We start from the raw sequence: 144,179 nt of genomic DNA, 5'->3' as shown, positions 1-144,179 counted from the left end.
TGTTAATAATCCCTTTCTCGGCCTGTCATATTTCAAATGAGATTTATCAGCTGTCAACCCAAGAAAATATATTGCCTTTTATGGCTGTTTAAGTCTCTGCCTGGGTCAGGAAGCCATAAACCTTTCAGTTTCTATTCATAGGTTGGGAGACTAAAACCCAGTTTGGCCTGGAGTTATTCTTCCTCCATTACTTTATTCCCAGTTCCCAATCAGGTATTTTGAGAAAACCCCATTTCTAGTATATACCTAGTCTTATTGCTGGTAATTACAGTTAATAAGGTACAATTCATTAGTCTCTTACCTTATACTAGGTCTTGGGTTAAAAACTTTAGATGCATTATCTCTTTTAATTTTCACAAGTACACTTTTGCAAAGAATATTATTTTCATGGTATTATCATAGATAAGAAGACTAATATTTAAACACATGAAGTAACCTGCCTAAGGTCCTGATCACTAATAAGAAGCAAAGTCAAGCTTTAAACCTAGCACTGAATGACTCAGAAGGCTCTGCCCATATCAAGCAGCTTACATTTTCTCTGAGGGAGTAAGACCATCACATAAGAAATTATGGGAAAATAGTATTTATGGAAATGCCAAGATGGGGCTTTGTATTTTTATTTATCCATTTATTTTTAAGATAGGGCTTTTTTAAAAAAAAAAAATTTAAGATAGGGCTTTTTAAATCACAAATTATGAAGGTTCCCTTAGACCAGATTGAGATTTGATTTGCTTAATCTTGAGGTTAAGGAGGAAAGAGCTTGAGTTTTATAACAAAATAAATGTTTACAGAACCTTGGGGTTGTATACAATCAGTAAATTCAGTGATTGAAGGTGTAGGGTGGGCAGACGAGAGAACTAACTCATGGGCAAATGCCTCCACAGCTAATAATTTGTGCTTGTCAAAAGTCACAGAGCACTTTCCCATTCATCATGTCAAGTCATCTCCACAACAACCCTGTGAAATGTAAATCATCTCTATTTTTGCAAGTGGGGAGGAAGCATTGATTCAGTAGCTCTCCCCAAATCACCAACCAGGCAATATGCAAATCTTTACCTCCTGGGCCTTGTGTTTTCTGCTACACCCCAGGGCCACTCAGGACTTAGACATTCTGGCTTCTTGACAGCTTCTTACCTGGTCCTCTCTGCTCCGTGGATCCTGATGGAGTCCTTCCCATCCGTCCAACTGGTAGTCTTCACCAACTGCCATGGAGCATTCTGTCATCCACATTCCATCCATCCAACCCTCCTCCCTCGAGAGAACCAGGGATCAGTGTGGTTGTAGGACAGAGAACTGGACATACTTGTGAAGTCTCAAGCTTCTAAAATTCATAGTTATCCTTTTTCCTCCTGTAGTAATGTCTGTACCAAGGAAACAGCTGGTCACTGGATGACTTTCCAAGTCAATTGGACATTGTAAAATCTGAAATGGAAGAAATATTGAAATTTCTGGAACTCTGACTTGAGGATCCTGTCTTTTTCCCTTTCCCCAGGCTCCTCTATGAGCATAGTCTCCCTTGCAGTCAATAAATATTTTTTGAGCACATATTGGATGCCAGGGACTATTCTAAGTTTGGAGAAAAAAAAAAAACCTGTTTGCTCTCATGCAACTTGCTCTCATGAAATTTTAGTGGGAAATTCAGGTTAACTAAATAACATGCCAAGTGGTGATGGGCTCACTGATGAAAAATAAAGTCAAGGTGTTAGAAAATGACCCATGGGGTCTGTTTTCAAATGGTTGATGGGGGAAACCAGCTTTAATGAGCTACCTAAAAGCAATAAGAGAGCAAGCAAAGCAAATTGGCCAAGGGCTTCCCCAGGGAACAGAGAACATAGTGCAAAGGCCCTGAGGTTAGCTCATACTTAGGTTATTCCAGGAATTGTAAGGAGGGCAGTGTGGTCAAAATAGATGAACAAAAGGGTGTGGAAGAGATGATGTCAGTGCGAGTGAGGGACCAGATTTTGTAGCGCCTTGTAGGTCCATAGAGGATTGTTGTTGGTCAGGCATTCAAACTCACTCAAACAAACAAACCAAGCAATTATTTTAGGCCAGAATTGTTGGGTGCTGACGATGCAGGGATGAATTAGACAAAGTCTTCATTGTCAAGAAATTCAGAGGCTAATGAAAAACAAAGACAAACAGGCAACTATATCACAGTATAATGAGTACTGTGATCAGGTTAAGCACAGAATATCATAGCACAATAATGAGGGAGGGCCCCTAATGTAGGCAGGGAATGTCAAAGAAAGTTGATGTCTAAACCTGGGCTGTTCAGTGAGGTGGCCACCAGCCCAGTGGAGTTATTTAGGATGCGAAATGTGACTAATCTGAATGAGGAAGTGAATTTTTACCATTACTTAATTAAAATATGAAACAAGCAACATGAAATGTGTTTTTTTTTCATTAAACACAAGTCCACAGTTTGGGTAGGGCTACATCCACTTTTGCCATTGTTTTATGGAGATTTTATTGCTGTTTTGTACTGTTCATAAACTTTTTACTTTGCAAAATGTTTAATTTACAATTAAAATGTACAATTAAATATGTGCCTCTCATAATATTTCTATTAGACAAAACTAATCTAAACGGAGAATGTAAGCGACAGGTCAGGAGAGTAGAAACCTACCCATGCCAAAGTCCAGAAGTCAGAGAGAGCCCAAAACCACAGCACCTTTGAGGAAGGAGAGGTACTCAGGAGGTTGCATCCTGAAGTGCCCGCAAGGAGGGAGATAAGGAAGGTCAAAGAGCAACCGGGTCTGAGGCCTTTTATATACGACAGAACCTGAATTTTATCTTGAGTATAATGGAGAGCTACCAAGTGTGTCGGTCAGCCTTTTGCCACTGAACCAAAATACCTGACAAAAACTTAGAGGAGGAAAAATTTATTTTGGGCTCAGTGGTTTCAGAGGTCTCAACCCACGGTTGGCTGACTCCATTGCTCCAGGCCTGAGCTGACACAGAACATCATGGCAGAAGGGCGGGGTAAAGGAAAGCTCAGCTCATGGAGCAGAGAAAGGGAGTAAAGAGCCAGGTAACAAGGTGTAATCCCCAGGGTTCACCCCAGTGACCACTTCCTGCAGCCGTGCCTGCCAGCTTGGAGTTACCGCCCAGTATAATAGTCCTTTTAAAATACCAATCCAATAAGTGGATTAATCCACTGATCCGGTTACAGCTCTCGTAATCTAATCATTCACCTTCTGAACATTCCTGTGTTGTCTATCATGGATCCAAACCATCCTACAAGGGATTCAAGCACAGGAGTTACCCAATCCACTGCTTATGCTGAAAAGGACACTCTGGCTCTCACATGGAGCATGTATTGAAGGTGGTCAAGAATGGAAGGAAGAAGACTACTTACCTAGTGCTAGGTGCAAAAATGAGTCAAAGAGTCGAAGACAGTGACCAAGGAGAAGAGAGAAGTGGGATATTAAGAGATATTAAGGCGAGATCAGGATGGCTACAACTTGCCTTTGAGCAGGTTTGAAAAACAATTTCAAACGGACTTAAAGATCCGTCCCTAATGTTGCAGGCTGTAAGACACAAATGACCCTCAAAGTTGAGAGTTCAGGCAAATGACTGGGCTTCTAAAGAAACATGATAAAAAGGCTGACCTAAGTGGCTGCTCTTCCCACCTCCCTAAGGATTATGAGTAATAATCGGTGAGAAGAATACTTTCCTGGAATCGTTCTTGTGCATCTTGTTTTGTCTTTAATGAATGTGACTTTTGGAAGTCAGCGTATTCCATGCTGCCAAGCACACAGCTCCAGCATTTTCATTTCCTTTTATCAAAGGATGCCTGAGAGGCAAGATTGTATCTCTCAAAAATGGTCTTAGGGAAGGTGAAATGAATTGGAAGTGCTCCCCACACACACACCCCAATGGCAAACAAGAAATAGGAAACATAGCAGACAACCACACCTCTGCCCAGCAACCCAGAGGCATAACCCAGGTTTTGTAGAGCCTAAAATTTACATGACCATTGGTTGATTTGGGGTTTGAGTTTTTGCTTTATTGGGGTATGTGTTGGGGTGGGACTCTCTTTGGGAAAGAATACTAAAGTATGAATTTGAAGTCACTAGGCATCCAATCTCATTAAAATGAATGTCCTTTAAATGAAGGTCCTTGAAAATTAAGCTTCATTAGCTTCATGACAAATCTGCCTCAGTAGTAATAACTGTAGGAGGTTGTTTCCATCCATCAAACGTGTGTCAAATATCTAATGGGTATGGGCACTGAGCAGGGCTGGGAATGTAAATGTGAATGAGACCAGACATAGGCTCTGCCCTCAAGAAGTCTACCACATGGGAGAGGAGGTGGATAAGATCATCACAGAAGCACATTAGTAATGCTAGCGTAAGTCCTCTGTGCACGGGGTTATGGGTGCAGGGAGAAAGGGTACTCATTTACCTGAGTAATATTTTCTGCCCCATGAAGCTGGAAAACCTTATCAGCTAAAAAAAGTAGAGGTGACTTGAATGGCAAAGCTAGTTCTTGCTAAGCCGTGTCGCTAACAAGATGAACTGCTTACTAATAGCTGGGGATTCTCTCCAGAGTAAACTAATAACCCTATCATGGGCTGAACTATGTCCGACCTTCCAGATTCATATATTGAATTCTCAACACCCGATGTGACTGTAGTTAGAGATAGAATCTTTAAAGAGTTAGGCTTAGATGAGGTCATAAAGGTGGGGCCCTGATCCAATAGAACTGGTGCCTATTGGAAGAAGAAGAAGAAATGCTAGACAAATCCCCGCCTCTCTGTTTCTTTCTTCCTCCCCTCTTTCCTTTCCTTCCCCCTCTCTTTCTCCATCCATCTGCAGGGCACAGAGAAAAATATGATGTGAGGGACAAATCCATAGACAGACGGGAGCTATCTGTGGTCCAGAGGAGTCTTCACCAGAAGTCAAATTTTCTGGCACCTTGGTGTTGAACATCCAGCCTCAAGAACCGTAAGAAAACAAATTCGTGTCGTTTCATCAATCTGGTACTTGGTTATGGTATCCTGTCCTGACTAATAAAGACCTCTAAACAAACACAGCTATCTCTCACCATAGCTGGCCCCAAGGCAGAATATCCAAGAGCAATGAGGTGTTACCGTGCCTCTCCTTCCATATTTCCAGGGGAAATGCGAGAAATGTGGTTAGTGTCCTCTCATCTCCTGGGTCCTACTTCTTCTTCCTTCTTCTTTAGCCCCTCAAAGACTACTGTTAAGAGTCCTCCCCCAGAATCATATTCACAGATAGCCAGTGACTGTCTCTTTACAGGCTAAGGAGGCAGCTTCATGAGGCTGGAAAAAAATATTGGAAATATTTAGAAATAGCTTGGGTACAAGACCCCAGGCAAATAAAGACCTGTCTCTGAACGGCAAAGGGAAGGGAATGGGCCCCATTATTCCCAACCTCCCTTCTAATTGAGTGATTCTCGGATTCTAAGCTATATTAGCTACTCTTTATCTGCAGTTTTCTTTCTAAAGTTTCAATTACCTGAGGTCAACTGGAACCTGAAAGTATTAAATGGGAAAATTCCAGAAATAAACAATTTATATGTTCTAAACAATTTTTATCATGGTATATTGATATAGTTGTTCTGTTTTTTTATTAGTTATTGTTGTTAATCTCTTAATGTGCGGACAGATTCCCATCATGGTGACAAAATACCTGAGATGATCAACTTGTACAAAGGAAAGATTTATTTTGTCTCACATTTCAGAGGTTTTAGTTAATGGACACTCACTCCTCTATGGCAAAGCAGAATGTGATGGTAAAGCAAAGTTGCTCACATCACGGTGGTCAAGAAGCAAACAGAATGGGAGGGACCAGGGTCCCAATATCCCTTGGAGGACATGCACCCAATGATCTCACTTTGTTACACTAGGTTCCACCTCCTAAAGTTTCTGTTATCTCCTAATAGTGCCATGGACTGGCAACCAAGACTTTAAACAGGAGAATTGGGGGAACATTAGAGATATAAACTATACATTCCTCCAATGGCCTCCAAAGTCTTGTGTCCTCCCATTGCAAAATGCAACTAGTCCATCTCCAAGAGTCCCCACAATGTCAACAGTTCCATCACTGTTCAAAAGTCCAAGTCCAAAGTATCCTCTGAGATCCAAGGCAAACTCTTAGTTGTAAGTCCCTGTAAAAATGCAAAAACAAATTACATACTTCCAAGATACAATGGCATAGGGTCAACATTACCATTCATGAAAGAAGGAATAGAAAGATAGTAAGGGGGAAACAGACTAAAGCAAAACTCAAACCCAGCAGGGCGAACATTAAATTCTAAAGCTATATGTTCAGTATCTGGAGCGTGTGGTTATGGATGTGGGTCCCCATGGCTTGTGTAGCCCTGGCTCTGTAGTCTAGTCTTGCTGGATGTAGCCCACATGGTCATTCTCTGGATCTGCAGCTTCCCTTGGCAGGTTCGCCACATTCCTGGCATCTCTAAATTCTTGGGGTCTCCATTGCAGCTTGGGCCTCACTCACAACTTCACATGTCACCCTCTCTGGGGCTGCTTTCAGGGATTCCAACCCTGCCACACGCAGCCTGGACTGCCAGACTTTCCTTTGAAATCTCAGTGGAAACCTCCAGGATCTTGCAATTCTTGCATTCTGTATGCCTGCAAAACCAGCTTCATATAGATGACACCAAGGTTTTCCATCATCTCAAGCAGAATCCAGGTGCACTTGATCCATGCAGTGGCATCTGAGTGCCTGGACTTCTAAATGCACAGAAATGAGTACCAGGAAGCAATTCCTTAGGTGCCTCTGGGTGAGAAGGTTACCCTGGGGCTCTTTTCTCACATGAACACTTTTGCATATTTGATGGGTAGGGTCTTGCTGACTCCTGAGATGTCCCTTAAGGCATCCTTTTTATTGTCCCACTGCAAAGTACTTGACTCCTTTTTAATGGCACTAATCTCAAGTAATCATATGTCCTTTAAATGCACTCTTTTTCTGGACAAACTACATATTTTCCATATCCTCATTTCTCTCTTTTGCTTCCTGGCTGTCACAGGTGAACAGTTTCTTTCATCACATGCATCTGTCACGTGTACTGCTTACCACAGGCCCAAAGGGAGCAGATCCAAGTGGCCTTGGACTGAAACTTCTGAACCCATGAGCCAAAAATAAATCCTTCCTCCTTTTAAGTTTATTTTTTCAGATATTTTGTCATAGCAACAGAAAGCTGACTGACATATTATACCTAATTAATAAAATAAACATTAAACTTAGGATACATAGATCTTAGTATGATCAGTGGATTCAGGCATCCACTGGGGGTCTTGGAAAATATCCCTTTGGATTAGGGGGATGTCTGTATAATCTTTCTAGAGGATCTCTCATATCTGAATGGCTCTAAGTCCCACATGAAGGAATCATTCTCTAACACAAGGAGGTACTTCTGGCCAGGAGGCCTCCCCAGACATCTTCAAATTACCTTTGAGTGCACAGGCAGCTGGATCACCTGCTCAAAGTCTTAGAAACTCTTGTTCTTTGGCATTTTTGACCCAAATGTCTTTCTGGGACATGGGAATTCAAAGGTTTCACTGAAAGGTCTTGATTAACAAGAAATATTAAGAAGTCTTTGGGCTGGGGATGTGGCTCAAGTGGTAGCGCGCTCGCCTGGCATGCATGCGGCCCGGGTTCGATCCTCACCACCACATACAAACAAAGATGTTGTGTCCGCCGAAAACTAAAAAATAAATATTAAAAAAAAATTTTCTCTCTCTCAAAAAAAAAAAAAAGAAGTCTTTTCCCACATATAGGAGGTTCTGTGGCATTCCTTCTACCTGGAATGAGAAAAATCAAAGAGCACATCATTGGGGAGAAAAGTGCTCAGAGCTATGTCCTGAATGTACAGAAAGAAGAAGTTTCTTAACATCCTAGGTGGACATACAAACCTGTGATAATCTGCCTTGCATTTTGGTATAGAACCTTGCTGAGCAGTATAGCAGACCCTCCTGAGAACAGGTTTCAAAACCAAGCCTTTGGCCTTGTGAGCGGCAGGGAGATGTCTCTTACCTTTTTTCCTCTTCTAACCCTACTGTCTGCGTGCCTGAGAATCCTAGAATAAAACTACCTTGAAATTGAAAGAGATTCTGAGGTCAAACCAAGGATTAAAGAGGTTGCCTCATTTCTTGGGAACCTATCAACACAGCTTTGAATCATGCATTTTTTCATGTGCATCTGAAGGCCCAACTGATTGCAAACTCTGTGAGTAACTGTCTTTCTCTTCTGTGCCTTCTCCTTGGTATGTAGTATTTTCATTTCTGCAGGATATTTTCTGACACCAAATGTGTGGGGATTTTCCACATCAGTTCTCCAATTCTCCAGCACTAAATGGGTGTCCAACATTGCAATTCAATTCTGACACTAACAGCTCAGGGAGTCCTTTCTACAAGGATTCCCCTGCTTCAGATGCCCGGCCTATCTTTACTTCTGCCTCTCCCACTACAAATTCAAGGGTTCCTGTGACTCCTCCTTAGGTGCAATCACTAGCTATCCAATGACTATCAAAATTCAGGAAAGCACTTTGCTTACATTTACTGGTTTACTTAAAACAAAACAAAAAGAAAAAAAAAAAGATACAACTCAAGGATAGCCAAATGGAAGAGATATATAGGGCAGATCACAAAAGAGCATCCATGCTATATCAGGATACTGCCATCCCAGTACCTCATTGTGTTTGCCAACCTAGAAGCTCCATGAGTCCCAGGATTAAGAGTTGTACACTCCATTTCTGCTCTCCTCCTCCCTGGTGGTTAGGGAGTAGGACAAAAATGTGGTCCTTCTGGAGACCAACCCCTATTCTGAAACTATCTAGGGACTTCAACCTGAGTTCCCTTATTAGCAGAAACTCAGGGGTAGGTGAAGAGGCTCCTTATGAAAAGCAAAAGACACTCCTGTCACTCGGGAAACTCCAAGAGTTTTAGAAACTTTGTGCTAGAAACAAGGGACTAAGATTGTTACTGGAGTCAGAGGCTCACCTCTGGAGGTCCCAATGAAGAAGGTCCACCCCCTTATCCAAAGAAATTAAACAAAAAAGTAATGGTGAAAGGCAGGAAAGGAACTTTAATCAGTAGAGCTCTACTGGGAAGAAAAAGAGGACAAGCTTCTCAGCCCTGTGTTTGGGGGACTGACATGAAGTCCCAGATTATACAGAGGGGGGTCGGGGGCAGCACGGGCAGAAATATACACAGTCAAGCAGTCTTGGTCTGTGATCATTATTTTGTGCATAAGAATGTTGCTACTGCCAGAGGGGTAGTTTTGACTTATCATAGGATGTTTATCAATTAGATCTGTTGTTTCTGGAGTCCAGGGTGACTGTAGGAGAAAAGGACTCAGAGGAAAGGAGAGGGATTCAAAATGGAGGCAGAGATGGCAAGATTTTTATCTTGCTTTTAGGTACCCATTGGGTATTTGTAAGCCCAAGAGAAGATATTGTGCTTTTAGCAAAAGCAGCTTCTAAGTCCTTGTTACAAGAGCAAATGAGTGTGTGTATGTGTGTGCATGCATGTGTGTGTCTGTGAATGTTTAAGAGATGGAATCTTGCTATGCTGCCCAGGCTAGCCCCGGCTCCTAGACTCAAGTGATACTCCTGCTTCTGCCTTCTGAGCAGTTGGGACTATAGGGATGTACCACTGCACCAGGCTAATATATTTTTTATTAGACCTAAATTGCACACAATTTAACATGTTCCAGTTAATTCCTTGACTAACTTGGAACACAAGAAACATGATGAGAGACTAAACATGGCTAAGAAACTCTCTCTCTAAAATCAGAAAGATTGTGAAATAACTTTGATTTTATGAGATCCTTGATATCTACCAGGAGAATTTGTGGTTTAATTCCATACATAATCTTGAATATTATGAGAGGATAGATAAAATGATATACATTTTGCCTATTTTTTTTTGTTGTTGTTGTTGTTAAAAAGCAAAATTTCAGGCAGGTGTCATGGCGCATGCATGTAATCCCAGGGACTCAGGAGGCTGAGGTAGGAGGATCACAAGTTCAAGGCCAGCCTCAGCAATTTAGGAAGGCCCTAAGTAACTTAGTGAGACCCTGACTCAAAATAAAAAATGCAAAAGGGCTGGGGATGTGGCCCAGTGGTTAAGTGGTCCCCCTACCCTACCCCTGGGTTCAATTCCCAGTACCATACACACAAACACACATACACAAGAGCTAAATTTCTTATTTGGCATTTTCTATAGAACTAGCTAATTAATTAGCTAATTACGAGGCTCCCTGACTGGTCCTTGCTCCCTGACCTTCTTCATTGCAGCTTTGCAAGTCAAAAGAGTGGCACTAGCAGAGGCTAGAGTCCACTGCCCTTGGTGCCCCTGCAGCTGAGAAACCTGCCATTCTCATATGCGGGAGTTTGCTAGAAGCTGCATCTGAGGGTGCTACAAAGCACTGTGTGCAACAGAAAGATGCCTTCACACACGAAAGTATGAGAGCAGGTCAGTGGGCTGCGCCATGGTGCTCGACTATGCGCTAGGACGTGGCTGCCTTTGAGGAGCCCCTTTCACCATGTTCCAGGGGCTCTTGTTAAAGGAGCACATGGCTCTCTCTTCTCCCCAAGGTGGTGAACTCAGGGAGGATGGCCTGTACCTTCCCACTATTGGAGTGTCTCCATTGTTGACAATCAAAACTGAAATTATCTAAGAAAGGCTGGTTGGATATGGAACTCAGAAATCCCTGGATCCTCAGGCTAACACCCACCTAAAGTGGTCACCTGTTTCATGCTTATGCTGAGAATAGACAATGCTGAGATGTTCCGTTTATCCCCTGATTCACTTCCTAGCTTTGGAGGCAACCGCAAAGGAAAACCTGGACAATCCTCTAGTTTTCAGTTGCTTGTCCTCAACTTTTATCACCAATTTCAGCAGTTACTTAGGTAAGCGATAGATGCCTCTTAGCTTTGTTATTGGTAATACATGGGATGTATGGTCACTATGGTAACAATTGTTTAAGCGGTGTGTTTATCAGCTTTTAGTCACTGTGATCAAAACATCTGACATAAATAACTTTGATTTGGGCTCATGGTTTCAGAGGTTTCACGGTTGGCTCACCTGAGGCGAGGCAGAACATCATGGCGCGGCGGGAAGGCATGACGGAAGAAAACTGCTCAGATCCTGGCGGTCAGGAAACACAGAAAGGGAGAAAAGGAGAGGTTTGGGGACAAAAATATACTATTCCAAGGCATGCCCCAGTGACCAACTCCCTTCAACCAGGCTCCACTGCCTCGCAGTAGTCCATTCAGCTAACAAGGGATTGGTCCACTGATGAGGTTAGAATCTCCATGATCCAACCACTCCCGGAAGGTCCACCTTTAAACACTGCTGCACTGCAGACCAAGCCTTCAGCACATGACACTCTGTGGGGGGACGCTTCGCATCCAAATCATAACAAGTGATTGTTCAGGAATTTGGAGGTTGCTTTTGGCTGTCTCAAACTGATTAAAAATCACAGATCCTTCCATTGGGCCTGTGCAGGTATCCAGCGAGTGACCTCCAAATACTCCACCCTCAGATATCACTAATGCCGCTATTGTCTGAACATGCATCCTAGGGCGGCCATGAAGTTTGACTCCACAGGCACAGATCACTGATTGCTTCAACTTTCCCTAACTTCAGACATCTTTCCCCACACCTCAGACTACCCTGCTTCTTTATATCCCCTAAATATCCCTAAACCCTATTCTCAAGAGTTGCAGATTTGAGTCTGGGTACTCTTTCTCTCAGGTTTGGTTGCTTTGTGAATAAAAATCTCTTTTGCAAAACTCATCACTCCAGGGGTTGACATACTAGGTGGTGTGCAAAATGTGCCTGTTGAGTAGCAAGATCCTGAACTGAGAAAGGCCTGAGCAAGCCACAGAGAAAGGTCTGGGTTGAAGGTGAAGTTTTACCACTCATCAATCCATCCTGCTACTGAAATTGGGCTCTGTTAATGTGAGGTCTGCTCCTTCCTCATCTTCTATACTGTCAAGACCCAAGCCAGGAATAAATATCATAGTTTGCCTGGGATGGATGAATTTCCTGGGACACAGAATTTTTATGATAAAACCAGGAGAGTCCCAGGCCCAAGTAGAATGAGTTGGTCACTGTGGGCAATGGCTTTGAAGTCCTATTCAGAGCTTGCTTTGGGTTGGAAGGTAAGCAATTCTGCTATGGTGCTCTCTTGAATTTGGTGATAAATGATAAGCGTGTGACTACATAAAAGTAAATCTATAGCAGTAGAGAGAGGAAACGGACGGACTCCAAAATAAAAAATAAAGGTAAGTTTTATGAGAGCAAGAGTCATGATTTCTACATTCCTATCACATACAGCAAGGCATGGTATACAGTAGGTATCAAATAAATATTTGTGAAATAAATTACTCAACATACAAATTCCAGCTCTGGCTCTATCATGACTCCCTGAATGACATTAATTAAGTCACTGAACTTCTTTAAGCCCGTTTCTTCACCTGTATAGTGGTGATGATAATAATTAACCTCTAAATCATGTCTCCCCCACCAAATCCATACATTGAAGTCCTGGCCCACAGTATCTCAGTGGTTTCTCATGAGAACTCGAAATTGGACACTTAGGGACACCTGACATGTGCGCACAGAGAAAAGAACATGGTAGAGCCCAACCAGTAGGCCTACAGCAAGCCAGGGAGAAAGGACTCAGGAGAAACCAAACCTGCCAACACCTTGATCTTGGACTGCTTGCTTCCAGAACTATGGGGAAATTATGTTGCTTAAGGCTCTCCATCTGTGTTATTTTGTCATGGCACCCCAAGAAAACACTAACAAAATTGTGATTAAAAGGAATAACATACATAAATCACCTAGCCCATGAGTGCTTGGTGAATATTTCCTGTGCTTATTATGATTATTAATAAAAATATCTGAGCAGACCTCAAAAATATTCAATATGTACAAAAAGTATACAAAAGGGGTTAGAATTATTGCCTATGTCTGAGGACCTTGGGGACAGAGAAAATTAGAGCTGTCCCATATACTATTTACCACCTGGGGATCCTCCAAGAGACACTAAACAACATTCTAGCCCAAGGCACCTCAAACTTTAAGGTGGGTATGAATCACCTGGGGATCTTGTTTAAATGCAAATTGAAATTGTGTGGAACTGCGGTGGGGCCTAAGAGTCTGTACTTCTGACAAGCCCCTAGTGGACTGGCCTTGCTAGTCAGAAGACAACACCAGGCCACACTGAAGAGATTGTGTGTTGGTTACACAAGACACAAGACACAAAAGCAAATATATCAAGTGGCTAGAAAATACTCTCTAAACTGGATCCTGTAGCTGTATATATGGCTATAGCTCTCAGCACCATTGAAGTATACATATAATTTGGACCGTGGAGTTAAGGTGCTCAGGCAGGTGAAATTGTTGGAGAATTCCAGGAAGGAATAAAGGAAGGCACTCCATTATAGGAAAAAAAAAAAAAAAAAATCCTCTGTAGGACTCTCTCTGGGACACAACAACCTAGGCCAACCCAGGTTGTCTTCAGTTCCTTATTTCCCTATCCAAATAAGGACAGCGGAGGCAGTGGGGGAGAGGAAGGGAAGGAAGGTGTGGGAGTGTTTATGGCCCTGTTTGTGCTCCTGCTAGCTAATGTTTGGTTTCTTTATCTTTGGAGAGACTAAGGACTCTTGGTGCCAGCTTGCAAGCCACCAGATCTCCATCAGGAGGTGGTAGGCCCCCCTGTGGGCCTGCAGCCAGAACCCTGGGAAGAGAGAGTGCCAGCAGGGAAAATGGACTTGACCTGAGGTGGCCTAAAGTGAGCATCTTCATTAGATCCCCCCAAATCTACACCACCAGGGCCTTCCCTGTACTCCAAGAAGTGATCCCTTCCAGGCACCTAACCACACACAACTCAGATGTTCCTTCCTGAGACCCAGGAAGTCCCACAGGGCCATCAGATAATGGATCCAGCGATGCTGAGAAGCTTATATATTCAGTATTTCTCTAGAATTGGAATTGGGAGATTGGATCCAGAAGAAAGAGCAGAAATTTCAGCTTCTGAGAAAACTTGGACTCATCGCTCGAAACTGGGTATTATTCTTTGACAAGAACCCAGGTTTCTTACATATTAAGTTGCCAGAAGGATCCCTGATGGTAATTTCTCCCTGAAGAGATTTGTGAGGGCTTCATTCAAACGACAGGATCAAATGCATTGTTATGTTTAGATTAGAAGCTTGGACTTGGGAAGTTGACTAACTGCTTCACCACGGGCAAATCACTTAATCTCTATGAAGTCTTAATTTCCTATACTTAAAAAATTATATTATTCATTTCCAAGTAAATCATGGATTAAACAAAAGATAAAGCATATAAAAATCCACAGTTTTATTATTACAATTTCTTCTTTCTTTAACCTTTTTAATCACACTTTTTTCCACCATGTGATGGCAGGCTCCCTAATGGCAGAAAGAGCCATGGACTTCTATCCTCCTCCTTCTCCCCTCCTGAAGTCCACCACCATGCTTCTCAGTCTAAAAAGGGAAAGAGAAGCCACATTTGATGGCTCAAGTTTGTAATACCAGCAGCACAGGAGGCTGAGGCAAGAGGATTGCAAGTTCAAAACAGCCTCAGGGCTGTGGTTGTAGCTCAGTGGTAGAGTACTTGCCAGGCACCTGTGAGTCACTGGTTTTTTTGTGGTCCTCCGCACCACATAAAAATAAAGATATTGTGTTCACTTACAACTAAAAAAAGCTTTTTAAAAAATTCAGCTTCAGCAATTTAGTGAGACCCTGTCTCAAAATAAAAAGGGCTGGGGATGTAGCTTAGTAGTTCCATCCGTCATTTAAAAAAAAAAAAAAAAAAGAATTTTTTTCCTGGAGTGCTAGGGATCCAACCCAGAGCCTTGCACATACTAAGCAAGTGCTCTACCACCAAACTACAACTCTCAGCTAAAACTTAATTGAACATCTCTCACATGCCAAATAAGAGCAATTCTTGGTCTTAAAGCTCTTAGAGGGAGACAGGGTGAGTCAGATAAATACACAAGTCCTAAATACTCTGACGAATGTCTAAGTGGGCAGGGGGTGACAAAGCAGAGCATGTTTACTTTTAATTTGGTGATTTAGATTGGAGGAGGGTTCAAACCAGATGTGTTTGAACCAATTTTAAGAAACAAGTTGGCCAGGTATCCTGGAGTGTGTGTCCAAGTATGGATTTGTGTGTGGGCACTGGATGGAAGGGGAGGAGAGGAGGAAGCAACCAGAGAGAGAGAGAGAGAGAGAGAGAGAGAGTGAGCTCTGCACAGGCAGGCAACCATGTGGCTTGTTCAGGGGTTTGAAAGGGGTTTGGAGTTGCCAGTGTGGGGCGTGCAGGGAGGTGGTGGAGCAAGAGATAAGGCTCCATAACTAGGACCAAGGTCCACTCTCGGGTGCTCACTCACAAGACTGCCCCCACTTCAGATGCCACCAGCAAGTCCAGGCCACCCATGTTTCTGACAAAGTGGTTACAAAGTGGCTACAAATCAGGTTCCCTCGACAGCATCCTTGGTTTCGATTCATTTGCTAGGATGGTTCACAGAACTCAGGGAACACTTTGCCGGTTTATTATAAAGGAAGTCATAAAGGACAGTGATAAACAGCCAGATGATAGGGCAAGGCAAGGTGGCATAGATGTATGCAGAGTATCTCTGAGCACCTCCCAGCACCTCCACCTGTTCCGCTGGGCAGCTCATTCTAGTCTTGTTGTTCAAGAGCTTACAAAGAGATCCTCTCCAGCCCTTAACGCCCTTTCATTCCCGCAGGATGGTGGGTGGAGTTGAAAATTCCAAACCTCTAATCCTCTAATCACTAGGTCTTTCGGGTGACTGGTTCTATCCTGAGGCAATCCAGGAGCCCCACCCCACATCATATCATTAGCCTAAATTCATGTGTTATTAAAGGGGCTTGTTATGAACAACAAAAATACTCCTATGGTTCAGGAGATTCTAGGAGTTTTAGGAGCTCTGTGATGGGAGCCAGGGACAAAGGCTAGATATACGTTACACAGTACTCCACAGGGAACGGAGATAACAAGTACTACTAAGTGCCTATTATGTGCCAGGAGCTTCATGGACATTATCTCATTTATTATAATACTAATTGTTCGCTGTGCCCACAGACACAGGGTTAGAAAGAGGGCCTGTGGAGGGGAAGGGCAAGCTCAGCCTTGCATTACTAGGTAACCAAAGACAACCTTTGCTAAAGTGCCAGGGATCTGCCTCACCAGGGCCTAACGTACCCACTGTGCACCACTGGGTGGATGAGATGGGGCACGGGCAAGGGGGCAGGAGAAGCAACTTGGAAAGAGGAGCGGGGACAGTAAGTTCTCTTTGAGATGTTTGTGAGACACGCAGGGGATGTTTGGGCTTAGTACTCAGGAGAGAAATCTGGGCTTGAACCAGAAACTTTGGAATTGATGCTTAGATGAGAATCAAAACCATGAGAATCAGTGAATGTGCCCCAGGAAGAGAGAGGAGAGAAGACCAAGGAAAAAGCCAGGGAATGCCAGAATTCAAGGAACAGTGAAGGAGACCTTACTGGGATCTGTGAAGAAGGATCAAAGAACCATGAAAGAGAGACATCCTGGAATTCACCAAATATTGACCATCTGAGGGCAATCAGGTGAGCAGTGCAGACAGGACGCCATAGAAGTAGTTTCTAGCATTGGTGGGGGGAATCTGGGGGGTTGCCATTTTATCAGCAGGAATTTTGCCAGAGCATTTCATGCAGTGGATGGGAGGACCCTGCCTTCAGCAGGTACAAAAATGGATGAAAGTGCCAGGTACGGTGGCACAAGCCTGTAATCCCAGTGGCTCGGGAGGCTGAGGCAGGAGGATCATGAGTTCAAAGCCAGCCTCAGCAAATGCAAGGCGCTAAGCAACTCAGTGAGACCCTGTCTCTAAAAAAATACAAAACAGGGCTGGGGATGTGGCTCAGTGGTCGAGTGCCCCTGAGCTCAATCCCTCATACCCTAAATAAATAAATAAATAAAAAGGACAAAAGTGACAGTCGATGTGGGTTCTACGTTTATGGAGAGCTTGACTATGAAGAAAGAGGGGTTTTCAGTTAATATGTTTCATTTACAAAGAGTGAACTAAACAACGTTCTTATAAGGGAAGGGAGTCAACAGAGGCTGAATATGGAGACTGGAGAGAAGGAATAACCAAGAGAGGAAAGCTCTATAGCCGCTTTCTTCAACCAGCGGCAGTAAATGTCTGGAGATTTGGGCTGTCACAATTGGGGCAGGGAAGTAGTTTCTAGCATGTAGTTCACAGAGGCTGGGAATGCTGCTGAGCATCCCACAGTCCCCCATAACAAAGAGCTATCTAGGCAAATGTCAACAGTGGTGAGGTCAATAAACCTCATCCTAAAGTAAGAAAAATCACATCAAGGACACAAATGAGGGCTGGGGAGGTAGTTCAGAGGTGGAGCACTTGTGTAATGTGTGAGGCCCCAGGTCTCATCTCCAGCACAAAACAAAACAAAAACAAAAACAAAAACCAGAACATAAATGATAGGATTGGTTACCATCTGATAAATGTCATGTCATCAGATAAACATTTGTCAAATCAATAAGTGAATTAGCAATTCCATAGTAGATTCCCTCCCACCTCTTTCCTTCTGGAAAATTCTATAACTTCACCATGGCACCAAGAATTGGAATATTACGTAAATGCTACAGCCTCAGAGATAAGACACAGTGAGTTTTGATAAAACAATGCTGCCCAGAGAACGTGAAGAAGGTTGGAAGATGGGAAGGCAAAAAGGAAGTGCACATTTGTTGAGTGTCCACTTCACACAAGCACTTTACATGGTTGCCTGACATTATGCACCACACTCCAGGAAGAGGTACCAGCTGCACTCGCTGAGGGGGAAACAGCCTCATTGAGGTCCAGTTATCACTACGCCACTCATTCTAGTGAGCAAGCGAATCAAGATTTGAACCCAGTTATGTCTCACTGTAAAGTGCAAGCTCTTTCCACTGCTTGATGCTTTCCTTCTCCAATTCAGATCAAGTGACGTCTCAGCCTTAAAAGATGAGCAGGAGTTTGCCAGACTGGGGAGAAGGGAGCCATGGGGGCATTCCAGATGAGGAGCACATTCAACCACCCTGGGGTGTGAAAGTCTACCTGGGGAGTCTGTGTGATGAAAGCAAAAGGCACATGGGAGGCGTGGACCACAGCTAAGACTTTTCTAGAAGTCAGCCTTTGCTGATGCTATTCAACCAGCTGCAGCCTCCTCCATGCTCGGTTTTGCATGGTTGTCCTTTTCCCCAGAAATTCCAAGCACAGAGGGGTCTAAATAATGGTTCAGAGTTGAGTAAATCTTTTTCTTTTCCATGACAACAAAAACAAGCTAAGTGACATACAACTCCCTTGACTGAGACACTCATTTTATAAGGCATAATGAGTTATGGATTAATTTGGGAATGTTTAAGCAGCAGCGGGCACACAGTTGACCAGAACATAAAACCAAGACCATGAGGGAGGAGCTCATTCCCCTTGTTAAGGGGAATGCCAGATAAATGTCACCCTCTGCTCAAGCTTTTTAATAGTTCTCCAAAAATAAAAAATAACCAGTACTCAGTTGTATTTCCTGACGTTTCCTGTTTACCGGGTGTGTGTTTGAGCAGCTGTGTTAGAAAGCATGACCTAAGAGCTTTCGGATCAAATTGTCCTTTGAAGCTCCTAGGTGCCAAGCTAGGGGATTACTCCCACCCAGGCCAGACCAGGCCTCTTGGCAGTTGTGAGTCCCCGGCTCCTACAAGCCAGAGAGTCCTGTGATAACTGTGAAGGGACAAAGGGTACGTGGAGGTCAGGACACCACTCTGCCTTCATGGATAATGTCATTTAATTGGAAAAATCAGGAAAGAGTGATTTTCACATAGTATTTTTCAGGGATTCCTCTATGTCCTGGTCTCACCACAGAGGTTGCCGAGCACAGATCAATGCTGGACCTCTCAGCTCTTCTCTCCTGCACCCAAACTCTTTCCCTGCCCTAGGAAAGTCCAAAAGGGCAGGATGCAGCCCAGGCTGCTGGACATATGCCCAATTACTTTCTGGGACAAGGATCCCACCCTTGATGGTGATAGGTAAATGTTCATGCTTAAAAACAAAAATCACTCTCTTTTAAGTACAGTTCATTTAAACACAATTTTTATCACTTTGGGGCCATTAAATCACTAATTCTCACTTTGCTTCATTTAAAAATACCTAGTCATATTTTCATGATTTCTGTGTAAATCTCTTCTTCACACAAGGGAGGGGGCATGGGGTTATTAATGATAGTGGAATGTGATGATCATTATCATCCAAAGTACAGATATGAAGACAAATTGGTGTGAATATACTATGTATACAACCAGAGATATAAAAAATTGTGCTCTATATGTGTAATAAGAATTGTAATTTTTGCATTCTGCTGTCATATATAAATAACAAATAAATTAAAAAATTCAAAAAAGATGGGCTGGGGGATATGGCTCACTGGTAGAGTGCTCCCTTAGCATGTGCAAGGCCCTGGGTTCGATCCTCAACACCACATAAAAAAGAAATAAGTAAAGATATTTTTTAAAAAATTTTAAAAAGAAAAAAATCTATTCACATGAAAAGATTAGTGTATAAATATATTTGTTGTAGTATATTTATAATGGCAAAGCCTATGTAGCAAAAAAAGAAAAAAGTCCAAAAAAACTGAATTAAAAATAGCAAAAACGTAAGTTTATTTTTATTTATTTATTTACTTATTTCTGAGCAAGCACTCTCCCACTAAGCTACATTGCTTGTTTGTTGGTTTATTTGTTTGAGACAGGGTCTTGCTATATTGTCCATGCTGGTCTCCAGTTCATAAGCTCAATAGACTTTCCTGCCATATAGGTATGCACCACAGAGTCCACTTACATGTAAGGTGAATGAGTGAAAAAAAAAAAAATACGTGGTACATTGACAGTGAAACATTATGCAACTATTAGTGATCCTAGTATGAGTATTAAAAGGAAATGTTAGTATTAAAAGAAAATGATGATATTAATTTATGTTGAAGCTGGGCATGGTGGCACACACCTGTAATCCCAGATACTTGGGAGGCTGAGGCAGGAGGATCACGAGTTTGAGGCCAGCTTAGGGAACTTAGTGAGACCCTGTTTCAATATAAAATTTGAAAAAAGAATTGGGAATGTAGCTGAGTGGCAGAGCGCCTGTCTAGCATGAATGATGCCCTGAGTTCAGTTCCCAGTATCACAAAAGTAATAATAATCATCATCATCATCATCATCATGTTGAATAAGCAAAAGAAGGTACACAGCCACATATGCAATTGATATTTTAACCGTAAAAATATACATAGGAAACGATAGGAGAGATGTGCAACAAGATGTACTTTGGATTAATTTCACTATCAGAAAAGGCCAAACATCTCTGTCTTAGTATGTTTGGGCAAAATATCTTAGAATTTTCAAACAGAAATATACTGCTCACAGATGGGAAGCTGGAAAATCCAAAATCAAGGTGCCGATAGCCTCGGCATCTGAGGAGGACATGTCCCTCATAGCGGGCACCCTCTGTAAGGGTGTCCTCATAAGGCAGAAGGGGAAGGGGAACCCTCCGAACCTGGAAGGGCACTGATCCCATTCACAAGGAAGCACTTCCCAAATGCCCCACCTCTCTATGCCATCATATGAGGTATTAGATTCCAAGCTCTGATTTGTGGGAGACTCCGATATCCAGGCCAGAGCACCCTCTCTATTGGTAATGCTTAAAGACAAAAGGAGCCCAAGAGAGCAATGGACTCACCCGTCGTGCCTTTTACGTCTTTCCAATGCTTCTAGCGCAGTTCATTAATTATTAGGGAATCGTTTACGACTGAGTTGTGTGGCTGGTGACCAGAATGACATTCTTTTATAAGAACAGAAAGAGTAGCCGCTGTTGTCACCCAGGAGTGGGGGTTGGGAATGGATTTGAGTCTCACTCAGTTGAAATACTGAACCTCAGAGAACGGACGCTAGCTGCTGACCACAGAAGTCTCACTGCAAGGGTCTGCAGCTTTCCACTGAAAAGCTAGAAAATTAGCCATCTGTCATCTTTATTTTCTTACCAATATTGAGAGCAATGGGTGGTAAATAGAGAGATGGCTTCTCTGATAGTAGGGACCAGAAGGAATGAGCCGGCAGAGATAAGTCTGCTAGTTGCTCCGAGGTGTCTCATCCACTGGACAGGATGGCTATCTCCTCTGTTCTCAGCTTAATCCTTCCCTTTCAGGTTTGGACACCTGCTCTCATTAACTAGCCAATCTCCAGGGGAGGCCCAACAGTCAGGCAACTTAATTTTTTTTAGATATGGGGGGAAAATCACATCAAATAATAAATTGCTATCTATATCTATTTTTAACTTAAAAATATCATGGAGAAAATAAAATGGGACAGTGAAATATTTTAAACTATAAAGCCAGCAAGGCCAGTGATTACGGAGATTAAATAGATATAGATGATGGACATAAATCAGAAGCACATTGTCAAAGATTAGTATTTACTAAAGCTGTTTATCATCCTTCCAATGGGGGGGGGACCAATCATAGGGTTTTTAATGGAGGTCTAAACTATCAAGCCGTTATGTAACTTTTATCTGTTTTGCTCATTTTTTCCACAAGGCAAGACAATTTCTTCTGTAGCAAATAAACCTCCTATGCCTTTAACAAACGGTAGGGTGTAATCCTGGACCAGCCACCCAACTCTTGGGACTCAGTTTTCTCATTTGAGAAAAGGAAAAGTTGATTCTTGTCATTTTTGATACTCTGTCTATCTAAAGAAGAATATTTAGATAGTTCTAGGACATGAATTGTAATATAGCATCCATTCTGAAACACATTAAATCATAAAGCACATCATTATTTATGTACCACTAACAAAGAAAAATATCATGCCAAGGGCTGATGATTGTGGCTCAGTGGCAGAGCACTTGCCTCACACATGTGAGGCCCTGGGTTCGATCCTCAGCACCACATAAAAATAAATAAATAAAATAAAGGTATTGTGTCCATCTACAACTAAAAAAAAATACATATTTTTAAAAAATCATGCCAACTAAACTGTGACACAATGCTTTAACTAGGCCTTGTGACCCAGGAATCATTCACTCCAACCTTTTGTGCTTTGAAACATGCAGAAATTCCTCTTGCTTTTTATTGAACCGCTCAGTTTATCTAGGAAATTCTTAAGTATGTATCTCAGTAACAAAACAGAGCTTTCTTTCTCAGGTCCCATAAAACACTTGGTGGTCCTTCCTTTTGCCTCTCCCTCTCTCTTCTTGTTTCTTCTTCCTTCCCCTCCTCCCTCTTTTTCCAATAATATGTGAGATTACAATCATTTGTCCAACGATGACTATTTCTTCCCTAATATAAGATTCATGTCCCACCGTTTCCATGCTTCTGAAAAACACAATAACTTTGCATTTCACTGCCAAATCATAGTGCAATTTTTGGTAATTTAAACAGCGACTGAGCTCACCGTGTTATTACCGACAGTATACTTAACTCCATCGGAGTGATGACAACTACGGACAGCGATGACTGAGTTTGAACCTGGGCAGACCATGGCATCATGACTGAAGTCTGGCTTACGTCAGTGTAAGCAGCAACCCTGTTGACCTCAGAGACGTTTACAAATGTGGGGGCAGGTTTGGGGTGGGAGGAGGATACAGGTGTGTTTCAGAACTGACGAATCCAGATAGCCTGTTCTCTTCCAGTAAGCATTTCATAAATATTGTCAGTTTGCTGAAGGACTGAATGAAAGAAGTAATGAACAAGTGCATAGCTAGTTGGGAACGCTGAAAAGGTATCTCACTTCGGTCTTGATGTATCAAAGCTGGCCGGAATCATGAGTCTCCCAGGCTTCCCCTAGGATATGGGCATCTGGTTCACATTTCTTTTTTTTTTTTTTTTTTCCCCTTCTACTTCTTATGCCTCTAGTAAGAAACTGCAAAGTCCTAGGTGGAAGACTCCAGGTAACAAGATCTTGCGATTTCACCAAGATCTTGGCCTTGACCTCTTATCCTCTCTGCGGCCCTCTTCCTCCTCACCCTTGTTTTCAACCATTCTATCATGTCCCATCCTTGCTCACCGACTACCCAGTCCTGTGGCCAGCTGGTCAGCAGCCACGTCTTCAGGTGGCCCTCAAGCTGTCGTTAACCTGCTCCTTCTGCCACCCTTCTCAACTGCTGACTTACCCATTGCCTTTTTTTTCCCAAGCCTGAAACATCTTCACCTTCAAGTTCAGCAAATCCTCCTCCTTCCTTCTTTGTAATGAAATTAAAGCCATCAGGTTAAAACTCTCTGAGCTCCCTTACAGCTCCTAAAAACTCTACCTTTCCTCTTTCTCTCCTGTCTCAGGATAATTTTTTTTTTTTTTTCTCTGCTTCAAAACCACTTTCGTCTTGTCTATACACCTCAGGAAGCTCTTACTCTAATGATTATCCTATCTCCTTTATTCCAAGCTTTACTTGATGTTTCCTGAACAGCAGATAAATATTCACGTATCTACTTCTTAAAAAAAAAAAAAAAAATACTTCCACTCCTCCATTTTTCTCTTGTAGCTCTACTCCTTTCTTGCCCCTTCAAAACCAAGTTTTTTTTTTTAAGTCTTCCTATTATTGCTGTCTTTACTTTGACCTCCCATTCGCTTGAAAGTCTACTACAATCTGACAAAGGAGCTCACCATGCTAATAAAATGCTTCTCAAAGGTCACTAATTACTCCCATATGGTCTACCCTTACCTGACGTGACCTCCCCACCGATTTAATACTATTGAAAACCTCCTCCCTGACTTTTCCTCCCTTTTGGTTTTTGTAAAAACCATTCTCCTACTTTTTTTTTTTTTCACGTCTTTCTCTGCTTTGTTCTTTCATCAGACAAAAGGCAGCTCTGTCTTCAGCCTTCTGCTCTCCCCAATCTACTTCTGATCTCTCTTTGATGATCTTCAACCAAAGACATTACTTAACCTCCACTGATGACCCACAGCCTCCAGTCTACACGTCTGACTATAGCTTTTCTCCACATTGATGATCACGGCTCTCAACCTCATCATCTTCCCCCATAACCTGCTTCTCTTCCCGTCTCAGTGACTAGCATGGATGTCAAGCTGGAAATGTGTCCATCCCCTTGGACTCATTTCTTCCCTCCTCCACTTATCTGATCAGTTACTTAGTCTTCTGGGGTCTGTAGTCCACCATCTCTGGGACCCATTTCCACTGCTTCCACAGTAGCCAAGGCCCTTGCCCTCTGTCACGTGAATCATCGCTGTGGTCTGCTAATTGCTTCTTCTCCTACCTGCCACACTACCAGGAGACACACTGCTGCAAGAGGAATCTTGGAAAATTACAAATCAAATCAGAGCATGTTATTTTTTTCTGCTTAACATACTTCATTTGGTCCCCTAGTAGCTTTCAAAATAAAGTTAAAACACCTTAACAAGAAAGATACCCCAGACATGCCCCTGCCTACACTGTTAGCCCTTTATTCTATTAAGTACTCCTAACACTTTTTTATTTTTCTAATCCTATTTGACTGTCTGCATGTGCTGATTTATGCCCCTGAGCTTCCTCCTGGGATCCTCTGTCACCCTCTCATCTCCGGTCCAGCTAACTACCTGCTGAACATCTTCTTAAAAGCCTCTTCCTCTCTCAATGAATGAGATGCCCTAGTTTGTGCTACAAAAATTACTACATACACCACTATCACCTCTGCTGTCATCATTGATTTATTTATAGGTTTTGCACTTGATTATGCACTCCATGAAAACAAGAAATATTTATTATTATTTATGATGTTATAAGTATTAGTAGAATAAAAACGAATGAAGGAAGCACTGAGCTTTTAAGTCTAAACACAAGGTCAAGTGAATAAAGACTTGTTTTATATTCAAGGTAGAGTAAGTAGTAATGGCAGTAAAAGCTTTGTAGAAAAAAAAAGCACCTTATTATAAATTGATATCTATATTTATTTACATCTTTCTCTAAATTTATCTACACTTAGTTATTAATACAGCTATAATGTTTCCAGGTGTTAGTGACCTAAGACTTCCAATGCTAAGTTGAATAGCAGTGGAAAAACCTAGCTCATTAGGAGAATATCTTAATCTGAACGATCAGTAAAATAAATTTAAATGGAGCTGAAATACATTAAATATGAATAATCCAGGTGCTGCAGTACATCTTAGGCAGCTTGTTTTCTCACCAAGCACCTTAACTGGGTGTTTAAACTTCTCCAATATTTATCCCAACTTATCTTTCACCATTATTCTGTACTCAATCTATACTCCAATGAAGCTGAGACCTTTTCTTTTTTCCAAGGCTAAGGATAGAACCCAGGGCCTCATACTTGCTAGGCAAGCACTCAATCACTGAGCTATACCCCAACCCTAGGTATTATTTCTTATCTTTCAATTTGGCTTTATAGTTATCTCCACAGTTATTTTGCATACAGTTTTATTTTGGGTAGGTAGGAAACATTTTTTAAATTATAGTTTCTGATGATTTGTTTCACCTACATGGGAACAAGATTGATTTTTGCCTTTTAATCTGTTACTATGGATTTTGCTAGATTTGTAGATTGTCTTGAATTTCTATGTAGATAATTATTATTTGTGAGTTATTGTGAATGTATTAGTTTGTTTCTTCCTTTCAAATCTTTTTATATTTAATTTCAATTTATTGTGCTAAATTGAATAGCAGTGGAATAATGGTAGATATTTTTCTTTCCTTCCTAACTTTAATGGAATGTTTCCAACAAATATTTAACCGTTAAGTATACTAAGAATATTGTTTGCTGTAAATTTTGGATGGATACCCTTTATCAAGTTAAGAAAGTTACTTTTATAATGAACTTGCTAAGAATGTATCCTGTGAATTACATTTTATCAAATGTTTTCTCTTCATGCATTGAAATGATTATTTGTTCTTTTTCTCCTTTAATGTATAAATGCAGTAAATTATATCAGTACATTTTCTAATGTTCTAATATTGTTTTCTGAGATGAGCCTAAACATATATTAATTCCAATGCATTGTTGAAATTAATTTTCTATTATTATGTTTAGGATTTTTTACATTTGCATTTATGAGAGATTGGTCTATAATGTTCCTTTCCCATTTATACTCAATCTAATTTTGGTATCAAAAGTCTGCTAACATCATAAAATAAGTCATTCCTTCTTTTTCTTTTTTCATTTTAATTCCTCCTTTTCCTGTATGCTGGAATAGATTATACAGAGTACTATTTTTCTCCTTAGGTGTTTGGCAGAACTTCCTTGTAAACCCCTCTGGCCCTGATGTGCTTTGTTTGTCTTGTTTCTGTAGGTAGATTCTAAACTGCCAACTCGACTTTTTAAAAATAACTATAGTTCTCTAATTAGATTTTCTATTTCCTTCTCAAGTCCATTTTGGTAAGTTTCATTTTTCTAGGAAACTGAGTATTTTTACATAAGTTTTCAAATTTAGTTATGTAAAGGTCATTACAGCCTCATATTTTTAAAAAATCTGTTACCTATGTATTGATTTTCTCTCTTACTGTCAGTTTTATTAGTCTTTTCAAAGCATCAGCTTTTTGTTTCCTTCATCTTTTCTATTGTAACTTCATTTTTACATTTTATTAGTTTCTGCTCTTTATTATTTCCATTACTCTGCTTTCTTGTGTGTGTATGTATTATTTCTTTATCCAGTTTCTTGAGTTGGACAGTGATTTCTAAACTTTCCTCTTTTCTAACTAAGCATTTTTAAACTTCTGTAAATTTCAATAAATTTCTCTACACAAGTTGTGAAATATATTTTGTGATTTAGTTCTCTATATTATTCAATGTTAGTTATGAGTTATCCTTTGACTTATGAATCATGATTAATTTCAGAAGCTGTTTAGAAGTATGTTTTTGTTTGGTTTGGTTTTGGTCCAGGGCCTCATGCATACTGGGTATGTTAGTCAGCTTTCTGCCACTGTGATAAAATAACTGAGATAATCAATTTATAAGGAGGAAAGACTTGTCTATGTTCATGGTTTCAGAGATGTCAGTCCATGGTTCCTTGTCCCTTTTGCTTCTGAGCCTTTGGCGATGCAGTACATCACCCATAAAAGCAAACCATGAAGGAAATCTGCTCCTTTCATGGCAGGTAGGAGACAAAAAGAAAGAGAGAGTGAGAGGAAGGGGCCAGGGTCTCAATATCCTCTACAGGGCACACCCCCAACGATGTCACTTCCTTCTATCAGATCCCATCACTTTCTAAAGTGCTGTCAATAAGGGACCAATCCTTCAACACACAAGCTTTGGGGAGACATTTAAGATCTAAACCATACACTAAGCAAGTGCTCTACTAATGAGCTATCCCCCTAGTTCATGATTTATTCCCAAATCTATTTAGAAGTGTTTTTAAATTTCCAAATGTAAGATGTCATTATTATTTATTTTTTAGTTGATCTGAAAATGTGATCTATTTGAGACTGACTTCTTATTACCTGGGCTGAGATGGTGGCATGATGCTATCAGAGACCTGGATCTTTCTATCATTCCGTTCCATTATCTTAATACATGGATTCCATGTGGTGCCTTTTTTATATTGTTTACTGTTTCCAGTGAAATGGTTTGCTTATAGTGACTGTGAGACACACCCTACTGCTTGCACACCATGATGCATAAAAAGGAAGAAGCAGCCTAAATTCAACATCACAAAATTCATCATGAATCATTCTCATCAGCTTCTTTGTCTCAGAATTCAGAATTCAGAGTTCAGCGTCACATTCTGGCATTGCTTATCAGAAGTCTGGGCTCTATCCCATGCTCCAGCTCCGGACCTGGAGGGCTGGCTCCAACATTAGGCATTTGGGGAATATTTGTTGTATGAAAGAATACATAATTAGAAAAGAATGCATACTTCTGGCAAGCTAATCTTACAGGCCCCAAACTAGAAACCAAAGGCAAATGTCACAAACAGTAACTCAGTACTCTCCCTAACAAGATAGGATATCAATAAGGGACCAATCCTTCAACACACAAGCTGGTGATGCAAGCAGAAGTAACATGTACAGCTCATTCTTGGGGAGAGTAACTTTAGGAAAATTAATTTCTAAATAGTAACATTCTGAAGACTCTCAAACACATATATTTACAAATCTTTTGATGGGCTTGTTACAGGTAATTGCGTTCTTACTCTCTCTCTCTCTCTCTCTCTCTCTCTCTCTCTCTCTCTCTCTCCCCCTTCCTTCCCTCTCTCTTTTTCTTTCTATTTTGGTCCTAGGGTTGAACCCAGGGGCACTGAACCACCAAGTCACATCCCCAGCCCTTTTTTGTATTTTATCTAGAGACAGGGTCTCACTGAGTTGCCTAGGGCCTTGCTAAATAGCTGACACCAAATTTGTACTCCTAATCCTCCTGCCTCAGCCTCCAGAGCTGCTGGGATTGTAGGCATGTACCACCACGTCCAGTTGTCACACGTGATTTCTGTTATTCATAGCAAAACAGTGTCTGTCAAACAGCAGCCACTCCATACCAGATGTTATCCACAGAGCAAATCTAGATAGTTGAGCCAAAGGCACTTGTATCCTGGGAAATAAGGGCCTGACGTTTAGAGCAAGTGATTGGATTATGTTTTGTTTTGTTTTTGTTTTTGGTGGCACTGGGGACTGAACCAGAGGTGCTCTACCATCAACCTACATCCCCGGCCCTTTTTGTTTTTTTACTTTAAGACAGGGCCTCACTAAATTGCCCAAGCTGATCAAGTGTGTGCCACCACACCTGGCAGGATTGTGTTTTCAAGGCCTCACTTGACCGTCCTAGAACTGCACCCTTCCACTTTGCTTTGGCCAAGGCAACACAGTTTGGGTGTGGTTGTTCAAAAATATTCCCAAAGAGCAATGATGATTCTTTTGGATTCCTGAACACACCATCTTAGTTGTGGGAGAACTCTGGGCGGTGTGTCCAGGCCTCTCAATGAAGTTTTAATCAAAGCCCCATTTCCTTCCCATTGTTGCTTTTGGAGTGGCCTTGTTCTGGGAGTCCTAACTTTGACAACAGCACCTCAGCTGAACTTTTCCATAGCAGCCCTTGGACTCCAGCTCCACCCGCTCCCATCCGCACGCCCCCATTTCCTCTGATCTCTGTTTTGGCTCAGTGCGGCTCTTCTCAGTAAAGTGGTTGAAGAGTAATGAACCTGAAATACCTAAGTAACAAATGAGTCACCACACTTCCACAGCAGAGCTCTGATGATAAGCGGGTGTGTTGGGGGTAAACAGCAGAGGAGGTGGTTGCCCAGAGAGAGAGAGAGAGAGGAGAAAAATAGAAGCAAAGTGAGCAAGCTGGCAGAGGTGGTTGACAGCAGGCTGAGTGGGTGGAGGGGGCGGGAATTGGGTTTGCTTGCAAGGTGAGATCAGCGCTAGGGCCTGTCACGCCCTGGCTGACTCAAGCCAAACCCAGGCCCCCCAAGAATTGCTAACACTGGGTTGTCTAGTAAAACCCAGATAGACAAACCACCTAATTGCTGCCCCCTTCTGTGTACAAGTTCTGAGACCTAGGACTTGAAATTCTTTTCCTCAAGTTGCTGCAAAGCTGCTTATCAGAAACCCAAAGTAGTATTGCTCCAGGGTCATTCCTCCCTGAGTTATATGGTATCTGGGTACCAGGAATCAAGGCAGAATTTAAATTTCTACTGCGTACTGTTTTGTCTTTTGAGATTTTCAAGAATGCATCGTTTCCCCAAAACTTTAACTTAGAATATAATAGTAGATTTGGGATGGCCACTTCAAGGTCAAAACTGAGCAATACTGGAGGTGACCACGATGAGCAGTCAGGGGGCACTGGTTCTGCTGAGAGATCGTGGGGTGCTGCCCCATCAGGACTGAATGTGCTTAGAACATACTAGGTAGTTTGGGGTAGCTTAGGACATGACTCCTATTTTTTATATGTTTTTTAAGTAAAAAAGGAGTGGAGTATGCTGAGCCCTTGGAACATATCTCATGCTCTGATATCATGGAAATGTGCTTGGCCACCCCACAGTCCTTCTCTGAGATGTTTAAACTATCACAACAAGAAGCCAGAGAGAAAAAACACATGTACAGGGAGCAGGGCTGGGATGCATCTAGGACTGTTAATGTGATACGACTACTAGGAGAATCTTTGGGGGGAAAAAAAAAATTACAAAATGTCCCCTGAGATAGGTTGTCTCAGATCATGAGGATGACAGGATCTGATCACAAGCTGTCTGGTTCTCTTTTAGGTCAAAACCAGGAAGTTCAGGCACTAGTTTTAAAACAGAAGAAAACAACATTGGTTGATTCGGAGGTTTAAGCCACCAGCCCTGTTCCGCTTCACTTGACCCTGCAGCTGGGGCTGGTGTCCGTCTATGGCTTTCTGTCCTGTGGCTCTCCCGCCCCTATCCCGCATAAGGATAAAACCAGATGCCATGACTTGGCAAGAGCAAAGCTTGATCTCAAGAGGAAGTGGGAAGACATAAGGCTAACACAGCTTTGGCAGCTAGAAAGAAAACAGCTACAGCCCCTGCGAAGAAGGACCAGTCTGAAGACTTGATGGAAGTTTCTGGTCCCCATTTAGTTCCTTAAAAATGCCACCTCTGCAGACTCCAACTTCCCCTGTGCTGAGATAATCAGTGAATAATGGAAAAATCCTCTTTGGAAATGATTTCTGAACGTCATCTCAGGGAAGTCCGTCCATATTATTGGCCTCAGAAGTCTTCATTTCAAAACGTCATATACATTCATATATACAGTTATATATATGTATATACAGGCACATAGACATTTTTATTAGTGCATTTTAATTATGTAGAATAATAGGCTTCATTGTGAGGCATATTAGGACATTCAAAATGCTCTTTAAGACCAGCTAAAAATGCATGTTGGTCATAAAAATAAAAGTCGAAACCCGAAAGAAATTAACCTTCGCATATTAACATTTTAACATTTTTAAGGTTTTTTTCTTCCAGTCCTTTTATAAGCATAGGTTTACTCTTTTAACACCGTTGTGCTCATTCTGTGTACATAAAATTGTATCTTACTGGTTTTCCCAGTTATCATATGGAAAAATTAGGCAACCGTGATTATTAATCATTATTAATAATGTCTTGGACACTAAATTTGTTTCCAGCTCCTAAAATTTTAAATCTTCATTTAATTAATATACAAAATTTGGAGATTTTTGCATTGGCCTGGTGATCTGAAGGCTGCAGGACAGTCAGGGGGAGCTGCAGGAGAGGCTCCTGGGGGATTCTGATTTTTCTGGAGATGTAAGACTCATGGATTTCTGGTACAGAGATCCTGAAGGACATAGAAATTGCCCGAAGTAATATCATTAGTCATCTATCTGTGTTTTTTTTTTTTTTTTCTGTCAAATGTGACCTACAAATCCCATCTCTAAGCAACACTTCTAGAAATTCTGAAAAAAAAAAAAATAAGAGAGAAAATATTTTCAGCAAGTCAGAGGAATAGGAAAACAAAGGACAGGAATGATACGTGGTAGAGCTGAGGATTTTATCTTTGAATATAAAGTGTCATACTATCTGTCACTGGGATTTCTTATTGGAGCATCTTGATTCCAGGGGGCTTTGCAAGTACGTCACTTGCTGGAGAGGTGTGAGGGCCGCAGAAGCAGAGAGTCAGCACCAGTCAGGATGGGTGAGTCAGCTATGGATGTGATCTTTCATTTGCCAAATGACTGACAGTTACATGGTTGTCACTAAATATTTTCTGCAACTGTTGTTTTCTTTCAAGGGCAAGTCCTGTGTCAGACAAAATGTGGTTCCTGAATGAGATAGAGGAGAATGTACTATAATACTATGTACTTCTTAGTGATAATTTCATTTTAAATCTCACCAACCCAGAGTTAAATGCTCTTTTCCCTATTTTGCATGTGGGAACACTAAACAGCAAAATCAAAATAACCCAAGGCCATAGGACTAATAAGCATTTGAATCAGGATTAGAACCCAGGGTTTACCCCACAGCTTGTGATCTTTGCACTTTGTTAAGCCTAACACATAAACAGGCTTGCAATAAAAAATCTTGCAATAAAAAAATTGAGTTAATACTGATCCAAGATGGGGCTTTTCCTAACATCCAAGAGTCACCATTACGCGCAGGATTATTCATAGCATTCCTTTGAGGGGCAACTCATGAAGACCCAGGTCAATCAAGCAAACTATCAATGAGGAACTCTGCCATTAAGTCTGTGGAGTTCTTAAAGACCTCATGGAGACTAACAACTAAAAGACCATAGGACAGGGCTAGGGGCGTAGCTCAGTGGTAGAGTGCTTGCCTAACATGCTAAAGGCCCGGTGTTCAATTCCCAGAACTGGAGAAAAAAAAAAAAAAAGCCACAAAAATGGGAGCTTCTACCTCCCATTGTCTCTAGGGACAGTCCTTGGAACATCTTATGATATGACGGATATGGAAATTAGTGCTTCTATGGAACTTTTCAAACGAATGATTAGATCAAAACCTGAGCATCTATTTTTCCCACTGGGCTGACTTAGGTATGCTAAGAACCATGTTTGTCTTCTTTATGGTTAGATTCTCACTCCAAGTACACTGCTTTATCCTAGTAGATTGTCTTAGTCCATTTTGGCTGCTATAATAGAATAACACAGACTGGGTGGGTATTTTTTTTTTTTAGACAATTATAGAGACAAGGAAGTCCAAGATCAAGATACTGGGTCTCTTTTATAAGGACATTATTATGGTTTAGATCTCAAGTGTCCTCAAAGACTCGTGTGTTGAAGGCTTAATTTCAAATGCAACAAGGATCAGAGGTGGGGATTTGGAAAAGTAATTGGATCCTGAGGGCTCGATTTCATCAATGGATTACCCACTGAGGGATTCGCATTTGATGGCATTATTGAGAGGTTGTGGTAACTGTAGGCAGTAGGGCCTAGTTGAAGGAAGTAGATCAGTAAGGGAGGGCCCCTTCCCCTCTCTCTCTCTCTCTCTCTCTCTCTCTCTCTCTCTCTCTCTCTCTCCCTCTCTTTCTCTCCTTCCTGGCTACCACGAGGTAAGTAGCTTAGCTCTGCCATGCACATGCACCATGATCTGCCTTACCACAGGCCCAGAAACAACAGCCAGGAGTCATGAACCGAAACCTCCGACACCGTGAGACAAAATAAACATTCCTCCTTTAAGTTTTTATTTATTTTATTTTATTATTTATATATTGAACCCAGGGGCACTTAACCACTAAGACACATCTGCAGTCCTTTTTATTTTGAGACTGGGTCTTGCTAAGTTGCTTAGAGCTTCACCAAGTACCTGAGGCTGGTCTTCAACTTGAAATTCTCTTAAGTTGTTGGTTTTTGGTTTTGGGGGTTTTTTGGCAGGTATTTTGTTATAGCAATGAAAAGCTGACTAACACAGGTTTTGATCCCATTGATTAGGTCTCTACCTTATTACCGAGTCACCTTCTGAAGATCCTCCCTTCAAACACTGTCACAGTGCGATTAGGCTTCAACATATGAACCTGGAGGTAGGGTGGCGGCATTCAGTCTATAGCACAGATGTTCAGTAAGGTGAATTGAATGAATTAATGAATGAACAAAAATACTATCTGGGTCAAAGGTGTGGGCTGGAGTTAGGGATGACTCATGATCAATTCCCCACACAGAGATGTATTTCTCAGGCTAGGTAGTATGAATTAAAATGGCCCAAATCAAGATAAGTCGGGAAGTGTGTGTGTGATCCATTTCCAGTTTTTAATATCTACAATAAACTCCTAAACATAATGCCATCTGGAATGAGAAGTGAAGAGTTATCCTTTTCCCCCAGTCTGGCAGCATGCAGTGAGGATAAACTTTCTTTTTCTCTCTTCTCCTTGATTCCTCAATCAAACAGGATTTATATTAGGCTTAGGCAGCAATCCCTTCTAGAGAGAGTGTATACAGCATCCTGCTTGTTTTCCCAAAGGGAAAATTTGGGCTGAAAGTGTGCATTAAGCCCAGTCTTTAAGCAATTAATATTTTGCCTGAGAAACAAGAAGTAAGAACATTACAAGTGGATTTTATCATAATCCTACATCTCCCAAATGCGTAAACTCCAGGAAAGTCCAGATCCCCAGCAGAAGCCCATCTGCTATATTTCTAGTACAATCCTCCTCTGTTTATATTTGCTGGTTTCCCTCACAGAGTGCCAGGAGAGAAAAAGTGATATTTTAAAAATTCATCTGCTAGTATTTATGCAAACACTTTTCTCTCCAAGTGTGGGTTGAGCAATGTGAGTAAAGCGGAACATGCCTGAAAAGAACTATAGAGTAATTTTAAAGAAGAAAAGGGAAAAATATACATCTAGGATAATTGAAGTTGCCAGTAGAGGGGCAGGAATCATCCTCAGACCAGTGACACTTGACAAGGGGAAGTTCATGGCTCTGAGCCCCGGCTTTGATGGCTTATTTGAATATGTCAAGGAATCTTTTTACTGTGAGTTTCTACTAGCTGTGTGCTAGCCAGCCTGGGGATGATAAAAGCTTAGGATTCCTAGTTGAGAAGACATTGGCAATAATTATGCTGGCACGTTACTCATGCTGGGAAAAAGGGAAAGAAACATCAGTTGAACATCAGTTAGATGCCACTCTTCACTAAATGTTTCACATACATTAATTCATTTTATTCTCACTACCTACTCTATGATGTTATTTTCCTCATTTTTTCAGATGAAGGTCCATACCAGCCTTATAACTTGCTCAAAATTGTATAACTTGGGTTCTTTTGAAAATTCATGCTCCTTTTCCTGCATCATACATAAGAAGTTTCTAAGGTTTAAAATCTAATGGTATGGGGCTGGGGTTGTAGCTCAGTAGTAAAGTGCTTGCCTCGTACGTGTGAGGCAGTGGGCTATCCTCATCACTGCATAAAAATAAATAAAATAAAGATATTGTGTCCGTCTACAACTAAAAAAAAATATTTTAAAAAAATCTAATGGTATACACATTTGAAACCTACATTTGGTTCAATGCTTGCTATGAGACAGGCAAAAGTCTAAGTTCTTGATATATGTTTATAGATTTAAATTCTGTACTACCCTATGAGGTAGATGTTGCAGGTAATAGCAATTACCTCATTTTAAGGATGAGGAAACTGAATTTTCATATAAGTTAAGTTGTCCACATTTCATGAGCCTGGATCAAGAGCTCACATTTCTGAGCACCAACTAGACTTCTTCTCTTGTTTAAGGAACACTTTGAAGCACATTCTATTACACACATACCCTACAAATCTTCCAAACCTACCTTGATGTAATGAAAACAATATTCAGCACAGCATTTCCAATTCTTCCCTAAATTCCTCTCCTTTTGCCCACATCCCAGAAGCCATACCTGGAAGTTTAACACCTGAGTAGGTCAGGACTGTTACTGAAAACAAACTAGATATCCTATACTCTTCAAGTTTAAGAGCCAAGTCTAGCAGGGTGTGGTAGCACATGCCTATAATCTCAGCTAATCTAGAGGCTAAGACAGGAGGATTGCAAAATTGATGCTAACCTAGACACTTAGTGAGATCCTGCCTCAAAATAAATAAAAAGGGCCGGGGATATAGTTCAGTGGTAGCACTTGCCTGGCACGTGTGAGACCCTGGGTTTAATCACCAGCACGTCAACATACACACACACAGTCTATGGTTTTAGAACGTCCCCTCGTGCCAAGACAATATTCCTCTGCCTATGATAGAGGCCAGCAGGACTCCTCTTCTTGTTGATGCCAGAAGGAGATGTAGGGGACAGTGACATGCCAGGCAGGGAGGCTCTTTTGTCTTTGCCTGACCTCCCCTCTCCAAGTTTCTGCCCACAGAATGAAATAAAGCACATCAAGGGTGGGACAACTCTTGCCCCTTGCTCCTTAAAAGAGGGAGACTACTGTGTCTGTGGCTTCACACCACCATGATTAGGGAGGGCAGAGCAGCGGAGGAGGTGGCCAGGGGACCTAGTCTCCAAGCATCGGGTGTACTATTTGGAGAAAAGCAAGCAAAAGAATCAAGGAATGTAAAAGACTTCTCCTCCTCTCCCCCAAAGACAGAGCTAGGCCTGTAGAAACGGTTTAAATAGTCCAATCCGACTACAGAGCTAAAATTAATTTCTTCCCCTCTTACCACTTAGCAGGTGAGGGCTCACGAGGGACATCATAGTGATATAGAGAAAAAAGAAATGACTTTTGTTTTAAACATATGTGAGTGGAATGAGTAATTCTGCAACCCCTGTTTACACACAAAGGGTAGGCAGATATGAGTTTCAGCAGCCAAAATCAAAAAAAAAAGAGCATGCCACATTCTTGCTCACTCCCTCTCCATAACCTTTCTCTAAAGGGCCTGGTCTTCCCCCAGTGAGGTCCTCAAACTTATTTTAGGACGTCTTATTTGAGTACGCATCCATCAACCTAAACTACAGTGTTCAGTGTGGGTAACCCCCTGCCTCTCTCTGGTGAGGCCTCTTCTTCTCTGGGATCTTCTTTGCCTGAGGGATGCAATGTCAGCCACTCCCTAAAGCCCTGTGGGTGTCCAGGATAATGACTCCCTGAGAGGGCAGTGAGCCACCAATCAGATAGGAGATCCCAGTTTACAGTCAACCCTCACTCCTAACAGTGGGAGGAAGATGCTGAAGATCAGCTGAGGAGGAAAGAGGAACAAATCCGTGTGATGGATGACTAAGGAGGTAGTCCGGAGTGTTATCTTGCAGGTTAATAAGTGCTTGGGGAAAAGAGACTTAATGTTCAATGTTGTAGAAGGTTGCCATTCCCCTAGTAATAGAGAATGAGAAAAGAAGAATCTTCTTAAAATATAGAAACCAGCCTTCCTATCTACGTATAACCCTTTGTGATGGCAGGCAGCAGAAAAGGTAGTCCATAGGTGTCCAGTTGGGTAAGTTCAAATCCTAGTTTAACCACTTCTTTCCTATGTCAGCTGGGGACAGTTTCTTAACCTCTCTGTGCCTTTCATCTGTATAGGAAGAATAATAATTTTTCCATGATCCCAGGTGTTTGAAAGGCTAAGATAGATCAAAAGTTCGGGACCAGCTTTGGCAACATATTGACATCATGTCTCATAAAAACAAGCAAAATAATAATAATAATATCTTCCCCATAGGACTACTGGGGGATTAAATAACACATATAAAGCCTAAAGAACAGTGTCTTACACAAAATAAGCCTATAATAAATTTAGCTATTTTTTATAATCAGAGTAAGAATACTATGATTTTGATAATCTCTTAAGTTTAAGGCATCCCTGAATTTGACAAGTGACTAAAGGTAAATGCTAACTAAATTTTCAGAAAACAAGTCATAGGGTATTTCCCCCTACAGCTCCATCACTTTTTTTCCAGGACCTGCACCCCACATCCTGCACAGAAATGTATTTGTCTCCGTTAATCAGATCTTTCAGCCAACGAGGGCTTTGAAACATGCATTTGTCATTCTGACCTGTCCTGTCATTAGGATGTTCTGATAAACACACTGAATAAGGAGCCAGCTCCCAACTGCTGTCCTTTTCCCCCTGTAGGCTGAGTTCAGGGTCAAGTCAGTCTTCAGAATGGGCACTTCAACAAGAGAGCCGGAAAGAAAGGAGTCTATAGAGTCAGGAAGCCTTGGGTTTTAAATTTTGGTTTCATAGCCTCCTAACTGCACAAGCCTAGTAAAGTTATCTTTAAAAATGGGGATAACAATACCTGCGTGGGAGGGTCTTGTTTGGGAGAATTAAATGTGATTATTTATATAAAGCACAATTATTTAAGTCAATTGAGTTGGCACTCAGTAAATGTCAGTTCCCTTTTCCTCTTCCACCCTTTCCTGTTAAGACACAAAGTTGGAGTAAGCTGGGGGCAGGGGAATCCATCAAATGTTGTGGACATTTATTTTTCTCCTGCTTTTCTGAGATCATAAAGAAAATGGGAAGAAATGAGCAACTTACTGGTCTAACCTTTTCTACCTAGTGAACATCATCCATCTTTCTCATCCTTAAAAATATGATCAAAGTCCAGCTGGTTCTGGATTACCTAGCTACTCCACCATCCAAGGAATGAGTGTTCTGTTTATCTCTGTTGAAAATGGAAACAAATAAGGCCTCAAGAAAATTGACCCCAGAAGGGCCCCCCCCACAAAGTAGAAGAGGCAGCCCAAGAGGCAGAACAATGAAATCTGGGGGTCTGGCCGTGGGCATGCTCATCAAGGGAGGGGGTGGTGTGAGTCCTGCCATTTCCCTATCACATTCTCCAGACCAGTCACTTCATTAGGTTAATTCACCACCCAGAGGCCTCCTCCTTCCCCTCCTGAGAGTTCCACTCTAACACCAGCCTTCACAGGTACTGAGGCCTGGCCCTTCTGCCACACCCTCCCCATTCTCTTCACCGCTTTCCTGAGATGAAGCTGAGGCCGAGGCTGAGGCTGAGGATGTGGGGCCCCTCGCCTGGGAGTCTTAGCTGCTGACACACACAAGTACTGGCACTGGAAAGTACCGCTGCCGAATCAAAAACCACTTCCCAGAGATGACAGCAGTGCTCATGGCTTGGTTCCTGGAACATCAGATTTGGTCCAGAACCTTCAAGTCAACACCTCACATCTGTCCTTCCATGCCTCGGTTTCCCAGCATTTGGGAAGGGTGATGACAACAAAGGGAAATTGCTATCCACTGTCCAACCTGTCATCGCTGTAAGTTTGGATGACTTGACCAACTCTGTCCACATGCTTTGAAAATTCATTAGTATCTGCTGTGCAGTCTGAAATGAAAGGTGTCCAAATGAGGCAGGGTTGAGGCAACTGGCAGGGTTTCCCAGGTACAGTAAATTGTCAACAGAATGTTCTTTTAGCTTGTAAATTGAACTTTCATTTTCTGTCTAGGTGGAAAATGTTAGGTAACAGTTATTTTACTTTTTCCTTTGTAAAATACTTTCTCATGTCCCCTTCCAATCTGGGGACACGAATCCATTATTCCCAGTTGAAATGTTCAACAATACGATTTTAAAAATAATAATAAGCATTTTTTTTTTTAAGATTCTTCTTGGTACCATGGCAACTTAGGAGATACTCTCTCTCTCTCTCTCTCTCTCTCTCTCTCTCTCTCTCTCCTTGCCCCTCTCCCTCTTTCTCCTCCTCTTTTTAACAAAAGAAGTAAAATCTTCAGGATTATGACCTCATGAGGTCTTGCTCAATCTGAACCCTGAAAGTTATCTTTGCATTTCAGACTCTTTTATGTTTGTTTACTCATTTTTTGTTGTTGTTGTTGTTTTCCCTTCAGTACCAGAGATTGAACCCAGGGCCTCACACATACAAAGCAAGCATTCTACTGCTGAGATATATCTCCAGTGGTATTCTGAGATAGAGCTTCACTAAGTTGCCCAAGTTGGCCTTGAACTTTCTATCCTATTGCCTCAGTCTCCTGAGTAGCTGGCATCACAGAGCTCACTGCACAGGGCTTCAGACTCATTTTAGAAATGTAGATGTTTATCTGCTCTTGTCCACTTATTTTTTTTTATTATTATTTTTCTTCTATGCTCAGATTCCAAGCACTCAAAAGTTTAAGTTTGCAAAGATCATATGCAAGTTGTCATCCCAAATCCCCTGATGTAAAAGATGAAAAGTGGGCTGGAGCTCTGCTGAGATGCAGTGTGAATGGAAGGATGTGGTAAAGGACCTGAGAACTGTGGAGGTGACTACTGGCACAGTCAGCACCTACAGCCTAATGAAGACGGCAAAGGAGCTTGGTTGGCACTTTGCAACCTTGGGAGAGCTGACAGCCAAGTTCCTGCACACTGTGCATACTTCCCAATGTTCTAGCCACTCAGGCAGTCTTTGGAGTTAGGCAACTGTTTCTTGTAAGACTAAAGCCTCTGCCTCACTCACACCTTCTCATACCCCTGTACTACCATCATCGTTTTTCAAAATAACTAAATATAAATGAGTTCCCAGTCCTGATGATTTTTGTTTGGATTTCTTAACAATGCTATAGTTTCTGCTCACTCCCCACTTTATGTTTTCATTTGCCTTCTCTAGCACCCTTCTTCTTTTGAGGCCAATTTATTGATAACCATTCCACCAAATAGCTGGAGGGCAATTCCCTTCCTTATAAAATTTATTCTGAAAACAAATTACTTAATTAAAATAAGTCTTGGGCCTTTCATCTAAAGCAATGGGCAATGTGTTTTGAAGTATCCGGGCCTGTCGACTCTCTAGGGGAACCTGGAACTAAATGCGTTTATCTTCATTTCTGTGATTTAGCCCCCCTCTGCCTCTTTGGCTTCCATACTATATGATTGCTTTGGGGGGATTTGAAGACGCACTGCCAGAAGTTCAAGTTTAGTAGTGATAATTCTCCATTGAACTCAGACTGCAGACTGACATGGTTTCTTGCCAGGGAGCAATCAGTGACCACAGGACTAAAGTGGTTGCCAAGATTCAGGATTTGTCTGAGTGGTCCTGATAGCTAACAGCCATCAAAGGAAGCCTATCCACACTCTCCTGGGAGCTGTTGGGCACAGTTGGTTTACTCAAGATGGTTATTTTCGCAATTTTGTGTTTTGCCAATCATTTTGGCAGGTTAAAAATCCCCAGAGGCCAATTTATCCTGCAGACTGCCACCTGCCAATGCAAAATAAAAAACTTATGTATGTTTGCTAGGAAGAAAGTCAAAGTTTTTATAAGAAGATAAGGACAATGTCTTCAAATTTCCAAGGCCTGATAGTATCAAACCATATTGAAGTTCTTTGATTCCAGTCTTGGTATTGTCCTTAGAAAGTGAATCTGTCTCATAAGTACAACCAGGGATTGATGATAGGCAGATTGAATTCTTCATTCTTTTTTTTTTTTTAGTACTGAGAATTGAAGACCCTTTACCATTGAACTATACCCACCTACACCCCTTCTCATCTTTGAGACAAGGTCTTGCTAAGATGCTGAGAATGGCCTCAAACTTGGGATCCTCCTGTCTCAGCCTCCCAAATCACTGGAATTACAGGTGTGGGCCACCACGTTTGGTGAACTTTAAAGCATGATATAGAAAGGAGTAGCAGTAACCTAAGCTCCTCAAATGTTTAGAATTCATTGAATAGTTCACTGATGATTTAATAAAAGTGTTTCTCTCTAGAAATTGGTGGGCAAAGAAGGGAGAATGAAACATGGTCACCCAATGGCCAGACATTCAAACACTTTTTCAGGGCGAAGTCTTCAAGTGAGTAGGGATAATTTTCCATTGAACTCAGACTGAAGACTGACATGGTTTCTTGCCAAGTCAAAGAAAAGAAAACTGGGCTCTAGGATTCTCTTGTGCCTTTCTAAGGTTAAGTCAGCAGTTTCCTGAGCCACAGCTTCTGCTTACTCAGAATGCATTTGTTCAGGCAGTGCAGCTGGGTCTGATATCAAAGTGTTGGCTAGTAAGAAAAAATCAAAATAATCCCCATTAAGTTCCCATTATCTTAAAAAATTAGAAACTCTAATGAGAGACTTCCAGCGTGAGCTGAGCAGCAGGAGGGCACCTCTGATGGATGCTGCCCTCTGTGAGGATGTCACTGACATCACCATAGGCAAGCTGAGTGCCTGAGCGCCTCAGAGCAGTATCCCTGGAAGCAGCCAAGATTGATCAGACACTTCAGGACTCAGAAGCCATGATGAAGAGACCATGAAGCAGTCCAGAATTGAGGCTGGCACTGAAAAGACCCTCAGCCTGAAGGGTGATTGTCTTTTACCATGAATTTTGTTAAATGTGCCTTCGAATCTCTGTCGGAATAGATTTAACTATTATGGTGCCCCTTAAAGTTTTCTGTCAACTCCATGGTTCTAAAACTGTATTCTCATCATATTACAGGTTGAGGAAGCTTTTATGTGAAGATGGGAGCTGAGGAATGCTTACTTCCCTGGCAATGAGCAACTGTGGAAACACTCTTCTCAGACCTGGCAAATGACTTCTAGTGTTTTCTGTTGAAATACTACATCTCCTCACCCAGTCTGTATCGCATCTTGGCACTGCATGGCCCAGTGATACTGCATTGTCTCGCGGCACAGAGCCAAGAGTGTGCCCGGCAGTGCTTAGTACCATATAGGGAATCCACCAGCCCAGGGCTTTCCAGGCTCGCTCCCTCCATCATGCTCCTACTGGAGCAAAGATCATCAGATTGCAAGTCCCAGTGTTATTATTACCCTGATGTGTAATAAATCTGTGTGGTGCAATAAATTAAGGCAAGGCTCTGTTCTCACTTTACAGGCTGCCAATAGTTTTATTGTAACAGCTCGGAGATACGAGTTTCCCTTTTTCGGTAGACTAGAGGAAGCTGTGAAATTTGAAGAGAGAACAAAAGGATAGTTGCGTGTGGTTTGCAAGACAGGTATTATACAAGAGCCAAGCTCATCAGGACATCCGACACCAAACATTTTTGTGCTTAATGGTATTAAAGGACTGTGAAGCCTTACAATGTCCACCAGAATTCATTTAAATTCATTTTCACATCAATGTCTCTTCCCTGCTGTGTTCTGCTGAGCTGACCTCCCACACCAGACTTACTTTTGGTGATAAACCTGAGCTGACTGTAAGATCACAGATTGGTTCTGGAACACATTAAAGTCAGCAAATGAACACTAGTGAGATACTCGCGTACGCTGAAATTCTGATAACCTATTTTGGCAATTACAGCTTTGGGGATGAAGAGAGGGGTTCTGAGGAAACCCTCCAGCCTGCAACAGGATCCTGATCTATTTCAGATGTCTGTCAAGAGGTGCACACACCCTGGCTTTTTTTCCTTCATACCATGCACCCCCATTGCAGAAGGCAAGGGAAGGATTTGAGACATGATTCACCTCTTCCCTTGACCACATTCAAAGCCCAAGCAAGGTTTTTAATCACAGCCCCTGTGTATCTGACACTTCATTATTTTTATTTATTTATTTTTGTTAAGCACCCTCTAGTCTCTGGTTTAGGATGTAGCCCTTACTTTAAAAACAAACAAACAAACAAAAAAAAACCCTCAAATGTTAGTCACTCAAGTTTTCTTAATCCTTTGGTTACAGAGCCTTCCTTGTATTTTCACTTAAACCCACAGATTGCTGTCTTCTAAATTAGAATGCTGGCATTTGGCTTTATGTTCATTGTATCCCCTGAACATATTAAGCTATTGAACATACAACTGATACTCATAATTATCTTTCAAAATAGTCTTCCCAGCTGGGTGCGGTGGCACACACCTGTAATCCCAGTGGCTGGGGAGGCCAAGGCAGGAGGATCGCAAGTTCAAAGCCAGCCTCAGCAAAAGTGAGGTGCTAAGCAACTCAGTGAGATCCTGTCTCTAAATAAAATATAAAATAGGACTGGGGATTGGCTTAGTGGCTGAGTGCCCCTGAGTTCAATCCCTGTACCAAAAAATAAATAAAAAGAAAAAGAAAAACACTCTTCCCAGCTCATTCTACAACCACTGGGTCTGTCCATGACCCCCCACCCCCAAATTCACCCTCAGCCCTGCACTGTCTTGAGAAAACTGGCACTCTTTACGGCTTTCCAGCTCAAAATGATTGACTCTCTTGGTAATCCCCTCTGTAAAATGCTCACACATTCACCCTCACTTCTCCTTAGAAAATACATATTCTTTTGCTTGAGTCTCATTTATTAGCAGAAAAAGCAAACACAGGAAATTTATTCTCTGAGTTTAAGTATTCTCTTTTTCTCTCTTCTTTCCCTTTAATACATTCTACCTCTAGTTAATCTATAACAAGCCTAATCAGTAGAAACTCTGGAAAAAGTGAGATCATAATTTGTGAATCTGGTTTGAATTTGGGATTTGCTCTCTCAGCGCAAAATTAGTATTGTAAATTTACTGGAAGTGTGTTTTCCAAGTTCTGGAGTCAAACTGCTTTTTTTTTTTTTTTTCCTGCACAGTTTGGTATTCAACTTAACGAATTATCAAAAAGAAGAAAAATATTTTTCAAACTCCTTTTCTGGCCTTTCCTCCTTCTCACTACTGCCCTCCACCCCTGCCCCAGTACACACACACATGCACACACACACACAGAGACACACACACACACACACACACACACACACACACACACACACGGCCCTGAAGATGGGGAAGATGGATGGAGTCCTTTCTTGCATTCCCCTTAGGTTGTATCATTGTTTGGAAGTAATTGGTTCTCATCCAGAAGCAAATGTGGACAGTGTAAGGACTTTTAGCTCAGCCATATAAAGTAGCATAAATCCCAGGCTCAGATCTTTCTTTTAGCTTCCTCTGGTGTTCCTCTCTGGTCTTCTTTCTAATGAATAAACAGATTCATGTTAATGGGCATTTATTGAGTGTTTACTTTATTCCCAGTATTGTATTTGTCCTTATGTTATCTCATTGCTGTTTACGGTAGATATTAATATTCTCAATTTATAAATGAAGAAGCAAATATTCAGAAGCATTAGAAGACTTGTACTGAGTGGGAGAAACAAATTTCTGGATTCTAAGCCCACTGCACTTTCTATTATATAATTTCTTCTTGTTTGGTGTTTAACTTTGTGCTAACAGAACACTATATTCAAGAACTGAAATTATCTACATAAGTTGGTTACTCTTAAATAATCTATAGAGTTCAAAAATCCTATAATAAATACCTTAGAAACAAAATTCCATTTAGGGGCTATCACTGACTCCTGATTTTGATCTAGTGAATGCTCAACGAATCTTTTGTGAACACTTACCCAAATTGTGCACTGGAAATCTGAAGCACCAGGTTTTTAGGACAACTTAAAAATTGGGTTCAATTAGGTATAATTATAATGTCCCAATAAAAAATGGAAAAAAATTGGCTTCAATTGTTAGGCATCAAGGGAAGGAATAGGAAACTTTCTGATTCTGTAAGGTACTGGTAATGTGTTCCATTATACCATAGATAGTGAGTCTGAAAGTTGTTAGTTCACCTTGTTGTAAACTAAATTGAAAGTACCAAGGAAATACGGAGGCAAAAACACTTTCCACCCAGATTTAACATTAAATAATTTAACATTAAATAATGTTAAATTTTTAAAAAAAGATATTTGGTTATGAAAAACCATTAATTTTCCTTATAAAAGTAGCTAATATTTTTATCAGCCCTTATTCCGTGTCAGTTACCATTATAAATTTTTATGTGTATCATTTACTCTTAACAACTACTCTATGAGGTGATTAAAATATTTTTTTGGTTGTAGATGGACACAATACCTTTATTTTACTTATTTATTTTTATGTGGTGCTGAGGATCAAACTTAGTCCCTCACATGTGTTAGATAAGCACTCTACCACCGAGTTACAACCCCAGTCCTGGTATGAAGTAAATGTTATCCAAATTTTACACATATGGAGTCTTAGAAAGTTTAATAATGTGCCCAAAGCCACGCAACTGATACGTGATAGGATCAGAATTTGAATTTATACAGTATGGATTATAGATTCAGAGCCTGCATGTTTAACCACCTATAGGGTTATCAGATAAAATACAGGACATCCAGTTATATTTGAATTTCAGATATACAAATTCTAAATACTGCCTGGAACATATTTATACTAAAATATATATTTATTTAAAATTCAAATCTAAATCAGGAATCCTATTTTTTTTTGTTAAATCTAATAACCCTAATCATACTATTCTGCCTTCTGTAAATTCAGATGTCATATATTGGATTCCTTGATTTGCACTTTACACATTTGAGTGTTGTTATAGAACAATGTTAATTCAGATCCATAAAGATGGTACAAACCCTCTTGGATTCCTTTTCCCTCCACTTATTGAAGGTTGAGTTGGGCTGGTGACAGTCTTGTCCCCAATAGTGCAGATAAGTGCAAGCTTTTTCTTCCAGATAAAAAAGGACTGCTTACTTTTGACATTCTGGCTCTCTGCCTAACAGGGCTCTCTTTTCAGCCAGCTATGTCCTGCCTGCCTGGTGCTCATCATTATCCAGCAGGTGCAGGAATCCTTGACTCTTTCTAGGGGTTGCAGAGCTGCATGGGTGAGTAGCTGCTTTCTTCCAGATGACAAAGTTCACAGAAGGAAATGGAGAAGAATGAGCAGGCTAGAGTTCAGCAGAAAGAGACTGCATATGAAGTCTTTTGAATTTATATATAAGTAGGCAACATATATGCCATCAAATAACTCCGTGTGTGTGTGTGTGTGTGTGTGTGTGTGTGTGTGTGTGTTGTTGGGGATTAAAACTAGGGTCTTGCATATGCTGAGCATATATGCTACCACTTAGCTCTTCCCCCATGCTTTCATGCAATGTACACATGCACCTGCCTGGCTGCCTTCTTTCACCTACAGACAAGCTGAGCTGAAGAAATAAATGCTTTTAATGGACACCTAGAAACTAAATGTAGTGTCCCTCATATCATATCATGCATTAAAAAACAAATATTGCTGGGTAAAATGGCGCATGCCTATAATCCCAACTACTCAGGAGGCTCAGGTAGGAGGATCACATTGTAGTTCAAGACCAGCCTGGGTAACTTGCAAGGTCCTATTTCAAAATTTAAATAAATAGATAGATAGATAGATAAATAAATAAATAAATAGGGCTGGAGATGTAGCTCAATAGTTGAATGCTCCTGGGTTCAATCCCCCATTAAACAAATACAAAATATTAAACAAATACAAAATAAAGAACTTTTGGAATTAGCTGATATGTATTATCTTTTAACAATGTTTATAACTGAAAGTGATTGCTTATTTACAAGGTTGGATATTGATAGAATCATGTCTATTGTGAAGGTTTTGAAAAACTTTGCAAATATCATAAATTTTTATGATCCAGAATAAGGAAAATATTTATTATAAGATAACATTTCATCGTGTTCAAGTTTCTGTAAACTGCATTACCTTTCATAGTTTTTTATGAAGGCCCTCTGAAATTTTATACTTTTTAAAGTACATATTACAGATAATAACACTGAGGCTGCAAGAGATTAAGCAATTTGCGGAAGCAGATGGTAAGTAACAGAACCTGCATTTAAACCTATGTCATCTCACTCCAGGGATCATATACATAATTACTGCACAACAATGTCTCCACATCATAAGATTAGTAGATCTAACTTCTGTGGTGAAGAGAGTTTTTAAAAAAATTTCAAATCTGTTGGGACTTTCACTTCAAAGACAGGAAGCATTCTCTTGGTTACATAGTAAAGAATCTCCAGGAGGTGGAGCAGGTGGGTGGTAAATAGCCTAAAGGGTGGGACTGAATTAGATGCAGTATGACTAGTACACAGAGTATGCCATATGGACTCCCCATCCAAGTTGGACACCTGAACTTACCTGTCTCCAGGTTCAATGAGACAAGTCCACTGATCACTTGTTGAGATGTCACAGTAAGGCCAAGTTGCCAAAAGAGATCCTAAATGTTTGCTCATTTTCTGTGCTAATCTCAAGATTCACTGGTAATAAACAATTTGCGCATTAGTACCAATCTGTGGACCACATTTTACGTTAGCACTAATATCGGTAATATGAGCTCAGCACATAATTAATTAAAATAAACAAATAACTAATGACTTAGATGGCTGGCTTATATTCTCATGTTCTTTCTCTTTCATTCTCTACACTCATATTTACTGAAAATATAGCAATGAGAAAAATGGATCAACTTGCTATTTTCAAGGAACTTACATTTTAATTCAACCAATGTTTTGATACCTGAAGATTCAGGTACCTCTTTGAGGCCTTGCCAATTACTAGCTCTGTGATTTTGTACAAATTTATTGAATCTCTCCAAACAAGTTTTTCCCTCTAAAAATGAGGCTAACAATACTGAATTTAATGTTTTTTAATAACTGGAATCATCCTGAAACTGTAAAAATGCATGCCAAAGTCAGGTCCTGTCTTTACCATGTGTTCTTGAAGGCAGGAATCATATCTTTCCTATCTTTGTATCCTCAGCAACAAGCAGAAGTCCTTGGTAAATGGCAAGCCTCTGCTAAGGTGTATTGAATAAATGTGCATAAGGTCCTAAGTGTATAAGGTACATTTTGTTTAAAAACGGAATGGGATGGAACTCAGTGGTACAATACTTGCCTGGCATGCTCAGGATCTTAAGTTTGATATCCAGGACTGCAAAAATTAATTAATTAATTATTTAAAATACTATACCTGCTTTTCAAATTCTTAAATTCTATTGCGCCAACAGGAAAAGTACATCAGATATTGCAGGGCATAGTCTATGTAATTCTACTCTTGGGTTACAGGCTTCTAACAGTTCAAGCTCTAAAAATACATTTTCTAAACATTTATTAGATAGAAAGCTCTTTTTATTGATTTGTATCACAATCTGATACAAATCCACTTCTTAAAGGCCTTTCCCACAAATTGATCCTGGAAGTGGCTATGCTGGTCCTGCCAGTTCTAAGTATACCCACACTGTCTAGGATTACAAGCTCTAATGGAATTGCCAAGGTATCCTAAATTGGGGAAGCATCTGGAAGAAATTCTCAGCCAGTAATAATAAGAAAAGAAATACTTTCATAATAGCAGAGTTTCAATAAAGCATATGTTTCATTTGGTGGCTATTTCATAAGGTGCAGCACTAACATTGCAAGAGGTACAAATACAATTAACATGCAGTGACCTGCAAGGAGTGACATTTAGTAACAGGAATAAAAGAAATACACAAAATATACCACAGGTAAGTAGAAATAGAAACTGTGGGGACTTCAGAGGAGGAGGAAATTAGAAAAGGCTCCAGGTAGGAGCTGTGATATGGGACAGGCCTTCAACAGATTTGAGTTCTGGTAGAGGGAATTGGAGGCATCTGTGGCAGACAGAGTTTAATAAACTGATAGAATAATAGCAAGTAGTTCACTTTACATATAAGGGTATGGTGAAATGTAAGACTGGAAAAGTGGGGGGAGATACATAACTGGGTAAGTGTCAGATTGAAGAGTTTGTGCTTAATTTGATAGGGAACTACTAATAACTTCTGGAATAGGTGGAGTCATGATATGATCATTGCTTAGGAAGACGATTTTAGCAAGAACATAAGATGGACTGATGGAAAAGCAACTAAGTAGGAGATCAAACAGAAGTAAAACAAAAGTTTAGATTAGGAGTAAATCAATACCTGATCTAGCTGGGCATGATGGCACACACCTATAATCCCAGAGGTTTGGGAGGCTGAGGCAGGAGGATTGTGAGTTCAAAGCCAGCCTCCTCAGCAACTTAATGAGGCCCTAAGCAACTTGGTGAGACCCTTGTCTCAAATAAAATACAAAAACGGGGTTGGTGATGTGGCTCAGTGGTTAAGTGCCCCTGGGTTAAAAAAAAAAAATCGATACTAGAATTATGGCAATGTAGCTTCAGAGGAAGGAGCAGATGGAAGAGCCATTGGGTAGGAAATATCTATAACTGTGCTACACAGGTAGCCCTTAGCTTATGCAGCTTTAATTTAAATCTAAATTTAATTAAAATTATACAAGATTTGGAATTCAGTACCTCATTGTATTGGTCACATTTCAAGTGCTCATTAGCCACATGTGGACCATGCAGATAAAGAGCATTTCCATCATGGCAGAACAATTGGATTGTGCAGATCACAACACACTTTGGGGACTAATTGGGCATAGGGGTGAGGAAGAAAAATTAAAGGATGCAGAGGCTTTGACAGCTCAGTGACTGAGAAAGAGGGTGCTATGAGCAGCAAAGGGAAAGTCAAGAGGAGGAAGAGCCCAACATTGGAGGAAAGATATTTTTTAGCTTCGATCAAACACTAGGTAAGAGTGTGTCCATGGTGTGGGGAAAGCAAAATATCCAGTGGGTCTCCCAGTGTTTATAGAGCAGCCTAGGCTGTATCTGCCTGGCTTAGCCCCTCCAGCGTTCAGTTTCTCCCTGGTCTGTGCAGTTCCCTACAGAGTACTAGTAGGCAGTCAGGCCCTTCAGTGTCTCCCTGTTCACACACCAGGATGAGGGCTGGAGCCCAAAGGCTTTGCTGTTTCCCTAGCTCTTTGGTGCCAGCTGGAACGCTTTTTCCCTCACAGATATTTTGTGCTTCCTCTTCCCTGATGGCCTTACTTCCCCATGCTTGATCCTTGGAAAGTCCCCTGGCCCTCACTCATTGGATTGCTTCCTCTGCAACTGTTCCTTCCCACAGGGACCACCACTTTTTACTTGCTTTCTCTTCCCTCCCAGTTCAGATTCTAAGATCTATTTCTATAATCACTTCCTTGGGTATTTGACCCCTCCCATTGACTTTCACCAGTAAAACCCAGCCCTGATCAAATCCAAGTCTCCTCCAAGTCCCAAGCAATGGAGGGTGGCTGGAGGAAAATCACATAGCCACATTGTGTGGTCTCACTTTATGACCACCAATTCAAGAGTCCTTAGTACTGTCCACACTATGCTTCTCTAGTCACTCTTCCACTATTAACCCAGCCATCAGGCCCTGAATCTAAGAATCGTGATCTTATTGTTTCCTCACATACTGTCCAAGTCCAAATCCACTGCAATCAAAAGGTATCTAAATAAAACTAAAATAAATAAAACACATTACAAAGCAGCCCTTTTCTCACCTTGTACTCTGCTGCCATCCTAGCTCAAGCTAACAAGAAAAGCCTTCTTGCTGGTCTCCTGTGGGCCTTTGTGATTCTCCATTGTGTACTTTTCTCTCTCACACACACACAGCAAGACTTTTAAAAACATGAATCAGATGTAGTCATTCCTGGACTCACCCTCCTCCCAGAGCTTCCTGTTGCTCTTATAATGACCCATAGGCTCCACAGGATCTGGCTACTTGCCCACCTTTTGAGCCTAACTATTCCTGCTCTCTGGCAGGCTGACAATGCTCAGCCATACTGGCCTTTTGCTGTTTCTCAACATGGCAGGGGCATCCACATCTCTAGGTTTATGGCTGTTTTTCTTTCAGCCTGGAAAGCCGTTCCTCTTCTCTATCCCGTAACTTCCTAGTTTCATTCCTTCATATCACGCACGTATGGGCACAAAGGTCTCCTCTGAGAGGTAGCTTATAATTTCACTCTATCCCCTATTTTATTTTTCTCACACCCCTTACCACTACCTGAAATTTTTGTCATTTGTTCCTGTCCCCTCTCCCACCCCGTTAGTATGCAAACTCCACGAGTGCGTTGGCTTGTCTGTGGCTTTACCCTCTGTGCCTAGAACAGCGCTCAATTAGTACTCGATGAATGGTTGCGTTCCCTCCAAATTCTATTCCTCCTGAATCTCTGACCCTTCGTCATTTTATTTCCGGCTTCTCCTCTCTCTGCAAAGCCGAAAGTACCGGTTCCTGCGCATTACGGTAGTCCTCGCTCACTATCCTTCCCGACGATGCTCCTTTAAGCGGACTCCAAAACGCCACTGGGAAGGCGGAGTCGAAACCTGGTAGTCGGCGACTCGGAGGGGCGGGGCGGTCTAGGGGGCGGTGCCTGCGTGCTGCGTGCGTGCGCGTTCAGGAGGCGCCGCCGCCGCCGCCGCTCCCGAGGCCGCCGCCGCCGTCGCCGCCGCGCAGAGCCGGAGCCGGAGCCAGAGCCACGGCCGAGAGGAGGGAGGAGGAGGAGGAGGTGGTGGAGGAGGCGCCGGACCCGGGGGGTGAGTGAGGGGCGGGGAGCCTCAGCCGGCCTCACAGGGAGCGGGGGACGCGGGTCCGCCGAGTTGGGGCTGTGGCGGCTCACGCTGCGGGTTAGTCCTCTGGCTCCCCCTTCCTCCGCGTTCCCTCGGTGTCCGGGGCGGCGGCCCGGGGGCCTGGCCGGCGGGAGGGGCTGGGGCTTGTAAGGCCCGGCAGCCGCCGCCGGAGCCAGGGCCAACCACGCCCGCCAACCCAGCCGGTCGACTGTGGCTGGGCCTGCGGGAGACGGTCGGGAGGGGCCGGGCCGGGTGTGGGAGAGAAAGAGGACATTGTGTCCCCCACCCTCCAACTCTCCGAGGTGTCATGGCACAAGCTTATTTCCCTCGCCATCTCCTCGGACGCAGTGCCCTCGCCCCTCGCTGCCTGAGAGATGAAGAAGATTGGACTTAGCGGCTTTTTTTTTTTTTTTTTTTTTTTTTTACTCTTGCTGTCCCCAGTCTAGGGTCAGAGCTTCCTGCAAACCCAGCTTGCCCTTTGGGGGCACACGAGGAGGGGTCAGAGCGTTTGGTGCATTTTCTGTCCTCTGTCCCCTGCTAGAGAGCTGCGGGTGGACTGTGGCATGGCCCTCGGCACTTCTGTCAGGGATCAGGGTCCCCCTTTCCTTCCTGTTCCCCCAGTGGATAGGCTGACATCTCTACATGCCACTCCACCTCAGCCCCTTTCCCGCCCTCTTTCACCCATGTCTTCTGTAGCATGCCATGTGTTCGCCTTTTCTACCTTGGTTTTTCTTGGGTCTTTGCTACCCTCAATTTTGTTAGGAAAGAGGTCACAGTGTGTTTCTTGTCTTCCTTCAATCTAGGGTTTGTTAGGAGTGTTGGATTGGTAGGATTGTCGCTTATGCCTTTACTCAGGAAGTTAAGGACAGTTTCTTCAGTTAAGTTGTGTAATTTGCTGCTGTAGGGAGAAGAGGAGGGAAAGACAGTTGTACCTAAAAAATGAGATCTCAAAGGGCTGAAAACCACAGAGTTTAGGGGACCTTTGACCTCTCAGAAAAAGAACTATCACTGAAGAGTTACCTATTCTTTCTTCAGATGGAAAATCATTTTGTCACTGCTTTGAAGGGAGGAAGGTATGAGAAATGAAATAACAGGGCAGGAGGTTACTGGGCCACAGTCTTACAGGTAGCACTCTTTTTTGCTTCTTGGGTGGAAGATGATGATTCTGTTTTTATTATAGTAAGAAAAAAGTGTCAGTTCTTATATTTAACTTGGGGAACTTACCTTCAAGAGCATGCTGAGGGCAGTCTCACAAGTGATGCTACTGGAAACAGGATTTGGAAACTTTCTTGGGGTTTCCTGTCAGAATGTGTGTTTGGGGGAGGTATGTATAGTTTTTCTTTTCTTTTGATGTAATTGATTTCTGCAATACTTTGACATAATAAACACCAAAGTAGGCTCCATACTCATTTCTGTCTTTATTATGCTTTACTGTAACACTTTTGAAATTATATTTATATTGTGTGATGTTGTGTTTTAGTGTGGTGTTTTTGTGAATCTTGTTATGTTACCATTTTGAATTAGGTTCTACTTCAAATATGAATAGATGTAAACTATTGAGGACTGTACATATTTGGTATTTGTTGAATGAATTAAGTGATTTACGAAGATTTGTCTAGGTGTTGTATGTCTTCTGTCTTTTTTCAGAGGTACCTTATGTTAAGATATTGCATTTTACTCCTACTGTATAAAATGGCAATTCTTAATCTTTTCTAGGCCACTGACACCTTTGAGAATGTGATGAAATATATGGACCATACCTCCCCCCAAAAAGTAACAAGCATTTGTGCACAAAATTTTGCATTCAGCTTTAGGGATCTTTTGAAGCCAACCTTGGATACTGTCTTTTTTTTTAATATTTATTTTTTAGCTTTATGTGGACACAATATCTTTATTTTATTTTTATGTGGTGCTGAGGATCGAACCCAGTGCCTCATGCATGCCAGGCGAGCGCGCTACTACTTGAGCCATATCCCTAGCCCCTGGATACTGTCTTAAGTGAACTGAAATCAGTATGTTGTTTCATATCACAACTGTTTCAAAGCCTTTGTTCACTTTTTTGTATGCCCTCAGGAATGACAGTATCTACACTTTGAGTCTTTGAGAACAGATTTAAGAGTGATTATTACTACAGATTCATGGAGGAAAGTTCTCAATAACTTTTACCAGTCAGTTATAAACCAGTACCCCCATAGCTTCTAAAGAAGTAAGATTGTTCTACTCACTTTAGTATCTTAAAATCATAATTACAACTGAATTACAGTTTTTGTTTGTACAAACTACTTTTTTTTTTTTTTTTAATACCAAGGATTGAACCCAGGAATGAACCACTGAGCCACAACCCCAGCCCTTTTTATGCTTTATTGGAGTCAGGTCTTACTAAGTTCCTGAGGCTGGTTTTGAACTCACAATCCTCCTGCTTCAGTCGGCAAGGTTGCTGGGATTATTGGCATCACACATCCAGCCAAACCCTTTTTTAGCAATATGATCAGCATTTGAAAATATTGACAAATGATTCATTTTTCCCATTCTCTTTAAAACTTGTTTATAGGCATGTTTTTATGTAGTTAATAATTAAATAAACATTCAGTGTTAATTCAGTGAGTATTGAATACCTACCTACTATGTTGAGAGAACAGTCCTTGTTGTCCTGGACCTTATATTCTAATCAGGAAGGACAGGCTATAACCAAATAAATATAAAATATGTCAAGTGATAAGAGCCTCTTTATGCAGAAGAGTAGGCTGAGGGCCCAGAAAAACATTGACCAGGAGGAACTGAGAGTGGATCAGAAAGTGAGGGATGTGTGTTCTCTTGAGGGAAAAGGTATATGCAGAGAGGACTTTTAAGTGCAAAGACCCCTGAATGTACACCTGGCCTTTTTGAGATCATCTAGGAAGCTGCTGAGTTTGGAGGATAATAAGCAGGAGTGAAAGGGAGAAGAGAGCTTGAGGTTAGAGAAGTATCTGGGGCTGCTTGAAGACTTTGTAGACCATAATAAGAACTTTGAACTTTACTTTGAATTGAGATGGGAAACAATTGTAAGATTTTGAATAGAAGAGAGATCCTATTGTGATTTAAGTTTGTGAACATCATTATAGTTAGTATGTGAAAATCAGTGTGTGGGGGAGAGAGATGAGAATGTAATTAATTCAGAGGTAAATCTTCATTTTTAACCTTTTTCAGTGATTGCAAAACAGTCAATCTTTTCACTCTTGGGCCACTCTTGGGCGTCTAGGTAGCTTCCCTCACCCTCTCCATTAAAATAACAATGGAATTAACATTTGCAGAAGGAACATTTTTCTTTTGGATTTTTTTGGGATTCATCCAGAGGAATCAAAGTATATAGATATATTTGTCCGGTGTCTATCTGAATTGCCTTCAAAAAATAGTTTTGACAGCCATGGTTGTTGAGCTTAAGTTTCATGGCAATTTTATTTTCATTGGGTATTATTAACACTTAAAAAATAGTTTCAGTCATAAAATGATGTCTTTTAGATTGTTAGATTGAATTTAGCTCTCCCCCTTCTTCAACATTTAACCACAACGCTAATTGTTAGGAATACAGAGATGAATTAGACAGGGTCTCTGCCCCCAGGGAGTTTTTTATATTTAGTTGTAATTTGTAATCTAATAGTTAAAGAACTCAGGATCTTGCCAGTGTTTTCTGTTACACATGAACTTTTAGTGTATGGTTAATGATCTCATATATAAAATAGGCATTCCTGTTGGACATCAGTTTTTCATATTGGTAATTACTTTTTTTCTTACAAAGTAAGATTATGTAATTTATGTTTTATATGATGTCATTAGAATCTTATAGCTTTGACAGCATCGTGTTTTGTTCTTTGCAATAAATTATGCAACTAGTACTTGGTTGAGGACTCTCACAGTTGAATTTTTAAATTGTAATTCTTTATGGTTATTCAAAAAAACAGACTTGTTTTTGTTAAATGAGGTCAGCTTTATGTCTTTGAAATTTATTTCCTTTATAGAGAAGGATGATACCAGGTTTTGTTTTTGTTTTTTGATAGAAAGTAATACCACTGTGAGGACATTTCTAGTTTTGAAATGAGCTTCAACATCAATGAAGTGAGTAAATTGAACTAAATTGGATTGCCTGAAAGCACCTATCACAGTGTGTGACATGTGCTGGAGATCCAATAGGTATTCATTGAACCTCAGATAACTTCTAAACTCTTGGTTCTAAAATTCTCTTATTTTAGATGTTCAATAAAAATAACTCTTATAAAGCATTTTTATCTTAATATTGTGGGTACATTTAAAATTGTGAATATAAGCTTACTTCTTCCTAATGTTATTTTTCCAAATTCAATTAATCAATTGTAAAGGGTTGGCATTTTCTGCTCTTTCTGATGTCATATAATTGTTGCATCACTTAATGCCCGATTTACATCTTATGGAAGATATTAGCATTAAACAAAAATATTAAGTTTTCATACGTTACTGAGATAGATGAAGTATCTATTTTTGGTGTATATGCATGAAATTTGTGGATTACAAACCATAGTTTTTAATGTTATTCGGTATCCTATACACAAAGATAATTTTGACCCATTCACATTTTAAATTTTGTATAATAATGGTAAGTGGGTTCCCGTTGAATGATTCACACTGTCTCAGCACGCTAGGCACAGTTTTGAGATGACTGGTTAAGAGGACAAAAATGATCCAGATGAGTACTGAACCTGTAAGCTTAGGATGGTTCATTATCATGATGTTCTGATCAACAAAGCAGTTCAACAGAGAACTGTGCCATGCTCTCATTTCCGCTTGAAAATAGGCCTTTTAGAAGTAAAAGATACAAACATGCACACACACACATGCAACAATTAAAAAAAAAAAAAAAGAAATGGATTAAGTTAGAGTTGAAACCAGAAATGATATGCTTTTATAAATGGCCTGAAAATGATTCTTTTAATATAATTTTCAGAAGTACATAACATACATATAGAGGATTAACTGTTTTGTGAAATAAACTTTAATCACTACACAAGTGAATGTTTAAAAAGCACTTGTGACTTACTTAGGCTACATAAATTTATGGTAGATACATATGAAAAATTCTTTATAAATCACTCCAGTTTTCCCAGTATTTTTATTTCTAGGTACCATTAAGCCTATTTAGGTACCGTTGGTAGACAGTGATTCAAAGTGTGGAATGGCAAACTTAACCAAAGTTAAAAATTAAATGTGTAATCCTGTGTTTGTTTTTATAATTTATTTACATAGGGCTTTATTGCATAAGAATAGGAATATACTAAACTGCAGATAACTCATAAAAGACACTGTTGAATTAATTAAAAATTTGAAAGGCCTTTGAATTCACAAGTCTGTATACCTATAACATGGTACTCTTTTTTTTTTTTTTTTTCTTTTTTTAACAATGCTGCGTTATACCCACTTGTTTGGTTGTTTAAAAAAAAGTGATTTTTGGATAGGACTGTGGTTTAGCTATCATAGTCAACTATAAAGGCACAGAAAACTAAGTATAACTGTTTGGACAAATTCCAAATGCAGTTTATACTACTCTAATTCAGTAGTAGGAAATCTCTTATTGTAAACTAAACATTTCAGATTTTTCAGATGTGTAATCAGGAGAATCAATTCATTCATGTTATTTTCAGTGATATTTTAAAATTCATTTATAAATAGAATCATTCTGTTCTAGACAAGTTGGCTATGTTATAGAAAGATAATAAGGCAACCACTAAGTTAATTCTTTTAGCAGTTGAAATTTAACACTTATCTTTGAATTATGTCATTTACAGTCAAGCCCAAATCTATTGATGCCTTTTGAACTGTTCTTTAAATTCTATTGTGAAAATGTTGCATAATTTCATTAATAGTTTTCAGATTCAGTAGATGTTTAGTGACCCAAAATTAGGCTCTTTGATGGACAATGAGATATAAATATGTGGCTTCTACTTTTAAGGAATTTACAGCTCAGTAGTTTATTTTGTTTGCTAAATTCTGATATACTTTTTATAAATAAATGTTGTAATTTCATGGAGAAGTAAAAATAGAATAACACTCATTTTCTAAGTAAAATGAATGTTCTTAGTTGTTGAACAGCTATTCCTGTGGTCTTTTTTCTAACAACCTTTTAGTACTACAGCAGATCAGTTTCCCAGTTACTGAAACTATAGTAAAATAAGAATTGTAGGTTGGAGCTATAGCTCAGTGATGAGGTATGCATGTAGGAATCTCAAGGTCCTGGTTCAATCTTCAATACACACACGCCCACTAAAAGAATTATTTGTGTTGCTGCCTGATTTACTTCAGTTCTAGACTTTATATTTTGTCAATTGCTTTTATATTCAAATATTTATACACAGACTAGACTATATGTATGCCAAGCATATGTATGCATGTTTATATGAACTGCATTGTAAAAAAGTTGTTCAGCTAGCAATTTTAATTCTCTGTTTAATATTAGAAGTTAGATTTTTCTGTGTATTTGTATTTTTTGTTGTTGTTGTTCTTTTTTTTCTTTTTTTTTTTTTTTTGGTAGAACATCTTGTTAATTCTTTTTTCTACACTGATTAAAATCATTGTGTGCCACTAAAGTTTACTATCTGATAGGACAGAAATGTCCAAATAGACAAAATGTATCAATGTGCATTTTTAGTGAAATTTGATAGTTTGTAAGTTTAATCTTCAAGTTTCTCTCCCTACCTTTAGATTTAACTGTGATGTACTTATAAGGCAGCAACCATATATTTAGTTTGCACAATGAGTATGGTTTTTCTGACTTTACCATTTTGCATGTTTTCAGTTAGGATCATTTAGACATTTATTATTCTCAATAGATATATACAGTAAAACAATCCATTTAACTATTACTTTCTATTGATACATTGGCTGACTTCTGATAGTGAAGCTTGTGCAGTTTCATAAATATTACTGAGTTTTGGATGACATTCTTTATACAATCTAAAGTGAATATGAGCTTTATAGAAGCTGAAAACAAAACAAGTCTGATATTTTCTTTGTGCTAAGAAATGTAGTTCCTATTTTAAGTAATATGCTCTTGTTAGGCTCAGGATCGTTTTCAGTGAATATAACTACTTAAACACTTTTCCTCATTTAAAATAATTCATGTTACATTGTGGCAAATTCTGAACAGAATACAAGTGTAAAAAAGAAGTTGAAAATCACCCATGATAGACACTCATGAAGTCTATCATAGGAGACACTTACTGATAATGTTTTAATATATATTTTCCCAGTTCTTTTCTTGCATGTACAGATTTTTTATTTTTATTGAAACTAGAATTATACTTTTATATATACTATTTCAATATTCCTTTTTCCCCCTTGAATGGAATATTGGTCTCCTAGTGTGATTCTTTATGATATTACTATTTTAAATAACACTGGTACAAACATTTTTGTACATTTATCTTTGATTGCATCTCTGTTTTGTTTTGTTTTTCTTTCTTTAGGATAGATTCCCAGAAGTGGGATAACTGGATCAGAGGGTGGTTACCCTGTATAAGAATGTGTGTCTCACTGCACCTTCAATGGCATTGAGTAGGTCAGTTTTTATAATCTTTGCCAATTTGATAGATATCTGTTACATTCTTGGGTGGTAATCACAAAATCCTCGTATTATTAATAATCAATAAAACCATCATAGTGTATGAGTAGTAATTTGTAGTTATCTTCAAAAAAGTTGGTTGAAATAAGTTTTTTAAGAAATATTTTAGGTAAAAGTAATCTTTGTGATCAAAAGTAAATTGAAGTTCCAATTTGAATGTTCTTATTTTTTTTGGAAATATAGTTTTCATGTTCTTTAACTAAAATGACAAACATAAGAAAACTTGTTTTATAGTGTGTAATATTACATAAAATTAAATTATTTCAGATAGATAAGTGGAATAGTGACATGATCCTGACTTAAAAAAAAATTATTGGGGCTGGGGTTGTGGCTTGGTGGTAGAGCACGCGCCTTGCATGTGGGGCACTGGATTCGATCCTCAGCACCACATAGAAATAAATAAAGGCATTGTGTCCATCTACAACTAAAAAATATATTAAAAAAAGAAAACCAAACTATTGTATTTAGAGATGGCTCTGGAATTGTAAACCTGATCCTTTCTCTACCATTTATTAAGTATATGATTTGAGGCAATTTACTATATGATTGGATGTTTCTAAACCTTGGCTATTATCCTTAAAAGGTGATTAGTAATAACTACTTCATAGAATTATTGAAAAGGGTTAAAAGTATTGTATAAGACTGCTTGGTGCATAGTAATAAGCTATTTTTGTTAAATTTATTTTTTTCTGCTAGTGTCAGGGAGGGAAGAAATATCTTGTTTTTGTGTCCTTGTTTACATGAATAAATACAGAGATGCAAAGGAGTGGCAGACATTCTTTGCGGCAGGAATGGGATATGACGAGTTAGAAAAGCAGTTGAGAAATTGAAGGTCTTGGGATTAACAGAAACCTAGGCTTTTGATTAGTTAGAAAATATGGAGCTAAGATAGTACAGATTGATGGACTAGACCTTGTTAGACATTGAATGATAGGTTGAGAAGTGTAGACTTTGTTCAGGAGCACAAGAAGTTTTGATATGAATAAAATGACTGATAATATTTATCAAAAGGAAGTTCTGCTTAAAGAGTATTGAGGAAGGAAAAGGTGGATGATAGGAAGGTCTGGTTTATAACTGGTAAGGTCCTATCTGGGGGCCTTTAATGGAAAGCAAGAGGGAAGGTTTGGGGCAAGTTGCTGGGAGTCATTATTGTGAAGATCTTTGTGTTCAGTTTGGAGATGAAATTCAAAAGAAACTGTTTAAGTTTAAGATCAAGGCTGCTTAGAGTTCAGTTACCTTTAAGAGAAGATAGGCCTCTAAATACTTCCATTAGTACTCCTCTTATTTATTTATTTATAAAATATTTATTCTTAAGTTTTAGGTGGACACAATATCTTTAATTTATATTTCTGTGGTGCTGAGGATCGAACCCAGTGCCTCGTGCATGCTAGGCAATCACTCTACCACTGAGCCACAACCCCAGCCCTTTTTTTTGTTTTTTTTTTAATTGAAGGGTAAAAGATGACTAACATGTCACCAGTGAACAGCACATATTTATTTATTTTTAATATACATACAGTCTCTTGTGGAAATTTTACTTTTTTAGCATTTTGAGTTCTTGGTTAACAGGGAACCCTCACTTTTAGACTGCACATTTCTGGAGTTATTATCTTAAAACTCTTCAGTGTAAGGTGAAGTTCTTTTGCATGTCATTTTGCAGCATTCACAAATGCTACTAGACTTTAAAAATATCTGTTAAGTAAGCAGAAGTGATAAGTGAAGTGTAGACTTCTTGTTCATCAAGCAGTGTAGAATGTTGACAGCATTACAATATGGAGCAACAAAAAATGGAATTTGAGTGTATGATCTTTTTTTTGGCGGGGGGAGGGGGGATTGAGCCCAGGGGCACTTAACCACTGAGCCACATCCCCAGCCCTTTTTTGTATTTTATTTAGAGTTGCTTAGGGCATCACTAATTGAGGCTGATTTTGAACTTGCTGTCTTCCTGCCTCAGCCTCCTGAGCTATTAGGATTATAGGTGTGCTCCACTACACCTGGCATTAATTCTTTAGAAAGACATATTGCTTTTAGTATTCCTGTTTTCCCCCTTCTCTTAATTTTCTTAAAATTAAAAAAATATATATTATATATATATATATTATACACACACACACACACACACACACACACATATGATATGTAAGTAGGAGATGCCATTTTTAGTCATTCTAGCCCATCTCTAGCTTTAATAGTACTTTCCACTTGACTGAATAATATGCAAACAAGTTGGCCTGAAGATTGATATTAATATTTCTTTTGGACAATTAGCAATCCCCAATTTTTTTTAAAAAAATACAGGTTTATGGTGCTTCCAAGCTGTTTGGCATTTTTTAGTTGTAAATTTTTTTTTTTTTTTTTTTTTTTTTTTTTTTGTGGTGCTGGGGTTTGAACTCAGGGCCTTGTGCATGTGAAGCAAGCAGTCTACCAACTGAGCTATACCCCCAGCCAAGATGTTTGCGTTTTTTAAACTAGTGAGTTGTCATAGCTTTCTGAGTTATTTTTAATTTAATTTTCAAGTATTGTCTAAATTTACAAATTAAGACCTTATTCTTAATTTTTATTCAGATTTCTTCCCTTGAAATTCTTTTAAAAATATTTTAAATTCACATGGAAATGTAGCACAAAGTGTTAAGGATTATGTGTAGGTGAGGGCTACTTACAAATGTTATTATTTTGTTATGTGAAACTACAGAAATCCAAATCTAGTCAACTGCATGTTTCATTTAAAAAATGTAAAAAGCCAGTGGAGGAGACCACATGTTTTAAACAATGATTTAATATCACTATAAGATTCCAGTTGAATCTATTTTGAATAGCTTTGAAGATATTACTGTTTATTTGTCAACAGCCAATCAGAATCATTTCCTAGGACTGATTGCCCTCCCATCCCATCCTCTAAAATATAGAGAGAATAGGCTCTTTCCTGATTTGGGTCACTCTGTCAATATGATGGCCTGTCTTTATGCCTTCCATTCTTAGAAACCTGCTTGCATCTTGTCGGAAAACTAAATCATTAGGTTAAGTAACTAACAGTTCATGGAATATTGTTGTAAAATAATGCATTCAATATTTTAAACATTTTTTATTTTAAGAGATGGGGTGGATGGGCTCAAGTGGTAGTTCGCTCGCCTGGCATGCGTGCAGCCCGGGTTCGATCCTCAGCACCACATACAAACAAAGATGTTGTGTCCGCTGAAAACTAAGAAAATAAATATTAAAATTCCCTCTCTCTTCTCTCTCTCTTAAAAAAAAAAAAAAAATGGGGTGGATGGTCTTGCCACATTGCCTAGGCTGGTTCTAAACTGAACTCAAGTGATCCTCCTGCATCAGCCTCCTAAAAAGGGTTTATAAGCATGTGTTATTAGTGGCAGGCTTGTTCATTCAGTTTTTATTTGAGGTGATATATGAAATATGTAAAACATAAATAAACTTTTATATCTTTTTATGCTTAAGGATCAGAGTAAGAGAAAATGAAGTCCACTGGTTGAGTAGAATATTAGATACATTTTTCTTGTTGTCTTTATCAAAAGATTTTTTTCTTGTTCCTTTTATATCAGCAATTGTGAATGCTGATTTTAAGTTCTTGACTAAGAAATCAGAGTCATTCCCCAAAATAATATTAAGCAGAATAGTTATCTAACAGTTTTTATTGTGTGATTATTAGGTACGTGGTACTGTTGTGATAATCATAGTTTTAGCAGTGAATAAGACTGCTGAAGCTCTTTCCACCAGTGAGGACAAGGTATTGGTGGAGAGAACGAGTAAATTAAACAAGTAAGCAAGATAATTTTAGAGGTACCAAGTACTGTAAAGAAACAAAAGTATGATATGATTCAGAGTGATGGAAGAATTTAAATTGAGTGTTGAGGAAAAACTTCAGATGGAGATTTTTTTTTTTTTTTTTTGGTACCAGGGATTGAACTCAGAGGCTCTCACCCACTGAGCCACATCCCCAGCACTATTTTGTATTTTATTTAAAGACAGGGTCTCACTGAGTTGTTTAGCACCTTGCTCTTGCTGAGCCAGGCTTTGAACTCGGGATCCTCTTGTCTCAGCCTCCTGAACTGTGCTGTGCGCCACCAAGTCCTGCCTGATAGAGATATTTAATGTGGGATCTGAGTCATAAAATGGCAGACATATAATGATCTGTGAGAAGAATGAACCAGGCAAAGGGTCCATTTTGTACAAAAAGTAGGAAGCAGATAGTCATGCTTGAGGAATTATAAAAATAACAAGAAGGGAAGAGACTGGTAGATGAAGTTGATAGAGAACAAATTATATAGGTCAATGGGGAAGAGTTTGGATTTTGTTCTGTTAACTACAAAGGAAAGACACTAGATATCATTAATTTTTTTTAATAGATAACTAGGTGTAACTTGAATTTGAAGGTGTTAGTATTGATAATACTGGCTGAAAATGAACCTGTAGGGTAACCAGTAATTTCTTTTCACATACAAAATTACTAACTTATAGTCTATAAATTTTTAGTTTTCCCCAGGGGTCTGCAGAGAGAAGAATGAATTTTTTTTTTGCATTGCAATTTTAAAAATGCAGTAAAAATTATATATTTGCTCTCAATATATTTATATAGGTAAAACATTGTGTATCTTTTCTTTGACTAGTAATTATGTTGAAGTAGATCTTTGGGGCTATTTACCACAATTCATTATCATACATTATGGTGATTTACAGATTAATAATGACATAAAATATTGCTTTTGCCCTTTAAGAACCTAAAACTGCTGGGTGTAATGGCACCTTCCTCTAATCCCAGTTGCTTAGAAGTTGAAGCAGGAGAATCACAATTCAAGGCCAATCTGAGCAGCTTAGAGAGACCCTGATTCAAAATAAAATTTAAAAAGGGCAGAGACTGGGAAGGGTTAAACCCCTACCAATGCAAAAAAAAAAAAAAAGGAAAACCTAGCTATGAGGCTGGGAATATAACACTGTGGTAAGAACTTGACTAACATGCCTGAGGCCCTGGGTTTGAAACCCAGCATTGCAAAAAAATTGGGGAGGGGGAAAGGGGAGGGGGAAAAAAAAGGGGAGGTTTTGATTAGCCTTTACCTATCTGATTAATAACATGTCACTGCAGTTGGTAGAAAAATAATTCTTTAAAGACATGGAGGCCATGGAGATTAAAAATTTTTCATGGAGAAGTTGGAAATCACTGATCGATGTAATCTTTGGGGGAACCTAAAGAGAGAAGAAACTAATTTTTTCTAAACATAGACTTATTACATCCCATTTAAACTGAACAGTAAATTTGTAGATATTAGTCCTGTTTTTACAGGTGATGAAACTCTTGAATAGTTGTATAATTTATGAAAATTCACACAACTCAAAACTGTTGAGAATCATGTTGAAAGCAAACTTCCAGGAGATCTTCTGCAGTACAAAGAAGAAAATAGTGATCAATAAATGTTTGGGTTTTTTCTTTTTTTTTCTAATCAATAAATATTTATATACTGCTTACGTGCAAACATGAATGAATGAGCGATGAATGAATAAGTAAGTGAATGAGAGAAGATTACCTCTGTTCCTATAATTCTTCCTTTGATACATCACACAATTTTCCTCTTGGATGCATCCTAAAAGTTTCTTCAGAAATAATTAAGTGGCTTTAGCAATCTTTTCTCTCTGCCATATCTTTCTTCAGTGAGGTTTAAATTACTTATAATAAGTTACACAGTAAAAATCTGAGGGGGGGAAAAGACCAGACACTTAGAAAATGTAATTTCTCTTAGTTGTTTTTTTTTTTTTAACTAATTGATTTGTAAGGTTTTTAGCAGCAGCTGCTTCTGCTGCTGCTGCTGCTGCTGCTGCTTCTTCTTCTTCCTCTTCCTCTTCCTCACTTTAGATGTTAGTATTTCCAATCAAGAAATATCATCTTTTGGTTCAACTTGTAACAATTATTTTTTTAATCAGTTTAAAATTTGCTATCATATTCTGAAATGAAAGGATGGAATAATAGTAGTCAAAACATTTATGCAGCCAACATTAATTGTCTACCTAACATCTGACTATTGTCATGGTGTATGTGTATAGTGGAGCCATGTGTTTATTTCTGTCTTTCATTAGTATATATCAAAGTGTGGTGTGTTATTTAGAAATATGAACTTATGATTCTGAGGAATTTAACGGCTAGTAAGGTTTTGAAATATATGTGTAATGAGAAGTTTGCCCTTTTTCCCCCCTTTCCTTCACATTATGTCTATACCTGGGCAGAATAGTAGTGTAAGATCTCTAAATGCAATGTTTATAACATTTCTAATCCTTCAAATTAATTAATGTCTTAGAAAATTTAAGTTTACAGTTATTTTTATGAATATCTTAAAGAGATGGATGCCTGTTCAGAAATTAAAATGATAATTATTATTATTCTAGAGAAAAGTTGAAAAAGGGAAGAGATAATGATGTTGGATTTACCATAGGAGAATGTATGACACATGACAGTTCGTATGCTAGATTGGTTAAGAAATTTATTTTCACGAAAAAATGGGAAATGAAAAAGATGAAATGAAGGCTATGAGGAGGTAAATTAATGTTAATGAGGTTAGATTACTTTGGATGAGGTATTGCCTACTGGGATCTTCAGAGAGGATATGATGTGTCTTGTCACCATTTGCAGCAGTATAATGACACTACTTCATGAAGTACGCAATCTGTCTTATTGGTTTAAGTTGAAAGTACAATAAACCTAAATAGAATGAAGAGGGTTGTTTTTGTGAAGAAGGAACATATTTTAAAATTTATTTCTGAGACTAAAGTTATAATTTGACAGGCCCATAATAGATAATTTAAATGATATTTTGATTTTTCTGTACTGTTTAAGTGTTTTGTTTTTCCTGCTGGATTTCTGTATAACAGCTTTTAGACTGCTCTACTGTTATCCTGTTTTTCATTCTTATCATATAGTCAGCTTAATAATGAGGTATAGCCCTATGGTATGCAGTTTTCATGCTTGGAGGGAAAAATTTGCATATGAAGTACAAGTATCAGTTTGTCCTATAAATGTGTATTTTTGAAAAAATGATGTGAGTGGAACTTTCATAAATTCAATTATTTAAGAATATCAAATTGACTATAAGTAGGATTGTGGGCAAATGATTTGGGAAGGCTAGTCTTATAATCAGACCTGCCTTTATCTATATTTTAAAATTTTCAAATACTGGGATGTATTGGTAGTGTTTTTTTTTTTTTTTTTAAGAAAGAAATTTTATTATTTGAACTATAATTTGAGTTTGGGGCAAACATTTAGGTATTAATTTAATTCCAGACAAATAAAGTATAGAATTCTAGCAATTTATTATAGGTCTAATTTGCTAAAATGAAATGCAGTAATATTTCTTCCAGTATTTTAGCAGAAATTTATTTATTTATTTATTTTTATTAGTTGCTCCAGACAATACAATGATCTTGACATATCATACATTTGATTCAGATAGGGTATGAATTCTCATTTTTCCACGTGTACAAATTGCAGGTAGTGATATTCAAGTGATAAGCAGTTACTTTAGTAACTGAAAATTACTTTAGTAACTTTAGTAACTGAAAATTGGCCAAATAATAATTATCCTCTTTTTTAAAAAAAAGTTCCTGTGCCTTTTGAATACCAAGTTTCACACTTAGGACAAATATTAGTTGTAAATATCCCTTTGAATTTTAAATAACTGAAGAGTAATTTCTGACTAGTGTTTCACTCAAATGTTTCAATTTTTATGTTGGAATATGACCGCATTATAATTCAAGAATCAACCTAAGTCTGTAGCTGAAATCATGGGTAAGGAGGGGGTTAGATGGTGTAGTCATCCTTTTATGCCCATTATGCTTTAGGCTTGTAATGCTGTCATCAACAGAACAAGCTTGAGATCGTGTCACCACTCAGTGCCATCTGCTTACATGTGTATGTAAGCAATAGTAAGCCTTATATAATGCGTATAAAGAATCATTGCTTTGTGGTTTTCTTAGCTTGCTCTGCCTAGGTTCAAGTGTGCTGGGTTGAGCTTGTGCCTTACAATGAATTGTCACAGTTTAGACCTTTTTTTAAAAAAAAAAATTTTTAGTTGTTGATAGATCTTTATTTTATTTATTTATATGAGGTGCTGAAAATTGAACCCAGTGCCTTGTACGTGCCAGGCAAGTGCGCTACCATTGAGCCCAGCTCCAACCCCTCACAGTTTAGATCTTTTGCAATCATAACACTTCAATAACTATGTGTTTAATATCTCCTGTGTGTTGACATGTGGAAGATGGACTTGTGAAGTTTTTAATAGTACAAACACGTATCTATTTAACCAGAAAAATTTAAAGATGATTTTTAAATCATTCCAATGCTTGTTATGAGTGCTCATTTTTTTTGGAGAGAGACGGAATTTTTTTAAACTCTTTTTTTTAATATTTATTTTTTAGTTTTCTGCGGACTAAAACATCTTTTTTTTTTTTTTAGAGAGAGAATTTTTAATATTTATTTTTTTAGTTTTTTGGCGGACACATCTTTGTTTGTATGTGGTGCTGAGGATCAGGATCGAACCCGGGCCGCACCCATGCCAGGCGAGCGCGCTACTGCATGAGCCACATCCCCAGCCCGGACACAACATCTTTATTTTATTTTTATGTGGTGCTGAGGATTGAACCCAGCGCCCCGAACATGCCAGGCAAGCCCGTTACCACTTGATCCACATCCCCAGCCCAATGAGTGGTCATTTTATCCAACGTCCCCTTCTACCTGTGGCTAATTTTCACAGTATAATAAATTAATTTTTAGTCCTAGAAGCCAAAGTATTCTACAAAAAATCAATCATAAAATTACTTTCTTGTTAAGGAGAAATAGTAAATTGCCAGTGTTTACAAAGTTTCCTTTTTCTTTTTTTTTTTTTAATGGACACAATACCTTTATTTTTATTTTTATGTAGTGCTGAGGATCGAACCCAGTGCCTCACACTTACAAGGCAAGTGCCCTACCACTGAGCTACAACCTCAGCCCATTTTATATAGTTTTCACTACTATATTTGACAAACTATTTGATGTGGAATACAGACTAAAAGGAAATAGCAAAGAAAACTCTAAGTTAACTGTGCCATTACAGGTGGTTTTTATTTCCCTCCTTCAACCTTTTGTTTTCTGAATTTTCTACATTGTTAATTATTTTTAATCAGAAAATAAAATTTCTTAAATGAATTTCTTATAGTATAGAAATAAATTTAATATAACTTTAAAGATGATTCTCAGGAAATGAATGAGCTAAAGATTTTATACATGAACAAAGTTTCTGGAATGGAATTATATGTTTTAAGAAATTATATTTTAAAACTAAAGCAGAAACATTTGAGTTGCTTGTTTCTGAATGTGGGGAATGAGAGAAATGGGGAAATTCTTGTACTATTGATGCTATGCCTTGGGAATCTTATGCTTTTAACTCAGGTTTGCCTCAGTTATATTTATTTAATTGTATTATGGGTAACTGTTTAGTTACATAATTTAACCTCATTTATATAAATGGTAAGCTAAGTCTCACTTTGAATGTTTGGTCTTTTGATAATGTATTTATACTAGGCAAGTTTGCCTATAGTACCTATCAAATGTTCCTCAATCTCCTTATTTCTCAGTTTTTTAAATTTGTAAAATGGAAAGACAACAGTATCTGTTCCTTAGGTATGTTTAAGAATTAAAAAGTATGCCTGATATACAAAAAAGCATTTAGGTTTTATTGCTGCTCTTATCATTAACAAAAAGTGGCATCGATGCCTCTTGGATGTTGGAGTAAAAGATCCCTAGAGACTGGAACAATAATTTTAGACTTTGTTTCCCCTATTTTTTAAAAAAATTTTTAGATGTCGATGGACCTTTATTTTTTTTTAATTCATTTATTTGTATATGGTACTGAGAATCAAATCCAGTGCCTCTCATATGCTAGGCAGTGCTCTACCACTGAGCCACAACCCCAGCCCATGTTTCCCCTATTTTGGTTAACTTTGGGTATTCCTTTAATTAAGTGAGGCTGTTAAACACATATTTAATTAATTTCAGTATTTGTCTATACAATAAATCTCTGACATTCACATCTTAACATTTAGACCCAAAGTATTTAACATGGGAAATTTGTAATCCAGCCTAGGCAGAAATTTGAATCCTTGAATGTCTCTGTCAGCATCTCAGTTTTTATTACCCATTGCTCACTTTTGTTCTTTTTTTTTTTTTTAAGTTTTTTTTTTTAAAGATAGAAGAGAGAGAGAGAGAGAGAATTTTTTAATATTTATTTTTCAGTAGATACAACATCTTTATTTTTATGTGGTGCTGAGGATTGAACCCAGTGCCCCGCGCATGCCAGGCGAGCGAGTTACTGCTTGAGCTACATCCCCAGCCCTCACTTTTGTTCTTGACTTGTTTAATTTTCATCATAGATTTAAAAATTTCATTTCTTTGTGAATTGTGATTCACAAAGAAAAAGATGGTTCACAAAACAACAAAAAAAATGTGGTTCACAGAGAAAGCAGGTGGTTAATGCTGGTTTTTACAGATTAGGTAAATGCTTGCTTTTCTACAATATTGAGGTTATGTAGTGAGTATATTTTGTCAGTGTTGTCTTTTTCTTTTGTCTTTTTAAAAATTACTTTAGTACTTAATTTTTAGATTGTCTTAGACCAAATTAGAATGTGTTTGTTTGGATTTCATATTTTTATAGAAGGTATTATGGTGCAAGTGTGCCTAATTTCTGGCCTAAAATGCATATCCCATATCCCCGCTCACAGAAATACTGGTTTTACTGGGCTTGCAGTAGAGCCACGGAGACTGTATTTTGTTCCTCCAGGTGATCTTCAGATGTCATTCTGATGCAATACTTTTCCAGTTTATTTCTCTGTGTATTTTTATTTTTAGTATGTTTTAAAGCTGCTTAAGGCTATATATTAAAGCCTTAGAAATTAAGGAGTTATAATTTCTATTTAATTATGAAAATTAATGATATGTCTTTTAATTGTGGGTTTCTTTTTACCTTTTAAATTAGTTAAAGTGCATAGATTACTTGTGTCAAACCCAAGTCATACCAAATTCATTACAGGAAAAAAAAAAAAAAGGAAGGCTGAGGGTACAACTCAGTGGTAGAGTATTTGCTTACAATGTGTAAGACCCTGGGTTCAATCCCCAGTACCCCCCCCCCAAAAAAAAATCCAATAAGACAGTTATTAACTACCTTTTTCAAAAAAATCATTATCATATACATACCCAAACTTTCTAGATGTTTTATTTTAATTGTCCCCTTCATGAAAAGTTTGATGACATAGACATAAAGGTCCAACTGTTTATGTATTATATGTATATCTGTGCTTTACATTCAAAAAAGAGTAAGATTTATTTTTTGACCTTCAAAAATCAGTTTTTAGCATGTTGGGCAACATTACCCCTGCTGAGAATGCATGCAGTAAGTTAGAAGAAAAAAATTTTCCTTAGTTTTACCCTCTACACCAGCCTGTTAAACGTATTTTGATGTGTGGCTTCTCAAAGGTGTTCAATATGTGTTTTTTTCTTTAACAAAAATGAAATTAGGTACATTTTCTTAGTATATTGTGATTTTTAAATTTTATTTTATATTTTTTAGATTTTTTAATGATAAAATATTTTAACAGTATTATCTAATGGAAAGTAATATGAATGCATGTATTTTATTGTGTGAATTTACCATCTTTAATTTAAATGATTATGTATATTTTCTAATTTTTTATTATACAGGTTCTACTATGAAGTATAGTTGAATTTTTCCATGCATTATTAATTACTTTCTTAGGATGAGTTCCAAAAAGTAAATTATTTTATTATGTACATTTTAGTATTTTTTGATAAGTATAACTTAGAAAGTGAAAATCCTTTCCTCAGGAATAAATTACCTTAAATATTTATCCCATCTTTTCCTGAATATAGTATAACATAAATAGTTTTATTACATAGTTGTATCTATTGTTTGAAACAAAATAATAGATTGTATCTTAACTATAACAAATTGATTGTTTGCCTAAGGTTATTTTGGTCATCTTTTCATACTATTATATCTAATTATACCTTATTCTTTAAGCAATAGTCATTCTTCTATTGAACAATCTTTTGTTTCCTGTTTTGTTTTGGCATACATCTTTGCTTATTTCTGTATCTAAATTTCTATTTGTAATAGAATTTCTGGATCATTTAAGAATTGAAAGTACTTTATGTGCTCAGGTTTTTTTTTCCCCCTACTATTTTTTTCCTTTGGGATTTTTTAAAATTTATTTTTTAATTGTAGTTTGACACAATACCTTTTATTTTATTTTATTTATGCTGAGTATCAAACCCAGGACCTCTCACGTGCTAGGCGAGTGCTCTACCGCTGAGCCACAACCCCAGCCCCCTTTGGGATTGATTTTAATGACCATAACTTTATAGTGTTGTAGTTTTAAATCTGGAAATATAAAATGTACTGTATACAGATGTGCCTATGTAGTTTCATATTACAAATTTCAGTTTAATTTTGGCTAGATTTTGGGTTTTATTATTTTTAAATACAAATATATATTCTTTAACTAGATTTGAGTTATACAGACAGATATTTGAGAACTTTTAGTGTTCTAAAAATAATTCAGAACTCTAAAGGCATCTCTGAGTGTGTTTACTGTAATAAGAACCTCTAAACACAGTGAACATTTTTCAGATGTGAGCTTTTGAAGAATACCTGGAAAATGTCTTTTAATCTTTGATTTGTTGATTGAAGAATTTTGGATGTATACTCTCTCCTGTGGAACTTCTATTCTTTTTAAAATAAAGGAGATATATTCTATATTTTTTTACATTCTGGTAATGTGCTTATCTTAGATACTGCATACTATGCTGTTTCTGATTATTTCTGTACATAACTTATGTATTATCTTCAAAGTTATTTATCCATTTCTGAAGTTTTGTATTTAATAAAGTTTGAAATTCAGAATCAACATTTGATTTTTATAATAATTTGTGCTTTTGCTGATTCAGCAGATTTCTTTATGGGAAAGTAATAAACATTGAAAAAGAATGATGTTTTGGTTTTTAAAATAGATATGTTTTGTGGGGCATGGTGGTCCACATCTGTAATCCCACCAAAAACTATGTTGAGGCAGAAGGATTGCAAATTAGAGGCCAACCTCAACAATTTAGCTTAAAATAAAAAATTTAAAAAGTGAGGGACCTGGGGATATAGCTCAGTGATCAAGTGCCCCTGAGTTCAATTCCTAGTACCAAAAAAAAAAAAAAAAAGAAGTGTTTTGTTTTTAAAAGCACTAATTTCTTTCAGAGACTGATTTTCCTTTAAATTTAGCCATTCATGCCATTATTAAAAACTTTAAATGTTGATTCTGATACTATTTTTAGCTATACTATGATCAGTTTTCTTTAGAAGATATTCTCAGATCTCTTACTACTCTGAAATGTTCACTACTAGAATGAAGACTAATTTATACTAAATATATAGTGTCCAATACTTCGGCATTTCAGACAGGATTGTTTCTAAGATTAAACTTTCTTGGAGTTGAGTTGTCACCACACATAAGTTAGTTCTATTACAGGGAAATTCATCTTGATTTTGGTTAGGGGCCTTTTGTATCAAAGTGGAAAACCAACTATTTTCCCTCATACTAGTGGTATTTTTTATCATGGCATATTTATAAAAATTAACATCTCAAGTTTGATTTATCTTGAGGCTTACCATTTAACCAGGCTGGAGATTTTATTCTTTGGCACAAAACTTAAATCTTTGAGAATGTATATATGAATCACAGTGAGAAATGACATCTCATGCTTTATTATGACTTTAGACTGTGGTCTAGCCTGTGTGGTAATTTAGATGAAGCCTTACCCACCCCCACTGCCAACTTTGTGAAGACTAAAATCATATAAAACTTCAAATTAATTTAAATGAATAGTTCATACAAGGAGAATATTAAATTTTAACTTAATTTTTAAGCTGAAGTATTTTTGAGATTATTATAAATGATTAAAAAAATTAGAATTTGTGATAGACATTTGCACTTTATAAAACTTCAGATATTTCTATTTTATTATTCCTTATTTTTTAAAATGTTTTTACCTAAGTATAGTGATAAATTAGTACCAGTAGGACTTTAATTAGGAATAGCCTGTTGGTGTCAAGGATTCTTTAATAGGTTTGTTGGAATATACATCTTCATTGAAGGTAGAAGCTGGGAGATTTTATTTTGGCTTTGTGCTCTAAAAGTAAGCGCCTTTGGCCAGGAGTGGTGGTGCATACCTGTAATCCCAATGGCTTGGGAAGCTGAGGCAGGAGGATCCTAAGTTCAAGGCCAGCCTCATCAACTAAGTGAGGCCCTAAGCAAGGAAGTGAGACCTTGTCTCAAAATACAAAATAGTACGGGCTGGGAATGTGGCTCCATGTTTAAGTGCCCCTGGCTTCAACCTCTGGTACCAATAAATAAATAAATATGTTGCTTTTCAGGAAAACATCAAGTACTTGTTCTTTTAATAATTATTTTCTGTTCAAAATATTATTAAAAGCAATCTTTGAAAATCCTTTTGGTCACACTGTTTTTAAAAAATTTATTTTTATTAAATAACACATTATAAAAGGAATAAATACAGATAGTACAAAACAAAATATATATCATGAAAAGAAAACAAATGAGACAAAAATAATGGTTATCAATTTGCTCTGTATTCCTATAGAAATTTTGTGTAAAAATATACAAATGTACAGATATAGAAATAGTTTGGTTTTCATATCTGCCTTTGTTTTTTTAAGTCAGCAGATATAAAGGTGAGATGTGAAGACTAGAAATGTCCTATACTGACATGCTAGTAGTTAAAAATTCCATTCTTCAAAAATAAGTTTTGTCAAGTTTTTCCCATCTTTATCCTTGCTTTTCCCCTCACTTCTTTTCTTTAATCACCACTCTTATTCTTGAAAGGAGAGACAGTATAGAAGTAGTAGCTATGACTTGGCTCTATATTAGATTTAACGGTGAGCTTTGAAAAATAATCTTCCTTCTGGCTCTACCATCTAGAGGTACTTATTTGATTGGTCATAATGAGGCAAGAAGGCATGGAAGAAGAGAACATGTTTTATCTTAACCTGCATATGAAAGCTTGCCTGAGCTTCTGAGTTCAAGTATGATCTGAGGGAAGCAAAGGTTGAATTTAAGGTACCATTTTCCCCAGTTTTCTTGCCTTTAAAAAGGAAGCTATATATAGATAGATAGGTGTAGATCTTAAGAAATGGACTACACAACTTTCTCATTTATTCTAGTATTGGTTCATCTATATTATTTATAATACAGTCATGTGCCGTATAATGATATTTTCAACAGTGGGCCCCATAACTCAGTAGTGAACCACAAGATTATAATGAAGCTAAAAAAATTCCTGTCATCTAGTGATGTCATAGCCATTTTAATGTTGTACCTCAACTCATTACTCAAATATTTATGGTGATACTGATCTAAATAAACCTGTACTACCAGTCTTATAAAAGTATAGCACACACAATTGTAGGACATAATACTTTATAATGATAATAAGTGACTTACTGATTTATGTATGTATTATACTTTTAGAGGTAAAGCATGAAGACCAGTAATGTTCTTTACTAGCATTCTAGTAAGTAAAAATTCCATTCTTCAGAGACAATTTTCTGCCATCGCTATTCATTTTTTCTACTTGGAAAAAAAAGTTTGCTATAAAACAATGTACAATGTTACACCAGCAGCAGCCTCATACATCTCATATTAACTATGACTCTTGATTGCATTATTTTATCTTGTGTTTGGTTTAATCTCATGTTTTGTTCATTGTAGTCCTAGGAGCAATAGATTATACCATATATGTACATGCCATATAACCTACTTGTGGATTAAGCTATATACCATCTAGATCTGTGCAAGTATACTATATAACATTCTCACAAGAATAAAACCACCCACCAGTGAATTTCTCAGAACACATCCCCATTCTTTAGCCACACATGACTATACTTTAATTCTAAGGAAAATCAACATCATTTGTGCAGAGCAGATTAGATAGACAAGAAGATGACTGATAAGGTAGTATGGTGTTGTGGTTAACCACACAGATCCTAGAGCCGCCAAACTGCCTGGATTATAATCTGTAATTTATATATAAATTAGCTTTAACCTCTCTACCGTATGTATAAAATGAGCATAATGGTCCTTACCTCACAGGAATGTTGTGAGATTTAAAAATGCACATGTAAGGTGTTCAAAATAATATTTTGTACATGGTAAATAGGCAGTAATAGTTAAAACTAATTTATTCCCATTTTTTTGTATCCTTTTTTCTAACATTTCTTACGTTTTTCTTGCCCATTCCTCCTGACATTTAATTAATGCTGTCTCTGGGTAACTAAAGTAAGCATTAACAAACTTTTTTTGAAAGGGGTTTTAGGACCATATGGTCTCCCTTGCAAATATAGTTGGCTCCCTGTATCTGCAGGGTTCACATCTGATTCAACAAAGCATGTATCAGAAATGTTCAGGGAGAAAAATTGCATATGTATTGAACATGAACAGACTTTTATTTCTTGTCATTATTCCCTAAATTACAACCATTTACATAGCATTTATTAGGTACTACATTTATTAGGTATTACAAGTAATGTTGAGATTATTTAAAGTATAATTTGTAGGGGCTGAGGTTGTAGCTCAGCAGTAGAGCGCTCGCCTAGCACATGCCAGACCCTGGGTTCGATCCTCAGAACCACATAAAAGTAAATAAATAAAGTAAAGGTATAAAAAACTTAAATATATATATTAGTTTAGTTTATAGATTCTATGCAGCTACTATGTCATTTTATACAAGGACTTGAGCATTTGTGGATTTTGGTATCTGCAGGGAGTCCTGGAACCAATCCCCTGTTGATACCAAATGATGGATACTAAGAAACAACCATACCCACCTCTGCTATTTTACAGTGAAAGCAACCATAGACAAATGAATATGATCATGTCCACTTTATTCACAGGCACAGAATTTTGAGTTTCATATATTTTTCAATGTCATAAAGTATTAATCTCCTTTTGCTTTTAAAGTTTAATTAATTTATTAAAAAATCAATAAGAACATATAAACCATTTCTCAAGCCATTCAAAAACAGAGTGGATTTGGCTCTTGAGTCATTTTGCTGACCCTGGAAGTAAAAGGGTCTGCACATTCTGACAACTATTTTAGAACCCTTTCCTTTTTAAGCATGCCTTCATTCTTTAATGTCTCTGTTAGGATACTGTAGTCAAAAGGAGGAGGGATACTAGATATAGCAAAAATAACAGATGCCAGTTTACCAACTCTTGATATCTGCCCACATAGAGGGCCAGATCATATAAAACTTTATAAGCTGTGGTAATCAATTTGGGCATTCATGGACACCTTTGAAATATTGAAAATTTTAGACCTAATTTTGGGAAATCTTTCCTGAAAATCAAACCTATGCTTTTTTTTTTTTTTTTTTTTTTTATAGTTTGTTGTGTTTTTCATAGTCTTGTGCCTCCTAACATGCATCCTTGTTTGGTGAAAAGAAAAGCTAGTCTCTTAACTTGAAAGTTAAGAAATCATAGGAAGAGGGTGATATTCAAGGAATTAAGCAAATTTAAGGGATCCATAATAGTTAGAGTTGCATTTAAAATAAATAATTTTGGCTTATATAGGAGGATGGATTTGAGGGGTATAAGACTACTGGAGTCTTAAGGACAATCAGAATATCACATCTTGTTCCTCAGTTTCTGGTGTTTGTATTCTGCCCTTCTAATTCTCCTTAATCTGATTTCTTTTTTTATTTGTTCTAATTAGTTATACATGACAGTAGAATGCATTTTGATACATCATGCATAAATGGAGTATAACTTCTCACTCTTCTGATTGTATATGATGTAAAGTTACACCACTCATTTAATCATACTCCCTTCTGTCTAATCCAAAGTACCTCTGTTCTTCCGTAGCCTCCCTCCTTATTGTGAATTAGCATCCACATATCAGAGAAAACATTTGGCATATAGTTCTTTGGAATTGACTTATTTTGCTTAGCATGATATTTTCTCCAGTTCCATCTATATATTGGCAAATGCTGTAATTTCATTCTTCTTTAAGGCTGAGTAATGTTCCATTGTGTATATATGCCACAAATTTTTTATCCATTCATCTGTTGAAGGATATCTATTTTGGTTCCATAGCTTAGCTATTATGAATTGAGCTGCTATAAACATTGATGTGGCTGTGTCACTGTAGTATGCTGGGTTTTTTTTGTTTTGTTTTGTTTTTTTGATGTGCCGATTTTAAGTCCTTTGGGTCTAAATCGAGGGGTTGGATAACTGGGTCAAATGGTAGTTCCATTCCAAGTTTTCTGAGGCATCTCCCTACTGCTTTCCAGAGTGGTTGCACCAATTTGCAGTCCCACCAGCAGTGTATTAGTGTACCTTTTTCCCCACATCCTCACCAACATTTATTGTTGCTTGTATTCTTGATAATTGCGATTTTAACTGGAGTGAGATGGAATCTCAGTGTAGTTTTGATTTGCATTTCTCTAATCACTAGAGACGTTGAATATTTTTTCTATTTGTTGATCGGTTATAGTTCTTCTTCGAAGTGTCTGTTCATTTTCTTATGATCCACTTATGGATTGGGCCTTTTTTTTTTTTTTTTTTTTTTTTTTGGTATTTCTCCAGGAGATTAATGCTCTATCTGAGGTGCATGGGGTAAAGATTTTCTCCCATTTTGTAGGCTCTCTCTTCCACTCTTGTTTGTTTCCTTTGTTGTGAAGAAGCTTTTTAGTTTGATGCCATCCCATTTATTGCTGAAGTTGATTTCTGTTTTGAGAAATTTGGTTAAGAGATGATGATGGCCGTAACACAGTGAAAATAGAGATGAAAAGAGTAGGCAGATATTTAGGAGATGAAACCTACAGCATTAGCTTGGTTGTTGATTGTATGTGGCAAGTGGAGTCAAGTATGTCTTGTGTTTCTAGCTTTCAGGAATCACAGGGGAAAATAATACAGGTCAGGTGGAAGGGCTGGTTTTAATGAGAAGGACAACCTCATCCTTTGAGTAAGACTTGAGGACAAAACATGATAGTGACCAGATTTAACAGACCTATCAAGGCGGGAGTGGATGAGAGAGGAAGTAAAGCAAAGCTTGGTAAAAGGATTGATGTGCAGTACTGAGGGCTACTGGTGTTTTGTTCTAATTTGAAGAGAGCATATATGTGTCTTTTAAGTTCTCTATCAGTTTTCCTTTTCTTTCCTGTGTATTTTTTTAACTTGATGTCCAATTTGTAAGTAAATTCCAACATATGCAGTTTTAGGAGATAAAAGGATGCATTAATTAGAGTGGAACACAGAACTAACTTGATTTTTTGAAAAATGTTTGACTCTTTGGGTCAAACTGTTGGAAAGTCTGTATAACATAAACATTTTGAAGTGGAATTACAATTTTTTTTATATCATATTTGGATAACTAGTTATTTTCTTTCCCCTCTCACTGTCTAATGTCCTTAATAGATGAACATAATAGGTATTAGGAACCTTTATAATATTATTTTTTCTATATTAATTTAGTAATTGAGGTAAGTTTTAAAATGTTTGCTGTGCTTTATATATTGAAACAGACAATATTTCATTTATTTTGCTTCTTGCCAGTTTAAAATATTGTTAGAATCAGGACTCTAAATCTAATAATTCCTGTTAAGATTGTAATCTCTAGAAAATTTACTCATAGATATTTAATTGTGGTTTCTCTGTTTGAACCCGGAGCCCCATGGATTTAATGTGTCTTCTGTATTCAGGTAGTTTTCAATTTGAATGTGAATACTTTATTCCAGTTACAATTCATTGTTCAGCTTTAGGCCTCAACCCATTGCTGTTTGCACTCTTGTAGAGACTTTTAATACTTAACTAATATAAGGTTATTTATATTGATGAATTGTTACACAATAATTAGAAATTATTATAGTAACTCATTTTTGAAGAATCCTGAGAATTATACAAGCCCAAAAGTATTAAGCTCAAGCATAGTGTTAAGTGCTGGTCATTTCATTATTTAGTTTTTCAAATTTCACAATTTGCTTATGTTATTTTTTCGAGAATTTTCTGTATTCCAAAGGATTAAGATACATCGAAATACTGAGAAATTTCTCCTTATCATTGTGAATGTATGCAAATGATGTAGATAACATTATCAGTATTTCCAGTCCATACGGATTAAGAATTTTACTCTTTAGCGAAAATAGCTGATGTAGTTGGTGTCACATATAAATTCTTCTATAATCATATTTTCAAGTGTATATTATGAGGAAGCCTCCACGCAACTGTGGTATTATTTGTTTAGTAGAGGGTGTGTGTGTGTGTGTGTGTGTGTGTGTGTGTGTGTGTCTGTGCATGTGTACCCTTAGAAATGTTATCCTTTAATATGGGAATATTTCTTTTTTTTGACAATTTAAATTATTTCATGATTGTAATTGTTTCTCTTATGAAATGCTGTTTCTTTTACTACTATTAATATTCTTCAATGTTTGTATGTTTAAGATAGTCACATTGATGTCAAATGCAAGACTTTGTTTTCTGTTTCCCTACGTAAAATATTCTTTAGATAAAAGAAAGGTACAATTTATTGAGGCATTGAGACATAATTTTTAAAAATAGAATTAGACACTACTATCAAGTAGATGTTTTTTCATCAAAAGATGTTTTCCAGGGTTAATGTTGAAAAGTGTTTGACTCTTTGGGTCAGACTGTTGGAAAGTCTGTATAACATAAACATTTTGAAAGAGGAATTACAAATTTTTTATATCATATTTGGATAACTAGTTATTTTTCCTTTGCTGTGAAGAAGTTTTTAGTTTGCTGCCATCTCATTTATTTTCTAAGAGTCTTTTGTAAACCACGTATTGGTTTCTGCAAACAGATCTCTCCTTATTTACCAGACCTTGCATTGATATATACATAAATAAACATGGGAATAGAGAAGATAAAGGTGAGGGTAATTGGTTATGCTGGTTGAAAGTAGGTAGAGCTGAATAATTACAAATATTTCCAGGTACTGTTTCTACCAAACAAACAATATTTTAAGTACTTAATGAACTCTTAACTTGGCAAGTACATTTTCAACCACACTAACTACAGACTAAAGTCATTGCACTGGGCTTTATGAAAATAATTCACCACTGTAAACAAAGAAACCTACTAAAACAAGATAATTTTGAACTTTAAATTATTGGGTAGAAGTGGGTCTCAGAATATAGGAAGTGTTATCTCAATCCTCCATTCATCAATCTGATCTATTGTGTGGTCTTATAGTCATTAATTATACTTTATATCAGTTCTCCGATAGTTGTATATGGAAAGAAAGTCAGATGGAAGCATATATCTGACAATTTTACCTGTTTCTTGGATTTTGTTTTTGCTATAGAAAATGAAATGTGATAAACACCATTTAGCTAGTGTATAGAGAAGACAGCATATGATTTAAGAGTGTGAGTAATGGATTCTTTTTTGCCTAATTCTAAGTCCACAAATTAGCTATCTTTAACCTTTTGTAAGATAATTTTTCTTAGCCTCATTTTCTTTAGCTATAAAATTTGGAGGATGCCATAAAATAGGATGGAACTTATGTTGAAATAATGAAATAAACCGGGCACAGAAAGATAAGCCCTTCATGATCTCACTCATACGTGGAATATAACCAAGTTGATCTCATAGAAGTTGAAAGTAGAATATGGGTTACCAAAAGTTGGGAAAGCAGGGGAAATTCAATAAATTGCCCAGAAATAAGGGGTAATAGTTACAGTTTGAAAGGAATAAGAAGTTCTAGTGTTCTGTTGTGCAGTAGGGTGGTTTAAGAAATAGCAATGTACTTGGGTGTATGTGTGTGTGTATACACATACACATGTATACATAAAATAATTGAGGAAATAGTATGTTGTCTTGATTTGAATATTATAAAACACACATTGGGGATGGGGGGTACTGGGGGTTGAACTCAGGGGCACTTGACCATTGAGCCACATCCCCAACCCTATTTTGTATTTTATTTAGAGACAGGGTCTCACCAGGTTGTTCAGCACCTTAGCATTGCTGAGGCTGGCTTTGAACTCTCAATCCTCTGTCTCAGCTTCCCAAGCTGCTGGAATGTAATTTCTGTCTTTTTAAAAAGAGGCAAAATGTGAATGATAATAGTATTCTTACCTTATGGTCATGAAAATCAAATATTATAGCCCTCATAAAGTACTTAGCATAGAATACTAGGTATATCCGTTTCCTTTTTGCTTTTGATCAGAATTTATTATTGATTCTGAGTTCATTTTTTTAAGTTATTGTTTGGTTCCCATAATTTTTTTAGCAGTCAGTTTAGTATTTAAAAGAATATTTAGTACATTGTTCCTATTAGCTAGACTGTTAAAGATGCAAAAGAATGAATGTTGTCTTAGATTCCTAAGAATTGAGGCAATCTGTTTGAATGCTCTTGGCAAACCTTTATGCTGCTCAGTTTGCACACATTTATTTTTTTTACAAGAAAGCCTTTAAAAAGAACCACCATACTATTCATTGCTGTCATTAGAACTATTAGGAAAAAGACTTATCACTATGAAGATCCAAAGAAGTCTTTTTTGTACTTAATAGTGTAAACTTGATTTTGGTTTAGAATTCTTCTGACAGTTTATATGAGTGCTTTTAAAAAAAATTTTTTTATAAACTTTGTCTCATTTGATCTTCACAATTCTGGGGAAAAAAAAAAGTGTAGGACAGATGGCCTCACTCCTACTCTTAAAGTTGAGAAAGCTTCAGAGAAGTTCAGTAACTTGCTCAGAGATAAGTAGCTATCATATTTCATCACAGAGTTTATGCCAAGTTTTTTTTTTCCCCAAAATAGTGGGGTGTGATGGTTTGTTCCTCCCTCCCTCCCTTCCTTCCTTTCTTTCTTTTTGCCCCCCCACCCCCAAATGATGCTGGAGATTGAACCCAGGGCCTTGTGTATACTAGGCAAGCACTCTACCAACTGAGCTGTGTCTGCAGCCCCCTCTTTCTTTTTTAAATTGTGTATTACTTAAAAGTCTTATTATTAAATTGTTTCAGGAGCAGGATTAGGATTCACAGAATACACATGAATATGTGTTAAAATTGAATAGCACAAATCAATAGACATCACTTTTCCAGTCTGGAGAAAAAAAAAAAAAAGACATCAATTGCTATTGTGTTTTTCATTATAATTTAAATACTACACTTGAGGAAATTTACTCCAATATTGCAAAGTGACTTAAAAAATTTAATCTTCTGCATCAGAAGATTCTATGCTATCATTAGTTTTGTATTCTGACACGCCTGCCTCAGTGCCACTCATGTAAGATGTGTTTACCATTGATAGGGTAGCACTGTAAACAAGCCATTCAAGTCTGCTTTCTCGAGTACACTGATGATGCACTCACTTATGCTGAGAATTTCAGGCTCAAGCTTGCTTGTAGTGGGCGAGAAAACAAATATTAATCTATATGCTACTGGTGAATGCATTGCTGCTCTGTTAACCTTTTAAGTGGTGAGTGTGACAAACAGTTATACTGAAAATGATGAGATGAAAGGTTATAAACAAATTTTTGGACTAAAAAGGCAGGGTGCATTGATCATGTGGTGGTAACAATTTATGGTGAAATACAGTAGTTAGGTCTGCTGTCTCTTGGATTAGTTTTCATTCAATTACATCACGGAGCTTCTGTGTAGAATCGTTTCCTCCTATATGATCTACTTGTAATTACAAAACTCAAATTGTTGAAGTAACTGATTTTTTCCATTACCAGAAATTTATACAGTTTTTAGAAACAGACTTAATTTTTTAGAGCAGTTTTAGGTTCACAGCAAAATAGAGCAGAAGGTGCAGAGATTGCCCATATACCTTCTGCCTCACACAAGCTCAGTAGCCTCTTCCATTCTCAACGATTTCTCATACTTGTTACAATGAATAAAAGAATATATACTGGCTTATCATTTATGGCTCAGCAGTCCAGAGTCTACATTAGGGTTCATTCTGGGTGTTGTACATTCTGTGGTTTTGCATAAATGTGTAATGGCTTTGTTTGTATTATCATATCATACAGAGTAATTTCACTGGCCTAAAAATTCTTTGTGCTCCTACATTTTTTGTTTGTTTTGACTATACATCAAGTGGAGCAGATAACAAGTTCTGCTGAATTTGTATTTCTGTAATCTAAATCCCATTTATAGCTTTGGGATTTAGAAATATTTGATTCAAAAAAACTATATCCTCAAATTATTTCTAGTACTAGAAAGTTATTTTTTGTTAATTGATTCTAAATATAATTTTGGTTCAAAGGAAATTATGAAGGAGTCTTCCTTTGGTTCTTAACAATATTTAGTCAAGCTACCAACTTCAGAAACAAAAGTGACTGTACTTTCACTAATCATTTTAAACACTAGTATGCTTTACTTTGTGTCATGCCTGTGGGGATATACATATATATTATAATTGAGGACATCATTTGCAATAAGTTCAAGTATTTTTAGAGCCTTATCTTGTATTCATGGGTCCTCTGTAAAAGGAGAGAATACAAAATAGTCCTTACCTTACTTCCAACAAAGTTGATACTGATAGAGAAGTCAAAGCTAACTATGAAACAATTAAAGGAGAGGTTGCCAGACAGGTCCAAGGCTTGCTTTGTACGACCCTCAAGCTAAGAATGACTTATTTTTAAAGGGTTTTTTTTAATGAAGAACAAAAGAATTATATGCAACATTGATTATACGTAACTCACAAGCATTAAAATATTTGCCATCTGCCCTTTACGGAAAAAAATTTGCTGATGATAAAAGAAATATATACATCAAATAAAGTAGGACATTGGGGACATGCAAATCAAAACCACAGTGACACCACTTCACACTTACTAGGATGCCTATTGTAGAAAAACAGCAGCAGCAACAGTATTGGCAATGATGTGGAGAGATTGCAATTCTCATACATTACTGGTAAAAATGTAAAATGGTTCAAATGCCTTGGAAAACAGTTTGGCAGTTCCTCAGAAAGTTAAACAGAATTGAGATATGATCCAGCAGTTGCACTGCTAAGTATATATCCAAGAGAATTGAAAACATGTTCATACAAACAGTTGTATGCTAATGAAAAAGTAGGGAGAAGTAGAAAAGAACCCAGTGACCATCAACCAATGAACAGATAAACAAAATGTGGAATAGCCATTCAGTGGAATATTTGTCATAAAAAGGAATAAAGTGCTGGTATATGTTACAAAAATGGATGAATTTTGGAACACTATGCAAAATAAAAGCATCAGACAAGAAAGACTACACAAACTTTACAATTCCATGAAATATCCAGAAAAATTAAATCTGTAGAAACATAGTAGATTACTGGTTGCCAGAGGCAATGGGAAGGGGAAAAGGGAAGTGTCTGCTATTGGGCAGTGTTTTTTTTAAGGTGATAAAAAATGTTCTGGAATTAAAAAGTAATATTGTTTATACAACTTCATGAATGTAATTTTTAAAAATATTGAATAGGTACCATTTTGAAGTTAGGACTTAAAAATGGCATGAGGATAGATAAATGAAGTGGCTGTGATATTACAGGTCCTAGGAATGGGTGTAAACCAAAGTATTGGTGTTTTACTGGAGAAATGCTAAGAAAGATAAGGCTAAGTGTCTTGTTTTTTTCGGGGGATGGGGGGTGGGGGGGCCTCTAAACTGGCATATTAACTGACTTGACCTATTTAAGATTATGCTTTGCACTTTATTTTCATGATATAAATGGAATATTCTTTTAACCTGAGACAATAATTTATTTCATCCAGAAAGCAAGAGCCTTTATTTATTCCGGAAAGCAAGAGCCTAAAGGCCACCTATCTTGATACTTTTTGTGTGTGGGGGGGGCGGGGGGCGGTGGGCAGCTCTGGGAACTGCCAAGGACTAAAAAGCTTCACACACGCACATGTATATGCTAGGTAAGTACTGTACCACTGACCCACATCCCTACCTGGTATTTTTAACAGGTTACCCCAGGTTGAGCATCCCTAATCCTAAAATCTAAAATCTGAAATGCTTCAGAATCAAAAATCTTTTGAGTACTGATGTGATACCACAAATAGAAAATTCAATACCTGACCTCATGTGAGGAGTCACAGAACTAGAAAATATTATGTAAAATAACCTTTAGGCTATGTGTGTAAGGTGTATGTGAAACATAAAGGAATTTTGTGTTTAGACTCCTGTCGCATCCCCAAGATATCTCATTATATATATGCAAATATTCCAAAATTGGAAACAAAAATTGAAATCTAAGGCCTTCTGATCCCAAGCATTTTGGATAATAGATATTCAACTCTTATAAGGATTTTAGTTCATGTCATTCTTTGAAGAATCTGCTGCTTACTGTTTTTTAATTTTTTAGCCTATTTTATTTTTTTTTTATTTTTATTTTTTTTTAATTAATTTTTATTGTAGGTTGTTCAAAACATTACATAGTTTTTGATATATCATAATTCACACTTTGATTCAAGTGGGATATGAACTCCCATTTTTACCCCATATACAGATTGCAGAATCACATCAGTTGCACATTGATTTACATATTGCCATTCTGGAGTCTGTTGTATTCTGCTGCCTTTCCCATCCTCCGCTATCCCCCCTCCCCCCTCCCCTCCCCTCTTCTCTCTCTACCCCCTCTACTGTAATTCATTTCTCCCCCTTATATTTTCCCTCCTTTCCCCTCACTTCCTCTTGTATGTAATTTTGTATACCCCTGAGGGTCTCCTTCCATTTACATGCAATTTCCCTTCTCTCTCCCTTTCCCTCCCACCTCTCATCCCTGTTTAATGTTAATCTTCTTCTCATGCTCTTCTTCCCTACTCTGTTCTTAGTAACTCTCCTTATATCAAAGAAGACATTTGGCATTTGTTTTTAAGGGATTGGCTAGCTTCACTTAGCATAATCTGCTCTAATGCCATCCATTTCCCTCCAAATTCTATGATTTTGTCATTTCTTAATGCAGAGTAATACTCCATTGTGTATAAATGCCACATTTTTTTTATCCATTCGTCTATTGAAGGGCATCTAGGTTGGTTCCACAGTCTTGCTATTGTGAATTGTGCTGCTATGAACATGGATGTAGCAGTGTCCCTATAGTGTGCTCTTTTTAGGTCTTTAGGGAATAGACCGAGTAGTGGAATAGCTGGATCAAATGGTGGTTCCATTCCGAGCTTTCCAAGAAATCTCCATACTGCTTTCCAAATTGGCCGCACCAATTTGCAGTCCCACCAGCAATGTACAAGAGTACCCTTTTCTCCACATCCTCGCCAGCACTTGTTGCTGTTTGACTTCCTGATGGCTGCCAATCTTACTGGAGTGAGATGGTATCTTAGGGTGGTTTTGATTTGCATTTCTCTGACTGCTAGAGATGGTGAGCATTTTTTCATATACTTGTTGATTGATTGTATGTCCTCCTCTGAGAAATTTCTGTTCAGGTCCTTGGCCCATTTGTTGATTGGGTTATTCGTTATCTCATTGTCTAATTTTTTTAGTTCTTTGTATATTCTGGATATTAGGGCTCTGTCTGAAGTGTGAGGAGTAAAGATTTGTTCCCAGGACGTAGGCTCCCTATTCACCTCTCTTATTGTTTCTTTTGCTGAGAAAAAACTTTTTAGTTTTAGTAAGTCCCATTTGTTGATTCTAGTTATTAACTGTTGTGCTATGGGTGTCCTATTGAGGAATTTGGAGCCCGACCCCACAGTATGTAGATCATAGCCAACTTTTTCTTCTATCAGACGCCATGTCTCTGATTTGATATCAAGTTCCTTGATCCACTTTGAGTTAACTTTTGTGCATGGCGAGAGAAAGGGATTCAGTTTCATTTTGTTGCATATGGATTTCCAGTTTTCCCAACACCATTTGTTGAAGATGCTATCCTTCTTCCATTTCATGCTTTTAGCCCCTTTATCAAATATAAGATAGTTGTAGTTTTGTGGATTGGTTTCTGTGTCCTCTATTCTGTACCATTGGTCCACCTGCCTGTTTTGGTACCAGTACCATGCTGTTTTTGTTACTATTGCTCTGTAGTATAGTTTGAAGTCTGGTATAGCTATGCCGCCTGATTCACATTTCCTGCTTAGAATTGTTTTTGCTATTCTGGGTCTTTTATTTTTCCATATGAATTTCATGATTGCTTTCTCTATTTCTACAAGAAATGCCGTTGGGATTTTGATTGGCATTGCATTAAACCTATAGAGAACTTTTGGTAATATCGCCATTTTGATGATGTTACTTCTACTAGCCTATTTTAAATAACACAAAGGTTCTATCTGGTTCATTATTTAAAATAAAAATCCATAATACTGTTTCTTATACTTGCCACTTTACACTTTATAAAGTTCTTTCATGTGTATTACTTTATTTAATCCTCTCTCTGTAATCTGTAAAATAGGTAGTATCATTTCAAAGATGAAAGAAGCCATATATAGAGTGATTAGGAGGCAGAATGGGGCCCTGGAATCAGAAAGCCAGGTTCAAATCCTGGTCCTGCCATTTATTAGTTGTGCATGAATTTTATTGAGTTGTTTGTTCTTTCTAGGTCATCTGTTTTCTCTTTTGTAAAGTGTTTATAATGTTATAAAGTTGTATTAAATAAGTTGTTTGAAAGTAAAATTCTTATAATCACTTATTGAGGCACATACCAAGTCCTCAATAAGTGTTATTAGCTGTTATTTATAGATCATGGGAACTGAGTGAGGTTAAGCAGTCTAAAGTCTTCCAACTGATAAGTATTAGAGGCCAGTACTTGAATACAGGTGTTCTGAATACAACTCAGTTTCCTTTATTAGATTTTGTTTTACACTTATTTATTAGACATAAACTTGTTAACCTTCTGAACATTCTTTTAAGTGGAAACCAGATATTAAAGGAAAAGAGGCTTTCTAACTTCTTTCAGGTTTATTGCTTTAATCCACTGAAGCCTAGTTCTTAGCAGTTATAAACAAAAATTATGAACTATGCAGGGAAAAATGACAAAGGAAAACAGATTTAATATAATTTAACAAATATTAAGGGGCATGATAAAATATAACAAATAAAAGCAAATGACTAAACACCTGGGGGGAAATTTTGAAACAATCAGTGAAAAGGTGACTCTCCTTAATGAAAAGAACACTGACAGGAAAAACACTTTTTTTCAAAGACAGAAGAATATAGGCAGTTCATAAACAACAACACAACAACAATAACAACAAAAACACATGCAGCTAATAAATATTTGAAAAAGCGTTTTGATCTCATTAGTCAATCAGAAAAACTTAAAGTGAGAAAATAAATCTTTATGATAATTAACATAAAAACATTTAAGTTGAAGCTCTGTGTTATTAGAGAGATGAAACCCACATATTCCTGATGGGAATGAAAAGCTGATAAAGCTATGTATCTACGTTAAGAACCTTAAAAATATTTTTAACATTTGATCTAGTAATCAGTGTTCCATCTAATAAAGTAATCCAAATTTTAAAAAACTGAATATAAATGTATGAACAAAGATTCATTGCAGCAGCATCATTTATAATAATAGGGAAATTTGGACATAGCCAGCAAGAAGGATAGTTAAAAATAAATTGTAACATGGTAACCTCTAGTGCCAAGCAAACTTAATCTTGAGACTAGTTTATTCTGGATAAATATTTACTAAGTAGCTCTTAAATGTTTGATATCTGAGTTTCTACCTGTTATAAAACTAAAATAAATAAAATTTCTTTTGAACCCAAATTCCTCTTTGTAGTAGTGACTGCCCCATTTATCTGTTCTTCCTTTAAGCAAACTCCTCAAAAAATTGTGTATAATACTCTTTCCAATTTCTCACCTTCCATTCTTTTCTGAACCCAGACTTTTGTCTCAGGGTTATTAACACTGAAATCAGTTTCTCAAGTCTCCAGTGACCTCCAGTGGTGACTTCTCTCTCTGCCCTCATCCTACTTGATTTGCCAGCAGCATTTGACAATAGATCGTTTCCACTTCTTCAAAATATTTTATTCTCTGTAATCCAAGAAACCATACATGTGGTTTTCCCACTACCTTTGGGTTGTTTTTTTTTTGGTCGGGCAGGGTCGGGGGCGGGGGGGCTTACTAGGGATTGAACTTGAGAACATTTTACCAGTGAGCTGTATCTCCATCCCTTTTTATTTTTTATTTTGAAGTTGCTTAGGGCCTTGCTACATAGCTGAAGCTGGCTTTGAACATGTAATCTTCCTTCATCAGCCTCCTGATTCACTGGAATTACAGGCATGCGCCACCATGCCAGGCTGCTTCTTGTGTTTTGATATCTTCCATACCTATGATTTTGTTTGTTTGTTTTGGTTAATATGGTGAATTGCATTTTCTGTATTGTGATAGAATAACTTTAAAAGATAGAATAACCTAAAATTCGCTATCATAATCATAATTTTCCAGCAGCATTATAAGTGTACAAATTTAGTAGTGTTAAGTCATTCGTTGTTTTGCAAATAGCATAACTATTGATCTTCAGAACACTTCCTTTTGTATAACTGAAACTCTATACCCACTGAACAATAATTTCTCCCTTTTTTTTAATTGTGAATTTGACTACTTCAGGTACCTGGAATCAGATATTGTCTTTTTGTGACTGGCTTATTAAACACAGCTTGTTCTCAAGGTTCATCCATATTTTAGTATATGTCACAATTTCCTTCCTTTTTAAGGCTGAATTCCTTTCTATTTTACAGATAGTCCCTGAGTTGCAATGACTAAACATATGAGTTTTTTTACTTTACAATGGTACAAAGAGATGGACATTCAGTAGAAACTGTACTTTGAATTTTGATTTTTTTCATTGACTAGCCATATGGATGTGGGGTCTTCTTGCGATGCTAGGGAGTCAGAGCTGCAGTTAGCCACACACTTAAAACATGTTCAGGATGTAACCCAATTGTAAGTCAAGGAGCATCTGCATACCTATAATGTATCTATTATACACACACACACACACACACACACACACACGTATTACATTTTTATTATCCAGTCATTTGTTGTTGGATAGTTAGATTGCTTCCTTCTTTGGAGTGTTGTGAATAAGGCTACTGTGATCATGGGTGCACAAATGTCCAATTGAATCCTGCTTTCAAAAATTCTTTTGAATTCTTTCCCCCTAAAAATGGAATTTCTGAAACATAGTGATTCTATTTTTAGTTACTTAAGGAATCACTGTACTATTTTCCATAGTAACTGTACCATTTTTACATTCCCATCAGCATTGTATCAGGGTTCCATTTTCTCATATCTTCACTAATACTTGTTACTTTCTGTTTTTGGTTTTTATTACAGCCATCCTAATGTATGTGAAGTAGTATCTAATTCTTATGGTTTTGATTTGCATTTCCCCAGTGATTAATGATGTTGAACATCTTTTCATGTGCTTATTAGCCATTCATTTAACTTCTTTGGAGAAATAGCGTTCAGGTTTTTGCTATTAAACTGCTTGATTGTTTTATTGTTGTTATGAGAGTTCTTTACATATATTCTGGATATTAATCCTTATCAGATATATGATTTGCACATACTTTTCTCTTGTTCATTGGTTGCGTCCTTTGGTGCACAAAAGTTTTACATTTTGATGTCCATTTTATCTCTTTTCTTTGTTGCCTGTGGTTTAGTGTCATATCCAAAAAGTGATTGCTAAATCAATGTCCCATATAATTTTCTCCCTATACTTTTTTCTTTAGACTTTTACAGCTTTGCTGTCATGTTTAGTTAGGTCTTTGATCCACTTCGAATCAATTTTTGGTTTTGGCATGGGGGAGGGCCCAACTTAATTCTTTTGCATGTGAATATCCAGTTTTCTTATCATTTATTGAAAAAACTGCCCTTTCCCAAATGACTGGTCCTGGCCTCCTTATAAAAAATTATTTGACCACTGATGTGAGGGTTGATTTCAAGCTCTCTGTTCCAAAAATTGGGGCATGTTGCACTTTCATTTCTATTCTGTTAAAAACACTATTTTTCCTTTGATTTCTTCCTTAAATCATAGATTATTAGAAGTATGTTAGTGTCTAAATAAATATTTGAAGATTTCCTTGATATCTTTTTGTTATTGGTTTTAAATTTAGTTTCATCATAGTCAGAAAACATTTTGTATTATTTAAATTCCTTTAAATTTACTGAGTCTTATTTTATAGTATAGAATATGGTCAGTGTTGGTAAATATTTCATGTGCAAATTGAAAATATATATTCTTTTGTTCTCAGATGAAGTATTCTGTAAATGTCAGTTAGATCCAATTGATGGATGACGCTATTTAGTTCAACTAGGTTTGTGCTGATTTTTTTTTTTTCCTGCTGAATATGTCAGTTACTGGTGGAAGGGTGTTAAAATCTCTATCTGTATTATTAGGTTGATCTGTTTATCCATGCAGTTCCATCAGTTTTTGCCTTTTAAGTATTTTGACATTCTGATATTAGGTACATACACATTAAGAATTGTTATGTCTTCTTGAAGAATTGATTCCTTTATCATTGTGTAATGACCCTTATTATCTCATTTTCTTTACTCTGAAGTCTGCTTTTTATAAAACTAATATACGTACTCCAACTTCCTTTTGATTAGTGTTAGCATGTCTTTCTCTGTTCCCTTTAAATTTATTTGTTTACATTTAAAGTGTTTTTTTGTAAACAGTATATAATTGTCTTTTTAATAAACTCTTTACAATGTCTTTTAATATATTTAGATCATTGAGGTTTAAAGTGATTATTGATATAATTGGATTAATATCATATTCTTAATGTTTGTTCGTGTTTTCTCTTCATTGCTTTTCTTTTTTTCTTTGTCTTTACTCTTTTTCTGCATTCTTTTCAATTGAGCACTTCGTGTTTCATTTTTTTCTCTTCTCTTACCATATTGATAATACTCTTTTTAGCTTTTTTTGGTAGTTGTCTGTTGCAATATGCAACAGAATCGGGGTCATTCCAGGTAGATTTGGCTGGCAATGAAAAGACCACACAAACACAGAAAATACCTTTTTCGGGGTTCAGCACAGCTCTGCAGCCTCAAAAATCTAGCTCCCATGTTGGAGGGCCTGGAGAACAAGTGAGGCAAGAGGCAGACAAGAGAGCCAGCACACCTGAAATCCCCCAATTTATTGGAAGAAGCCATTCATAGAATATTCCACCCAAATAAGGCAAGGGGTTTCAGGGAGTTGAGTCTAACTTCATGATATCTTGTGGTCAGTAGATTGATCACCATCTTGGCAACTCACACCCGTCTCAGATTCCATGTGGGAACATAGGCAGAGCAAGAGGAAAGGGCACACACAGCCCAAAGAGCACACAACAACAGGCTAGTTCTCCCATACCAGGCTAGTTCTCCCGTACGCTCAAATGGATATAACTCATGCACACAGCCCATGGATGGCTCCCGACAGTTGCCCTTGAATTTGCAGGATGTATTTTCATATAACAGTATTCCACTTAGCAGGTAGTTTAAGTACTTTGTAACAAATTTTCCCAATTCCTCACACTAATACTTCTTCTTCTTTTTTTTTTTTGTGGGGATTGAACCCAGGCCCTTGTGCATGCAAGGCAAGCACTCTACCAACTGAGCCATATCCCCAGCCCCCTCACACTAGTACTGTATAACATTATTATCATTCATTTCATTTATCCATAAACTTTAATTGCCTAATACATGGTTGCTATTATTATTGTAAACAAATTGTTCTCTGTTCAAGTACCAATAATAAGAGAAATGAAAGTGAAGTTTATGGCCTAAGCCATTTTCCTTCTTTTTTTTAATATTTATTTTTTAATTGTTGTTGGACACAATACCTTTATTTTATTTATTTATTTTTATGTGGTGCTGAGGATCGAACCTAGGGCCTTGCACATGCTCGGCAAGCGCTCTACTGCTGAGCCACAACCCCATCCCCATTTTCCTTCTTTCTGAAGAATTTCTTGTCACATTTCTTGCAAAGCAGGTCTACTGGTGACAGTTTTCCTCAATTTTTGTTTGAAGAAGTGTGATTCTTATTCAGTTTGAAGAACAATTGAGCTGGGGGCAGAATTGTAGGCTTGGTAGGGTTTTGTTTTGTTTTTGTTTTTAACACTTTAAATAATTTCACTTCACACTGTTCTTGCTTGCCTGTTTCTGAAAAAATCTAATGTAATTCTTATTTTTGCTTCTCTTTTCCTCTAGCTTTTTTCGACATTTTAAATCTAATATTCTGTAGTTTGAATATATGCCCCCCAGTGTAAATCTTTTGGTATTTATCATGCTTGATGTTCTATGAAGTTTCTGAGTCTATGGTTTGGTGTTTATTCATTCTGGATTGGTTTTTGTTGTTGTGTTGTTTTGTTTTTAGAGCAGTTGTTTTTTCTCCCAGCTTCTCTCCTGTTTGACCCTTCAAAACATATCTGGAAACTAACACTTACCACCTCCACTGCATCTGCCTTCAGATTGTTCTTCCTAACTTTGCCCTTAATGTCCTCTTTCATAGCCAAGAGAGAATCTTGCAAAAATTTCCATGGAAACTTGACATTCTCTGCTAAGAACCATCCAGTGATTTCCTGTATCATACCAAGTAAAAGCCAAAATCCTTACCATGGCCCAAAGGCCTGCATTTAACTCTGTTTCACCTCCTACCTTATCTCCTAATCACCACTCTTTGCTCTCCTGTTACAGCACCCTTCTTGTCTTAAAAAAGTCACCAGCAAGCATCTTCAAGATTTTTCCACTTCCCTCAGATGTCTGGATAACTCTGTTCTTTAATTTCCCCTCACTTTTAGATGAAGTTTAAAAGTAAGTATATGCTTAAGTATAACTTTTTAAAAACAAACCTACATGTCTTATGAATTTATCCCCCTTTCATGTTTTATGGTTCTCCAAAACACTTTCCCAGCCAGCATATTACTGGCATTTTGGAGAAAATTAAGCCAGCAAACTGGTTGGAGCATTGAGAAGGATAAGAGGGAGCATGTGGTTGGATGAAACTAGAATGGGATTAGGGATCGAACTATGTAATCCTTAAGAAGCCTGGTTAACATTTTGGTCTATCATTAAGTTCTGGTAAAGCACTGAAATATCTTACCTGGAAGGAGTCAGAGGACGTCACTGATGTGATCAAATTTGTTCTTTTACAAAGAACATTCTGTGGAGAACAGATTGGAGGGGAAAGATTGCATCTGGGCAGATCAGCTGAGCAACTGTTACAGTGATCCAGAGATCACTGATGGCAGCTTACCTAGACTACTAGGGTTGATGGCCATACAAAGGAAATGTTTGAAACTGTTCAATTCTTTGAAGAAATCCATTTGTAGATATTATCAGCAATTTATATATCTCTGTAGCCAGATTAAGATTTCCAGCTTAGGGCCTGGGGTTGTGGCTCAGCGGTAGAGCACTCTCACCTTGTACATACAAGGCCCTGGGTTCAATTCTCAGCACCACATAAAAATAAATAAATAAAAATTAAGGCATTGTGTACAACTAAAAGAAATAAATTTTTTTTACAAAATTTTCCAGCTTATAGGATCTCTTTTTGATACCATTTTGAGAAAGTCGAATGGATTGCCCAGTGTAATTCATCTTCATGTTCTGTAAGCCAAATAGTTATGTGCCATTTTGTATATTTATTAGCATTGGGCACAAAATCAAAGATGCTTGTTTATTGGCAATGTCTAGAACCTGTTCAAATTGAATCATTTCTCATGAAAGCAAGAATTTTAATTGTATTATTGCCGCAGTCTGGCTGGGCACAATTCAGGAGCCACTTGTCAAAAGAAACTAACTTTATTTTTAGAACCACACAAGATAAACAAAACAGCTCCTCAGGAAAAAACCCTCAGAGCCCAACTGCCACCACCGGCTTCCCACAAGCCACACACCCAACAACCTCTTCCTCCCACAATCCTCCTGCTCTTGAGGCCGATTGGCTGGGTCGCATGGGCGGAGCCAAAAAAGTCCCCCAATGAGCAGCTCCGTGGTCTGAAAGGGCAGGGAAACAGCCCAATGAGCATCACCGCAGAGGAGCCAATCAGCTAGATGTTGCTAGATGTTGCTGGGGCTGCTGTGAGCCAATCATCAGCTGGTAGTCTGAAAGGGCAGGGAAACAGCTCAATGAGCATCTCCACAGAGGAGCCAATCAGCTAGGTGTTGCTGGGGCCGCTGTGAGCCAATCATCAGCTGGCAGTCTGAAAGTTTGCTGGAGCCCCTTCGGCTGTGGCTCTCAACATCTCCCCCTCTCTGTTTAAGCAACAAGCATGTGGCTTAGGGACCGTGTCTGCCTTAGGTTGTCCAATAGTACATATGGTCCTTACCCGTTATTGGATGATCTGACCTCAAGGCGTCAGCCTCCTGTCTTAGGTTGGTACCATAGTAATTGGATCTTACCCGTCATTGACTACCAGTCCAGTATACAGCCACACCTGTGTAGAGGTCTTCGTACCAGCGGGGGGGTGAGGTTCTTTGCCTCACCTCTGTTGGCCCCCAAATTTTAGCTGAACGATCATGATAAACAGAAGGGAGGAAGATACACCAAGCCAGCTGACGGCTCCTTTTGGAAAAATTGTACCACTGATGACACCATCAGCATAAATACCCCAACACTACCAGAAGTTGCTGCACCAACAGATAGTTCACAATGCATACAGGTGAGTTCACAATGCATATAAGTGATACATAGTCCAGGCAAGTTCTGCAAGCAGTTCAGTGATGGCTATTGCAGAAGCTGTAGATTGGTTTTATCTTTGTCTTCATGCACTGGGATGAAGATAGGAATTCTGACAATAATGGCTAAAGAAAAATTATATAACATTATATAACATTCCAGAAGGCACTAAAAGAAAACAATTTTCTTAACAATTTACATTGTCTTCACCGGCACTGGGATGAAGATAGGAATTTTGGCAATAATGGCTAAAGAAAAAATTATGTAATGTTCCAGAAGGCATTAAAAGAAAACAATTTTCTTAACGATTTACATTATCTTTAAGAGAATTATTAAATATAATGAAAATGAAAGGTGAAAGTAAACAAACAGATCTGTTAACCTCCTTTTTTGTTCACATATTAAAACAATCTTCAACAGCTGTTTACCCAATTTAAATTAAACCATTTAAATCAATCACGTGAATAAAAAAAAAATTATTTGGATCCATTTTTTCATGAGCGCTCATCATATATGACATATGGACATACGTACATTCAAACACAAAACACAAGTGTGCACACATAATACATATGACACATAACATAATAGTAAAGGCCTTATAACTTTTTACAGGTGAAATCTCCATTGCAATGTTTAAAAACTCTATAGTCAAAAAATAGAACTGATCAGCAAAACATTAACCTAGGTCTGTATGAGCTCAAAAAAAAAAATATGGGAAAGGGCAATAATAAAATAGATATTGAAAAAAGCATTCTGGTTCTGTCGCAGATGTAAGAATAACCAAACTGGAGTTCTGGATATCACATCTTCTTTTTGGTCTGTAGAAATCGCTTTAGTTAATCTGTCTGGAATCCAAATCAGCTGCTGTTCTCCCTGTGGAAACACATAAACAGACCCCCGACTCCAGACAATTACTGGATCAGGACCTTTCCATTGTCCTGTTAGAATATCCTTCCAAAGTACCTTGGGCTTATATACATTTTTTGGACACATATGCCTTTCCGCAGCACTAAGCCCTGATGAATCCAAATTTAAAAAGTTTAGAGTAAAAAGGGTTATTTTAAGTTTATCTTTGGGGAATATATACCCCTTCCCAATTCCTTCTTTTTGCTTTAATAAGTACATTTTAATAGTTTGATGAGCTCTTTCAACAATGCCTTGTCCCTGTGGATTGTATGGGATTCCTGTTATATGAGTAATGCCAAATGATGAGCAAAATTGTTTAAAAGAGGTAGAAGTATAACCAGGGGCATTATCTGTTTTTAACTGTTTTGGAACACCCACAGTGGCAAAATTTTGTAAGCAATGAGCTATAACATCTTTAGTTTTTTCTCCGGCATGAAGGGAGCCCATCAAAAATCCAGAAGAAGTATCAACTGTAACATGCAAATATTTCAATTTTCCAAATTCTGGCAAGTGTGTGACATCCATCTGCCAAATATGGTTAGGTATCAATCCTCTAGGATTGACTCCAAGATTAACTTGTGGTAAAAAGGTCACACAATTTTGACATTGTTTTATTATTTGTCTAGCTTGTTCCTTAGTTATTTTAAAACGCTTTTGTAAAGTATTAGCATTGACATGGAACTTTTTATGAAAATTTATAGCTTCTTCTAGTGTAGAGAAAATATGTATGTCATGTGTAGTTTTATCTGCTAAATCATTGCCCAAACTAAGGGCTCCAGGCAATCCTGTATGTGCCCTGATATGTCCTATAAAGAATGGATCTTTTCTGTCCCAGATTAGACTTTGTATAGTAGAAAGCAAAAAGAAAATAGTAGAGGAAGGGGAAATCCTACCAGCATCTTCAAGGGATACTATAGCATTAACTATATACTGACTATCGGAAAATAAATTAAATACAGAATTTTTAAACATCACAAAAGCCTGTAATACTGCCTTAAGCTCTACCTTTTGAGCTGATTGTTTGGGTACTAAAAATGTAAAAGTTTGATCAGGTGTAACTATTGCTGCTGTACCATTATTTGATCCATCAGTGAATATATTTGGAGCATTCCCGATAGGTGTTTTTCTTGTCATTTTTGGAAAAATTACAGGATGCAATGACCAAAAAGACAATAAAGGATTAGATGGTAAGTGGTTATCAAATGAAACATTAGATTTGCACATGATTATTGCCCAAGTATTTAACTCATTAGCTAACTCATCAATTTGATTCATAGTATATGGAGTAATAATTTTATTGGGAGAAATTCCAAACACTCCCTTTGCTGCTTTTATTCCTTTGAGTATTAATTGTCCTACAGCCTCAGGATACCTAGTAAGAATAGTGTTAGGAGAATAAGATAAATGTATCCATAATAATGGGCCTTCTTGCCAAAATACTCCTGTAGGAATATTTTTTGTTGGTAGTACAATAAATAATAAAGGCAAACTTATATCAATTCTATCCAAATGCATATTTTCCATATATGTTTCAATGATTTTTAATGCCTTTCTTGCTTCAGGCGTTAACATTCGGGGTGAATTTGGATCTGATGGACCTTTTAGGATATCAAATAAAGGTCCCAACTCTCCTGTTGGTATACCTAGATAAGGCCTTATCCAATTTATGTCTCCTAATAACTTTTGAAAGTCATTAAGTGATTTGAGTTGATCTACTCGTATTTGAATTTTTGGTGGGCGGACCATGGTTGAGGATAATAGAACTCCTAAATAATTAATTGGAAAATTTAATTGTACTTTATCTATTGCTATCTCTAGATTATAATTTTTTAATAAGTTTGTAAGTGTGGCATAACAGTCTAGCAATGTGTTTTTAGCTTTGTGTGCTAATAATACATCATCCATATAGTGAAATATTTGTAGTTCAGGATTTTGATTTCTAAGTGGCTGGATTGCTTTGTTAACATAAATTTGACACATAGTTGGGCTGTTAGCCATCCCTTGAGGGAGTACTTTCCATTCATATCTCTGATCAGGACCTTCATGATTCAGTGCAGGGATAGTAAATGCAAAACGTGGACTATCCTCAGGATGAATTGGAATTGAAAAAAAACAATCTTTAATATCTATAACTAAAACATACCAAGTTTTTGGCAAAGCAGACAATTGAGGAATCCCCGATTGAGCAGGTCCCATAATAACCATCTCATTATTAATGGCTCTTAAATCTTGCAATAATCTCCATTTACCAGATTTCTTTTTGATGACAAAAATGGGAGTGTTATGGGGAGATACAGAAGGTTGTATATGTCCTTCTGCTAATTGTTGTTTGACCAGATCATGGGCTGCTAGTATCTTTTCTTTAGTCAGGGGCCACTGAGGAACCCATACTGGTCTTTCTGATTTCCAAGTAATTTTTATTGTCTCAGTGGCCCTTTCTGAAAATCCAACCCATGTCTGTCTGTTCCTTGATCTATTTGTATTGGTGCTGCTATACCTTGTTCTTGTTTTCCTAATCTTTTTCCTTTCCTAAAACCTTGTCTAGTCATAATAGTGGGTGCATTTTGGTTGATGTTATTTGTTAATGTCAAACCTAATTGATCTAGGACATCTCGTCCCCATAAATTTATAGGAAGATGATCCAATACATATGGCTGTATAGTTCCTTCACATCCTTCAGGATCCTTCCAATCTAATACCATTGCACTTCTATGGGGATTAGTTGCCACTCCTAGGCCTCGAAGCGTTTGAGTGGCTTGTTGTAATGGCCAATGTTTTGGCCATTCTTGACGAGAGATGATGCTAAGGTCTGCACCTGTATCCAGTAGCCCATTAAATTCATGTCCTTGAATATTTAGTTTTAGCATGGGGCGAGAATCCAAATTTAAAGACAGCATAGCCCAATCTAAACACCTGTGGAGCCTAATCCCTTGGAACCTCTTTCTACAGCACGACTGGAAAATTTATCATGTAGGCTTGGTATTATTAGTAACTGTGCTATTCTATCTCCTGGTGAAATTACTGATATACCATTTGGAGAACTGGCTATAATTTTTATTTCACCTTCATAATTGGGATCAATTACCCCAGGACTTATCATAAGTCCTTTTAGAGTAGAAGAGCTGCGTCCCAATAATAAGCCTACTGTTCCTTTGGGAAGAGGTCCTTTCACCCCTGTGGGAATGATTTGAACTCCCATCTCTGGAGTTAGTACTGATCTGGCGGAGGCGCAGATGTCCAACCCTGCGCTCCCTCTGGTTTGTCTGATGAGGGATCTGATGGACAATGTGTCCTGGGCACTACCCTGATGGGGTTGCTGGGTTCCTCCAGTGCTCCGTATATTTGTGGTTTTGGGCCCCGGAGCATTGGGCCCCCCTGTCCATTTTTTGGCAATGGAGCCCAATACCTTTCTCCACGATATCGTGGATAAACACTTGGTCCTTGTTCGTTTTTTGATAATGGAGTACCCTCTATGGTGGTTTGAGAACGGCATTCATTAGCCCAATGTCTCCCTCTACGGCATCGTGGGCAAATACCCGGTATTCTACTCCTTTGATACCTAGTTTTGTTAAACCCTCCTCCTATGGGGCAATTCCTTTTAAAATGTCCTGTTTGTTCACAATTGTAGCATGTTCTTGGCCTGGAATCTAAAGCCTGTTTTACTGCAGCTGCCACAATTTGCCCTTGTTCATTAATGTCTCTGGCATCTAAAGCCTGTTTTACTGCAGCTGCCACAATTTTCCCTTGTTCATTAATGTCTCTGGCATCTAAAGCCTGTTTTACTGCAGCTGCCATGACTTGCTCTTGTTCATTAATGTCTCTACATAATTTAATATATGTGTTTAAATCTTCATGTTTCCATGGTCTAATGATATCTCTGCACCAACGATTCGCTTGGTCATAAGCCAGTTGTTTTATTAATGGCATTGCTTGTTCTGTATTCCCAAAAACTCTGGTAGCTGTTTGAATAAGCCTATCTACAAATTCAGCATAAGATTCATTAGTTCCTTGTATTATCTTAGATAATTGACCTTGTAAACCTCCATGTCCTTGTAAAGTCTTCCATGCCTTAACTGCATCTACAGCAATTTGTAAATATACACCAGGATCATATGCAATTTGATGCTGCTGATCCTCATAAGGTCCCTTTCCTAACAACATATCTAGATTTCTCTGAGGATAACCAGCTGCTGCATTTCGCCTAGCCGTCTCCTTGCAAAATTCCTCATTGGCAACCTTCCATAACAGGTATTGTCCTCCATTTAGCACAGCTTTACACATATTAGCCCAATCTGCTGGCGTCATGTTCAAGTTGGTAATGGATTCGACCAAGCTTACAGTGAAGGGTGCTTGAGGACCATAGGTTATTACAGCCTCTTTTAGCTGCTTCACTGTTTTGAAATTTAAAGTATGGTAAATTCGCTGCCCTCCTACCTCAAATACAGGGCATGTTAATACTTGAGATCCTGTCTCAGGATCTGAACTATCCACTGCGGGGGTTGGGGGCCTCTCAGCATATGGACGTGGCCTTGTCAGTTGGACACTTACGCCCTCTGGTGATAGAAAGGTGTTAGTAGCAGTCTCCTGTAGAGGTGGTGCTGTTGGTTGGACACTTAAGCCCTCTGGTGATAGAAAGGTTTTAGTAGCAGTCTCCTTTTGTAACTTTCCCCCTGATGGCTTTTTCTGCTCTAAACTTTCTTTCTCTGTCTGATTAGCTCGAAAGACCTTCTCTTTTACTTGAATCTTTTCCTCTTTCTGACTAACTTGAGAGACCTCCTCATTTACTTGAATCAATATGTCTTCTCCTTCCTCTACCTTTGTCTGAATTGAAGGTTTTGGACTAAGAAAACCAGATACCAATGCCCACAATGCCAATGTGCCAGCTGGCAGAGTTCCTGGGCTGTTCTTTTCTATTCTTTTTAAATCTTCACCATGATGGTTCCATTGTGATATACTTAACAACTCCTCCTTAAAAAGCCATGGGCTACATTTTTGCATTGTATCAATGTATGCCCTGACTGCTCTTGATTTTACTGGGATGCCTCCTTCCTCTAACAATTTACTTAACACTCTTTCAGTTTGTTTTTTACTAATTTCTGATCCCGTATTTCTACTATAATACAACCCAACAAGATGACGCCAAACAAAACCGAGACAGAATGAAATAAAAATGGAACAACAAAAATTCATTATAGCCTTTCTATCCTCCTTATATGTGCATCCGTCCTTTCTCCCTATCTGTTCCTCAGACGTAAATAGTTTTTCCTCAGAAGTGAGCGGTTTTTCTTCCGTCTCACTCATCTCCAGGGACAGGCAACTTAAAACAAAAATGAAGCAAAACAAAAGAGGAATCTTAAAATGGCTCCCCATCCTCTCACCCTGCCCTCAGGGGCGAGCGGTTTACTTACCCTCAGTCGCTCCCCGTACGGGCCACCAAATGCCGCAGTCTGGCTGGGCACAATTCAGGAGCCACTTGTCAAAAGAAACTAACTTTATTTTTAGAACCACACAAGATAAACAAAACAGCTCCTCAGGAAAAAACCCTCAGAGCCCAACTGCCACCACCGGCTTCCCACAAGCCACACACCCAACAACCTCTTCCTCCCACAATCCTCCTGCTCTTGAGGCCGATTGGCTGGGTCGCATGGGCGGAGCCAAAAAAGTCCCCCAATGAGCAGCTCCGTGGTCTGAAAGGGCAGGGAAACAGCCCAATGAGCATCACCGCAGAGGAGCCAATCAGCTAGATGTTGCTAGATGTTGCTGGGGCTGCTGTGAGCCAATCATCAGCTGGTAGTCTGAAAGGGCAGGGAAACAGCTCAATGAGCATCTCCACAGAGGAGCCAATCAGCTAGGTGTTGCTGGGGCCGCTGTGAGCCAATCATCAGCTGGCAGTCTGAAAGTTTGCTGGAGCCCCTTCGGCTGTGGCTCTCAACATCAAGCAAGAATTTTAATTGTATTATGATATTTTTTCCAACCTCATCTTACTTAAAAAATTAAGTAGACTTATTGGGATTTAGGATTGCTTCTCAATAGAGTTTTGTTTTCTGGGTTTTTTTTTTCGGGGAGAGGGGAGGCAGGGAATACCATAGATTGAACTCAGGGACACTTGACTATTGAAACACAGCCCCAGCCCTATTTTTTGTATTTTATTTAGAGATAGGGTCTCACTGAGTTGCTTAGGGCCACTGAGGTCTCACTGAGTTGCTTACGGCCAAGTTGTTGAGGCTGAGTTTGAATTCTTGATCCTCTTACCTTAGCCTCCCAAACTGAGCCACTGATCCTCCTGCCTTAGGCCCCCCGAACTGAGCCCAGCTTTTTAAAAACAAAAAAAACAAAGGATCTCTATGCCTGTGCTTTCTCCTTTATAAAGCCAGGAACCTTTGGGAACTGGAAGTTATGTAGAACTTTAGCACTTGTGAGGATTCAAAATTCATAACACTGCCTGTGATAAGATAGATTTGAAGCTCTTAAAGCAAAAAGGCTAACATGGGAATCCTACCAGTAGTTTGCTAATGTGGCATTGTTTTTATCAACTAAAATATTGATTTCTCTTTTTACTTTAATTTGGGAGGGACGAAGCATTAAGCTCTGTACCTAAAGAATGTTATATTGTTTAATTATAAAGAAACAGTAGACTGTTTTAGTCCAACTTCATTTTGTTAATAAGGAAATTGAATATTAATGAGAGCAAATGATGTACAATTTATAAAGCCTGATTTGGGATCCAGATCCTGTAGAAGCTCTTTCTTTTCATGAGTTATTAAGTTCTTTGGTCTTCAACACATACCTCATTTCTCTTGATGTGTATATGCTTTCCAAAGAATTGTAGACCTTTCAGTAAGGTTAAAAAAAAAAAAAAAAAATCAAGCCAGGCATGGTGGTGCAGCCACTTGGCAGGCTGAGACAGGAGGATTGCAAGTTCAAGGCCAGCCTGAGCAACTTAGCGAGACCCTGACTCAAAATAAAGAATAAAAAGGGCTGGGGAGTACCTCAATGGTAGTGCAGCATCCCTGGTTTCAATTCCCAGTACCACCCAAAAAAAAGAAAAAGAATCAGTATATTTTATTATGCTGCCTCTTAATTTGGGGGTTCTAATCTAACAGTGTATTCATTCTTCTTACCTTTCCAAAATTCTTTTCAGATTACCAGTAACACTCTATTTACAGGAGTAAGTACTGATAATAGTGGTAGTAGTTATCATTATTATTTTGTTTTGGCAGATGTTTGTCAGGCTCTGTTCCAAGTATTAGATACACATTATTTCATTTACTATTCGCAGTAATATTACTGGACTATTCTCTTTATTTATAAGATTAAACCTTTCTTCTTTATCCCAACTCCCAGTCCTGTTATCATGAGATGTTAAAAGGTTGTCTGGATTATTGAATTAAGAATACTATTGAACATAGTGAAAAAGTCCAGAGGCATTAGTGTAGATAGTCTAGCTTTGAATTCAGGCTCAACCATTTCTTTCTTTTATTCAGTAAATATTTATTGAGTATTTACTGTTTTCCAAATACTGTTCAGGGCACTAGGGATGACATCTTTATTTACATTTTCAGAGGAAGATAATGTTAACCTTAAAGGGTTGCTAAAGACTAAGAGAGGTTAACAGGCAGGGTTATTTTTTCGCTTTTTTTAAAGTTTGTTTTCTTGTCCTCTGAACTGGTTTCTCTGCTCCAGTTTCTCATTCTCTGTTCCATCCTACACAATGCTCGTAGAGCTAGCTTTTTTTTTTTTTTTCCTCAAGTTCCTCTTCGAAAAATTAAGTGGCTTTCTTCCTCATATAGGAAAGTTCTGAGTTCTTAGAATATTAGCCTGCTGTTAAAAATATCTTATGTACTCTTTCTTTCACTTTTCACAGTAAATGCTCCAAGCCACCTAGATATTTTTTAAGAAATAATTTTTCCATTAGATTCTTCAGGACTCTCTTGACTCTATGCCTTTTTTTCTTGGAATTCTATGTCTATGATATTCCTTTTACCCTTGCCTCCTTCCTCTCCCTGGACTTGAAGAAATACATACAATGTACATGGAGAAAGATCTCTCCTCTTTCCATGTCCTATTGCCTCTCAGTTTTCCTCCAAAGGCATATACAAGTCTCTGTACACATACAAGTATGTTATTAGCATGTTTGAGTGTGAACTCTGGAGTCAGGCTGAGGGTGATTCATGGCTTTTTCTTCCTATGTATGAGACCTTGAGCATATTACTGTTGCCTGCATCATGAGTTATTGTGATGACTTTTTCTTTTTGGTGGTGCTGGAGACTGCTAAACAGGTGCTCTACCACTGAGGTATATCTCTGATCCCCATATTATGAGGATTTCTTATAGCAGTTCCTGATGCACAGTAAGAACTTAGTAAATATTTGCTATTGTTATTATTCTTATATAAGAAAACATAATATATTGAAAAGAGAATGGTATTTAAAATCTGGAGACATAGGTTTGAATATAGTCACCTGTTTACTTTATGCCTAAGTATTTAACCTGAATTAAACTTTGTATGTTTTGTCATCACTATAATCAGGATAGTGATACATAATTTTGATTTTGATTACCTAAAAAATATAAGGGAAAGAGCTTCTAAATGACCAAATGCTATAAAAGTTTCAGTTACCATTGATCATATGGTTTTACTTTTCCTTCCAGGAAAGGTCACAACATTTCAGCTAGATAGAAGAAATGAAATAATGTGTTCAAAAAATAAAAGTATCAGAAAGTTGTGATACTTATACCTTTTTGTTTTAGAAATTGTTCTAAATTCATACTTTTTCATTTTAAGATTATGAATATAGAGTTTATTTGGCAGTAATGCTAATAGAAGTATACCTGTCAAGATTTAAAAATTGAGAACTGGGGATGTAGCTCAGTAATAAACTGCTTGCCTGTCATGCACAAGGCCCTGGGTTCAATCCCCAGCACTGCAAAATAAATTAATTAAATGCTTTTAAAAAGAGATTTCAGAATTGATTATATTTATCTATACCTGGTTGGTGTCTTTAAGGGAAAAAAAATGTTTTTTGGTCATCGTGAAGGTATTAGTCACTGTCTTAAATTTTTTCATAATGGTTTACAAATGTCTTATTTGCCTATGATAATAGTTACATTTTACTAAGTAGATAGTAATGTGAAAAAGACAGAGTTCCCTATTTCCATTAGTTAGGCATTTACTGGTAATGCACTTTTTGATGATTGACTGTGTTACTAAAACAGGATATGAGCATTCACTGGTTTTTACAGCTCATGTATCCAAGAGCACATGTCATTCCCAAAGGCACAAATATAAGATATTTTTGGATACAGTAATATTCTCCCTTCTGTTAATTAGAGGTATTGCCAGTATTTAGGAGGAAAAAAAATTATAGTTTAAGGGCCTTTGATAAATATTCTTTTTTATATTTTTTATAATTTTAATATAAAGAATATATTTTACTTTGGAGATTTAATCTGAATCAATATTACATAATTTTAGTAAGTTTGAGATTTTTATTTAAAAGTATTTTGGTTTACTTCCTTTTATTCTACAATATTTGTTTCTTTGATAAGACAAAATGGCCTAATCTGATGATTTCATACATACCCTTGATCACTGACAGTTTAAACTGAAAGGGAGACTATTTTCAAGTACATTGAAACAGCATACAGTGAATGGCATAATTTCTTTTAGTTAATTTTTGAGTTTCCAAACCATAGAAGTATTATTTTAGATTGCCAACTCATTTGCTTCATGGTATGAAAATCCATAGTAGGAGGAACAGACCTATCACATTTAAGTTGTTTGACAAAAATGTCTCTTCCCCCACCCCCAATTGTCTTTTTGAAAAAATTCAGAGGATGAATCTTCTTAAACTATATGCTCCTGTTACTTATAGTAATACAAAAACTATCACTTAGGAATTATTTGTATGATTCCATGTAGCAACACTGAGCCAGGCAACATAGTGTTCATACCCAAAATCTATAATTAATATCTAAGGACTTTTTGATGAAGAATGAGATAAAAATTCTTTTTTATGACAACATAGTAATTGAAAATAAGAATTAGATCACAATACAGATATTCTAAAAATAGAATATAAATTAAAATGTTAACAGTGATTGAGATTTATTATATGTGGCAGATAACTTGTGTGAATTTTAATATTTTTTCTCAATGATATATAATATTTTATTAAATCCATTATTTTATTGTATATGAATTACATGAAGCCTTAAAGCAGAATATTTATAAGTTTAGAAGTTTTTCTTTTTAAAGTATGTGTCGTGGAAGGATAGCCCCCTTTTAAAAACCATCAGTTAATATTGATCTGTTAGAATGTCCATTTACTTATTAGTTCATTCAACAAATAATTATATAACATAATACCATATGCCAATTTTATTGTTTTGGGTAAATGAAACAAATGATCCTTCTCTAATGGAACTTATAGTCTAATTTATGTAGTCAGATAATCACACGGGTAAAAAATAATTTTTGATTTGAAACAGTGACAAGTATTACTAAGGAAAGGTAGCTGTTCAATGAGAGTGTATATGGTTTTGTTTCAAAGCATTCAGGGAAGGATAGCTTATAGAACTCTCACTTGTGCTGAGATATAAGGAGAAGAACAGGCATTAACTAAGTGAAGAAGGGAAAAAAAAAAAGACATTTCAGGCAATGGGAATAGTTTGTGCTGAAGAGCTGTAGTAGAGATGAGGGTATCAGATTTAAGTAGCTAAAAAGAAAGTGACCTGCATAGAGAATAAGGGTAGAGAAGAAGATAAAGTAGAAAGGAGCCAAATCATTAAGAACTTTGAGGACTTTAACCTTTATCCTTAGAGCAAAATGAAACCTTTTAATCATCTAAGGAGAATGATTACCATGATAAGATTTATATCTTAAAAAGATCATTCTGGTTGTAGTGTAGAACCAATGTACAACACAGAGTGAGTGGCAGTGGACTAGTTAAGAGGCTAATTCAGTAATCCTAGGAGAATAATAATTACTGTGTAGAGTTTGAGTTTTGATAGTAGAAGAAGAGGAAAGGAAAGAAATGGACAGGTTCTCTGCCTATGGGGTAATAGATTCTCCACCAAGGTGATTCCAACACTACTATCTTCCTCCCTGCTTACTTTCTACCTTTAAAAGTGCTACAAAAGTCAAAGCATTGCTTTTTGATTAAATTACCACTTTAATTAAAATGGTATTCTTCAAAAACTACTATTCATAATTTCATTTTTAGATGATTATAAAGGAATTTTTTCATTAAATATATATTTATGACTTCCCACTTGTGAAGATATATGAATTGACTATATTCGATTTTTAAATAAAGATACCTTTTACAACTGTAAACTTAAGGAACATTATTGGAACTGAAATTGTTAATTTGTGACAGATTCTTCTTTGCAAAAGCAATGTGAATTCCTCTACTACTTATTGTATATTCCTCACCAGGAAGATCACCTTCAATGATTAAGTTTTAAAAAGGATCTTAGGACTGATTATAACATTTAATAACAAGAAGCAAACATTTATGGTTTAATTGGTTATAACCTAGCAGTGCTTTAATATTAATTTTCTACTATTTGAAAAGTGTTTGCTGGGCATGGTGGTGCATGCCTGTAATCCCAGCAACTCCGGAGTGAGGCCCCTAAGCAACTTAGCAAGACCCTGTCTCAAAATTTTAAAACAATAATAATAATAATTTAACAAAGGATGTGGTTCAGTGGTTAAGCATCTCTGGGTTTAATCTCTAATACCAAAAAGGAAAGAAAACAAAAAGGAGAGAAAGAGAAAAAAAAGTAAGTATTCTAAAGGAAAAAGGGAACTGGTTTTTGGTCCAGTGATGGACTATCTTCTTTAGGTTCCCCAGTGCAAATAATTGAAAATGACAGGAAAAAAAGTATAAGGATTTTTTTTTCATGTATCAAAGAACTGACATTCCGTAAGACATGTTCAGAGGCTAAAGAGTAAGAACCAGCATGCAGAGCCTATTTTTTGTCTTGAGGGTATTTACTGAACTGGGTAAACATGAGCTTAGGGTTTTAGTGCCTTAGCAGACTAAGCTCAATCTATTAAAAGACAATCCACCAAGTTTCAGTGCCACCCTCAACTTCTGCCAACTATAAGGAAAACTGACTGTCTCAAAACTTGGCACTGAATTGAAGTGGTGATGCAGATTGGGGAAGGGGTATAACTCTCTGAAATTTCATAGTTACAATCCATCCATTTCTAAATCACACTTTTTAGATTATCCCCTAGATACCTAAGCTAAAAATAGGATTTATAGTTATGATGGCCAGTAAGTAGTAGCATCAATCAAAGGAGGAGACAGTGTGTAAGCAGTCTGAGCACTTGAGAAAAGCAAATGCATATCACAATTAAAAAAAATTTTTTTTTCATGGTTCAAAAAGGAAAAAAGATATTGAAAACAAAGACCAGCCAAAATAATAGCTGAATTGGACTCCCATTGATTTCATATTTTGTAATTATTAGATATGGAACTTAAGTTGAGTGTTTTAGCTAAATAAAAATGATTTAAAATATATGAATGATGGAATTATAGCTAACTTTTGTAGCACTTCCTGAGAACCTCATACTGTTCTGATACTTTATATATATTAATTCAATTTATCTTCACAACTCTATGATAGGGACTATTATCACTGTTTTACAGATTAAATAACTGAAGCACAGAACAAGGACGTTTGTTGACCAAGGTCAGTAATGGTAGAGCCAGGATTCTAAGCAAGTGGATCCTAAGTTCAGTCTTAACTGTTTGTGTACTGCTTATGAGGAAGAAATACGACTATGAACAATTACAGTTAACTTTGAAAAAAGAACTAGACGTGAAATATATAAATAAATTAAAAGATTGGCCAGCTGAGGTGACACACACCTATATAACCCCAGCAACTTGGGAAGCTGAGGCAAGAGGATCGCAAGTTCAAAGTCAGCCTCAGTCAACTTAGCCAGGCTCTGAGCAATTTAGTAAAACCCTGTCTCAAAAATTTAAAAATAGAGATGGTGGGGGTTGTAGGGGTGGTGGGGGTGGTGGGGCTGTAGCTCAGTGGTTAAGTGCCCCGGTACCAAAAAAAAAAAAAAAATTTTTTTTTTCTTTAAAGATCAGTGAACAAGTTAATTGTAGATTATACTAGAGAAGTAATGAAAAGGAAGATAGTTTGAAAAATAGATAAGCCAAAATAAAAAGAACAAGAAAGGAAAATATGTGAGAGAAGGGAAAAAATGGAAATTGTGGCAGAAATCCCTAGTTTTTCCTTATAACATTTCTTCCTCTATGAATGGATGTGTTGAATGCCCAGGTAAAGCTTCCATTTCACTGCCTTTCTGATAGTGAGGTCTGACTGGGGTAATCAGATTTTGGCAATTTGAGATACAAATGGAAATTACATGTGTGACTTCTAGATTATGCCTGAAGAGGAAAAGGGTATGGATGTCCTTCCCTTCCTCTCTATTCCTTCCCATGGATTGGAATGTAGCATGGTATTGAGCTAAATACCATGTAAAGGAAGGCAACATTTTAAGGGTGACAGAGCACCAAGGTGTACATACTTGGTCTCAGACTGCTAAATTGCCAAACAAGCCCTGAACTATTCCCTTCCAACTGTCATGTGAGAGGGGAAGAAAATGCTTTCAATATTGCTTAAGCTACTATATAGTCTCATGACAGCACCTTTGTCTATTTCTTTACAAATACAAAAAGAAAAGGTCTCACAGTGGTTTAACCAAAATTCCAGACATGAAGAAAAGTCCAGTAGAGATATTTAAGATTATGAATAAAAATTTCCAAAACTGCAAAAAGATACAAATTAAAGAAACTAAACAAGACAAATAGAAAGCTAAGCCTGTAAACATTTCATAGGTAAATCTGCAGACAGATCTCAAAAATAGCCAGAGGGAGGGGAAAGATTACTTTCAAAACTCTGTAATTATGCTAACAACTGACTTACTGAGAGCAAAATAGAAACCAAAAAACCAACAGAGCAGTAAGTATAATGTACTGAGAGTAAATAACTACTAAACTAAAATATCTTTTAATATTAAACATAAAGAATCTTCTCAGATAAATAAAATCTGGTCATTTTCACCACTAATTGGACATCACTAAAAAAGGTTGTTTAATATATAAACTTTAGGTAGAAGGAAAGTGATCTCTGATGGAGGACTGCAATATTAATTAGAGCAGGGGGGAAAAATATCAAAACCAATAAGCCAGAATATCCAAAGTAGATTAAAAAATTTAAAAAAAGGGAAGGAAATAAACATAAAAACAACTGAGAAAAATACAAAAGCAGTCTAAATAGAACATCAACGAAGCCAAAATTGGTTATTAAAAAAAGATAATACAATTAACAGTCCTGTTGAAATTGACCTAAATGAAAAAAAGAGAGAGAGAGAGAGAAGGTACAGACAATGAAAAAAGATATATAACTATATGTGCTACAGAAATTTGTTACAAAAGATAATTGGATACATTAGCTTTAGGAAATAAGTTCAAATGATAATTAGGTCTGTTGTCATAATAGTATATTAAGTCTTCAAGACTACTTGTCATACTAGCCAAAAACTTAACTTCTGAATAGGTAAGAGGATTGAATTACAATTTTTAAACTTTAACCTGAATATTTGGAGAATTACAAGGATGCAGTCAATGAATAGGATAACTGTGTCAGTCATACTCTACTAAAGCTCCCCTCTCTTCCAGTACTGAAGATTGAATCCAGGGACACTCTTGAGGGGTCCAAATAAAAGGATTGGGGAATCCTTTTATTTTTAATTTAGAGATAGGGCCTCACTAAGTTGCTGGGGCTGGTTTGGAACTTGTGATCCTCCTGCCTCAGCTTCCTGAGTAGCTGAGATTACAGATTATAGACATGTGGCCCCCACACACAATTTCCTAAACATTTTGATGAAGATTTAATTTGGGTTGTAGGTGTATGCATTAAAGTGGTAGAATTTGGGGCTCCTTTTTAATTATGTGTATAAGGCAGGAATATAGAAATACATGAACTCAAGAAATTATGGAAATGTACTTTTAAGAGAGTTTTACGTATTAGTAGTAAGTTTTTGATGCCAGTACCAAAAAGTGATGGCACAATACTGAGAATGATCTATAATTTAGTGTTTTCTTTCTCTTAAAAAACATTGTCATCAACTCTGTGGTATTATGTATTTATAGTATTCAGCTGAACTAATCAGTATACCTACGAAAGGTATCGTAGTACTAGGCCAAGTGCCTTGTTTTTATGGAGAACTGGTAGCAAATAGTAGTACAGGTTAAGCGTCCCTAATTAAAAAATCCAAAATCTAAATGCTCCAAAATCCAAACTTTTTGAGCATTCTTAAGTTTGAGATTTTGGAGCATTTCAGATATTGTTTTTGGATTAGGGATACTTAAGCTAATTAAGTCTATACTAATATTACAACATTTTAAAAAATCAGAAATCTAAAAATCTTTTGGCCCAAGATTGAGGATATTCAGTCTGTAGTTATTTGTGGGTGGGCACTGTGAAGCACACTGTTCTAAACTAATGCACTAGAAAGTCTTAGGTTGATAGCATCTTTCTGTAGGTTAAGAGGACAACTGGTACAAATTTTAGTGATCTCCAGGAAGGATTGGGGTTTGTTCTTTGGTTTGGTAAAGGAAGTTGGGAAGGAGCAGAGAGAAAAGGGAATGAAACAGATTATAGGCAAGTTTGGGTGAGGAATTAGGTTGATAATTCCAGATTTAACACAAAGTATATTTTTAAAAAAGGAAAAAGAAAAGAATACTACTTTACCATGTATTGTTTAAACGAAGTAAAATTCTCATCTGTCATAATTACAATATCTTTTTAAAAAAAAGGCAAACTAAAAAGTTTTTTGTCAGCAAAAGAAATAATCTGTGAGGTGAACAGGGAGCCTACATCCTGGGAACAAATTTTTACCCCTCACACATCAGATAAAGCTCTAATATCTCAGGTATATAAAGAGCTCAATAAGACAAGCACCCAAAAACTAAATAATCCAATCAGCAAATGGGCCAAAGACCTAAACAAACACTTCTCAGAAGAGGATATACAATCAACCAATAAATATACGAAAAAATGCTCATCATCTCTAGCAATCAGAAAAATGCAAATCAAAACTATTTTAAGATACCATCTCACTCCAGTAAGAATGGCAGCTATTTTGAAAACAAACAACAAGTGTGGGTGAGGATGCAGGGAAAAAGGTACACTCATACACTGCTGGTGGGACTGCAAATTAGTGCAGCCAATTTGGAAAGCAGTATGGAGATTCCTTGGAAATCTGGGAATGGAACCACCATTTGACTCAGCTATTCCTCTTCTTGGACTATACCCAAAGGACCTAAAAAAAAAAAACAGCATACTTCAGGGACACAACCATATCAATGTTTGTAGCAGCTCAATTCTCAATAAACTGTGGAGCCAATCTAGATGTCCTTCAGTGGATGAAAAAATTGTGGCATTTATACACAATGGAATATTACTCAACACTAAAAAAGAATAAGATCATGGAATTTGCAGGGAAATGGATGGCATTAGAGAAAATTATGCTAAGTGAATTTAGCCAGTCCCAAAAAAACATGAAGAATGTTTTCTCTGATATAAGGGGCATGACTCAAAGTGGGCTAGGGAGGGAAAGCATGGGAGGAAGATTACCTCTAGATAGGGAAGAGGGGTGGAAGTGAAAGGGAGGGAGAAGGGGAATAAGATGGAAGGTGGAGTAAGGTGGAAGGAGATGGTCATTATACAAAATACATATATGAAGATGTGAATTTGGTGTCAACATACCTTATATACAAACAGATATGATAAATTGTGGTATAAAGGTGTATTAAGAATTATAATGCAAAAAAAGAGCTCATGTATAAGGCATAATTTGGTGTGAACATATATATACAGAGTTACAAAAAATCATGCTGTGAATGGATAATTATGAATGTAATGCATTCCACTATTGTCATGTATGTAAGAAATAAATTTTTTAAAAAAGGATAAATCGGAATGAAAGTTTAAAGTAATTGTTATAGATTAAGGAAATAATTGTTCTTTTGTGTTAAGTCTTTTAGTAATACCACTTAATAGTATAAATTTTAAAATTTATGTATTTGTTTGTTTATAGTGCTAGGGATCAAACCCGGGGTCTTGTACATGCTATTACACCCCCAGTCCCAAGCTTGTTTTAAGAGAATAAGAGAGAACTGAAGCCTTTTCAGAGACCAGAATAACAGAATTTAAAACTTTATTATTTGAAAAAGAAGACTGCGTATTGAAAATGAAGATACATAAAGAAGGAGAAATAACTTTTCAAAAAAATAAAGGAGTATAGAATGGAAGAGGAATTCTCTTTATTCTATTTACAGCAGTGGGCAGAAGTGAAACCCAGCAGGTTGCCACTACAAAGAAACAGCAATGTAAAGATTTTTCCAACAATTAGACCATCCTAAAATGGAATGATTCAGAGGGCTAAAAAACCATGTTTAGAGCCATTTTTTACAGTAGATTAACATTAAAGAAACAATTACTATATTTCAGGTATTTTGTTGTTAAATACTGACCTTAGCATTTAAAATAAGACAAAACCCAGCTATTCATATAAGATTCACTATATGTAAGTTAAGTATATTGTTTTCTAGGTCTTTTCTAAGTCTTTGTCTGCACTCATTTTTCATAAAATAAACTCTTATCATTTGTAGTTAGCAAAATTTTCCTTTTATTTTATTGTGACTACTAATCTTTTTTTGTCTTACTCCCTCTATCTTTGTTTATCTCCCTTTCCTATTGTTTCTTTATTTTTCAGTTTCTAACTTTCTTAGTTTACTTTGATTCTCTATTCTCTTTCTAGAGTTACTGTTAGGTAGCTGGTGGAACTTTTAGATCTATACTTCTGCTCTCTTGTTGCTATAATAAAATACCTGAGTCTGGGTAACTCATAAAGGAAAGATCATTTTGACTCACAATTGTGGAGGCTGGGAAGCCCAAGAGCATGGTAACAGCACTGGTACCAGTATTGGTGGGGGCCTTCTTTGCTGCAACATAACATGGTGCAGAGGGCATCACGTGGCAAGATAGTAAGTGAGCCAGAAAGAGGTCACTTTTATAACAAAGCCACTCCTGAGATAATCCAGTATTTTGTTAATCCAAATGACCAGAGTCCTCATGACTCAATCACCTCCTGAAGGCCCCACCTTTTAAGTACTATTATCACATGACTCTGGGACCTACAGGGAACACATTCAAATTACCATATCAGCCCTCCATAGCTTTTTTTTTTTTTTTTTTCCCTGTTTATATCTTTTGAGCTTGGTTAGGCTTAACCTCTCTGACTTATCTCTAAATATGAGGATAATAATCCCCACGTCATTGGAATGTTGTGAGACTTAAACATATAAATATATATAAAGTGCTTAACAGTATTTTGTACATGGCAAGTAGACAGTAATCATTAACAACTGATTTCTTCTTCTTCTTTTCTTTTTTAACATTTCTTGCCCTTTTCTTGCCCAGTACTGCTGTTGTTAAACAAATGTTTTCTCTGATAAACTAGAACAGGGATAGCAAACTTTTTCTTTAAGGAGCCATATAATAAATATTTTAGGATTTTAGGGCCATATGGTTTATGATGCAAATATAGTTGGCTGTTGGTATCCTCAGGTTTGTAAATCCATGGATTCAGACAACTTTGAATCAAAATACTTGAGAAGGAAAAACTGCATGTATGTACTTTTTCCTTGTTATTATTCCCTAAACAGTGCAACTATTTATATAACAACTATCTATATAACATTTACATTGTATCAGTATTTTTAAGTAATCTATAGATACAGGACAATGTGCATAGTTTATATGGAAATATTATGCCATTTTATATAAAGGACTTGAGCACCTATTATGTGTTTTTCTGTTTAAGGTAGGGGAATTATTCCCAGGATGAGTCCCACATTTATATAATAGAATGACTGTATGTCTGGTGCATTTCTTGATATATACCTTTTTTTTTTCTTCCACCAAAGTGTACCAATCTTGAGAGGATTAGAATCAAGAAGGGTATCATGGTGAAGAATCCATCAATGAGATATTACTTATAAAATTTTATATTATAGGAGGTTGAATTTTCATTATATATACTATGTATACTATGAAGATGAGTGTTTTAAAAAGTTAAATTTTACTGTGATTTCTGTATTCACTCTCCTTTCCCCACAGCATGCTATGAGCGCTTGTCATGGTTTTGTTTTGTTTTGTTTTGTTTTGTTTTTTGGTGCTGAGGATCCAACACAGGGTTGTTTTTGTTTTGTTTTGTTTTGTTTCTTTTACAAATATTAGGCAAGTTCTCTAACATGAAGCTATACATACACCCAGCCCCATTTGTCAGTTTTAAAATATTCATGGTATCTGTGAATATTTAAAGATAACAAACAATATTTTTAATAATCTATCCTGATGTTCCTTAATGTAAAAAGTTATTTCTCCAAAATTCTTCACCACAACTGAATTTCTTTTAGTGAATTTTGTGTCGTAGGTTAAGTTGTGTGAGAAAAGCTTTTATCCTGTAATTCTTTAGTTTATGTATTTTAAAAATACAGAGACAACAAAATTGGGATTGATTTGCTTCCCAGAAAAAAAGTCTAGTTATATTATTTTGTAAAAGAAGTAGTTTTGCTGAAGAAAGAATGAAAAAATAACTTTGACCATAATGTTAAGAACCCAAGATTGACTTAAACATAGCTTAATGTTTATTCCTGTCCTCTGTATTTGTAAAGAAATCTTAACTAGAGTAAGAAGTTTTCTGGTGCTGTGTTGGGAGTGCAGGGCATAAGAAATTTCCATAAAAAGGCATAGGATTTGTTTGGAAGGACATAGTGGTTTTTTAACTTGGCAGTAATGAGTTAGAACTAACTCACTCCCTTTAGAAAGAAAAAATAACTCCAGTTATTCTTATTGAGAATTTATGAGCCACATGCTTTGTTGTAAAGAATTATTTTATTCTTGTATTTGCAAATGTGCTTATATGTATTCATTCATAGACATTTTTTATGTGTACAGAAAATTTTCTATACATACAGAATCTGAAAAATGACTTTGGAACTTGTATGTTTTACCACTTGAGTTAAGGAACAGGGGCCAAATATTTTCTTGTTGCAGAATTCCCAAAATAATTTGATCATCTCTGGGTTCTCTCCCTAATTTCTGTTGCCTAAGAAAAGCTGGAGCCATTTGAGGAATATAAATGAGCCTTGCTATACTAGGATTCCCTTTTGAAAGACATACTATTAAAAACAACAGCAGCCCCCAACTAAGAGACCTGGAAAAGAATAGAAGGATATTTCTGCATTAAAATATATGCACTATTATTTAACTGTCAGCATTTTATTTTCATGGAAATGAGGTAACCACCTAATACAAATGGCATTGGATTCATAATGTCCAACACAAACCTACTTTACCCTCCCCCCCCCTTTTTTTCCCCTTTACATCCCTGTAATGAAATGTTATTTGTCAGAGATTAGCTTTCTTCTCTTTGCACTGAGTAAGTGCTCTTTGGTTGATCTCATCTACTGCAATGGTTTTAATTGTACCAAATTTTATAACAATGACATCTGAGTCTGTGCCTCAAGTCCATTGATTTCTTCTTTATGTCCAGACTTGGATTTTAAAATAGCCATCAGAATCCACTGCATGCTTTTCCCATAAGAATCTCAGGCTTAATTTTCTCTAAGAAATCATGTAGTAGTCACTCATTGTGTCTGGTTCATTTTGCTGAGCATGTTTTTAATATTTGTCCGTGTACTTATCAAGAGTTCATTCCTTTTTATTACTGAATAGTATTCCATTAATTGGGTGTAGCACAATTTATTTACCCATTCATCTCCTGATGGATACTTGAGTTGTTCCTATTTTGCTATTGTGATCAAAAATTAGGGTTGAAGTTCTTCCGATCCACCTCCATCCTCAGCCAATTCCAGCTTAACTTGTTTAAAATACTATTTTTTACACCCTGAATTACTTTTGGCCCTCTATTAATGATCTATTGATGGTTAGTGGGTTCACCCAAACTGACTGACTTAAAATTAAATATATAAATCTTGAAGGCAGTGTATTACTTCATTTTCTCACAGTTTCTGTGGCTCAGAGTGGCTTAAATGCAAGGCTCTGGTTCATGATCTCATGAGGCTTAACTAAAAACCACAAGATATGTTTCAGAGGTGGCTGGCTCACTCACATGGTTGACAGGTTGTTGCTGGCTATTGGTAGGAAGCTTCATTTTCTCTTCAAGTGGCTCCTGAAGGACTGGTTAAGTGTCTACGTGGCATGGTAATTTACTTTCCTCACTGATCCAGCAGATCACAACACAAGCCGCAAAACCTTTTAGGAGCTATGTTTAGGAATTACATGCTTTTGTTACCTCCACCATATTATGTTGCTCACCCAATCTTGATTTAGTTTGAGAGGGAACTACACAAGGTGGAGGTTGAGACAATTGGGGACCATTTTGGAGGATGAATAATACAGTCCTTTTATTAAAAAATGAATGAATATGTATGCATGGTTCTACTTATGGATGTAATTTGGTTCTACTGATCTGTTTTTCATTATGCTAATATCATACTATATTTACCTTCATATAAATCTTGAAGGCAGTGTAATATTTTGTTCTTTTTCATAACATGTTGGTTATTCAGTTTCTTGCTTTTTGAGGTACTTGCTTTTTTATACAAAAGTCAATTACTGTGTTAGTCGGCATTTCATTGTTGTGACCAGAATACCTGACATGAACCACTTAAAGAAAGAAAGATTTCTTTTGGCATATGGTTTCAGCTCATGGTCAGCTGGCTTCATCGTTTTGGGCCTGAAATGAGGTAGAGCATCATAGTAGAAGGGCATGGCCGAGGAAAGCTGCTCAGCTCATGACAACAAGGAAGGGAGGGGAGGGGGAGAGGCATACCAACAGGGGGGGTTGGTGTAGGCGGGGAGCTGGGGACAAGATATAGTCCCCAAGGGCATGTTCCCAGGAACCCATTCCCTTCTACCACCTCCCACTAGTCCACTCAAATTATAAATCCCTCTTATGGATGAGGTCAGAGTCCTCACAATCCAGTTACCGCCCATGAACCTCATCTCTGAACACTGATGCTTTTGAGGTCAGCTTTCGAAATGGGCCTTTGGGGGACAATCCAGGTATAAACGATAATTGTTACCTTGTAAATTTCCACACAGAAAATGAAACCTGCTGATTGGGATTACATGGAATTTGTAGATCAACACAAAGAGAATTGACATCTTAACATATAGGCATGTCTTAACATAATATGGCATATCTGTCTTTAGGTCTTTAATTTCTTTCAGCCTTGTTTTTTTTTTTTTTTCCTTTTGTGTGTGTGTGTGTGTGTGTGTGTGTGTGTGCGCGCGCGCGCGCGCGCGCCTTGCCCATAGTTTGTTGCATTCATTTGTAAGTAGTTTATTTCTTATTGGATGCTTTTGTAAATTATATTATTTTTTAATCTCATTTTTCAGATCTTTGGTATATAGATATTCAGTTGCTCTTTTATTTTTGTATCAACCTTTTATCCTGCAACTTTGCTAAATTCATTTATCAGTCTGACAACTTCTTTGTATATTCCTTAGAATTTTCAGCATACAGCATCATGTCATCTATGAATAAAGAACAGTTTTACTTCTTCCTTTTGCATAGGCTAGAACCTATTATGCCTGGTTTAGTGTGATATTGTGCCTCCCCCCTCGTCCCCCCTTCCTTGTTGTCATGAGCTGAGCAGCTTTCCTCTGCCATGCCCTTCTACTTTAGAATAGACATATAGAGTAAGAACATAAAAAGCACTTGAAAAAATCCATTCATTCCTGAGGACCTATATTAAATATTAACACTCTTGAATGTAAGCATAGGGGCTGCAGTTGTGATTCAGCCGTAGAGTGCTCACCTAGCACGTGGCTGAGTTCGATCCTCAACACCACATAAAAATAAATGAACTAGAGGTATTGTGTCCAACTTCAGCTAAAAAAAAGAAGAGCATGAAGAAGACCTGAAACCTGTTTGAGAATAGTCAGACTAGAGTAACCTAAAATGCTAATAACTGCCTAGAATAGGTAAAGATTCTTAATCTAAAATCCCCAGCACTTGTATTAAAAACACACACACACGCACACTTTTTTTCCCCTTAACCTCTGAATGAAATTTGATATTTCCTTTTATATTGAATGCAGGCAACAAACTACAGGAATAATATTAGCAGCAACTTTGTCACCAGTAAATCTTACTCTTAACTTTCCCTATATTCTTATTCAGAAGTTTGTTTCTTGAAGGGACATGTAGTTAGGTCTTGCTTTTTTTATCTTGCCTTTGAATTGGGAGTGTTTAGATGGTTTGCATTGATGCAATTATGTATTTGGTTTTAGTCTTGTTTGCATTTTTTCTTACTTTGAATTGAAGTATTTTTAAGTTTCTTTTGATTTTCAAAATATTTTATTTCAGCTATTGAGTCACGTCTCTTATTTCTTTAATGGTTACATCATCTTATCTGCAAACAGGTTTAATTTTACTTCCTCATTACTTATTTGTATACATTTTGTTTCTTTCTCTTGCATAATTTCTCTGGCTAAAATTTCTAGTACTCCATCGAATATGAATGGTTAAAGTAGACACCCTGGTCTTGTTCCTGATCTTTGAGGAGTGCTTTCAGTTTTTCCCCATTCAGAATGATGTTGGCTCCAGGTTTGTCATATATGGCCTTTATTATGATGAGGTATGACTTGTTTAAATTACTCAGGGCTTTTTAATCATGAAGGAATGTTGAATTTTATCACTTTTTCTACATATATTGAGATGATGTATTATGTTTATTGATTTGCATATGTTGAACTAGCATCATTGGAATGAAACCAGCTTGATCTTTGTATATGATCTTTTTAATGTGCTGTTGAATTCAATTTAGAAGTATTTTGTTGAATTTTTGCATCTGTATTCATTGGGGATATTATTGTATAGTTTTCTTGTTTCCTTGTCAGATCTTCGTAGCAGAGTCATGCTGGCTTTGTAGAGCAAGTTTGTAAAGTTTCCTTCCCTTTCTGTTTTATGGAAGAGATTGAGGAGCATTGGTATTCATTCTTCTTTAAATTTTGGTAAAATTCAGCTGTGATGACATTTGGTCCTGAGCTTTTCCTTGGAGAATTTTTATTACTGATTGAATCTTATTACTAGTTATTGGCTTATTTAGAGTTTTTTTTTAATATCCTCTTGGTTTAATTTTGTCGAGAAATTTGACTCTTTTCTCTAGACTTTCCAATTTGTTTAAGTGATTATTAAATCATTGAGATTTATTATCATTCACCATTTAAGTTTGCTGATGAATTTATTTCTCCTTTTTCTTTATTTTTAAGGAAGGAATCTAAAAAAAAATCTTTATTTTACTTTGATTCCTGAAGAATATAGTCATTGTATTTATTTAGCTTTCTATATTGACTGTTTTCTCCATATCTTAAAGATGGTCCATTTTTTTCTGTCTTAATGGCTTTTCAAGAAGTCTGTATTTTTGTTTATCATCTTCTTTTTCCTTTTCACTTTTTTTTTTTTAATGCTGCTAGAATGACACATGACCTCACATATGCTAAGCATGCACTGAGCCACACCTGCAGCTCATCAATCTCTTATCTTTTTAAAATTGAAATATAATTGTATCTACTTGTGGGGTACACTGTGGTGTTTTGGTATATGAACACATCATGGAATGATTAAATCAAGCTAATTAATATATCCATCACCTCACATACTTAATCAGAAAGCCTCAATTTCTGAGGCACATTTTTAAGTTGAAGAGAGATCTTCGTTTGTTTCATACTTTGGCAGTGAATGAACAGAAGCCTTAGAGTTGGTATGCTGATTCAAGGTTCACTGTCCTTGAATTTTGACTAAATACTTTAGAAAATAGGTTCCTCACATCAGGATTGTTCTCAGTTACCCTTTCCAATGCAGTAAACTACTGAACACTCACCCCAGCATAGCACTAAACATCCTACTCTCTGGAGCAGGGGATTCTGCAGCTTCTTCAAGAGGTCTGAGGCTGTACTGTCTGGGATGAGTTGAGAGATTGACAGTGATTATATACTTTTCTACTTTTCTTTTTTTTATTGCGGGGGGAGGGGGGAGGCGGTACCAGATTGAACCCTGGGGCTCTTAACCACTGAGCCATATCTGCAGCCCTTTTTAGTTTCTATTTTGAGACGGGGCCTCACTAAGTTACTTAGGGCCTAAGTTGCTGCAGCTGGCTTTGAACTTGTGATCCTCTTGACTCAGCCTCCTGAGCTGCTGGGATTACAGGCATGCACCACCATGGGCTGCTTCTTTTTGACTTTTATTCAGGGATACATATTAGTTTAACTTTGTTCCTAACTAAACTTTGTTCTTTTCTAAACTTTTTATCTTAAACCATTTATAAGATCTTTTTTTCTCTCTCTCTTTGATGTCTTTTTTTTAGGAATTTGATTATTATGGCCAAGTGTTCTAGCTGTTTACTATGGAATGAAAAGTGTGATCCTTGTTACTCCACCAAGGCCATTGGAAATTATTTACTGTCTTTTTAATCTTTTAGTATAGCCATGAAGGAAAAAAAAAAAAAGTTTATGTTCCTTTTATTTTCTGCAGCCTTTTGAGCCTTAAGTATTATTAACACCTGCTGATAAATATAACAGTTTCATCTGATCTATCGTATTTCTATCCTAATAATTTTCAAGATGACATTTTACATGGTTTAGCTATAATATGATATAAAATTACTGTCTGATGTGCAGGCAAATAGCATATACTTTATATTAAAGCTCATGAGTGACTGTTTCAAGAAACTACATAGATGGTTTAAGTTATGGCTTTAAAAAGAATTGGATTCATGATTATAGTTATAACACAACTATTGGGTGTTTTGTTTTGTTTTGTTTTGTTTTGTTTTGTTTTGTTGTGGTGGTGGAGATTGAACCCAGGTCCTTGCAAATGCTAGGCAAGCACTTGACTGAGCTACATCCCCAGCCCTTTTACATTCTGAGACAGGATCTTGCTAAGTTGCTATGCTGGTCTTCAATTGGAATCTTCCTGCCCCAGCTTCCCAAGTGCCTACAATTATAGGCATGTATCACTACACCTGGCCTCAACTATTGGTCTTAATCCTTTTATTTTCTGGTCACTCTTAGAAGTAACATGAAGAGGTTTATAACTGATGCCTAAACAAAGATGATCTTCATGAATTAAAATGTCTTGGCTATTGTTGTGAAAACCTAGCTAAAATCTACAAAAGTTCTTGAATGATATTAAGGGGGAAAAATAGCAAAACAAAACAAAATCACTGTTCTTAGCATATTTTTTAATTTTTAAAATTATTTGTGTGTTTGGTTTTTTTTCCAGATTGTCAGTATTTAAACAGACCACATCATGCGTGAGTACAAGCTAGTGGTCCTTGGTTCAGGAGGCGTGGGGAAGTCTGCTCTGGTAAGTTAGCCACCTAACTATAACCAATTAGTATAATAAAAGCGGAAGTCTGGCATTTGCTTATTTTCATACTTAAAATCACAAAGGGGAAAAGGTGGCATATTTTACATACCTAGTATCTATCCAACAAGAGACAGGGAATTAACCAAAGATGTGTGGTTTTATATTGATTGGTCATATTTTTATTATTTTTTATTTACCAAACATTTATCAGATACTTTATATATTAAGCTCCAATTTCATGATTCAGAAATTAATATGATTGTTTTTATTTTTAACAATTTACATCCCATTGGAGGAAATTGTTTATTAAAGATTGTAATGGAGTAAGTCCTCCTCTGGCTCCACCCCAAACTTATGTAGAATGAAAGTTATATTTTGCATACATGCTTATTCACTCAGTAAATAGTTATTGAGCTTCCCACAGTGTCAGACTTGGGGGTCCTAACAGTAAACCAAAACAGTCACAGTCTCAGAACATTCATTAAAGATAATAAATACACAGTTAAACAAAGAGTTGCTTGATTATAGTTGTGGGAGAGATGTTCTGAAAGAAGAGTGTTAAAGGAGAGCATGTCATAAGTGTATCTAAACATTTGAACAACTGAGAGAAGGGTCAGTATAGTTGGAGCAGGAGTGAATAGGGAGGAGTGGAAGGAATTGAGGTAATAGGTAGGCAAAGGCCAGATCATGATTTGAAAACTGTGTAAGAACTTGGAGTTTACTTCTGATAACAGAAGACATTGAAGACAGAGTTGTTTTTTTGTGGGGAAAGGGCAGTTATTTGAATGGATATGTTTGAGTGCATTTTGACTGGTCACCATAACTTTGAGGAGGTTCAGAATGGATATGGGATAAAATTGGAAACTAATTAAATATATTAGGTTATTGCTTACAAAGCTTAGATTGGAGCGATGGTGTGAAGAAAAGATACATAGATGATTTTGAGTATTAAATAGGAAGTAGAACTGACATAATTTTGTGCTGGATTGATACGAGAACTAGAAAAAAAGAAATAGTCATGTTATATTTTAAGTTTGTGAGACGTTCAAGTAAATACATCAAATAAACAAATGGATCTTAAAAATAAGAGCTTAAAAAAAGAAGCCTATGCCATATGCAGTGACTCATGTCCAAGCAGCTCAGGAAGCTGAGGCAAGAGAATCATGAGTTCAAAGCCAGCCTCAGCAACTTAGCGAGGCCCTTAGCGACAAGCAAGAACCTGTCTCTAAATAAAGTATAAAAAGGGCTGGGAATATGGCTCAGAGGTTAAGCCCTCTTGTGTTCAATCCTTGCTACCAAAAAGAAGAAAAAAAAACTTTGGGGTGCCATCAGTATATCAGCGTCATTTGATTTCTTGAGAATTACATTATTATTTGGAGTGTAAATTAGTACCTCTGTGGGAATGTTTGAGAATATCTATGTTTTCAAATGCACATGTAACTTTCAATTCAGAAATTCCTTTTATAGAAATTTATCTCACATAAGATTTACATAGACAAAATGATGTGTTCAAAGGTATCCATTGCAATACTCTTGATAATGACAAGCATTTAGAAACTAAATGCCTACCTGTAAGGGATCATTAAGTAAATTTTAATACATAGTCAGCATGGAATACCACCCACCAATTAAAGGAATGCAACAGCTCTTCATATACTGATATGTAGTGATATCTAAAATGTATCATTTAATTAAGGAAAAATAAGAAGGTACCAAACAGGTTAGACTACCATTTATGTTTTATTTTAACAACAACAAAAAAAAGGTAAAGGTTGAGGAGAGATACCTATAAAATATGTACGCTGTCTCTGCAAGATTACATAAACTATGGATAATATCAGTTACTTCTTAGGAATTGAATTGGGTAGTTGGGAACAGGGTGGTAGGTAGACTAAGATCTTTTTTTAAAATCCATAGGAGTGAATGTGGTTCTCTAGGGAGAGAACAGAGAGAGAAGAGCCTAGGACTAAGATCTGTGTACTTCTCAAACTTTAGAGAATAGTAAGATTGTGGGAGCTAGTGTAGACGGTATCTTGTTCTGTACCTCAGTGTAAAAGAGTGTATCCTTACCTACTTAGAAGTCAAGATTGAAAAAAGGAAATAAATGATCTGGGAACACCGAGATAGTTAGACATGATACAAGCAGCAGCTTTAATTAGGTAGTGGTATCATAACCATATTGGGGTGGGTTAAAGAGTAAATGAGGGACTGGAATTGTAGCTCAGTGGTAGAATGCTTACCTAGCACATGTGAGGCACTGGGTTTGACCCTCAGCACCACATATAAATAAATAAATGAATAAATGAATGAAGAAATAAATAAATAAATGGAATTGAGGTGTTGTGTCCATCTACAACTTCAAAAAAAAAATTTTTTTAAGCAAATGAGAGGGGTCTAGGGGTATATCTTAGAGGTGGAACACTTGTCTAACATGTGGGAGGCCTTGGGTTAAAGCCCTGGCAACTCCTGTATTTACCCCACCCCACCCCGCAAAACTGAGAACTTAGGAAATGAAGCTACTATGCAGACAGCTAAAGAAATTTGACTATTACAGAGAAGAAAATATTCAGAAGCTGGCAGGATCATGAGGTTAAGGAAGGCTTATGTTTAATTTGGAGACTTGAGGTAGTAGAACATGTTTGCATATTTTTATGTTGGAGACAGTAATCCAGTGGAGAGGAAAATGATTACATAAGATCCAGTATGAAAGCCTATTCATTTTTAGAGGAGTAATGAAACTTTACTTTTAGAAGTAAGAAATGTGGGGTTGTTTTTCATTTTTGAAAGTCTCATTAATGTCTGTCTTATAGAAGGGAGTTAGGTTTTCATGCCTTCTTTTTCCAGTTTCTTGAGTACCTCTTAATATCATTAGGAAAATAGTATGATCCTCAGGGACCCTTTCCCCTAGATCAATATTATTTAAATCATATCATACCAAAAAGATGAGGTGATCAAATTTTTGATAAAAATGATGATTTAAGTTGGTCACAGTGGCATATTCCTGTAATACCAGCGGCTTTGGAGGCTGAGGCAGGAGGATCCCAAATTCGAAGCTAGCCTCAGCAACTTAGCAAGGCCCTAAGCAAATTAGCAAAATCCTGTTTCAAAATAAAAAATTAAAATGGCCACTAGTTTCAATCCCCGGTAGCAAAAAAAATTAAAAATGATGATTAATAGGGCTGGGGATGTGGCTCAAGCAGTAGCGCGCTTGCCTGGCATGCATGCGGCCTGGGTTCGATCCTCAGCACCACGTACAAACAAAGATGTTGTGTCCGCCGAAAACTTAAAAAATAAATATTAAAATTCTCTTTCTCTCTCTCTTTAAAAAAAATGATGATTAATAATCATTTTTAGTGTGATTGTATCTTGAATTCCCTTTGAATAATAGCAATTTAGGAAGAAAAAAGTTCAAAGTTTACTATATTTCTCAAGCTCAAATAATGTAGAAAATATTTCTTTTGAGTAATTATAAATGACCTCAGTCTACATGTTTACCTTTGCTTTCAGGTAGTAATATACCAGACCTGTTTTAAAGCTGCCTAGAAGATATCTCACAACCATCTTGTCTACTTCTTTTCATTTACTGAATGATAAAATGTGTTGTTGCTAGAATGTGCTTATAGAAATTTTAGAGATAAAGTACCATAGTCACCCCTTATCTACAGGGGATAGGTTCCAAATCTCCCAGGGGATGTCAGATAGTACTGAATCCAATATTTATACTATGTTTTTCCCTGTACCTGCATGGCTATGATAATGTTTGTTACAAGTTAGGCACAGTAAGAGATTAAGAACAATAACTGCTGTAAAGCATACAATTGTGTTTTTTTTTTTTTTCTTTTATTAAGTAAAGAAACTTCACTTTTTTACTTTAGAGAAACACTGCAGCTTTTCTTTGGTACATCCTAATTGCAGATATCACTACTTTTATGCTTTGGGGCTTTTATTAAATAAAACGGGTCATTTGAACACAAGTGCTATGATACTTCAGCAGTTGATCTGATAACTGACATGGCTACAAAGTAACTTCGAATGGGAAGATAGGATATACAGTGTAGATACAGTGGGCAAAGGGATGATTCATGTCTTGTGTGGAACACAGCAATATGACATGAGACTTCAGCACACTATTCAGAATGGCATGGTGTTTAAAACTTATGAATTATTTATTTCTGTGATTTTTTTCCATTTAATGTTTTTGAGTCATAATTGACTATAGTTAACTGCTGTTGTAGTAATAAAAAACCAGCGATAAGGGAGGACTACTGTAGATAATGTCTGAATAAGATGAGTAGGCAGTGTTTTCCAATAGGAAGATTAGTACTTTGGAATCAGGAAGATGGTATGTTTGAGTCTCTACTAGTAAATGGGAAAAATAACTATTTGGGAGTGAATGTAAACTTGGATATTATAAATTTAAAGTGACTAGCCTAGAACATAAAAGATATTCAATAAATTTATATTCCCTTTTTCCCCTTATTGGTATGACTTAAAAATTTAGAACCATTCTCTGTCTCTTGAGAACAAGGGATGAAAGTTATATAATTACATAAAGAGGTAATAGGTTAAATATTGAATTTTAATTTTTAATTAATTAGAATCTTATTTATATCATCTGTTTTGAACCTAAATATAGTTAATTGTAATAAGTGTGCTCTTAGTTATGTATCCATCCTTATAGTGGAAAATAATAATTATACTTTGTGTTTGTGTATTTACCCAGAATTTTAACATAATTTCATTTAATATTTAGAACTTTGTGAGGCTAATTAATATTCAAGGAGGTTTAATATTTCTTCCAAGCCCTTAATTTTTCTGTTTCCATCCCCTCAGACAGTTCAGTTTGTTCAGGGAATTTTTGTTGAAAAATATGACCCGACGATAGAGGATTCCTACAGAAAGGTAAAATGTGAAACTCTGTATGCATGCTTATGAGTATTTTATTATGACTTTAAAACTTGATCCATGAAATTGCTTTTTTTAAAGATTGAAGAATTATAGAAATGTGCTATGTCTGTTTTTAAGTTTCACCTAGTAAATATTTCTTATAGAGTGTTGCTTACATATAGAGTGTGTCATGTTCTGTTATTGATTAGTAATTTGTTCTTTACTGTATACATTTTCCTAGTGGGAAATTTTTTTTTAAAAGTTGGCAAAAACCGCATAAAATAGTAGGTATATTTTCAGCTTTTATGCTTAAAGTTATCCAGTGAGTGAAAGTTTTGATGTTTTGTTTAGTTATATTTTTTAAAAAATTTTACTATATTAGACTTCAAAAATTACAATCTGTTTGATACTAGAATGGGATACATGTCATAATTTGTCAAAACCATAGGTTGTATAATATCAAAAGCAGTCTGTATATAAACTGTGGGCTCCTAATGATGATGATGTATCCATGTAAGTTCATCAGTTGTGACGGATGTGCCTATCTGGCCCAGGATGTTGACAGTAGAAAGAGGCTATGCTTGATGTAGGCAGCAAGAATATAGGAAATCTCTGTATCTTCACCTCAGTTTTGCAGTGAATCTAAAACTGCTCTTAAATAAAGTCTTTTTAAAAGGAAAAAAAAAATCCGATTGTTGATCATGACAAGAGCAATAATAATAATCTATTATAAGACTACCTAGAGTTGTGGGAATTTTTATAATTTTTTTTCCAGGTATATTGAGGGGAGACAGCAAAGATATATATATACCTGTCCCCAAAAAAGATTAAACCTGTCTTTTAACAAATAGAAAAGGATTGCTTTGTTAAGTATTTTTAGAATTTATCTTTAATAGTACTGTAACTTTTGTTGAATTAAGTTCATCTGGCAGAGCATTTTCAGTGTCTTCAAATTGAGAAGAAAACTGCTCTAGATACATGGTAAAACTACAGACCTGATTCATTATTCACTAAACATGCCTGGGTGCAGATTATGCAAGTTACTTACTTGCCCCATGCCTGGGATGATGAGTTTCTGGTACCACCAAAGGTGCACCTCATTAATCCCTGTCTGACATAGAATACTCTATAGATCAATAAATCTATTTTTAGAAGACAGCGTTGCTTTACTGAAATTTTCCAAAATAAGTTGCTAGTTAAATCTTTATCCACAAAACAAGGTCTGTACTTAGAATGCTGAACGACTTTCTTAGCTCCTTGTTTATTAAAACTTTTCCACACAGTTGATTGTTGATACTTTCTTTAGGCCAACCTCCTCCTCTTTTATAAGACAGCAGGAAAATGGAATTCAGAATATGTAATTTCACCTTAACAGTGTTTTTCTACTGAAGAGACCTTCTTCAAGTCTTGAGGAATGCTTAAACTCAGTGCTATTTGACACTTCTGAATTTGCCTTTTATCTTAGATTTTGTGAATACCTTAGTAAAATTTTAGGAACTTGAATATAGTGAGTTTGCTAATTTCCTTTTTTTTAAATTTGTTCTTTTTAGATTTGTTCTTTTTAGATATACATGATGCAAATTTTCTTTACCTCAAAATCTCATTCATTTTGAGCCATTTAATGATACTTTATTTTCTCTGAATGTGAATATTCATACTATATGCATTTTTTTCTGTTAGAACTGTATTTGTTTGCAGTTTTTTTTTTTAATTCCAAAATATACCATTTTCCTAAGAACAAATAAACATCATTATCATGGTCAGAAAATATCCACACTTAATATTAACCATTTTGCCTTCTGTAATGTTAACAGAATGTGCTTTAAGACCCCTGTTCTTTATATAGTCCCAACCAATATAGCACACTGCTGGAAAAATGCTTTGTAGTTGTTAGTTGGTACTTTAGGTGAAGGGGTGGAAGAAAAATAAAATGAACTTTTGATGTTGCTTTTTAACTTTTTCTTCTTTTTACTACCAACAGCAAGTTGAAGTAGATTGCCAACAGTGTATGCTGGAAATCCTGGACACAGCAGGAACAGTAAGGACCCCCCCCTCTCCCCCAAGCATATTTTAATTTGAGAGCAGGATTTTCTCATCTGAATAGAAAGTAATCATTCTGATTTTTTTTTTTTTTTTTTTGAGAGAGGGAATTATCTGAATGTAGGGCTTCTTAAATTTTCTTAGCTATATAAAATAATTTGTGATGTACATAATGCCCACATACTATGATTAAATTGCATTTTGAGTATACCTGCAGAATATGTGTTTTGACTTTCCTCTCCTTGTATTGAAGTGAGGAGTATGTTATCAGTGCTTTAAAAAAAAAAAAAAAAAAAGTTAAGGTAGGCATTTCCGTTCCTGGCCCTACCTCCCATGCACACTAGTTAACAGATTCAATGAATCCAGCCTCCTACAACTTCTCAAATACTGTATATGTTTTCCTTCAGGCCTGTGCATTTGCTATTCCCTTTGCCTAGGACACTCTTTCTTCTTATATCCGAAAGAGCTTACTTCCTCACCTTTGTGACCTTCTTCATGTTACCTGTTAGCCCTTTCCTTTAGTACATGACCTTGCATTCCTACTCTCTAGAGAAACTCCTTGTCCCCCTCCCCAGCTTTATTTTTCTCTGTAACATTTATTACCATCTGGTGTACTTGATACTTTTTAAATTTTTATTTATTTGTTTGTTTGTTTGTATATTTAGTCAGTCTTAAGACTCCTCCAGAGACTTTTGCTTCTCATTTACCAACGTATCCTAGGATTGCAACAATGTCTGTCATGTAGAGGGCTCTCTATGGATAATTGTTCAATGAGTTAATCTTCTAGACTGTCCTTAGGAAGGAGGTTAGGATTCTCAGTGGGAAGTAATACCAACCATAGCAGTTCTGTAAGGACAGAAACTTATTTATGTGTTTACTCTTTTGATTAATAAGTAACAGAGACCATGATCTAAAGAGAATATGGTAGGGATAGTAATGTTAGAATTTATAACAGAATATTAATGAAAATCCAGAAAAAAACTTTTTACATCTTTCCCAGAAGATGCACTGATGGCAGTGTAGGAAGTTCAATCATAGTCCTGTGACAGTACAGACACTTGGAATAGAATTGAGTGCATCAGACTGGGTGGATCTAGAAATATTTCAGATGTAGTAGACAAAGTAGTGAGTGTAATCATGGGAAACCAGAAAGCCAAGGAAGCAAAAAGCTCTCAGAATCTTATAACCCAGCCTTATGTTTAATGCTTCCAGAGATAGGAAGATCCAAAATGTGTAGTAATGAAGACCCAACATATACGCATTTTTAATATTCTGCGCTATGTATCTTAATTTTAGAAGACTATGTCTTATTTAATATATATAATTAACATAAAGCAACAATTGTTACCAAAAAAGAAGTGGATTTAAAATTGAAACAAAAGTAATTTTAATTTGATGTGACTATAGCTGGGTGACTAAATGTTACCAACTAATGAATCTAACTGAAGGAGATAATCACTATTGTCATATCTTTTCAAAAGGTTTGAAATGAGGAGGGTAATAAAAATACATAAATGACTCTTATAAAAAGAGTAGGACTGGGGAGTGTAGCTTAGGAGTAGAGTATTGCCCTGAATTTTAGCTCCAGTACCACCAAAAACAGATAAAAGTGATAAAATTTGCCACTAGAGATATTGAGACTATGCTGGATGACTAAGTTATAGTTTAGTGTCTATTTGTGCCTCAGATTTTTTTCTACTTGAGTAGCAGTTTTACTATAAATTTTCCAAACAGTAAACTCAATAGGCTTTGCATATGCAAAAAAGAATTTCTTTTTTCTAAAAAGCAGATGGAGGTAGTTTAGAATTCCTTCTACTTGGGAGGGGAGAGATAGGAGGATTGCAAGTTCAGGGCCAGTCTGGACAGCATGTTTAGAACCTATCTCAAAAAAAAAAAAAAAGACTTCTAATTCTATAGTTTGTTGTCACTGTTTCTAGTCCCTAAGTAGGGAACAGGAGCATTTACCTCAGAATTGCTTGAAATATGTATTATGTTTTCTGTCATGAAAGCATGTTATTAAAAATGTGCAAGCTCACTTGTGATTGTTCTGTTTGAATATTCCAGTTTACAATCAACAATTATATATTTATAATTGGATTTTTTTTAATTATAGGAGCAGTTTACAGCGATGAGGGATTTATATATGAAGAATGGCCAAGGATTCGCACTAGTATATTCTATTACAGCTCAGTCCACATTTAATGACTTGCAGGACTTGAGGGAACAGATTTTACGGGTTAAGGATACAGAAGATGTAAGTATTTTTCTTTTATATGCTGCCATCTCTCTGTGGCCAAATAAGGTGTCTGATTTCTCATCAGTAGCTGATTTGGAAAGAATCTACCACATGCCAAGAAGAGTCCCTATGACCAAAATAAATTTTAACTTTCCAAATTAACCTACACATAATATGCTGAGATGTTTAAAAAATGAGGATAAAGAACTTGTACTGTGTGGAATAAAAAATATAGTGGAGGAAGAAGAGAAGTCAAAAGCAATTCATAGAGTGGGTCTCAAGTTGAGCTTTATTATGTCAAAAATAGGGTTCAAGAAACATGTTTCTAGTTCTAAAATTCTGTATAGTTTTTATTTACATGCACTTTTCCCCTTTGAATTATGTTAAAGATTTTAATTAACTGGATTTTAGAAGTTTATAGTTTTGCTTTAGAAATCAAGAATAGCATTTTGTTGGTGGTATGTATCTTTTTTTCTTTTGCAAAAGTAAAATATATATTTTACTTGTTTACTATTGTTAAGAGATAAAGAGAATTTGTTTTCAGTAGCATAAATTAGGGTCTAAATTTTCAGTTGTACCTTTTTGTCTCTGTGTCTTCTCTAATTATCAGAGAAAACAGAACCTTAACCTTGGTAATGTTATAGGTGGGAGGGACTTACGCCATATGTCTCGTGACCACTCATAACCTAATGAATAGTTTTTTTTTTTTTTCCCATGACTGATTTATCTAAGAGAGTTCTGTTTTCATAGGCAATGAGCTCTGGTAATGTTAATCCCTTTACCCCATGTAATAAAAGAAAAAAGATGGAGCTGTAGAGCCTAGTGCATTTAGTCTGACTGTTGACAATTACCTATTTTAGGTAGAAGGTCCACTGTGTCTCTTAAATTCTTTCTTTTGTATAGTGTCCATCAACTCACAAAGACTGTTCTTTGAACACCTTCACTGAGGAATTTAACAGCATGTTAGTTACTTTTTTACTGGAAGTAGGAAGTTGTGGGTAGATATAGCCTAGCATCTATGATATGGAGGAAAATGGAAAACATAATTGCTTTGTGACTTTATTTTCATTGTTAATACACCACTTTAATATAGCACTTGAATAATCTTCAAATCTAGATGTCAAATGTAGAAGTAGAAGCTATTACTATGTTGGTCTTGTCACTATTTTTAGCATTTATTAGACCTGTTGGATGAAGCATTTAAGTTACATAGACCTAGTGCATACATTCTTCTCTAGTGCAGAAGGTTCCTTTTCCTTCAGACTTTTCTACTTCAAATTCAGCTATATACAGTAGTCCCCATGAGAATTTGGGGATGTGTTCTTAAAGTAACTTAACATATGAATCTAATAGGATCTCTTCCATTTTTTTTTATCTTTTCCCTCTCATTCTATTTTCTGCTCCTCCACCCAAACATACAAAGATACTATATAGTACCATTTTTCAAGAAATTGGTGAAGTTCTAACACGTTTCATTTCATGGCAGGTAATTGTTTATTTATAAAGAGGCTAAGTAATGAGTATGTTGTTGCTCATTTCTTTTTTCCTTCGTACAGGTTCCAATGATTTTGGTTGGCAATAAATGTGACCTGGAAGATGAGCGAGTAGTTGGCAAAGAACAGGGCCAGAATTTAGCAAGACAGTGGTGTAACTGTGCCTTTTTAGAATCTTCTGCAAAGTCAAAGATCAACGTTAATGAGGTAACTACAACTGCTGGACAGCACAAACATATGCCTTTCTAGTTTTCTTTAACAACCATCTTTTTTTTTTTTTTTTTTTTTAAGAAAAAATTTTGGAGCAATATTGCTTGCATCACTTTATAGAAAATACTAAGTAATTCCTAGCAACTATATTTCTTAGCTTGTATAAGGTCACTTTGATAGCAGTAATGAGGATACTTAAATTTATCTTATTGTCAAAAAGGCTGTTAAAATTAAAGAATATGTATGAAGATCTGTTAAGCCTTTAAATAATATGTCAGAAAGTGGTGTGTGAAAATTGTCACAGTACCCTTATGTTGTAACAATTATCTATCCAGATGCATGTAAATAGACTGTAAAGTCAAGTAGGATAGTACAAAATCAAAGTTGTTATAATGAACCTTCACTACTATAGAAAGAGGTTAGTACCTTTGTGAATACCACAGAATTTGATGCTTTGCCTTTAGTGCATGCAGAAAAGTGGGGAATCTATGAGGATGGACATGTCACTAGAATTTACTGTCCTTTATGCCTGATACAGCAAGTGCACAAGGCTCTTTTTGGTTCCTGAATTAAGGACTCTGCTTTCTTGAATACAACTGTGGGCTAGAGTGCTTTAGCAAGTAAGCTATGTGCCTGGGTGCCTGGCTCTTTATAAAGGACCAACTTTACTGATTCCCTGAGAAAATCATTACAATTCTCAACTAATCTCCACTAATCAAACAAAAACTTAAGTAATTCTATTTGCTTTTCTTAACTTTACCATAAACATTTTTAAAACAGCAACAACAAAGGGTCCTCCTTTCCTTTCCTTTCTTGTTTGCTTGCCATTTGTAGCATCACAGTTAGTCAGAATTCAGATCACTTAAAACACAGACTAACAATAAGAGAACGTGCCAGGCAAGGTGGCATACGCCTGTAATCCCAGTGACTTGGGAGGCTGAGACAGGAGGATTTAGTTCAAAGCCAGCCTCAGCCACTAAGCAAGGCACCAAGCAACTCAGTGAGACCCTGTTTCTAAATGAAATACAAAATAGGACTGGGGATGTGGCTCAGTGGTTGAGTGCCCGAGTTCAACTCCTGGTAACAAAACAAAACAAAAGAATAAGAGAAGGTATTATCAGAGTTCTATGTTTTTGCTTGCTGTTTCTCTCTCTGGTCTGTGATTCTTGAGGTCACTTTTTTTTTTTTTTTTTTTTTTTACTAACATTATACTTCTAGACTGTTATCTGACTTTCAAAGCAACAAAATTACTTTAAATACCTGGCAGGGGAAAAAATTTCAACATACTCACTTACTCCTGTTTCTTAAAATAATTAAGAATGCCAGCTGGGTGTGGTGGTACATACCTGTAATCCCAGTGACTTGGAAGGCTAAGTAGGAGAATCACAAATTCAAGGCCAATCTTGACAATTTAATGAGACCATGTCTAAAAATAAAAAGGGTTGGGGATATTGCTCAGTAGCCCAGAACCCCAGGTCTAATCTCAGTACTGAAAAAGAAGAAAAAAAAGCAAGCTTGCTTTTTTAGATGAAACCTTTTTTTTTTTTTTCTTTTTTCTTTTTTTTTTTTTCTTTTTTTGAGACAGGGTCTCACTAATTTGCCCAGGTTGGCCTTAAATTTGCAATCCTCCTGCCTCAGCCTCCTGAGTCACTGGGATTATAGGCATCTGCTACTACACCTAGCAGGTGAAACCATTTTTAATGAGTATGAAAACAAGAAAGTTTTAAGTTCCATTTATTCAGCAAATATTTATTGAATACCTACTGTGTTCTTGGCACTACAGTAGGCACCTAGGTAATAGTCATCCAGACTGACACTATTCCCACCCTTAAGAAGTTTACCTCCTAGTAAGGGGAACAAGTCCTGCTGAGTTCTTCAATGACAGATGTTTCTTATTCACTGCCAAGTAAATGAAAGGAAATTTGATAATATATCCAGCTTTAACTTTCTGTACTGTAGAATTATAATTTCCTAAAGGTTATTTTGAAAAATGTAGTATGATAAAATTCTTTTATTGCAATTTTATGTAAAAGAAAGAAAAAGTAACTTTGATAAATAACACATTAAGACTGGTAAATTTACTTGGTTAGTGAAACAGTGGTATAAGGTCAACTTTTGTAGGATTGTTGGTTTAAGGATCCATTCCTTACTGTCCCTGACCTTACCCTCACTGGTTCCCACCCCCAACTTCATTGAGTTCTGGTGCTTAGTTGGGCCAGGGTCCAGCACACAGGGCCTCTTCTGGTGAGAGCCACAGTACAGCAGGGAACTGTTCCTCATTTTTTGTCATTGTATGCAGTTTCAACGTAGCAAACTAGTTTTTCACAGCAGTCTTGTTAAAGTCAACCCTTGAAATGAAGGTTTATAAAACAAAGGTCAAAAAAACAATAAAACAAAATAAAAGGCACTAGCCATTTTATAAGAATTTTTACTTTTTTTGAAAAAAATTTAAACTTTATACTAGAAATTCTTGTGAGTATAATTTGGGATCCCTCCCTCCTCTCTCTCTCTCTCTCTCTCTCTCTCTCTCTCTCTCTCTCTCTCTCTCTGGTTTCTCTCTTCATATCCTAATAATCCAGCAACAGGATTCCTTTGATAGTTCATAGTTTCTCAGATGGCTTAAGCTGTCTTATAAATGTTTGTATGATTCCAAATGCCTGAAGATAGAAGGATAATACTTTCATAAGATTCAACTCTTGGCCTTAACTAGACAAGGACATACTGCTTGGCTAAGCTCTCTAATTTTCTGATTTTTTTAAACTCTTTTCCACACCACTTTTTGTGTTCTAAATGTAGTATGTAGCTATTCCCAAACCACATCAATCCTAATCAAGAATTAATTGTTCTTTGCTGAAGCTGGAGTAATAATTGGAATCAAGACGTCCCGATTTAGGAATGGGAGAGGGATTGAGAAACTTTATTCTGTGTTCCCTTTAGATTTAGTTCAGAGAGATGAGGAAGAACCTAGGCTGGGGACTTTCAGCATTTCTAACCAAATATTATAGTTCGAACTTGTCCTCATCACTGAACCATCTGCTGCTGTGAGGTAGGCAATGTTTTCCAAAGAAATAACTTAAAATAATACTACAAAAATTAGTTACCTTTGTGTATAATATGTGCCAGAGATTGGAAACTGACTGGCATGAAGAAACTGAAATAGAAACTACACCTATGTTTAATAACTTAATGTTGTGGTTTACCATTTTATTATTTTTCATATTATAGTTTACACTTGAGCCTCAGGAACTAATGAGAGCTCATTCATGGCTTATGCATGTTAAGTTCTTGAAGGCTTCAGAGTTGAAAACAGCTTGAATTTTGGAGTTGTAAAATCAACTACCATTTTATTCATCAATTCTGTGTTTTTCTTAGAAATAAAATAATAGTTAAGTGGTTTCAAGAAGATGGGAGTGGGGAGGATGGGGCAGAAAGAAATAATATAAATTATTTACAGCTTTGGAATATATCACTCCATATTTTTTGCCTTTTTAACAATGTAATATTTTGACCATTTAAAAAAGTAAATAGATGATTGTTTATCATCTAAGAGAAATGTGACTACTTACTACCTTAAATACAGGTCAATAATTTTAAACTATTTTAAAATGTACTCAAAAGATCTAAGAATAACAAATTTCTGTGTACTTTTTATTCAGATTCTTCAGTTATTAACATTTTGCCACAAGTTTGTAAAAATAGTATTCATTTATTCCTAAATATTTTAGTATGTATATCCTTGAATCAAAGACATTCTCTTACATAGCCACAACAAAACTATTAAAATCAAGAAAGTTGACTGGGGTGCAACTTCATAGTAGAACACTTAACAACATACGTGTTCAAGATCATCCTAGGGTCAATCCCCAGCACCACAGAAGAAATAAAGAAAAATAATATCAGGAAAATTGATACTAACATAATTTGTGTTTGGTGTATATCCAGATTTTGACAGTTGTCCCTGTGTTGCTCCTTGAAGCCAGTTTGTTTGGGAGTTTTGTTATTGTTGTATTGGGGATTGAATCCAGGACTTCACACAATACTATTCAAGTGCTGTTCCACAGAGTTAGACCCCAAGAACTTTTTATATTATTTTTATTTTTGGAGGGGGGAGGAGACCAGGGATTGAACTCAGGGCGCTCAACCACTGAGCCACATCCCCAGCCCTGTTTTGTATTTTATTTAGAGACAGGGTCTCTCTGAGTTGTTTGGTGCCTGCCTCGCCATTGCTGCCTGTCCCAGCTGCTGCTGGAATTACAGGCACGTGTCACTGTGCCTGGCATGAGAACTTTTTGAGACAGGGTGTCACTAAATTACTCAGGCTGACCTTGCCATTCTCCTGCCTCAGCTTTCTCAGTAATTGGGATTACAGGCATGTGCCACCATGCCCAGCTAGGCAGGTTTTGTTTTTGTTTTGGGGTGTTTTTTTGGTTTGTTTGTTTGGTTTTTTTTTTTTTTTTTTCCCTTTTTAGGCAGTATATTTTTTTTAATCCATCTCTGCAAAGCACTGTTTATTCCAGATAAGTAACAGTAAGGGACTTCCATGATACTTGTTTTTATCGCAGGTCTGCATTTCATAGTGAAGTGCCAAATTCAGCTGATCTATTCCAAGTTTCAACACTTTTGTATTCTTACCACTATAAACTGTATATGATTATATCAGAATTAAAATAATCTGCTTTTGCAAATTAAGTATAGCTGTACTTTTATCTTTGATACTATGTACTTTTACTTTAGCATATCATTTGTCCCTTCAAATCAAGGATCAGTGAACTTTTTCTGTTTTTTCATTTTAACCAAAATTTAGTATCACTAAAAGGGGTCAAACGGAAATCATGTATCTTTATATGTGATACCTGAAGATAGATTGAATACCTCTTTTATCCTATCTCACCCAAAAATGTATAACTGAAAACAAAATGTAGTGTGTGATCCTGGACAGATTGATTTTATCCCTGGAGGGGAAAGTAGCTTTTTAGGACATTATTGGGATAGTTGATGAGACTGCAGTTTGTACTATAGACAATACAAAGTATCAATGCTTAAATATCTTGAATGTGATAACTGTAAGATACTTATGAAAGAGAGTATTCTTGTTCTTAGGAAATACACACTCAATTCATAAGGGACCTATGGAATACAGACTACTCTTACATGGTTGAGAAAAATAAGTGTGTGCATATTTAGAGAGAAAAATGGTAAATTAAGTGGCAAAATGTTACTAATTGGTGCATCAGTACTATTCTTGCAACTTTTCTCTTAATTTTAAAGTTTTCACTACCAGTTCTTAATATTGAATATCTGAGAACAATAAATAGGTAACTCCTGCTTTACCCTAACTGAGGGTCAGCTGGGGCTTCTAAGAAACTCAACTTCAAAACAAAGCAGCAAAATACAGATCTAAGAGCATAATATTTAACAGAACCAAAATTGCTTTGTGGGATGAAGTCTCAAATATTGGTTAAGTACTTTTTCCTTCTTTTTAGATATTTTATGACCTGGTCAGACAGATAAATAGAAAAACACCAGTGGAAAAGAAGAAGCCTAAAAAGAAATCATGCCTGCTGCTCTAGACCCAAATCAGCAGCAGCTCTGAGCCAGGTAAGATGCTAAAAGTAAAACAAATGCCTTTCTCATCATCTCCTTTTGGAATTTTTCCAACTTGACCTACTTTTTTTTTTTTTTTTTAACCTATTCTGGGTATTTCTGGGTATTTCTTATGCATGTGATATACCCTTGAAGACACATTTATCTGTTGGATTATTTAGCTTCTGCATGAAATTCTAAGCTGTGAGAGGGTGACGAGCAGGTCTGATTTGCTCACCACTGTGTTTCTAGCACCTGCTGCAGGATGAGTATTAATCACTTGCATGCCTGTAATCCCAGCAACTCAAGAGGCTCAGGGAAGAGGATTGCATGTTCGAGGCCAGCCTCAGCAATTTAGTGAGACCCTGTCTCAAAACAGAAGATAAAAAGGGCCAAGGATGTAGCTCAGTGGTAAAGCACCCCTGGGTTCAATCCCCAGTACCAATTAAAAAAAAAAATCTTAATGGATAATAGGTATTCAAAAAATAGGGCTTGGGGCTGGGGATGTATGTAGCTCAAGAGTAGAATACTTGCCTAGCATGTCTGAGGCCCTGGATTCAATCCCCAACCCTGCAAAAAAAAAAAAAAAAAAAAAATAGGACTTGAATACTTTCCTGGATGATTCCCAAACTCATGCTGAATTAAAGTGAAACAGTGATTACTGTGAAAGAAAAAGACAAAAGTGCATGTCTGATCAGTTTATCTCAGACATACCCATATATATCAGTAGTGATCACTTTCCCTAAATGTATTGCTGCCCTGATTTCTAACACCATGGATTAGTTTTGCCCCTCTTTGAACTTTACATAAACAAAAACATATAACATTATTTTATTTTTTACTATTTTCATGAGAATTACCCATGTTGCGTGTAGCAGTAGTTCATTTTTATTGTGTTATACTTTATTTTATTGTATGACTAAGTTAGTAATATATTTATATATTCTGCTGTTGACAGACGTTAGGGCATTTTTCAGGAATCAGCATGGATAATTCTGCCTGCATATTCTTATAAATTTGTTGTGACATATGCATGCATTTCTGTCCATGTGTATGTCTAGGAATGGAGTGGCCTGATCATATGCTATATACGTTGACAACTTTCGGAGATTCTGCTAAAAGTTTTTCAAAGTGGTTTTACCAGTTCACACACCCTCAGCAGTTTATGAGTTCTACATCTTCCCCAAAATTGGTGTTACCAGCCTTTGTAACTTGAGCCATTCTCGTGGATGTGTAGTAGTACATTATTATAGTTTTTTTAAAATTTTTTAGGTTTTGGTGGATACAACATCTTTATTTTATTTTTATGTGGTGCTGAGGATCAAATCCAGCGCCCGCGCATGCCAGGCAAGCACGCTATTGCTTGAGCCACATCCCCAGCCCCATGTTGATATCTTTCCAAAAAAATGTTTTACCTATAAGCTTCTGAGTAGTAGTTAACTTTAAGTATCATGTAAGTTTTGTGGCACAGGGAATTAGACCCAGAGGCACTCTATTACTGAGCAACGTCCTGGCTTGAAATTTATGATCCTCCTGCTTCAGCCTTCTGAGTTGCTAGGATTACAGGCATGTGCCACCATAGCTGGCTACCACTTAAGTTTTTGTTAAGTGGACCCAGCGGAAATTAGTGACAGTATTTAATAAAGCTGCCTATCAAGTGAGAAACCAGGCTATATAGGATCAATTATTATCATTTAAAAATTTTGTATTCAAATTCTCTAAGATTTTTGGCTTTGGGTCAAATGGTTGTTTTAGGCTTTTAGTGAAATTTGATTTAATAACTTTAATCCATCAGTTCCCTGGAAGTTGTTATTGTTAAGATTACTGTCTTTTGTGTGTATTCAGGGAAGGGTGCAAAGATAAGGACTTTAATTCTTAAATACATTGTTTCACTCCTTTGTAGTTGACACCATTACCTAGGTTGATCCTAGTTTAAATTTCCTTTTAAGAAGATGTTCTTTTAGTTTGTTTAAAGGAAAAGATGTCATCCCTTAGTATATTATAACTTTAAAAATTCATTCATGTACAGTATGACAGTGTATTATAAATTTTACCTTAGAGGGGAGAAATCTTGGCCTAGATCTAGAAATAAGGTTTTCATCCAAGTTACATCAATTCTTAGACTATGTACATAATTTATCTTACAATATTGATGTTTGATAATACCAAATAGGTGGCTTAGTAGTCAGACTACTCTGCAGTGCATTTTGTTGTGATCATTATGCATGCTGTTTCTGTACTTTTAAAAGAATTGAAGCCAGGGGTAGTGTGCACACTGGAGTCCCAGTCTCAGGAGGCTGAGGCAGAAGGATTGCTTGAACCCAAGAGTTAGAGGTTATCCTGAGCGGTATAGCAAGATCCTATCTCAAAAGTACTGAGACACAGGATAGATTTAAATAACAATTTTGAACATTTTTAGTACAGAGTATATGATTCTTGAGGGCAGCTTATCTAGTCTATAGCCTCTAGACAGAATCATAATAAAGCATGTTAATGGATTTTTTATACATCCCATTTTTTAAGACCTCTGAGAGAAATTAGTCATAAGGAGTTCTTCTTTTAAAGTAATTTCCTTCTGGTAACCAATAATACTTTCTGATTCTTCTACTCTTGAATTTGGGTTTTTTTCTATATCATCTCTTGCCCTGCCTTTATTAGAAGTGGTCATCCTAATGTATATAAGTGTAAACTAATAGAATAAATTTCTCATGGAAAGTTCATGCAGGCAAGTGTCATTTTCTTAGTGGAAAGGGAAATTTTAAAAATAAGATGAAAGTGGGATAGAAATGAAAGGTCACTATTGTCCTCTTTATGAACAGGACTGTAGGATACAATATGATACAACAAGTATAATGAAACTAAGGAAAGGCTAAAATTGATCAATTGTAGACTCCCTTTCTTGAGTTTAGTCTTTTATATTGCATTATTTTAAAAAACTTTTTTTCCTTTCTACATTTTTTATTGGTGAATTATAGTTGTACATAATGGGGATTTCTTGTTACGTATTCGTACGTGCACACAATATAACAATATAATTTGGCCAGTATCACTCACCAGCATTAAAACATCTTAAAAATAAATTCAAAATAGCTCTGTTATATTATTACTAGTTATCTAGTAATAATCAGCCAGGATCATTGTATCTTTGTGTGCATGCATGCACATGTATGCTGGGGATCAAACACAGGGTCTTATGCATCACTAGGCATGTATTCTGTCCTTGAGCTACATCCCCAGGCTAAGATCATGGTTTTCTATGTTATTGGATATCTACTTGATTACTACTATATTTTGACATCTAGAGATAACCATATGTATGTGTATGTGTTTAATATTCTAGATTACAGGAATGAAGAACTGTTGCCTACTTGGAAAGTGCCAGCATTCCAGACTTCAAAAAATAAATCTGAAGAGGCTTCTCCTGTTTTATATATTATGTGAAGAATTTAGATCTTATGTTGGTTTGCACAAGTTCCCTGGAGAAAAAAAAAAAAAATTGCTCTGTGTATATCTCTTGGAAAATAAGACAATAGCATTTCTCCTTTGCAATAGCAGTTATAACAGATGTGAAAATAAATATACTTGACTCTAATACAATTATACAAAAGAGCATGGATGCATTTCAAATGTTAGATATTGCTACTATAATCAAATGATTTCATATTGACCTTTTTATCATGATTCCTCCCTGTTAAGCACTAAAAGTTGAATCATTATACTTTATATCTGTAATGATATAATCAATTATGAAATTTCCCCTCAAACTCATTGCAGCAGATAACTTTTTTGAGTCATTGACTTCATTTTATATTTAAAAAATTATGAGATATCATCTGTCATTATATTCTAATTAAAATTGTTTGTGCATAATGCTTTGGAAAAAATGGGTCTTTTATAGGAAAAACTGGGATAACTGATTTCTATAGCTTTCAAAGCTAAAATATATAATATACTAAACCAACTCTAATATGGCTTCTTGTGTTTTACTGTCAGATTAAATTACAGCTTTTATGGATGATTAAATTTTAGTACATTTTCATTTGGTTTGTGTGTTTTTGTTATTGTTTATAGATTTAAGAACTTTATTTTATAATGACCACATTGTTTTAAATGCGACAGTAGCTCCTTTCTGCCTGGTATCTGCAGAATTCTTGGCTTTAAACTATACTAACTGGTGATTTCTGTAGGAACAGACCTCCTACTTCCTGTTCCAGATAATATTTATTCCTACTATACAGTATAATACATCAGACTACATAGAATAGTTTTGTATATTCTCTCTTGATCTTAAACATTGTATCTCGCTGAATAAAATATCCCACTGTGTATTATTTTTATATGTAAAAAGATAAGTTTAATACTGTATCAGGGTTTAACTTTTACTATTTCAAATCTTCCACAGCTTGTAATTTTATTAAG

At 36.9% G+C, this 144,179-nt stretch overlaps 1 protein-coding gene across 8 annotated transcripts; it reads left to right on the top strand.

Moving 5' to 3' along the window:
* The first annotated feature begins 51,423 nt into the window (after nt 1-51,423).
* Rap1a (RAP1A, member of RAS oncogene family) lies at nt 51,424-143,799 on the top strand. 8 transcript variants are annotated; one of them, XM_076863041.1, is made up of 10 exons: nt 51,424-51,548; nt 59,051-59,142; nt 93,916-94,032; nt 123,225-123,308; nt 128,145-128,213; nt 130,180-130,236; nt 132,352-132,492; nt 134,031-134,174; nt 139,661-139,775; nt 143,101-143,799. In XM_076863041.1, the coding sequence occupies exons 4-9, from the start codon at nt 123,252-123,254 to the stop codon at nt 139,745-139,747; spliced, it is 555 nt and encodes a 184-aa protein (XP_076719156.1). In that variant the 5' UTR covers nt 51,424-51,548; nt 59,051-59,142; nt 93,916-94,032; nt 123,225-123,251; the 3' UTR covers nt 139,748-139,775; nt 143,101-143,799. The 8 variants fall into 8 exon arrangements, with proteins under 8 accessions (XP_076719156.1, XP_076719157.1, XP_076719158.1 ...); XM_076863042.1 differs by lacking the exon at nt 59,051-59,142; XM_076863043.1 differs by lacking the exon at nt 93,916-94,032 and having other exon boundaries at nt 59,051-59,138.
* The last annotated feature ends 380 nt before the right edge of the window (nt 143,800-144,179 follow it).

The sequence above is a fragment of the Callospermophilus lateralis genome, chromosome 7 (genome assembly GCF_048772815.1).
Source record: "Callospermophilus lateralis isolate mCalLat2 chromosome 7, mCalLat2.hap1, whole genome shotgun sequence".
Lineage (NCBI taxonomy): Eukaryota > Metazoa > Chordata > Mammalia > Rodentia > Sciuridae > Callospermophilus > Callospermophilus lateralis.
Note: the sequence above shows the minus strand (reverse complement) of the source record. Positions and strands in the feature narration are given on the sequence as shown.

What these genes read in the sequence shown, in the direction of transcription:
- Rap1a (XM_076863039.1), top strand. Translation starts at nt 123,252, where the DNA reads ATGCGTGAGTACAAGCTAGTGGTCCTTGGTTCAGGAGGCGTGGGGAAG. An exon ending in TCCTGGACACAGCAGGAACA is followed by an intron (nt 130,237 to 132,351) that starts GTAAGGACCCCC and finishes TTTTAATTATAG; the next exon opens with GAGCAGTTTACAGCGATGAG. An exon ending in GGGTTAAGGATACAGAAGAT is followed by an intron (nt 132,493 to 134,030) that starts GTAAGTATTTTT and finishes TCCTTCGTACAG; the next exon opens with GTTCCAATGATTTTGGTTGG.